This window comes from Photinus pyralis, unplaced genomic scaffold (genome assembly GCF_008802855.1).
Source record: "Photinus pyralis isolate 1611_PpyrPB1 unplaced genomic scaffold, Ppyr1.3 Ppyr1.4_LG6, whole genome shotgun sequence".
In the NCBI taxonomy this organism is placed as follows: Eukaryota; Metazoa; Arthropoda; class Insecta; order Coleoptera; family Lampyridae; genus Photinus; species Photinus pyralis.
The window spans coordinates 27441506-27575498 of NW_022170663.1; the positions used below are offsets into that span (position 1 = coordinate 27441506).

The 133993-nt window shown below is 35.0% G+C and overlaps 9 protein-coding genes and 2 long non-coding RNA genes across 21 annotated transcripts; 3 read left to right on the plus strand and 8 right to left on the minus strand.

The window, feature by feature from the left end:
- Positions 1-583: 583 nt before the first annotated feature.
- LOC116173062 (NEDD4-binding protein 2) lies at positions 584-20314 on the minus strand. 2 transcript variants are annotated; one of them, XM_031490346.1, is made up of 5 exons: positions 20122-20314; positions 15125-15260; positions 12033-14686; positions 3223-3665; positions 584-3172 (listed from the first exon to the last, which is right to left on the minus strand). In XM_031490346.1, the coding sequence occupies exons 2-5, from the start codon at positions 15258-15260 to the stop codon at positions 3094-3096; spliced, it is 3312 nt and encodes a 1103-aa protein (XP_031346206.1). In that variant the 5' UTR covers positions 20122-20314; the 3' UTR covers positions 584-3093. The 2 variants fall into 2 exon arrangements, with proteins under 2 accessions (XP_031346206.1, XP_031346207.1); XM_031490347.1 differs by having other exon boundaries at positions 20109-20314.
- Positions 20315-25033: 4719 nt separating this feature from the next.
- LOC116173690 (DCN1-like protein 5) lies at positions 25034-36724 on the plus strand. Of its 3 annotated transcripts, XM_031491340.1 has the most exons (6): positions 25034-25166; positions 25220-25374; positions 25463-25596; positions 33320-33677; positions 33760-33967; positions 36333-36724. In XM_031491340.1, the coding sequence occupies exons 3-6, from the start codon at positions 25511-25513 to the stop codon at positions 36398-36400; spliced, it is 720 nt and encodes a 239-aa protein (XP_031347200.1). In that variant the 5' UTR covers positions 25034-25166; positions 25220-25374; positions 25463-25510; the 3' UTR covers positions 36401-36724. The 3 variants fall into 3 exon arrangements, with proteins under 3 accessions (XP_031347200.1, XP_031347199.1, XP_031347201.1); XM_031491339.1 differs by having other exon boundaries at positions 25074-25374; XM_031491341.1 differs by lacking the exons at positions 25034-25166; positions 25220-25374; positions 25463-25596 and adding an exon at positions 33081-33268.
- On the minus strand, positions 32316-33076 carry LOC116173691. 2 transcript variants are annotated; one of them, XR_004145973.1, is made up of 3 exons: positions 32859-33076; positions 32492-32816; positions 32316-32420 (listed from the first exon to the last, which is right to left on the minus strand). It is a non-coding gene; the product is annotated as an uncharacterized LOC116173691 (long non-coding RNA). The 2 variants fall into 2 exon arrangements; XR_004145972.1 differs by having other exon boundaries at positions 32492-32809; positions 32859-33075.
- LOC116173689 (protein FRG1 homolog) lies at positions 36594-39227 on the minus strand. Of its 6 annotated transcripts, XM_031491338.1 has the most exons (6): positions 39179-39219; positions 39099-39129; positions 38983-39042; positions 38568-38937; positions 38051-38253; positions 36594-36881 (listed from the first exon to the last, which is right to left on the minus strand). In XM_031491338.1, the coding sequence occupies exons 3-6, from the start codon at positions 39039-39041 to the stop codon at positions 36734-36736; spliced, it is 780 nt and encodes a 259-aa protein (XP_031347198.1). In that variant the 5' UTR covers position 39042; positions 39099-39129; positions 39179-39219; the 3' UTR covers positions 36594-36733. The 6 variants fall into 6 exon arrangements, with proteins under 6 accessions (XP_031347198.1, XP_031347197.1, XP_031347195.1 ...); XM_031491337.1 differs by having other exon boundaries at positions 38983-39129; positions 39179-39227; XM_031491335.1 differs by having other exon boundaries at positions 38568-39042.
- A 5516-nt stretch (positions 39228-44743) lies between these two features.
- On the minus strand, positions 44744-46139 carry LOC116173688 (nucleoporin Nup43). Its single transcript, XM_031491331.1, has 4 exons — positions 45786-46139; positions 45479-45731; positions 45216-45431; positions 44744-45163 (listed from the first exon to the last, which is right to left on the minus strand). Exons 1-4 carry the CDS (start codon positions 46005-46007, stop codon positions 44787-44789), a joined length of 1068 nt encoding a protein of 355 aa, XP_031347191.1. The 5' UTR covers positions 46008-46139; the 3' UTR covers positions 44744-44786.
- Positions 46140-47624: 1485 nt separating this feature from the next.
- Positions 47625-52983, plus strand: LOC116173695. Its single transcript, XM_031491346.1, has 4 exons — positions 47625-48350; positions 48399-48613; positions 48662-48816; positions 52290-52983. Exons 1-4 carry the CDS (start codon positions 47800-47802, stop codon positions 52404-52406), a joined length of 1038 nt encoding a protein of 345 aa, XP_031347206.1. The 5' UTR covers positions 47625-47799; the 3' UTR covers positions 52407-52983.
- Positions 52404-57873, minus strand: LOC116173694 (suppressor of fused homolog). The gene is made up of 7 exons (XM_031491344.1): positions 57709-57873; positions 57481-57652; positions 55287-55379; positions 53589-53767; positions 53306-53534; positions 52843-53256; positions 52404-52794 (listed from the first exon to the last, which is right to left on the minus strand). Exons 2-7 carry the CDS (start codon positions 57627-57629, stop codon positions 52515-52517), a joined length of 1344 nt encoding a protein of 447 aa, XP_031347204.1. The 5' UTR covers positions 57630-57652; positions 57709-57873; the 3' UTR covers positions 52404-52514.
- A 192-nt stretch (positions 57874-58065) lies between these two features.
- Positions 58066-96396, plus strand: LOC116173693 (leucine-rich repeat serine/threonine-protein kinase 1-like). Of its 2 annotated transcripts, none has more exons than XM_031491343.1 (30): positions 58066-58245; positions 58296-58493; positions 58543-58708; positions 67861-68020; positions 68077-68242; positions 68637-68752; positions 71638-71794; positions 71842-71982; positions 72031-72225; positions 73301-73495; positions 73544-74191; positions 74780-74943; positions 74990-75375; positions 75424-75602; positions 75655-75793; positions 75840-76111; positions 76826-76998; positions 77049-77413; positions 81301-81525; positions 81574-82050; positions 82107-82431; positions 82476-82857; positions 83416-83703; positions 83750-84208; positions 84261-84402; positions 84456-84884; positions 85051-85237; positions 95012-95260; positions 95374-95680; positions 95729-96396. In XM_031491343.1, exons 1-30 carry the CDS (start codon positions 58192-58194, stop codon positions 96083-96085), a joined length of 7701 nt encoding a protein of 2566 aa, XP_031347203.1. In that variant the 5' UTR covers positions 58066-58191; the 3' UTR covers positions 96086-96396. The 2 variants fall into 2 exon arrangements, with proteins under 2 accessions (XP_031347203.1, XP_031347202.1); XM_031491342.1 differs by having other exon boundaries at positions 58067-58245; positions 82092-82431.
- On the minus strand, positions 72824-73301 carry LOC116173696. The gene is made up of 3 exons (XR_004145974.1): positions 73157-73301; positions 73096-73105; positions 72824-73040 (listed from the first exon to the last, which is right to left on the minus strand). It is a non-coding gene; the product is annotated as an uncharacterized LOC116173696 (long non-coding RNA).
- Positions 96397-106356: 9960 nt separating the features above from the next.
- LOC116174970 (toll-like receptor 6) lies at positions 106357-109517 on the minus strand. Its single transcript, XM_031493010.1, has one exon. It carries the CDS (start codon positions 109075-109077, stop codon positions 106573-106575), a length of 2505 nt encoding a protein of 834 aa, XP_031348870.1. The 5' UTR covers positions 109078-109517; the 3' UTR covers positions 106357-106572.
- An 11821-nt stretch (positions 109518-121338) lies between these two features.
- Positions 121339-128163, minus strand: LOC116175042 (palmitoyl-protein thioesterase 1-like). Its single transcript, XM_031493094.1, has 5 exons — positions 128009-128163; positions 124026-124263; positions 123818-123976; positions 121680-121956; positions 121339-121630 (listed from the first exon to the last, which is right to left on the minus strand). Exons 1-5 carry the CDS (start codon positions 128103-128105, stop codon positions 121505-121507), a joined length of 897 nt encoding a protein of 298 aa, XP_031348954.1. The 5' UTR covers positions 128106-128163; the 3' UTR covers positions 121339-121504.
- Positions 128164-133993: the final 5830 nt, after the last annotated feature.

Here is a 133993-nt window from a genome sequence, read left to right on the forward strand (position 1 = left end):
GATCAATGCAATCTTCAAATAACTTCCTAGGTTTCCATGGAAATCAACTCTTAGATAGATTTAACGGTAAAGTGGAATATGGAGCTATAATGTGCGTTAAGAATGTGATATGTGATCATAATTCAATACTAAAATTCACAGCAATGCAAAATGATTTAAAAAACGTTTGTTTATTTATAAAAATATATCCATAACATATTTGCACAATTTATACTTTCATGTAATGTTAAACTAATATTTTGACCTCTTATAAAGAAAACTATGACTTACACGTGTAAACAGAGGTACATAAAAAAATAAATCATTTGAATTCTTGTACTATAAACCACATAGGTAACAGTGAATCGAACACGTATCATCTATAAAAAGTTATTTTGCTGATTTTTAGAGTGTAAAATGTGTAGTACGCACAAATACAGTTATTGAAAATCTACACCTGTATGTATGTTTGTGCAACTTCTTTGCAGGGAAACATGGTTACACTAAATCAGAAATTAACAAATATAGAAGTTAACAATCTTAGCAAAACATAATTGAGCAAATATTAATATTTACAGAATTATATCAAAAACAAGAACAATACTGATTACTCAAAACCTTTAATGAAAATAACAATAATATGATATGTAAAATATAACTAGTGCAGACTGGTAGGTCTCACAACAGTAACATAACAAAAAATAATGGAAACAATTTAAGAAACGTGTACAACATCTTTGGTTGATGCAACCCAGTTACTTTGAGCAATATTGTTCAAGTTAATAACTGACCAGTGAATCCCCCAAATCTTCAAGCAGGCTGCACTATTATCGCACAAAAGAAAAATCTTGGATGGTTACAATGAAAGGTAATGGGGAAAACAGCAATTTATTTGAAACCTACACTTGGCGCATGTTCAGCTTATCTTTTAAACAGATGGTAGACAACACGTCACCTTTATTACTTCCTAAAAACACAGTTTGATCATTTATTTTCTGAAGAAGATATTAATTAAAAATTAAAATGGGCCATTTTCTGTTACAAAAGCTACAGAAATTTATCTGTACAACAATTGCACATCTCATAACAAGGGCAGTTTTTTGTTATTTTATTATAAGTTATGGTTTTGTAAAAATATTAGCAGTTTCTGTTATTTTACGCTGCAAAAGCATATTGTCATGTCATGTCTAAAGAAATTACTAAATCGTTATCTTTGTTTTTGCAGCCTTGAAGTTCAATTCATTCATTCATCAAATGTGCCTACATGCAAATATCTAGTAAAGATGAAACTGCTCCCATTGTTCTCTTCAAAAATACATTCTCTTTTAATTTAACTCACCTTCTATCTCAATGGCTTCCACATTAAATGGCAGAAGTCCTGTCTATTAAGTACCTAACTATGTATATACCTATTCATAGACCCCCAAATTTGTATGTAGTTCGAAAATCAAAATACGACTTTTGTGCAACAATCAAAAATGTCTGATAAAAAACAGTGTTTCATTCTATCCATAAAAAAGCACTAGGCTTACAAAATTTGCATTATAAAAATCAAATTTGGCCAATAGATTTACCAAAAAAGATGGCCAGAGGTTCAAGTAGAGTTCCAAGATGTACAAACGATTTTTATAACTGTATAAGTGCACCATAACTTATTAATTAATAAATAATAATTAATCAGCAATTTAAATTTTTGAAGTCGTATTGTGCAAAGGCATGGACAAAAAATGCAAAAAAGTGGATATAAAGGATATAAGAATAAGACCAACAAATTCGTGGAAACCAGATTATAAAATAGTGATTATGAGTTCAGTCAAGTCACTTGACAAGGTTTAACAAATGGAATCTCCACAGCCACACAAGTGGATCAATCGCTCACAATTTTCAGCAATTGTCATAGACAGTTAGAATGCTGTCATTTGCATAATGTATTGTGTAGTATCAAGTTGATCGATATCTCTCCAACAATAAAATTGAAAATGGAAATCAAACCATAGACTCTTTTCTAATTAATTTGATAACACAAAATTCAGTACACACATAAAATATTCAGTTCATGTTAAATTATCACAAACCATCGAGAAGATATATCTCGCCCTGTATTTTTATTGCATCCCAGGAAGCAACTGGTTGAAAACAAGTAAGTATCCAATGAATGATCATTTTTCTTCAGATTTGTTGAGAATTGTAGTACAACTTGTAGTGCTAGGTAAAACAATTTTTTTTTGTCTTGAAAACATTCATTTACACAGACGAACAAGAATTTTCAAGAGTTCCTGTTTAATGTGTCACGTGGGGTATAATGCTATTCAGATTTTAAGATCAGGTATGGTGTACAGTGTCAGCAACGTGAAAACAAATGAAAATCACGATCAACTATGTCCCCCGTGGTGCTCGTATGTTTCATTCTATTCCTCAATTATAAAAGTTGGATTGACTTAGATTCACCACTCTGTATATTCATTATCCAATAAATTGGTAGTAGTATGTTGTGACATCACAAAGTTCCGTTTTTCAAGTAACATATACATAGTCAAAGAGATAGAAATAAGGAAAAAGTTTGACATTGAATTATTGGAAAAATCCCATGACACACTGTTTGGGATCAAACACACTCGTGATATTGGCATATTTATCAGATTCCAAATTTCATTTGTTTACAAGACCAAGTCGAGCACCAAGCTATAAAAAATTACAATAAAAAGAAAGATAAATAAAAGTTGCTGGAAGTACTGATTCTAAGATCAAAGTGTAAAGTGTAGAGCACCACTGACATAAGGTAAAATATTTTCTTGTAACCATCCAAAATAGGTATCAACCAAATTAGCCATTTGATTAATTTAAAAGGTCAGCCACTACCTATACGGATAAATGTTTGAAATGATACTGATAGCAGTATGATTAACTGGAACACTTGAGTACTGCTCAATACCAAAACCATAGTGTCATTACTTTTAATGAAATTAATGTTACATTATGTAACATTTCAAAAACCACCTAATCATAATAAAAATAAGAGTAGATACGTTCGAATTTTTTTCACTATACTTATCTTAAAAACTGAAAATTCAAAAAAATAACCTGGTAACAATTATAGGGACCATATGATTGGCTTTATTGTTGCAAATTGTGTGTCAAAACAGAATGAGGATGTATGTTAACGTTTAGTAGACCTGGGTTTAGAAGTGAGTACCTAAAAATTAAAATTCGCTTAATTAATTGCTGGATATTTTAAGAACTTACTTAATATCACGTTTCCGCAAATGTTGTATTACTGCAGGTCTAAGTCGAGATTTTCCCGGACTTCTTTTGCCTCTACCAGTAATAATGAATAATGTTTCCTTCTTTTTATTGGTACCTCTTAACAAGTTGATGTTTCGGTCTAAGAATATATCCAAAGCGGGAAGAGCCTCCTTCACGTATAAGTAGTGAAGGTCCAAAGTTTGAAAGTTCTGCAATTTTTCGGAGTGTTCCTGAAGAAACGCCGTAGCTGCCAGACCATTTGTTTGCTCGTATAGTCGCGTATATGATTTTGCAAGGTCGGAATAGAATTGTGCGACTGCATACTGCCTGCTCTGAAATGCTCGCTGTGCCTTTTGCATACACTCGTTGTGTTTTCCGTAATAGTCATTTGCTTCATCACGATATTCGATAGCAGTTTTTGATACGTCATCTACAGTTTCGGTCTGTAAAAAAATTTATTGAAAACAAAATCAGAAAATGTTTCCTTTCTCAGTTTTACTATCATTAAAAAAGGAAGAGAACAGTGACAGAAAACAAAAATAGCTATATGTGGTCTGAAAATTTGTCACAGTTTCAGATAACAATGCAGCAATTAAGTGTAAATGGACAGTTTAATCGAATTTAGGTGCGCCGTATTCTTGGATGAAAAAATAACTGGATTGCTAGCAGTAAAATTTATAAAGCCAACATCTACAGCGCCACCACAAGGCGGTGTGCGTTTTGTGAAACGAAATTTGACACACGTCAATGTTACGAGATTTAATTTTAAGTGTTTTATAATGATTTTATGTAAATTTGTGTTAGTTAGTTGTGTTACTTTTACATAATTAATTAAAAATGAGACGCTGAAGTTGTTTTATCAACGTTTTCATTTGGTGTATAACTTATTTTCTCGAAAAACAACCTTTTAGATATACTTGTCCTTGCAAATTTCATATTTAGCGCCTCAGATTTAGTTCTCATTTTAGTCATACCCAGTGATGGCGCTGCAGATGTTGGCTTCAAGTTTTATATTAGATATTATACGACGCTAGCAGTTCAGGTTTTAATGGTTGTAGGTCGTATTTTCCATGATTGTGATATCTTTCATATTGCACCATACATTTATAGTAAAAATAGTTGACATATGGCAGATGTTCTCATTACATTTTTGTAAAATTGTCAAGCGAGATCGTTATATTGGTTTTATTTCAACTGTTTAAAACGTGTCTGTGTACCCCAGTACAAAGATTCACATTCGTGAGTGCTCAATAGGGGCATAATTATAACATTTGGCGACCGTGACAGGACATTTATTCGTGAGTTTTGTTCTGGGAAAACGTTTGTGGAAAATGGAGCAACTGGATGTGGAACAGCTTAAAAAACTTCGTATCTCTTCCCGGTAGGCGTTTACGAAAGCGTACAACGAGTTACAGGTTCTTTTAGCTGGAGATATTACAACTACTAAGGTAGTTGAGGTGAAGATATCTTGGCAATTATTACAGGAGAGACATGAGACGTTAGTGAGGACAACTGAGGGATTACACTGCCTAATGTCCGCTGATGAAGAAATTTCGGAGGACAGTTTAACGGTAGATATGGACGAAGCAGCAAAGTACCCCCGTACATTTCTAACGGGTAAATACGCGGTAGAGGAGGTATTCCAACTTCTTGATCCTCCGCCGCAGTACAATCTACTCCTGGAGGATCGACAACAGGGGTAGTTAATATACCTATTACATCTAAGAAACTGAAACTGATAACGTTTGGTGGTTCCACCCGCGAATGGTTCGCGAGCTGCTGAGTTAATTGCATGCTTTCCACCTACCGGCAGTTTGCAGAATGCCAAACGAGGCATTAACCGCGAAGCTTTGAGTAGCTTATATGCCAACTTGAGTCACATATGCAGGCGTTAGCAACATTGAGAGTTACTACAGACAAACGTGCTGCTATGTTGTACCCATTGGTGGAATCCGCATTACCTAAGAAACTTTTACGCACGTGGCAACGTACAACGGAGTCGAGACAAGCTAAAGACTGCAAAGAGAAACTCAAAGCGTTAATACAGTTTATCGGCACCCAAGTCGAAGCCGAGGAGAAAATACTTTTGGCCACTGACAGTTTTGGCTTGGTGAATAAAAGGCGAGTGAAGCGGACAAAGCCAGGAAAGAGCAAAAGATTGTTCTGACGGCAATGGGTCTTTTGACAACTAAACCGAAAGGAGAGATTTGTATCTTTCCTGATGGCGATCATTCTAGCGCTGACTGCGAGAAAGTGCGGGCCATGTCTTTGGGTGAACGTCAAAAAATAGCACCAGATAAGAATTTCTGTTTCAATTGTTTGAAACGAGGCCATGGTTTTCGACGATGCAAGGTCCAGCTTAAGTGTAAATGGTGTTCTAAGCGTCATGTCATGGTTATGTGTAGAAGCCTAGCGATTAATAAATCGACAGACGAATCTACGGAAGCTGAGAAGGAAAAAGTTACTACAACAGAACAGAATCTGGCTTAATTTTTTTAAATGTTCCTGAAGTTTGTTTAATAACATTGACAGCGACACTTCTTCAAGGCAAACGGGAACAGATAGTGCGCGCGGTAATTGAACCGGATCCCAAAACTCTTATACAGGGTGTTACATGACCGCATCCAAAAAAAAATTGGGTGATAGAGGGGAACAAGACAAACACTTTTTCCAAATAAACCGATGGTCCAACGTGTTTCGTTTGGGAGGGGTGGCTCCCAAACGAAACACGTTGTCTTTGTCCGGCCAAGAATTGCAGTGGAACTTTTTTTTTCGAATTTTCAAAAACTAATTTCAGATTCGTTATTTTCATGTTCAAAAACCCCCAGATACCAAATTTCGTCGAAATCAGAATTTTTTTTCGCACCCCCAAATAGAGGTGCGCCCCTTCGGGATAGAAATTTTGATCAAAATCGAATAGGGCATACCCGAAAACCTATTCAAAGACGTGCCACCCATCTTTGTAACTCTTATGGTTGCTGAGAAAAAAATTAAAGAAGAAATCCAAATTTCACCCCTTCTTTGGGGGTGGATCCCAAACGAAACACGTTGGATCATCGGTTTATTTGGAAAAAGTGTTTGTCTTGATCCCCTCTGACACCCAATTTTTTTTTGCATGCGGTCATGTAACACCCTGTATACGCAAAGCGGATGCGATTGCTATGGGTTATCATTCAGAATGAGAGGATGAAATTGCACAGACCCCTTTTGGTCAGATTAAGACATGGCCTCAAAAGCATCATGTATACCGACTACATTTACGTAGTGTCGATGGTAGTTACGCTTGTACTTTTGAAGCCAAAAGTCAAGTGAACATTTGTGATAAAAATCCTGCTGTTTTGTTTTGTGTCGAGTATGCAGGTGTTGGAAAAAGAAGGTATTTTTCTATTAGATGTTGCCACATCGGGATGGACACTACTGGGAAAATTACCTGTTACTACTTACTTTCAAACGAAATGAAATAACTTAGCGATTTCTCTGTTAATTCAAGATCGCGATATTGCCAGCTTTTGCGATCTTGAAACTAGTGGCATAAAGGACGTAGCAAGTCAGAAATCAAAGGAGAGGCGAGACAAGGAAATTGTAGAGCGGTTTACATTCCATTCAGTGACTGAAGATGGATTGAGTATAGGTACACACGTTTTGTGATGCTAGCGGCAAAGCCTATACACCAGCCGTTTATTTGAGAGCAGGCATCGTCTCAAGGAGGCACAGTCCAATTGATTACAGCAAAGGCAATAGTAACGCCTCCGAAGTCAACCACGATTCCTAGACTAGAATTTAGTGGCCACTATTGGCGCAAGGTTAACTAATTTTGTAATTCAAGAGTTGCAATATCAGAATGTTCGGTGTACATATGGACTGATTCCACAACTGTATTATCGTGGATTCTACGAGACGACATTTGTGAGATACGACAGTTGGAAGAGTGGATTTGCTGAAGATTTATACCAGGTTAATTAAATTCGGCGGACTTACCTTCCCGAGGATGTTCAGTGGGAGGGCCCTTTATGGTTAAAGAAAAATTCAGAAGAATGGCCAAAGTCACCAGACGAAGTTGATGAAACGAAGGTAGTTCGAGAACAGCAAAAAGGATTGGTGAAATCCAAAGAAGAAGAAGTTGTGCCTGTACTACTATCAGGACAATTAACTTCAATTAAAGACAAGTCGTGGTATCCGGACATTTCTAGGTATCATATCGTCGTGCGGTGTATCGCGTGGTCTAAACATAAAATAAAACTAAAATAGGACCGATTTAATCTCTTTTGTTTTCTTATTTTTTTTTCTTTGCTTAATAAAGAATCATTATTATTATTCTTTATTAGTAAGGGAAATACGTGCAGATGAAGTTTTGTTTATAAAGAGTTTCAGACAGAAATGTTCGAGGGTGTTGACGATTCGCGATTGAAAACTCTTAACCCTTTTGTAGACGATGACGGCGTGATTCGTCTAAAGACCAAATATTCTAAGAGCCCGCGACGCAAACCATTACCATTCAAATAGCAACATAAAACGTATACATGAACAAGTATTGGAGGTCCCCATACACGAAACGCTCGGTCTGTCGGACCGCATTTAGCCGGAAGGTAAACAAATTCAATTGTTTATTTGTATATTTCATAAGAAATCATTACTTTTAAGAAAAGCAGATCATATGTGGTACCAAATTAAAGCTCTTGACGTCAGCTACACAAATAACTCGGTCTGTCGGCAGGCAAATAGCCGGAAATCCTTGACAGACCGACATTTAGTCTGCTGCTGGAAGCCGACATTTCAGTTAGTTATAAATTTCCACGGTCACTCTGATCCAAGCATTTTAGTTCTGTACCAAAGAGTAAATAACCATAAACCTCTACAGCGGATCTAAAAAAGCAGCTGAGCTCCTTGGTTTGACCCTACGGGGTCATTGAACATTTAGTCTGCTGCTGGAATCCCACAAAATAATTGTAAAGTGAAGAAAAGTTATCGACAAAATATGAAATTAATACTTTTCTTCACTTTACAATTGTTTCATTACTTCAGCTGACATGCTTTTGTAATCTCATTGATGAGCTTCAGAGCTTGTACCTCAATGGCTTGTACCGTTTTGTATGGAACGCCGTTTTAGGAGAAATAACTGGTATTATCAGTAATACATTTATACAATGTTCAATGTAAAATAATCACATCATTGAAACTTATATTTTATATATTACTTATCGGCCAAATAGAATGACAATTCTACAAAGATTCAAAGTTGGATTTAAAAAATTATCATTCAATAAAGTTACCATTACAAATATAACCCGTTTACAGATTACATAAGGAATTGATTTAAATAGTAATAGGCATCTATATTAATTTAATGTAAAACTATGATTCATACACCTAAACGCAGCAGTTTACCAACATACACCGACTTAAAATGAAAACTGTATAAGTCAACACTAGAAAAGTTAAATTATACACAACAACACTATACAAGCTGAATATTGATAACACTTAAAGAACTTAAGTAGGTGCATTTCATGATCGTTATAATTTAAATAGCAAGATTTTATGAGAGCGCTTCCGTAATACATTTTCTAAAGATCTGTTCTTTAAGGTTAAATTATGCTAGTAAGAGCAACACTTTAAAATATTAAAATACAAGATTTGAAGTGCAACTTTTGTAAACTCTCACATATTTTACTTTAAAAAATTAAAGTCGAAAACTTTTGGAATCTCATAAATATATCACTCCAGAAAGTTGACATTATATAAATTGATATTTGGGATTTTTTAAATTACATATATTTAAGTTGCGACAAATGCAATTTCGTAGAATTGGCAGTAAGTATTATGTTTATATTATATATTATGTTTATAATATGACATTTCGTTACTTTAAATCACAAATTATTCAAAGTTATAACGTATTTAAGTAAAGTAAGGTAACGCCGCAAAAGAGAATAGTAATTATATATCGTTTAAAGAATTGAAGTTGACAATATTGCCAATTCAAGTTGTAAGTGTTCAAAATTTGAGAGTGTTATATTTTAAAGTTTCATTTTTATGAAAGTTGATAATTGCGGATTTTATACCAAAACGGCGGTTTGGGGCGCCATCTCTCATTGTTCCGCCAAAACTTAACAGCGAAGGCGCGCTTGCAATAGTCGGCGCTTCGGCGTCGTATAAAATGTGAATATGTAATACGGGTTGCAGAACGTTTACCGTCTTGCTGCGGAAAATAAGCATCTGTACTTTAATTCGTATTTGGCGCGCTGCAACCCACATTTGAATTCACATTATACGACGCCGACTATTTCGAGCGCGCTTCGCTGTTGAGTTTTGACGGAATAATGAGAGATGGCGCTCCGAACCGCCGTTTTGGTATAAAATCCGCAATTATCAACTCTCATAAAAATGAAAGTTTAAAATATAACACTCTCAAATTTTGAACACTTACAACTTGAATTGGCAATATTGTCAACTTCAATTCTTTAAACGATATATAATTACTATTCTCATTTACGGCGTTACCTTACTTTACTTAAATATGTTATAACTTCGAATAATTTGTGATTTAAAATAACAAAATGTCATATTATGTAAAAAATAATACTTATTGCCAATTTTACGAAAATGCATTTGTCGTAACTTAAATATATGTAATTTAAAAAATCACAAATATCAATTTATATAATGTCAACTTTCTGGAGTGTTATATTTATAAGATTCCAAAAGTTTTCGACTTTAATTTTTTAAAGTAAAATATGTGAGAGTTTACAAAAGTTGCACTTCAAATCTTGTATTTTAATATTTTAAAGTGTTGCTCTTACTAGCATAATTTAAACTTAAAAAACAGATCTTTAAAAATGTATTACGAAAGCGCTCTCATAAAATCTTGCTATTTAAATAACAACAATCATGAAATGCACCTACTTAAGTTCTTTAAATGTTATCTTATCAATATTCAACTTGTATAGTGTTGTCGTGTATAGTTTAACTTTTCTAGAGTTGACTTATACAGTTTTTATTTTACGTCGGTGTATGTTGCTAAACTGCTGCCTTTAGGTGTATGAATCATACTTTTAAATTAAATATAGATGCCTATTACTATTTAAATCAACTTTTTATGTAAACTGTAAACGGGTTATACTGGTTTTGCTAATTTATTGAATGAATATTTACTTTCAAAATAATGATACGATTGTATTGCAATAACTTTTAAAGTTGTCAAATTGTATTTCAAATGGCCAACAGTTATACCTTTCGGTAACATTCTATTGAAGTGATCACAGAACATTTAATATTTGTTGTTTCAAAATTTGTCTTTATTATAGTGAATATATTTAAAGTGACTTACATAAATTGTACAACAATTAATTATACAACTTTTTACGTTACTTGTTTTCGTGTACATAAAAATTATATTCAATAAAAACCTACATTTGATATTTGTAGACACGTGGATATTGACGCGCCCTTTTAACAAAAAGTATGCGTTCTTCAATACTTTCAATTCTATTGCAGTTAGAAAAGTAACATTTGGTCTTTTTTGAACGAGCTTCATATATGTCTTGAAATACTAAGCTCATAGTATATGTGTTTGGTTAAGTAGTACGTTTAATAATATGCATCGTATTTCCTAAAACGGCGTTCCATAGTTTTGTTTTTGAATTGAATGATTCTCTTATAACGGGCGATCAAAAATGAGTTGCTGTCGAGTCGCCTATGGAAGTTCAAGTTAAATACGATTTCCCATGTAAACAAATGTTCCAAAGGTGACTCGACAGCAACTCATTTTTGATCGCACAGTATTTTGAGCTAACTGTGGGATTCCAGCAGCAGACTAAATGTTCAATGATCCCGTAGGGTCAAACCGAGGAGCTCAGCTGCTTTTTTAGATCCGCTGTAGAGGTTTATGGTTATTTACTCTTTGGTACAGAACTAAAATGCTTGGATCACAGTGACCGTGGAAATTTATAACTAACTGAAATGTCGGCTTCCAGCAGCAGACTAAATGTCGGTCTGTCAAGGACTTCCGGCTATTTGCCTGCCGACAGACCAAGTTATTTGTGCAGCTGACGTCAAGAGCTTTAATTTGGTACCACATATGACCTGCTTTTCTTAAAAGTAATGATTTCTTATGAAATACACAAATAAACAATTGAATTTGTTTACCTTCCGGCTAAATGCGGTCCGACAGACCGAGCGTTTCGTGTATGGGGACCTCCAATACTTGTTCATGTATACGTTTTATGTTGCTATTTGAATGGTAATGGTTTGCGTCGCAGGCTCTTAGACTAAAAGTGTTTAATAGTGCTGATAATTATAATTTCAGATACCCAGTACTCAGTAGTGTTAAGCCCTGAACATGAAATGGTAAAACGGTTGATCCGACAACGTCACCAAGATTTATGCCATGCAGGAGTGCAAATCACCGACCATCCTGCATTTATAGCGATCAGGGGACTAACCTGGTTGGAGCAAGAAACCTTTTCAAGAAATTAGACTGGAATAAGACAGAATGGAGATTCAACCTCCTTCAGCTCCATGGTGGAGTGGAGAATAACAAAAAGGTAATAGAGCTAACGGTACCTCTGGAAAACGAACACGTAAATTAGGTTGGTATACTCTAGTCACCTAATTTCTTGTAATTATGGGGTATTAAATTATTTTATTTGTACCAAAAGCAAGGACCAGCCTTAACCAAATCGCAATGTAATCAATAATTTTGGGTATCCACATTATGTATTAGTGTTGCTAAATACATTTTGTAATTATATTATAGTAATTAACGGGAACGAATACCCAAAAATGTAAGTAAGTAATAAATATAAACCTACCGCAAGTTTCTCTTCATTTGCCAGCTTCATTTCATTTAGTACAGCATCGGGTATGGGTGGTACTCTAATGTCCTCATGAGGATCGTAGATGCTATCTCTGTCAGTAGAAGCCAAAAGCACTTCAACAGTTTGCTCGTACGAATTATTATGGGCGTGTAAAATTTCCATGAGTAACGATTTACTTACAGAAGGAAAGGAGTTACAAAGCTTTTGTATTGTCAGTTTAGCAGCTAGAGTGTCGGGCGTCAATTTTTTCCACTCCTCCATTTCTCTTCTGTAAGCCTTATTAGCAACTTCTTCCTTAATAATTTCGTTTAGATCTGGAGTTCTTCTCCCACTATCAGCCTCCTCAATGATGTCGTCTTGCATTTGTAACTTTTTCGCCAACTCCTCATCTTCCTTTACAATCATATCTAAGACTGTATTTTGCGCTTCCATTTGCAAGAGTGCAGATTGAATATAAAAGGCATGTAGCTGTTCTGCCAGCTCATAAGGAATTTGAACGACTGGCTGGAATCCTTTGGGGAAGGTTTCGGGAAAACCAAACAAGGTTTCCAGCTGGGTAACGCAAACATCTCCTAAGTTGATTTCAACGGTTTGATCTTCATCGAAGTCTTCTGTTGGAAAATTAATATCTGGTTCAAAATCGTTAATATCTATGTCTGAATTTATGGCGATCACCTCTCCGGCCCGAGTGGAAGTTACATCGAAACTTGACGCAGTTGACTTCTGCCTTGCATTCTTAATTTTCAACACATGATCCGAATACAAATCTTTATTTATTTCAATACTTTTCTTAATATGTCTTTCAATGTCAGTGTAACAACTACTAGCGATTTCACTTGGCGGGGTGTTCTCAGATTTTAAACTTGATTCAGGCAAATTCTGCCACGATACGCGTCTAGTTGGACTAGTACTTATGTTTTTGGAGTTTAAGGTTGGTAGTAATTCTTTATTGTCATCTAGCAGTAAATCTACCACCCAATTAATACTTTTATTACATTTGTCGTAAATATCGCGAATGTAATCAAAGGGTATTGTTGGGAATAGACTTTTTAGACTCTCAAGTTGTTCGGTTTCATTTTCACAATCTTCTACCATATGGTCTTCATTAGTCATAGAGCTTTTATGTAATAAAGCCTTCTTAGAAGGACTGCTAGGAGGTGTCATTTTAAAACCTGCATTAATATCACGACTCACTGTCTCAAGTATTCTGATTTCTTCATTTGAAAGGTCTTTCTTTGTTAACAGGGCAAAATCGTGGCTTGAAGTGTTTGTGGCAGAATGAGATTTTTCAATAATTTCATCGAATTCCTCAGCATGCCCAATTTCCGGAGAATTCGCCTTCGAATTATTTACTGGTGTAACCACGTCCCAAAACTCCCAAGAGGATATAGCATTATCTGGCAATCCCCATGACGCAAGATTTAAAGATGGATATATTTCTTTCGCGTTTTTGATTTGTTGGACTTTACCATGGATTTCGTCATTCCTTGATTTAGATGGAGACTCGTTGGGAGAAACGCAGATTTTTTTGACTTCTGGTTGTGAATTTAAACTGATATTGCTCAATCCGTAAATGCTCGGTAGTAATATTTCATCAGCGGTTGTATTTGTATCTGTCAAAATACTATCCATTAAACTTGAAGTTGGCTTAAAGCCATCGGCATTATCCAGACTTCGAATACCGTTATGATTTATAGTCTTTTCCTCAAAACCTATTAAATCAGTAACCTTCGATGGTGATTGCTTGCGTGGATTATTCACATTTTTTCGAGTAGCCTGTTCTAATTTAGGCGGATTGTGATAAACTGGAGGAAAATCTCGAAGAACTGGTGGAACTTGATTTAGATATGATAAATTATATGTTTGAAACAGACTTGCAGGCGTAATATGTTTTTCATATCTCATCAACATATCACGAATTTTCGATTTCGGCACGCCATGCGAATTTCGGCTAGCTAACTGTCTCTCATCAAATACCCAAGGTGTAAAAGGCTCCAATATTTCAACAATATACCCAAAGTTAGCGGCAATCATAGCATATGACTTCATTTCCCACATTTGTGTATTTGTATTATCAATAATGACTGGACTTACACCCGTCGACATTTGCTTATATGCCCTCTGCTGATTAGACTCGTGAGCATTCTGCAGCTTGTAAACATCATATTCGTATCTCTTTGTTCGCTTATTGAAAAAGTAATCGTCAGAACTTAAAATAAAAGTAGAATAGTCTTTGTGGCCAACTGTTCGGTCAACAATTTGCCTAGCTAAAAATGATTTTCCGCTTCCAGGCAGCCCTCTCAATAATATAAGAATCTTGGCGCCTTGTCGAACGTGTTGAACAATTCGTTCAAATTCTCTTTCCTTTTTCGATTGTGTTTTAGAGCGAACTGATATATGATTAAATGGAGAATTCTGAGCAAATGCAGTATAATTTATAGTTTCCGATTCAATAACGACATCTGCATCGTCATTGTTTTGATTTGAACCAATCACACCAGAATAAAGCCTTACGCTATCCCGATTTGTTTGTGCGCCAATGTCAGGTGCAGTAATACACTCGGCAGTATTATCAACCATTGGATCCCGCACTTTGGAATTTGTCGACGTTTCTAATCGCTCTAATAATTCATTTGACGTTACTTCAACTAAAAAAAATATGCTCGAGTTAATATAATTTTTATCTACCGGCTCATTTTGCTACTTTATTGATGGAAAGTACAAATATGCTCAAATTCAACACTCCATGCAATAGAGGACGCAATTGGCTTTGTCTAACTGTGCACTAGTGGCGTACGCAAGAAAGCGCGACTGAGGGGGAGGGTCTAGTCGTGTTAGAGACCCTCAGCTCTAGGCATTATCTCACGAATTGCACTTCTGAGAAAAATTAAAGGTCATGAAACATCATTATCCAATGTTAGATCGCATTAAACAACGATATTTATTCCTTTAACTTTTATAACATGAACAGGCCAGCATTGTATAGTTACACCACTGCTACCTACCTACAATTGCATCCTCACATGATCAAGTAAAACAAATGTGCTCATACTGCAATTAATAAATTATAAGTAGCCAATACTTACTATTATAATTACACTTCTGTGCAATAGAGTGGATAACATGATATTCGAACGCACTCCCAAACATTTCGTATAACTTTTGCATTATTTCGTCTGCATTGACGCTATCATCCCTGGAATATGTTTCTGCTGTCGCCATCTTTAAATATATTAATTTACATTAAATTACGCCCAGTTATTAGGTTCAGATAATGGTAGACAAATTTCAGACATAGTTGTGGGGTGGCGTGCTTTTCGTCCTCAACAAGTATGCCTATTGAAAAATTACATTGGTACAGGACATCTCTTAGTGAGGGGGATGTTTGAACGCCTTATAGGTACGATCAAAAGTTTGTTAGTTCGTGTTTTAGGAAAGTAATATCTATACGATAAAGAACTAGTCACAGTACTATGTTATATTGGGGCGGTTATAAATGCAAGACCATTAAGTAACATACGTGTGCAACTCATCACATCACGATGTAATTCCATTTCTACATTAATTAGAACCTCAAATGGAACACCTCCGGATTATAATTTCTTTACCATAAAAGGTACCGAAAATCTTGGAGCAAGATTGTCTACAGTTATCGTCGCTATGTTTCCAAAATATTTCTGTTCACCGATGGCGTGCTGTATTCCAGTGGTGTATCACTTTTCTTTTTAATAGCGCTGTTATAATCTTTCATCCTCAAAATTTGACCGTTTTTCTAATTTTTTTAGAGAAACCAAATTGCGCCGGGCGGCGGGTGTTTTTTTAAATTGAGACAGACTAAGACGCCTATTCTTGAACCGATCGAGAAAAATCGGTGAGTGTGTGACTTTCTCATCTGCGACTCGCTCACCAAATTTCGTCTCATCCCCTAATTTTACGAATAAAGATATACAGAAGTTGAAGGTAGGTACGGCTTCGAATAGCACCGGAGATTGGAAAAATTGGCGTAAGAGCCGTTTTACACGCGTAAGAATTACTACCAAAATTTACTTGAAAATTTCGCTGAAAATTTTCGTTAAACTGATTTGCACGCACAATATTCTTGGCAAAATTTTAACGAAAATTTTCAATACAAAAATATAGAACATGTTCTATATTTTGATACTAAAAGTGTAGAAAGTGCGCGGGAATCTGCGCAAAGTCGCAAACTGGTATTGCTTAAGTTTGCGTGTTCAACAACAACTAACAGCAGCAAGGGATAAGAGAAGTATTTCATTTACACGCAGCATCATCACCATAATTTATTTATCACAATTTAGGTTATAAAGACAAACCTCATACTCATACATTTTATTATACTGTTGGAAGCCATATCATGAAATGCGCATGCGCTCAAGCATAATTTTTAATAAAATTGTTGTGAAAGTTATTGTAAGTATAAAACATAAACAAACTCGCAAATTTCAAATTTACTTCCAAAACTTTTCGTTGAAATTGTTACAAAACTTTTGGTAGTAATTCTTTACGCGTGTAAAACGGCTCTAAAGCGTCAAAAATATACGAAATTATGAAAATAATCGCTCGACATGACGTCATGCTCACCCACTCACGCGGAAGTCACACGTTCAAGAATAGGAGTCTAAAACCTCTTCCATTTCACATAATTCTTGTTAGGTACTTTATTTTCGATTGACCTTCACCAAATGTCATGTTTGAAATGGAACCCGCCTAAACAAATTATAGCTCTGGATACTATACAATTTCCACTGATCCAAAAAACACCACATATTCCATAAGAAAATTGCTGAGAAGAAACAAATCAAAACGCCAATATTAGTAAAGCGCACGGTGGTATAGATACCGTGGTAAAGCGACACTATTCACGCCACTTTTTGTGTCGTCACAAAGTCGTGAGTCGTGACCTTGGTGAAGGAGATCCCCCAGATACGTAACTAAGAAGTGACCTTCATGGAAGGGATTAGTACAGTAAAATTAGACCAATTTTCGTCCAAACACGGACATTTATATTAATTACTAAGCGGAATATGTTCGGACGCCATCTAGGATGACGTTCAAAAAAGTCCCACGACGACCTCCCTAGTGGGAGAACAGAGATATCCTGGAAAAAGTGGAATTTCAAGAAAATTTCTGAGGCCAGCCTAAAATCCTTCCCCCTCGAACCGATTTGCACCTTGTCGGGGCGGGGGGCGATCAGTAACCGTGGATGTGATTCACAGTGAAGCAAAGAATGTTCCTATTTGGGTAGTCCGCTTTGGATGCCTATTTACAAAATTTCATTTACATATCAGATACATACATACAGATAACAAAAATTGGGATTCCGCAAATACATGCGCATTTTTTTTATTAATCTGCATAGTTGACCGAGGTTTAAGGAATATTTATTAACACAGAAAACCTGACATTCATATGTTCTTTGTAACAAGAATTATAAAAGAAACCCTTTCTTGGAGGTTTGGGCAGTTTCTGGCGTATAACTTTTTGGCCCGCTAGTCTACGTACCCGAAAAACAATAGCGACCATTCTTATATCCTGAAGAACATGTGTATCAATTTTCAAAGCGATCGGACGTTTCTACACACAGTTATCATGCACACGGACAGACAGACGATCTCGAGTATCGTTAATAAACGAACACTTCTTATGTCAAATATCATTAAAAGATGCCCTGTACTGTAGTCTTATTCTAAGAGCCCGCGACGCAAACCATTACCATTCAAATAGCAGCATAAAACGTATACATGAACAAGTATTGGAGGTGACCATACATGAAACGCTCTGTCTGTCGGACCGCATTTAGGCGGAAGGTAAACAAATTCAATTGTTTATTTCATAAGAAATCATTACTTTTAAGAAAAGCAGGTCATATGTGGTACCAAATTAAAGCTCTTGACGTCAGCTGCACAAATAACTCGGTCTGTCGGCAGGCAAATAGCCGGAAGTCCTTGACAGACTGACATTTAGTCTGCTGCTGGAAGCCGACATTTCAGTTAGTTATAAATTTCTACGGTCACTCTGATCCAAACATTTTAGTTGTGTACCAGAATAAATAACCATAAACCTCTACAGCGGATCTAAAAAAGCGGCCGAGCTCCTTGGTTTAACCCTACGGGGTCATTGAAGTAATGAAACAATATTGTAAAGTGAAGAAAAGTTATCGACAAAATATGAAATTAATACTTTTCTTCACTTTACAATTGTTTCATTACTTCAGCTTACATGCTTTTGTAATCTCATTGATGAGCTTCAGAGCTTGTACCATTTTGTTTTTGAATTGAATGATTCTCTTATATTTTGAGCTAACTGGGATTCCAGCAGCAGACTAAATGTTCAATGACCCCGTAGGGTCAAACCGAGGAGCTCAGCCGCTTTTTTAGATCCGCTGTAGAGGTTTATGGTTATTTACTCTTTGGTACAGAACTAAAATGCTTGGATCAGAGTGACCGTAGAAATTTATAACTAACTGAAATGTCGGCTTCCAGCAGCAGACTAAATGCCGGTCTGTCAAGGACTTCCAGCTATTTGCCTGCCGACAGACCGAGTTATTTGTGCAGCTGACGTCAAGAGCTTTAATTTGATACCACATATGACCTGCTTTTCTTAAAAGTAATGATTTCTTATGAAATATACAAATAAACAATTGAATTTGTTTACCTTCCGGCTAAATGCGGTCCGACAGACCGAGCGTTTCATGTATGGTCACCTCCAATACTTGTTCATGTATACGTTTTATGCTGCTATCTGAATGGTAATGGTTTGCGTCACGGGCTCTTAGACTATCTGTAGTCATTTGTTGAAATTTTTACTCTCGGTTTTACTATTGGCTACCATTAATCTGAATTGTAATTTCTAGGTGGATGACTTCTAAAATAAATAAATAAAACTCAGCAAATGATTTTTTTAATTACAAAAACTTTAATATACCTATAGTTGCTTCACAACAGTCTGTAACAAACAACACAAATAAACAATAAAAACAATCAACGGTACCCTGTACTTGTTACCATATTACAAAATAAAGTTTTGCCACCGAACGTTGGGATTGAACAACATTAATTCTGCGAATTCCAGATTTTGAGCACCATGTTTCTACGTCATTCATTCAATGCAGTGCTTTACCAGAAACCCGGCATTACTATCAATCCTGTTATAACAGAATGAATCAAAACTTCTAATCGCACCAGTGGATCCCATAGAATGAATAAAATATCGGAAGGCAGCATAAATTTCCTTTATTCCATCCACAAATTAACAAATAAGATTTTTTTCAGAACCATCAAGGATCAAATAATCAATTGAGTAACCTTAAGCTGTCTTGTACATGTAGAATCAAAGATGTAGCTCCGGGTATTTATCTTTATTTACGGAGTGAACTTTGTGAAGTTTTAAAGTGTCTAGGTACAATTTCACCCACAAGTGCTTTTGTCTGCCAATGAATTTAGTTGCAACTAGTTAATTCTATATTTTGCAAGTGTATGCCTCTTAATATTTAATAATTGAGGAATCGTGGTCAGACATGCAAATAAGTAAAAGAAAAAAGTATGTTTTACAAATGGTACCAAAACATCAATCACCAACAGAAACAACATTCCCTTAGCGAATAAAATGGGAATAATATTTAATTAATTAAAGTAATTAATTATTTATAGTTTAGCATGGAGGCAATTATTTACTATATCTAAAATATTTGCTGATAATAGGTAAAATATATCAGATTCCACTTTGAGACTGTGGAGTGACTAATAGTTGATAATGTGGAGATTGGGTATTATTTCCTACATGAATATTTTAATGAGTGAGTTTGTATTATTATTATATTGTTCAAAAGCTTAGATAATTAGATCTACCTCAACCCTTTCAGTTATGTTACCATAAAGGTATTCTCTGATAACATAAAATTCGAACCACCACAAACAATACTGCTATAATTTTCTGAATGGTGATAATTTGATAAATGTTTACAAACAATTACATCCTGGGAAAGAATAATACAATAGCTACATATGTTTACAGTTTACATAACAAACAACATAAACAAAGGATATAACCTACCTAAAAAACATACCTTTAATCGCTGTGTTTTACACAATCACCTATCGACGTTGATTTCAGGATTTACGTATGCTGTAGGTTACAAATTATTCAAAACAACTGAAATGTAGGAATCATGGGCACAAATAATTAACAAACAAACAACATTAGAGGTTTATCGAAAGTACATTTTAATCTAATCACGTGTTGCTTGGAAACTAGCAGTGGCTATTCTGTCGACACTAATCTGTGGCACTGTTGCCACACCAAATTATTTATCTCTAAAAGCATGTCGATTTAAAGCGATGTAGATATTTTCTGATTTTATTACCTTTTATACAGATTCTTGTGTTCTATTTCGTTTGAGTTTACTTTTAATTTATCGTGGTTATATAATACGCAAAGACAGTGGCGGTTAGGTCCGAAAAATATCGAGAAATCACACAATTTCTTCCAGCGTGGGACATGTCCCATTCGATTTACAATGTTGAGTTATATGTTTATCGAAAATGACAGACGATCCAAGTGGCAGCGTTTGTCCAGCAGACACCTTTAAAGATTGTCATTCCATCTCAGTTTAGCGCGTAAAGAACTCGATAGAGCGTGACGTCTACCAGTGTTCAGGCTCACCTATGTTCTAATCGCCGTAATTGTAATTAAAGAATGTGCAGTATTTGATCAATATTTAATATCTTTTACGAAAACAAGTACCTATTATACAAAAAAATTGTGGATCTTGATCTTCATCACTTTCATCCAAAAGTACATTAATATCTTTAGTAAATATCTCTTCTAATTTTTCTGGAAACTGGGGCCCTGCCTACCACCGTAGTGTATACAAATTATTTTCAATAATCCAACCGTGGCTTTCAGGCTGGTAAAATTTAGGAATTTTTGTGTGGCATGTCTCCAAATAGCACAAACCTGGTTTTCTCTTTTAATTTTCATTAAAAGTACATCCAAGCATGGTGGTAGTGAGTTATACCATCGAATTGCCGTTTTCGGTTAAATATATTTTTGCCATTTTGTTTGGGTTTATACCTATGCGTCTAAGAAAATTTCCTATCTGCAACATAATATTTTAATAAGCACTCAAAGTTGGGGCATCTCATCTACTTACCTCGCTTTATTAACGAGCTCCTAGCGAGTTTATAATTTTGCGGTGTCTGTCCGTCCGTCCGTTAGCACGATAACTCATAAACGAATGGACCAATTACGATGAAATTTTGCAGGTGGATTCTTTATCAAATTTATAGATCGGAGTTCGTGAAATGGCAATGTAGACCAAAAAATAAAGCAGGCCTTTTTGACATCTCCGTGAGTTATGAACCGAATTGCATGAAATTCAATATGCGCATAGCTTTAACCACATAAAACACAATTCCAAAAGTTGAGCCTAATCGATCAGCATTCACAGTGCCCTTTGCACATCTCGACCATTTACAGACCGAATTGCAAACTTTTACGAAGGTATTTAAATAAAATTTGATACATAGCCACTTGGAATAAAAGCAAATTTAATGCCAGTTTCAAAATTTGAATTTGGGCATGCGCAGTGCCAACATTCTTATTTATGCAGGCATTTAAATAAAATTTGATACATAACCATGTAATGATCTTAGCCTCCTACTATATTGGCGGGCTAACGCCAACTTCAAGTCACACCGGAATATTTCACCATCTTCTGTAGTAGCGGGAATGCCAAACTAACATGGCTGCCTATTTGAATATTCTAGCTTAAGTTTCCCGCTAGAATCTGTCACTTGGGGGCCACTCCAAGTGCACTAAGATCGTGATCGTCATGTAGGACACCTACGTTGTGTAGTAACTGAGTTCTAAGCAGGCACGGAAGGCGTTTTATGGGTAAGGAACACCAAAAGCAATAGCTGATTACAGAGTGACCCGCATAATTCTTTTTAGCGTTGCCCCTGCAGAGGGTCTTAAGTGGTTCTATACTACTCCGGCATTTACCTTACGAATTAGGAAAAATGAAGGAAAACCTAATTCGGAGTAGCCCTACAATGAACAAAGCCTACAGCTAACATCTAATGTACAGCACTTTTGAGCCCTCTCGAAACCGGGGTAAATACTACATACACGCTATGAGTAACCAAAATGGAATCGAGCCATTCCCCACGTATTACAATACACATACATCAGACAAAACTAAGAGATATTAAATATACCTCGCCGGGCGGTAGGATTACCCAGGCCCAGTGGGGTGCCTGTAGACGTGGGCTAAAGTTGTTGGGTTTCGGAACGACTGAAAATGTTAGTGTTAGGTTCACCAAGGCCCTTATAAACTTGAATAACTCGATCCTCTCTAAACAAGCACACTTCCCTTTTGATTACTCACAGCCCCAAATAAGCAAATATAATGAAATGCAATGAAATAATCGAGAGTGACTAAAAAGCACAATACACAAATATGTACAGAACAGATACAACCCTACCGACAATGAAACATGATTGCCAATACCTACAAACAATTAAGGTTACACATTAGAGGTACAAGTGATTGAATTCAGTAAGTACATAGGTAAAGGGTTACAATCTGCCTCCCAATCTGCATTCAAGTTACACACATTTATAGATTAATTGAATAAAGCAAATCTCTTACCTGATATAAAAAGCAACAGCACACAGCAATGATTAAGGTATAACAAAATATTTCAAGATAAGCCGTACTTTACACTTAAGTCGGTTACCTAGAAAAGGGCCCTGAACACAAATCTTAAATCGTATTTATTGACTAACCAAAGCCACGCTGTATTGTGATCTAACACCCCTAAAAACCACCCGAAAATCGCCCATTCCCTGCATTTCACGCATTTCTAGGAAAAAACTGGACTGCAGGGGTTTGAAATTGAAATGGTAAACACATGTGCTCTCCAATTCCATCCGTCTCATCTTCGCTCTCTTTGCCTTTTCTGTAATCCCACACCAGATTTCGGTTGGCAGCTTGTATAACTAACATGATGTATAGGGTGCTTCGTATCGATAATCATATTCACAGGACGTTGCTAAGGTTGGGGCATCTCAACCACTTGGAATAAAACCAAATTTAACGCCAGTTTCACAATTTCGTTTTGCGCATGCGCAGTGCCAACTTTCTTATTTATGGAGGGATTTTAATGAAATTTGATACATAACCGCTTGGAATAAAAGAAAATATAACGCCAGTTTCAAAATTTGGTTTTGCGCATGCGCAGTGCCAACTTTCTGATTATGGAGGCATTCAAACTTTGGAATAAAGCAAATGTAGGGCCATTTTCCAAATTTGGTTTTGTGTAGGATGTGCAGTGCCAACTTTCTTAATTATGGAAGCAATTAAATGAAATTTCATACATATGTATAGCGCGTTTGCTATATTTGTTTAGTTTATTTATTTCAGTTTTTTTACTTTATCCGTATATTAGGAAAGCCAATTTTTCAACTGCTTTAATTAATTTTGCATCTACGATTTCAAAATCGCCGAAAGTTGAAAAATTTGGTGTGCCTTATCTTGTTCTAAAATTGTGAAGAGCTTCAGATTGATTTTCTTGCAAAAGTCGCGGTGTAATCCCAACCAGTAATTGCATGAAAAGCTGGCATAGAATTGCATAGTTCAGGGCCTAAACCTTTGAATATTTTTATATTCAAAGCCTAAACTAAGAATTATTGCATTGCATTGGATGTATCATGTGTTGTTACGGTGTGTACCTAAAAATGTATTTAAAACAAAATAGATTTCACCGTGACTATTTCCTTTGAATATACTATTTCCTATTAGGTACCTGTTTCAAGTTTCAATCCAAATTGATAAATTTTTGTGCAATACATAAATAAAATAACAATTAACAAGTATAAATTGTGCACAACTCTTGTGCAGATAAAGCGCATTTTTTTTAACCGAAATATCTTTTGTTGTGACATCACCAATGGATATATTTCTTACAGCCGTCTCAATCGCCCTTTGTGAGTACCCTCTTCCGACAATCCGTTCTTGAGATATAAGGGAATATACCCGATCACGATAAGAGGTCGAGGAGGAGGGCTATGGTTGGTAGAAATTAATTCTTTTCGTGAGACCTTTCATTAGAGTACCATGAAGGATAAAACTAAACTAAACTAAAACTAAAAACACCTAGCGTCAGGTTTGACATTTGTTGTTTTGTACCGGGTGATTCATTAGAAGTGATGATCGCGCGTAAGGTTTTAGTATTTTTTGCATTATTAGATTGACGGTTTGAATTTCGTTAGTAATTTTTTTCTGTCATTACTGTCATTTAAGAAACCAGTGTCGCCGTTAATTGTTGTGTGCCATTTGCGGTTTATTACATTTTCCATTATATATTATTATAATTATTATATAGTATTATAATAGTTTTGTTTATATTCAAATTCAGGAGAGTACTGTTGTTACCATTAATTCATTAGAGAAGCGCATCTAGGCACTTTTGTAAGACAACAGAAACCGAAAAAGAAATTACGCAGAAGTGAAGACAATTTTTCGAAAACTTATAATGTAGATCAATGAAAATATTTAGAATTGGATACACATAAGGCTTTTATGTGGAGTGGTGAAACGATTGAAAAAGCGATGCAACTATATTTTTCTTGTGATGTTAAAGGCTATTAAACGATACGCTCACAAAACTTTCCATATCCAAGTATCCGCACAATCCAAGAGCGACTACAAAATACATACTTTATACATACCTACTTTCCAATTGTTGTTCAATTTCAAATTTCGCGCTTCTCAAACGGAGCCAAAATGGCTGCTATTCGCGTTACTTTAGTAACCTCAATTAACTATAACCATTAGAGTTCATTGAGTAATCTACGAACTTTAATATTGATAAAGTTCTGCGCCCTCTATTGACGCGTGTCCTTTTGAATCTCAATTTAAAACTTTGGTAGTAAAAAAAAAACCGTAAGCGGTTTAATAGACACCAATTCACATGCAGAAAGAGAAACTTACAAAAAGAAAATCCCCAAATTCAAGGCCAAGACCTGCTTGCACTTTTTTTTAGAAAAGATCACCAACTGAAGGAAATTCCACTCAATATTCTCAGCTGATCATATTTTCAGATTTTTGTAAGGAAGATTTCTGTTGTCAGTGAAATTCGTTAATTACAACAAATCTCCAGTGAAACGTTCTCCTTACATTATTGATTATCTTGTAAGGATAAATAAAAAAAAAGGTCAAGTTTAGGGACGCAATTTAGGAGAAAATTATTGTATAACCCTATTCTTCATGTTTGGGAGTGGTGGCTACGAAAATTAGGTCCTCAATTATTTTTAGGTAAATATCTAGACACTTTTTTTGCTGAGAAGTAGTAGCCGTAGTGTAGTTCTCATTATCGTACAATCTTATTTGCGACCATTTGCAGGTGTGGTTGAAATATACCAATTATTCATATTGGTGAGGCAATACTGCAATGCCTCGTAGTAAAAGGAGATCAACGGATATGAATTCAACAGACGATGATCGGCACACATCGAAACGACTACGTAATTCGAATGGGTAAGTACGTGAATACTCTACCTAGTTGTTTTTTCATCTATACCTACTTATCATAGAATTGTTTAGTTGTGAAGGGCAGAAATTCTTTTAACAAATAAATGAACACATTTCATTTTTGTAAATTTGTATATTTAATTGTTCATATTCTGTAACTAAACATCGAGGGGCGTTAATCAAAACTTGCAGCTATTTCCACAAACACCAAATCCCTGCAGATTTTTTAAGCCTTCTTTTTTCGCAGAGGAGATTTCTATGGATTTTTTGATACGAATTGCTAGTGGATTTGATTTCAGCAACATCTCTTATGTTTTATAATCAGCAATACTAAAATGCGCTCTGTGAAATGAGCTCATTGTTATAGAAAAGAAACTTTCTAATTCTATGCGATCAAAAAGCTGCTGTCCAGTCACTTTTTGAATTTTTGTGTACATCAAAAATCATATTTAACTTGAACTTCCAAAGGCGACTTCAATGCTTTTTTTGCGCGATCGGTCATTTCTGACTATTTACCATGGGTGTTTCCATGACAGTACGTAGAATTTACCAGTTGCTATGATTACGACGACGCCAAAATTACTTACCGATCTAAAAACAGAACAGCAATAGTATGTTAAGTATGGAGAACGGTAAGGGATTTTTACCGTTCGAAGACAATTGTTTGGAGGAGGAGCGAAGCGACGACTCCAATTATTGTATGAGAACGGTAACCCTTAACGTTCAACGTGCTTATAAAATTTTTTGCGCGATCGAAATTAAAATTATGCAACCAATATAAATAACTAAGAAATTAACGAGCAGAATAAATCGAAATGATCGAAGTGGTATGGTGTACATCACTAGGTAACCAGTTTACTTGTCAAAATTGAAATGAATAATTTCATAAAAATGTGCATGTGTCTGATGTAGTTTACTAGCTTTGCACTTCCTTTATGACTTTATGAGCGTCTTGCTATAGGAAACAACAGCACAAATTGTACGTTTAATGCGTACCTAACAATAATTAAAGATTAAATGTAATGTAAGACTGTTGATTTTTAAAAAGGCGTCGGTAAGTGTTTTTGCTGTTCTGTTTTTAGATCGGTAAGTAATTTTGGCGTCGTCGTAATCATAGCAACTGGTAAATTCTACGTACTGTCATGGAAACACCCATGGTAAATAGTCAGAAATGACCAATCGCGCAAAAAAATACTTACCGACGCCTTTTTAAAAATCAACAGTCTGACATTACATTTAATCTTTAATTATTGTTAGGTACATTAAACGTACAATTTGTGCTGTTGTTTCCTATAGCAAGACGCTCATAAAGTCATAAAGGAAGTGCAAAGGTAGTCAACTACATCAGACACATGCACATTTTTCTGAAATTATTAATTCCAATTTTGACATTTAAACTGGTTGCCTAGTGATGTACACCAGACCACTTCGAACATTTCGATTTATTCTGCTCGTTAATTTCTTAGTGCATAGTTATATTGGTTGGATAATTTTAATTTCGATCGCGCAAAAAATGTTATAAGCACGTCGAACGTTAAGGGTTACCGTTCTCAGACAATAATTGGAGTCGTCGCTTCGCTCCTCCTCCAAACAATTGTCTTCGAACGGTAAAAATCCCTTACCGTTCTCCATACTTAATATACTATTTTTTCCAATACCTACATTGTTTTATTGAATTTAATCCCTAATTTTTGTGCATTAACAGGTAATTTTAATACCTAGGAAATTTTAATCCCTCATTTTAAGTTTTTTTGTGGACAATTAATGGAAAAATGGAATTAAATGGGTCGGTAATGGAAAAAATAGTATAAGCAACACTGGATTAAACTTTTTTTTGTTCCCTTAAGAATATTATTTAAACCATTTCTCTCAGGAACAAAAACTCATTTTAATCCCTTGTTACTTAATATACTATTTTTTAGATCTATTAAGTTTCAGAGTTCTAGATAAATTTTAATAAATGTTCTATCTATTTGCTGGAATAATCACAGTACAGGTTTTATGGGAGTTTCTTGAAAGCTCAATTTTCTCTCCTTTTCTCTATGTGCGCCCACGCCAGTTCTCGTGTTCCAAATAATGTTAGAACCTCTTTGTTAGAACTATTATTTTTCATTTAGATGCATTTTCAAATTACTTAGGTATGTTTCCTTACTAGTGCTGTTTGCCCACATAATTAATGGATCAAACAAACTTAGGACAATAGAATAGTGAGACAACTTTCGGAGAATAAAGGAAACTGATTTGGGTATCGAGATTTCGTAGTTCTGCACAGTCTGAAAGGGGGAGGGCGCAGCTATCTTAGATTTTTCAAAAATGACCCATGTGACAAACATTAGTAATAAATTACTCATATCTATAGTGCCCTTGTTTACTTAACCTACCAGATATTTCAAATGTTAAATATCTCTATATATAAAAATGAAACGTAGAAATTGTATGTACCCGCATAACTTCAAAAGGACTGCACCAAATCAGGTAATTTTTCTTTTGTTTGCTATTATCAGGACAAGGTTTGTATAAAAGTTAATTTTCAAAAAATTGTATGGAAAAAATTGAAAAACCCACTTTCTCTTTCTCGTCATTTTAAATCGCAATATAACTAATAGATGGCGCCAAAGCAAGATCAACTACGGCCCTAGAAGAATCCATACCGTCAACAGCAAGACTTTTGGGCGAGGTGTGCCCGCCGACACCAATGTTATGTCTTATCCGAGAGTGGGACATTGACTGATAGGCGGTACGAAGTTTGCCAGGTCTGCTAGTTTACTATAAGTAGATTAAACTGTGCTAAAACTATGCATGCACTCCATACAGTATATCCTGTGTGAGGTTCACTATACCTATAGTCGACCATTTTAGCGCATTTTTGAAGAATTAAAAAAAATTTGCTATTGTTTGCGTTTTGTCCGTCCGTCTGTCCGAACCCTCGAAGTACCCTTGAACTTTGACGCTTGAGAGCGTGTCAGATGGTCATCAGTTTTAGCTGTGTTAAGTCCCCCCCCCCCTCCCTCATGAGATGCCTGAGATGCTGTTTTTTGAAAGTAAAACGTGCATAACTTTTACATGTGACAATCAATTGGTCTCAGATTTTGCAATGTAATATTATAACTGTTTTCCTGTTTTAAGGATAAGTGCAAAACTATTATTAAAAACTTTAATGCCTTTGAGGGGACATCTTACAGAATTTATATAAAAATTAAGTAATAATAAAATGAGTGCTAACTTTTGCGCGCGAAAGCATTTTATTATGGTCTAGCACCTCTTTATTGTATTCTCACATTCTACTAAGATCAGTCCACAAATAAAAGGTTAATTTCTGCACATCCGCCACTTTTGGCATTTTTAATGCAATCGAACGTTCTGCTTTCATTAAGAGGGCACTTCTGCGCATGCGCGTACGCAGCTTTTAACGTGTTTAATATAGATTTGCTTTTAACAAGCGATACTGTATGTTTTGAATTACTTAATTGTTTTAACAATTCTTTGTGCACTGCACTTGATTCCCATGCAACAAACCGGATTTTTGGTTCTAACTGGGTAACTGGATCCAGATGAATGTGACCCATTTCGACTGCTTATGAGTTACATAACACCGAGCATAACACTGTATATTGTGGATAAAAAATGTTATTTACTTTATCTAATATCGCAATAACCCAGTGCTCAACTGTTCTTCTGATTTATCATTACAATCCTAGGAAAAAATACTAAGTCATCAATAGTGCCAATTCTAGTTGGAACACACTTTATAGTAGCTGTAGGAAAAACTGAAAGTCTATTAATGCGGCCGCTATTTATTTGAAGTTTGTTAAAAAAACGTTTCTAAAGAAATATCCAAGATCTTGTTGCAGGAGTGTCCAAATTCAGAAATCTTACAACATTTTTGTAAGATCTTGCCTGGAAATATTTTCAAAAATCTTCTGAAGATCCAGGAATGTTTCTTAATAGATTTCTAAGATGTTTTTTTAAGTTTCTATGGTTTAAAACTTTAAATTATTGAGAATTTTCAGGAAGGTTACAAAAAAGGATTCTCTACTGTTGAAAGGTCCCCAGTTAAATTTTGAACTTTCCAGACAGATTTCCAAAAACATTTTAGGAGAATTTGTATGGGAATTTGAAGGATTTCAAAGAAGGATTCCTGAAAGGGCTTTCAAGAAAATTTTTATGTGAATGTTTTTGAGAAGTTTTATTAAACTAAATTCCCGGAAAAAACTAAGGTATTTGAAACCTAAAGAACGTATTAATAAAATTCTGAAGAGGTTTTTCAAGAAAATAATATGATACATAAAATAAATGATGGTTGATAATTATATGAAAAAATCGAAAAATTCGTCGACATTCAATTTTTAAAAAACTATCTAGCTGCCCATGTGCTGAAGATTTACTTTCGCGCCATACGATCTCCCCTGTAAAGGTGGGTTCATAGCTCTCCGTTCATACGTTTCCGTTTGTCCGTTAGCCAATCAGAAGACAGGAAAGTTTTTAAGACCCAAAAGTTGGTTGAAGTTGAACATTTTTACGTTTCCGTTGTAATGATGTTATCGAGGATGTTATGTTTGGTAGGTACATTAACAGTGTTCGCCTATTACGGTCCTTCACGCTGAGCACTTCTTACTTTCGTACGTTGTCGACGGATTGCTATGAACCCTAACAAAATGTACTATCCGTTTGACGGATGAACGGAGAGCTATGAACCTACCTTAACACAACAGATACACGCGCATCCTGACAGCACACTGCATCATAGGTCTTCTACTGAATTTTTTCATATATCAACAATTTATGCTGCTACATTTGAAAATGAGATTGCTAGGAAGTCCTCTAAAAAGTTAGTAAGCAGAAATGTTGAAGCTTTAAGGTATCAAAGAACATTCCCGAAAAGAATTTCAAGAAACATTTTCAAGGATGTATCCAAAAAAAAATTTGAAAGAGACTTTCTACGTTTTTGCCATCCAGCGAATAAAGCATTTCTTCTTCAAATACACCAAAGGTTCAAGATGTAGGTATCATTTTTGGAGCTACAACCCGAGACCGAGAAATAAAAGGATGGAACGTGATGCTAAACCTAAATGTGTGACCTTTCTGATTTGCAAAATTACTACCCAAGATGGTGCACTTTCTTCGGCGTCGTACCAAGTATTGCAATTGAAACGAACCTTTTTTCTTTTTGAATTTTTGAAGACTATATTTGGTTTTGTTATTTTCGAAATTATTTTTACATTCAAAGGTACCAACTTTTTCTCGCATTTCTGTTCAGGAGTACACTTTCTTGGAATAGGAGGGTACTCAAATACATATCATTACTGAAAAGAAATCAAAGAAGATGCTAAATTTTGGGACTTCTGAGGGTGTTGCTCCAAAATGCACTTCATACATTTGGAGAAGGTAGGTACCACCACACATTATACTTTCAATTACTTTTATTTGCGACCAATCATAATGTATAAGTATTTGATGTTCTCGTTGGTCGAAGGGAATAGTTATGAGGACACACTCTACACCACCAGAGGATAAGAAAACTTCAAAGTGATCAACTACTTTCTCATCATTGTTTTTGCAGCCATAATAATTTGAGGGGTGATTCTGAATAGATATCTTTACAACCGCATAATGTTGACACATACAGAGGATAGTCCATTGGAGGTAGCATTTCTGCGACTATGAACATCTGATATGGTGTATATGCTTATTCCTAGCTGGTACAACTATTGAGCTGAGTATGTCACGCTGGAAACTTGTGTAGCCCATATTTTGTCCATCACGGCCATGAAAGGGTGATCTAAATCAAAACAAGCATTTTTTCTAAATAGACCGAGGGTCCAATGTGCTTCGAAGTGGTTTAATTTGCATTTCTTTAATTTTTTTCTCAGCAACCATAAGAGTTGGACAGTTTCCCTTAGCACCTTCCATGGGACTTTTTTTTTTGGAGAATTTGAATCTGTTTTCAGAACGTCTATAGCACACTAGATGTAGATGTCTATCTTAATGCTGAAAGAGTACATCACGTGCACATTTGATAACTGCATGTGTGTGATTCAAAGATGTTAAATTATTTTTCTGAGGTCACATGGATTTTGATCAAAATATGTCAAAATCGTTATTTATGCAACAAGACTAGGGGCATTATCTCAATGCTCAAGACATGAATTTGATGCATTTTTGGCGACCATGTGGATTTTGATCAAAACAAGGCAAAATCGTTATTTATACACCAAGATAGTTTGGAAAAAGACCAAGAGCATTAGCTCAATGACCAAAACATGAATTTGATCTATTTTTGGCGACTACATGGATTTTGATCAAAACATGTCAAAATCGTTATTCTTGCACTGAGAATTAAGAGCATTATCAAGACATGAATTTGATGCATATTTGTATGTATGTATTATGTACGATATAAAGAAATAAATTGTCATTAAAAGTGATTGTAATACAGAGATTCCTTCGATACTTCATTGTATCGGTTTATTATTTTTATGTAACTGCTCAAATAGCAAAAAAAATAAAAACCAAATCGACAAATTTTTGGTTTTCTGGCACATCATCGGAAGTTTTTGGGTTTCTCTAAAGCATGATAACTTTAATTCTGCAACTTTTTCTGAATTTGACCATCGTTGTTTCTTCTATGGTTTCGGAGATCCTCATGATAGACTTCCTTATCTTGGACACAGTGTATGTGATACACTGTATATTTTTCACGTTTGCACCTACTAGTTTTTTTCCAGTTTCTGAATCAATGTCCCAGTTTCTTATGTACAAGAGGGTCAAAAACATAGCAGTTATGTACCGTTGATCCGACCGGGCTATTCTAGATGTCTATTTTATTCATCCTAATGAACAAACCTTCATTGTTTTACTTGGTTTCAAACAGAAAAAAAGGAATGATGTGAAAAATACGTACTATGGTATAAACGACATTTTCTCACTTATTAATCGCAAACTGGCAGATGGCATACTCTTGCGTAGACTACCAGATCTAAGGTTCCGCCATGGAGTGTTTCAACTGGTTGTTTTGCTTTCATTGAAATAACTGCACATTGTCATGCCTATCCGAATAAATGCCACCTTGTGTGTAAGTACAAAACAATGATTTTCTACAATGTGCAACCAAGCGACAGGACTGAAATTCTGGTGTGACAAGACAATTGACATTCAATTATCTATCGATTCATAATGTATGTTTCGAGGTATATTTAGAGGAACCTTTCCAAAATAGATACTGAAAACTAACTTATAAATAAGTACACAATTATTTTCACTCGACTTACAGGTGGTTAAACGCTGCATATATTTAACTTTTTTTGCGCGTCTGGTACATATTTTAGGAACTGACATCTTACAACGGCTATTGTTGGGGAAAGACTGTATTTACCTTTCATTGTCAGACACTATTTATAACGTTTAAAACATGTGGGTCTGAAAATTTAGTTAAGGTGTCTGAACTTTTAATTTGCGCGAATTAATAATTTTACAACCGACAAGAAATTTATTTTAAACTAAAATTTGTGAGCATGTGTGTGTGCATAAATTTTAAATTTCTGTTTGAAATGTTTGAGCACCATTTTGGCCTATTTATAGATGCAGTTAAAATTATTTCTGCCTAGTGGTGTGGGTTACATTTAGTACCTACAATATTCAAAGTGCTTAACTTTTGTAACTGTTGTATGGGTGATAAAGAGTGCGTACATTTATCAATTTTCTAAGATCTTATGACCACATTTTGTTTCAGTTCGAGAAGATTTTCTAGAGTAGAAGAAATTCCATCGTTTAGTCAAAAAAGATGTTTAGCTTGGTTCAGAGAATATACAAATCCAGATGACCCCGATATGTTGGGTCCGGATGGCATGGAAAAATTTTGTGAAGATATAGGTGTCGAACCCGAAAATGTAGTCATGTTAGTTTTAGCTTATAAAATGCAAGCTCGACAAATGGGCTTTTTTACACAAGAAGAATGGCTTAAAGGTCTTACAGATTTACAATGTGATGTAATACAAAAATTACAAACTAAACTTGAATATTTAAGAAGTCATTTAAACGATCAGAATCTTTTTAAAGCCATTTATAGATATGCTTTTGATTTTGCTAGGGTGTGTATAAGGTGTTGTTGGATTTAATCATATTATTTCCACTCGCAAATCGATTACACGTTTAATTAATTGTTTCTTGCAGGATAAAGACCAAAGGAGTATGGATATAGAAACGGCAAAAGCTATGTTACAATTATTATTAGGAAAACATTGGGCGCTTTACTCGCAGTTCAGTCAGTTTCTTGATCAATCAAAGTACAAAGTTATTAATAAAGACCAGTGGTGTAATATTCTCGAATTTTCCAGAACTATTTGTAATGATCTTTCAAATTATGATGTGGACGGAGCATGTAAGTATTTGTTGGATAGTAGCTTTTGAATATGAAAAAATGCACTTTTTGCATAAAGTTAGGAAAATTCCAACAAAATAAGAATTCTTATTTTATTTTGGTACTTAAGGTACACATTAGGTGACTCAATCAAGAATTGTAATTTCTGGTATTGCTCGAATCATTTTTTATCTTTGCTATTTAAGAACAAAATGACGTACGTACCTCTACTCTGTCTATAGAGATGAAGTGAGCAGTATTGACTAAGGTGTTTATTTTATTTTGGTACGGAATGCCGTACTGATCATGTGAAGTATAAATAACACGATACAACCGAATCATTGTAATTCTGCTTTGCGCGACTCCCTGTGCATAAAGGACAATTTTGCTTAAAATTTGTCCAAGCAGTACCTACTTAGTAGCATTTTCCTTCTCGTTGTTATCAAAGGGTAGTGTAAGTTGAAATTAATTAGTTTTTAGTTATATTTTGTGCATTTTTTTTTGAAAATTATATTATGAAGTTGTTGCAACCTGTTGTTTTAAATACGGAAATTTGTGGAAAAATTGTGCATTTTAAAAGAACATGATGCATATTTGGTGCATAATTATCACTATTTTTGTGCATATATATATGCGCATATTTGAAGTGCATATTATTCCTTGCCTTGGAATGAACAACTTTGTAACTAACATTTTAGTGGGGGAGATACACAACAAAAACAAAAAAAGACTAAATTGTGATATGAAATTGCCCTTCAGCAGTTCTGCACTTGTTTTTGCAGATTTTACATACACATCTTACAAGTTCTTTGCAAGAATTGAAAATTTCAGGTAAATCCTACCATTTAAACTGCCAAGATTTATCATGCAATCGTTTGGTGATGGTAAACCTATTGTGCGTTTATTTGCTTGTCCAGATTGGAAAGCGCTATTTATGCAATACTTCTTTGAAGAGCTTCCATGTCCAAGTTATTTTTTTGGGCGTTCTTAGTAAAAAACTGTGAAAGCCCGGATTCCTGGTAAAGCAATAGCTTTTTCCATTCTTATAGCTTCACTGGAATAAATCTGTAATTTTTTCTCCAAACGCAATCCAAAGTTTATCAATACCTGCTGCTGACAAGGTGAAGTAAGCAATTGGTAAAACCAACATATCAATATCTCCGTGCGAATAGTAAAACAAAAGATTGTAGGCCAATTTGGATTTCAACATGGAGTTTATCTCAAAAGGATACATCGAGAGTTACCCCATACCAACAACCAAATTTGCTCACCCTGTACGTTCGTGATCACGTCATCAAAATGGCTATAGCTACTATATATATACCACAGCTGACTCGTCTGTAAGCTTAGTGCATAAGCTCGTCCGCCATTTTGGAGCCCACTGACAATTAAACCTTGGAAAACGTTGTATGTCCTGCATGTATTGTCTATGTCTTATCATTTAAAGAAAAACCATTGATTTTTTGAACGTTTATTAATTCATATAGGTTTTTAAGGTAAGATTTTACACATTAAACAGATTTTCAGTGCATAGATTTGTCAGTAGAGTCAAAAAGCTTATTTAAGTAATGTAGAAATGGCAGCCGGTGCGCATGATCTTATTTACTTTGAATGCTTATTATTGCTTTACCCATAGTATTAATTTAATATTTACTTATTTATTATGTATTTAACGGCAAATCTATTTGAATTTAACACTCATGAGCGAAATAATAAACGCAAAAAATAAAGAAAATAATTTGTTCAGGAAATGATAAAGGTATGATGCACAAGATGTTAATTCGATACATTTTTCATGACCATGTGCATTGTGAAGTATATATACAGTACTTGATGAAGGTAGCAGACTAGTCAGCCATTTTGGAGCTCACTGATAGTTCAAATCTGTACACCAACAACGGTTTAATTAATAAGATACAGTCTTACCTTAAATACCTTTATGCATTAATAAACGTTAAAAAATCAATGGTTTTTCTTTAAATTGAAATGATACACGTGAAGGAGATGCAACGTTTTGCAAGCGTCAATTGTCAGCTGTGGTATATAGTAGCTATAACTCCATACCACGTCACTTTGTGCAACAAAATCATCAAGCAACTTATATTTGTAAGATTTTTTTATATAAAGACGGAGTAAATCTGCAAATCATGAGTTTTTAAAGTCAATTTTGGCGTAGTAACATAACATGTGCACATCATACTAATATATTGGGGAGGAAACAGGCTGCTGTCATACTCTTGAAACTCCATCTTTCAATACATGTATAAGTCTGTAATTAGCTTTAAGTAGTTATCTAGCGACAGTGTTTCTTAACACACCTTCACTGTAAAAAGATGTTTGAATCACAGTTTTTTATTGTCATGAAATTAAAGTTGATTTTTTCCAGGGCCAGTTATGTTAGACGAATTTGTAGAATGGTTAAAAGCATCGAGATCTAAGGCTGCAATAAGTTGAGGTTACGTTTCCAGTTTGGTAGTGTGATTTAATTACGGACTCTATTACAATAAGTTGCCAACTAAAATAAAAATAGAAACAACTGTCGATTTATTTACGTGTATATGTCATAACTTCAATTGATTGTATAAAAGTTCATTTTCTAATTGTTTCACGTATTTGGTTACAATGCGCTTGGTTGAATAATCACTGATAAAAATGTATTTAGATTATTTATTTTAGTAGATATAACAAACAGCTGTACTGAACGTCTAAAAATTACAGACTTTTTGTATTACTTTGTTACTCTTACGTTTATTTAGTCAATATACATTTTAAGTTGAACTCGCAATTTTATTTGCAATATCTGTCTGCTTTCATCTTACTTCTTCGATCCAACAATGTTTCGTGTAAACTACCATCTTCTTTCGCCTTTTCTAATCCTTTGGTGTCTTCCGTGTTGATCCGTATACGTTTGTCTTGGAATTTTTGGAATTTCTTTCTACAAGAATAAACACATAAATAATGAGGATTACAAATAACTGGCTTATCAATTAAGTAACCTCCAATGACAATTATATAGCAGTCCCAACACAACACATTCGATCCATGCGAGTTAGAACCTTAGACCATATAGTACATGGACTGCTAATTGTAACTAAAATATGGTCAAGGACATCGCCTGGGTATGTGAGTTTCAGGGTAAACGAGTCTGTCCGAAGTTGTCCGATGAGACACGATTTGAGGCTGTCAACCTATAAATTAACAAACGTCAATTAATTAATCGCCTAGATATCCCAAAAAAAGCAAACTTATTCTTATTTGTGGACGTATAGCAAATAATGAAGAGCATTTAAAGGTTCCCGTACTACGCGGTTACTATAAAGCTGCTCTTTAAGCGATCCTATTGGTGTTTACACGACTTTAGTTTACCCTGAGATTCACATACCCACGACTACAGTGCCCTCTATCCGTGACCATCCATTTTGTATTGAAAGCATAGGGCGAATAGCAGTCCATGTACTATATGGTCTAAGGTTAGAACCAACACTTAAGACAGAATTTTTCTTTGTTGACCCATTAGCTGTATTCGTCACAAGTGATTTAACTTAGTTAAATCACTTGAAATAAATACAGCTATTGTCAAATGAGGGATATGTGCAAATTCGGGATGTTGAGTGGCATATCACATTAAATGTCATCATGAATCTTCCCAATGTCTCAAAACCTTGCCATCACATATTATGGAGCAATTAATTAATGAGGTGTCGGAAAGAAATAAACGGAAGCTCAATGTCATCGTGTTTAATGTTAAACAACGAAATAACCCAACAATGGATACTGATAAAACTACAATAAACAAAATTGTAAATTCAATTTCTAATATCAACGCAAGTATTAGATGTTAAAAGCCATCTTAGCCATGAAGAAAAATAAGGACATCAAATACCCAAAATTAACTAAATTCTGAAAGGCGTGAGTGTAGGTTACAGACCAACACATTTATGTTTCCATGGAAATTACTTTACCTCCCGTAGGGAATTTTTGATTACTTTACCTTCCGCAAAAAGTAAACGCACACTTTGCTCCCGCAAATAAGGGTGCAAACTCTGGTTTTCGGCAGAGCGCAGAGATAACAATTTTTACATGCAAAGATACATTCATACTTACACATAATTCAATTCTATTTGTTTTACATCTCCATGCTCCTCCTGTGGGACGTCTTTGTAGGGATTTACAGTTTTTACTGTTTGAGATCGAATTTGCATCATTTGATCTGTACTTGCCTTTTTACTCAAGGCGACCACAGTGTCTTCTTCTACATCAACAGACATAAAACACTCTGTACATGCTTGTAGTGCCATTTTTCCCTCCTTCAAAACTTAAGAATTATAACAAAAATAATATGCAGAGGGGTCAAAGATATGAGTACAAAGAAGATAAAATTAAATCTTAAAATCCAGGAGTATTTGGTAATATTCCCACACTGGAGAAATAAACTCTAAATGCTGATACCATTGATGCAACATATGGTACCAACATTTTGCCTCTTTTTGATTTGGCATATGAATCTGACATGTGAGTAATCCTACAGATTTGTTTGAAAAAAGCAAAACATTTTGCAAAAATTCGGATCTTTGTAACCCATTTGATTAACACTATTACACTAGTAGTAGGTATAATGTACCTCGAAAACAGGTTCCCATTGTTCCATGGGTCCAATTGCATCAGACCTCCCGGTGACCACACCACTTTTTTCTACCTTTACATATTTGCCATAACCTGATTTTAAAGCTATCTTTCGTTCGTTAACAGGAATTGCTGTCAGTATTTCTTCTGGCGAAGGGCCCTCGCCCTCGTTGTGAGGCGCACCTAAAGTAAATAAGCCATTATCTAACGCCTTGATGTAAGTGTGACTGCCAAATTCTATAGCAACTGGTCCGTTTATGTCCTCAATACTCGTTACCTTCCACCAATTGCCATGGTCGGCAATATCTTTTGTATCCACTTTAGGTGTGTCCAAATTTTTCTGTTGTTTGTGTTTACGTTTTTTTGATCTGTAATACCAATATTGTTCATTTGCAGATTTGAGTGATGCATACCTTTGTTGCTCTCCTTTCAAAACTAATTTTCCGGTACGGACGCGATCATATTCAGACATTCTGTTTATAAAAGAACTGTCTTAGTAAGTACAATCAAATCAAGTAAAGTCTATCACCTTCTTCGGCTTTCTGGTCACACAGACAACCCTAAAAACTTATATTTAGTTTTCCCTGTAGTCACAAATAAAAAATTTACAATAACATAACCTATAAACCTACTCATAGACTACCACAAAGGTTGTCTGGTAACTCTAAACCAATAGAATGCTTGCATTTTGAAGGCGGGAAAACGTCATCTAGAATACATATTTAAAATTGCTCATAGGTTACAATGCTAATAAAAGGGGTAAAACATTTAGTTTTTGCAGTATATTTTTGGATTTATATGGGTATATGTATATAAGGGTGGATCTTATATTGGAAATCTTGGAAGTTTATCGACTTCCACCTTTGAAATCAAACAAAGTATTGCAAAAATGAGTGTGGTACGTAAGTTGTTTTACATTGCACGAGGACTTGTGAAAATGTATTCAAATTAATTTTAGAGGTGGAAATGGATAAAATTCCGCGTTCTACAAAACCACCCCTATGTACCAATACCTAGCCTTTGGGAATTAAAACTCTAAACATTCTTTAGCGGATGACGCCAAATAAAATGCTTTTGCGTTTTATGGAATATGTATATTTATAGTACATATGTACAAAATAGTAACCGAGGTGCACACGACGAGCTCTGTCGTTGGGGTGAGCCCAGATGCAGGTCTTCTGACTGATGGAGTGTGGCGCGAGGTCCAGCTGGCAAGGCGACCTGGTTCTGCAGGTGGAGAGCTTTTTGTTTCTTGAAGTGCAGTCGAAGCAGAAATTGCGTTGCACTTTGCAGAGTTCGTGGCTCTGCCTTTAAACGTTTACGGCCAGGGACGCTACGCTTTCATCGGTTGGCCGTTTTGACCAATGAGGGCGCAGCACATTTTAGTTTGCTGCCGGATGTGAAACATTTTCTTACCCATTCTTTAAGAACGGTAGGGTCCTTGGGAAACGTAAAAACCGAGATTTTATTTACACCAGGATGGGGACTTTTAGTGTTATCGCCACTCATCTAAAAAAATATGTACTTAAATTAAAACAGAGGATTGTAGCGATTTATTGGAACTGGAGTTGGATTGGATGGTTGATGGCGGCCGGCTTCAATCTCTGCGAATCGTAGCGATAAATTGGAACGTGTAAACTATAACAGCGATTTATCGCTACGATTTGTGTAAAATTTTGCCGACGTGAACCATTTTTGTATCCATTAGGGCTACTTGGACTGTTTCTAGCGCACACGCGGCTGGCGATCAAGTTTGGCCACCCAAAAAAAAAATTTAGCCACACATGGCTACTCATAAATCATAATCGAGATTAAGATTCTATTGTAAGCAAGCAATGTAAGCAATAAAATGCGAGTATAATTTATATTAGGGGATAGAACCAAAAGACAAGTTGAAAAGTAAAAAAATAAAAACTGTATTAAACCGTGATCGACAATGAGATTGGAACAAGAAATCGATACATGTAAACAGTACGCACTTTTTCGATTTATTGAACGATAAATTGGACAATAAGATCGTTACGATTTATCGAAGCCAAGATCGTAGCGTCTAAACCGCGCTTAAGGAATATTTCTTACTGTGAGCAAATAGTCTTTGCTCTGAGATAAAAAATCATCAGTGCTTAAAACTGCGTCTCCATTACCGTCGGCAGGGCAATCTGTTCGCTGCATTTCAACTAAGGCCCAGTTGTACAATTTCAGTTTAAACTTCAGTTTATAGTTAAATTTTGGGTTAAAAGATTTGATTGGCTAATATTTCACAAGCTGCCCAATTGTGTTTCTGAAATCTGTCAGTTAAACCTTTGAATATAAAATTAGTTTTATATTCAAAGGTTAAACTAATCTGAAGTTTAAACTGACATTGTACAACCGGGCCTTAAGTGTATTTGTTTAAAAGAGGGGAGAGTAGTAGTTCATATGAATGTAGGTAGAGATAATAATGTTTAGTTTAAAAGTTTTTAGTAGGGTAGTTGATTGTAAGACTCCATTTTGTCAGAATGTACTAATAGTTTTTTCTGTAAAGCTCAATTTACATTATACTTTTTTCGTCTAGAAACTTTGACTAGAACTTGTGCTAGATTCGACACTATACTAGAAATTTAAATTTACCGCTTTTTGATGCATGGGGTACGTTCAACGGGCTTAGCTGCTGACCGCAAAATTTTATTGAACGCATTGCTAACTACCGCTGTTAGCAATTGCTTACTTTAGCTGACCGCAATGCTCAGCATCAATTTTTAATTCTAACTTCTGCTGTCTGCGTAAAAAAGGCGGGATACCATGGCAATTTAAAAGTTTTGTTGACAGTACATTTGCTTTAACCATTGAACTATATACTCTGTAACCTATAATTCCGTACCAACCTTTAAATTGACATGCCTTGAACAACGAAAGTGTTTTATATGTGTGCTTTCTGAATATTGTGGTACAACATGGGGAATTTTCAGTAATATTTGATTTAAATTACTATGTTATTGTGCGTTCTCATAATTAATGTATTTATATAAGGTTATGGTTATTAGCGCTATCAAGAAATTAAGTAAATAATATTTGATCCATCACGTACACATATAAGTAATAAGGTTATGTTGAATTTTGAATTAAAAATGTCAAATTTAGAAGCGTTCAACACACTACATTTGCTGACCGCAAAATTAAATCAGCTGCTAACTTTTGCTATGTTCGTTGAACGTACCCAATTGACTTTTTGTGTTTCAATGGCAGTGCTGCCAATTTCGGAAAACAAATCTCAATATTGTACATTTTGAGGTTAATTTAAATTGCTAGGAAACAAACATGAATAACAAGCAAAAGAAACTCATTTTTGCTATGTACATGTACCTAATTCAAGAGACTTATATTTGAGGTTATGTTCAAGAGTATAAAAATAATAAAGTTGTTGGTAGCACGGAATTTGTTCTAATTTGGTGCTAGTGCGCAAGTCACAAGTATGAAAGTTGGATGGAAAATGGGTCTGGACCTAGTTCAGATCTAGTTTCTAGATTAGAAACTTGGACGGAATTTTCTGATTTACATTGTCAAAATTTTAACAAGTTCATCTAGTACAAGTGCTAGTCAAAGTTTCTAGACGAAAAAAGTATAATGTAAATTGAGCTTAATAAAGTTTATAAAATTACATATACAGTGAATTTTTTTAATGCGAACATAGGAGTTTGCATGCAATGTAATTTCCCTATGTTCGATTTAAAAAAAAAACATCAATCTATTGAGTAGTTCAAATGAGTAGTAGATACAATTGACAGCTGTCACATTTTTAAAATACCGTCGTCAAATTTAATTACGAAATCGGTTAGGTTATTGCTTAGAATGTCAAGGAGGACACTTCGAACATTTATTGTAATTGTTTTCGTTATTTATTTTCTTCATTTATGTATTGAATAGATCAAATTAGTAGAATATACCAGGTGCACATGACCTATACAAATAATTGAAGGTTGGTTCACAATGTGTTGTGGTGTCAGCGCGTGCCCTGTGAGGTCAAGTTATCGTAAGTTTAAGAAAAATGTATCCTAAAGTTGCTATGGCCTCACATGGCTTCTTTAAAAAAAACTTACCGAGTGCTCTTCATCATAAAGACTATAGAGTTGCTGTTCATAGCCACGCAAGTTGCGCGTTTTGCTGGTGGGAATGTGAACCGCGCACACCTCATAGATTGATGTGTTTTTTTAAAAATCGAACATAGGGAAATTACATTGCATGCAAACTCCTATGTTTGCATTTAAAAAAAACTCACTGTATATAACACTTTGAGTAGTATATAATCAAAGATATAACAGTAAGGGCAATCGCAGTGTTTGTGAGATCAATTTGGAACATTCATGTTTTGCACATGACCAACTGTATGTCGCCTGATCCGTGTCGGAAAACTTTCAATTTTATTTACGCGCCAGACAACAAAACTATAAACAATGTTGTGTATCAAAAATAACAAAATAATATCAAAATAACCACTCTATATGTTTTTGAAATCAATTTTTTAATTATTTATTCCAAATCGAATTAAATATTCTGGGTCAACTATAGTTAATAATAATTTATATTTTTTAATAATATATGATTTTAGTTATTTATGTTGGAACTCTTAAAAATCGAAAAACTGGAACCGGAACTGAACATTACCGAACTCACAGAACCGGAATCGGTAACGGAACCTTTAAAAAATAATTCCTACTTTACTCTACCTACTACCCACAGATTCTACGCCAACTCCGCAGTACAGTAACACGGAAATAAAATCATCACGACAACGTTAAAAAATGTTGACCGTTCCCTTCAATAGCTAACTAGATTCCGCTTAAATTTGAAATTGAAAAGTGGCACGTGATCGAACACGGCGCCGGCGCTAGTATTCATTGAGAAAACTTTAGACACTCGTATAGCTTTAGACTATAGAAGAGGGATACCAACTACGAGTTGCCACTGCGCATGCGCAAATCCAAATTTTGAAACTGGTGTTTGGTTTTCCTTTATTGTAAGCACCTATGTATGTATCAAATTTCATTTAAATACTTTTAGAAATAAAAAAGTTTGTAATTCGGTTTATAAATGGTCGAAATACGAAAAGGGTACTGTGAATTTGGAATCGATTCGACTACATTTTTGGCAATGCGTAATATATGGCTAAAGCTATGCAATTCAGTTCATAACTAACGGAGATGTCAAAGCGCTCGGACATTTAGTAAACAAAGTTCACACGGACAGATAGATGGACAGAAGACATAGGAACATCATGACGGACAGACAGACGACAGACAGCAATACAAAATTATAAACGATCTCTATGATCGTTAATAAACGGTAAAAGTGTAAAATTATGGAACATGTAAAAAATGGTTTTTTTACAATAACTTATTTAGCAATAAACGCAATAAATTCCTTCCTTGGTGCAAGCCTCGACACCATAACGAACCAAATAGCGAAAAAAGTAGAACAATAGCTCTTAAGATAAAGAACAAGTAGCGTCCCAACGGCTGGACGGACGGACAAAGTGGCCACAATAGCGCAATTTTTTTATTTTTGTGAAAATGCGCTAAAAACAGGTTATAATCGTTTGCAAAACAATAAAGCAATTGGTTAGGATACACGGTATACAGATGGTGCAATGTGGAAAATTACATGGGTATGTGGAGAAAATTCAAAGTTAACAGGTTAACAACAAATTATGTGAAAATTGGTGAATCGCAAATAAGTCATAGATTCGACTCTAAATTTATATAAACAAATTTGTAATGGATTGCACAGATACCACCCGCACACTTATGCATGCACAATTCTGCCCTTTATGTCTAAGAATATTTGTACCAAACATAATACAGTTGAGTGATTAATTACTCAATGGTAATACCTACCTCTCTTACTAGTATGCGAGTGGTATAAAAGGATAGGTAAGAAAAATGTTAGTGGGTAGGTACATACAGTGATGACATAAGAAAAGTCCCTTGCCCACCGCATACTGCGCTAGACAATTTTTTATTTTGTGAGTTGAAATAGCTGAACTGCTCGTAGTGTACGCATCGGTCAGAAAGAGTGAGCATGAGCTCTCTCCATCTAATAGAAGCAGACAGAAATATTAATTATGTACATCAATTTTAATAATTAATTAAATTATTCAGCATAATTACCACTCATATCTTCAAAATACACAAATTTGAGTTATACCATCGAATTTATTATATAAAAATACAAATACAATTATCTAATTATAAATATTGATATTATCAATTAAATATAATGCTTCATTGTCACATCCGCACAAAACTCTGTTGTAGTTTAAATCTATGCTATTAATTGGTTTATGCAATTTTGGCATAAGCATGAACACTTCAAACTTATTCTTAGCCTGATCTGTGGAACTCCACGGATTTATTTCGACTTCCGACACGTCCAACAGTTTTCCTCCATGGAAGGAAGACTTATTGGTAATCCAGTGCCATAATTCCCCCGAAAATGAGCAGCTAAACATTTGGTCAGGGTGATCTGGGTGAAATTGGATTTCAGCCACACTTTCTGAATGAGCACTTAATAAATTTACTGGGAAAGTATTTTGTCTCAAATCCCATACTGTTAACGAACCTAAATGTGGAAGTTAAAGAAGAAAGTACTCAAAATTGATTGTTGGCTATACCTTCTTCATCTCCTGCAATAACTATATGTCGCTGCGTGGGGTGGTAAGTTAAGCAAGTAGAAGCGACTTGATCAGGGCTTAACATGAAAGTACTACAGGGCTTAACATCCTCAGAACGTAAATCCCAAATCTTCATTTGTCCTCGCGAATTACCAGTTAATATTTCGCTGTGCTTTAAGAATGTTACACAATTCAAACAAGAACTATCAGCTTCATCTAGAAAGATGTAACACATTTAAGAATCATTGGGGATATTATCTTACTCAATGATCTAATAACATTTTTGTGCTCAACATTCAGTAAATTTATACATCCATCTTCACCAACACTCGCAATATCGTTATTGTAACTTGCAAATCCTGTGCAGGAACTATTGTCGTTATTCTTAAATTTGTGAATTTTCTCCCAGCGATTTTCTTGAGTGATCTGTGTATCTCCCTTGTGTACTGTAGTAAATTTTAAATAACTTAAAGAACCAATGGACGATGATGCCACACAGAAATCGGGATTTATAAACTACAAAAATTTCAAAATACAATTTTGATTATTCAAAGGGATTTGAAACTTTACTTTAATTTCTGTTATGTCTCCTTGAAATGGAAAACTTTGAATGGTAAATGGAAAAATATCCATGTCATCTCCTTCTTCAAACCTCCACAGTTTAATACTGTTCTGACTGTCATTGTCCCAACTTCCCGTTACAAAAGCATAAGAATAACTGAAAGCATCAGGTCTCCAACGTATTTTGTTAATTTTTTCAGAAATGTAAGTGCCATGAACGTTTTGAACCATTTTCCAGAATACAGTAGCAAATAGTAGTTATTAATGGAATGAAAATCGACTTTCTACACTTTAAATGATAAATTCCATGTGTTTCAAAAAGAAGGTAATAATTTGTTTTGTGGTTAGGTACAAAACGGTTATAAATTTACTGTTAATTTGAACGAAAAATTTAGTTGAACTATTCGTTTATGGACGTATTCGACAAAATTAAAACTGCCATTGATTATACACACTTGTACCGGGAGATCAATAATAATATGCTGCGCCGCTCTTATAAAATATCACATTATATAGTAATCATTTGCAGCAACCAGATATATGTGTACAAATTCAAAACATAACCTATAATTTTTATTAGTTTCCTCCTTTTCAAAACGGCGTTTTTAAAGACTACCAGTTTCTTTCGAATATTTACAAGGTGGGTAAATTACTTATAAATTTTAAACAAACGTTTTTTTAGTTGTAGCGTGTAAAAGGTAATAGGTTTACTCCGACATGCTTTTTACTTTAGGAGAGAATAAAATGCATTTGCAGTTCTGTTTCCGTAATGGGACTAAAGACGAAAATTGAGTTTGGCAGTACTCGATACGTTTGTGTATACAGGAGTTTCGAGAAACCTCTTGAGCAAAGTCCGAAAAACCGCTACGACTAACGGGTATCTCATATGGAACGTGTCGCACTACTGTCTGGAGAAAATTGTGCTTTTATTCTTTAAAGTAACCGTGTTACAAGAACTCGTCGTCCAGATTTACAAAACCGTCTAAATTATTGCATGCAATTGGTTTAATGCAAATTTACGAGATTGCAACGTATTCGGAACCGTTTAGACACCATTGCCGAATTACGAGCAAGTATAAAAGCTCAAAAGCTGCCGTTTGAAACATTACGCAACGGTCGTTACATTCTGTATTCGAAAACATGAAGAAAAGAGTGGATCCCTGTCTTAATAATGGTGGCGAGCACTTCGAACAGTTGTTATTGTGTGTATGTAATTTATGCTTTACTTCAATATTAACGAGTTGTAAAAGAAATAAAATCGTTTGAATTTTTGTAGTAATTTGCTATTTGTGTAGTTTCACATAATTTGGAAACTAACAAGGTGCTTAAATCGTTGATTTAGATTAAATATCGTTAAACGTCAAAAGTTTACTTTGGTTTGAAGTTTAAGGTTATGTTTTAGTATTGGTGCACCACGCCTGTTGCGGAAAATGATTGCTAACGTCATAATTTATTGAATCGGCGCAGCAACTCATTATTGATCGCACTGTATAATCAATGATGCCGCCAACAAGAGAACCCTGAGCGCCATCGGTATATTCTCATATAATAATGTGTATGATCTAGAATAATGTCTATGAGAAAAATATTCACAATTTTTTTGTGGGAGGAGGAAAGACAACCCCAGTTATATTTTCTGTGTAGGCATTGTCTATTACCATTGTTTAAGTATTTAAACAATGCTATTACCATTGTATAATGTATTAGTGAATTACGTATTTTAAAAATTAAAAGTGTCTCACATCATAGTGAGTATTGTATGCGCATTTATTCAGAGTCACGTCGGCTTCTATTTATGCATGTAAAATTTCTTGCTCTGAACACAGCCTAATTGTCCTTTGACAAATACATTTAAACTACAGAGACTCTTGTACCTACTAACCTTTAAGATGCATATCAGTAAATATTTTCCCTCGTCAATAAATTGTAAAAAATTGTTATGATGAATTAACGAACTTATTTACTTCGAATGTGATTTTTTCTTTTGTAAAAAACGAGCTACAATTTTTTAGAATATTTCAGAATGAATAGTGAACATTCTGAACATCCCAAGTTGCCAGATAATAGTATTTCCAGGAATAACCGCAAAAAACTTCAAAAGGAGAATAAGCAACAAAAATCGAATTTTAAAATTCATCCTATTGGAGGCAACCTTAACTTGATTAGTGAGGATTTTGCCAAGGCATTGAGTTTTAATAGTACCTCTTCGAATTCTAATGAAAATATTGAGATAGATGATGCTAACTTCCCTTCCTTGGGACAGCAAATGAAACATGTTAAAAAACCAGTCAGAGTTCATGATTCCTTGTTCCACTGTAATCTTAGCAATGAGAATTTATTTTCGTTACAAGATTTCATTCAGAATAAATCGCCTATTTCAAGCCAAGTAAGAAAACAGAAGTGTGGGGTAAATAAGAAATATAGTGGTAATCCGTTGGATGCTGCGCTACCCGTTCGAAAATCTGGAAAGTTCAGAGACATTCCCAAATCGAAGAAGCACAGTAAATTGAAACGAGACATACTAATGGAAAAATTAGAAACCGAACCAAATTGTACAATCTACCTAAAGGATCTGTAAGAATAAAGTGGGTACAGTGAAAGGGTGACGAGTAAACATTCTAGATGTAATGCAGATGTTGTAACTGACGACGAAAGTGTGTGCAGTTTTATAGCACGAGTCGTTGAATTGCAAGAAAAACTTTATAAGCGTGATCCGATCAAGGGGAAATCCAAAAGAAGATTCGTTGTAGGGTTGCACGAAGCAAAAAAATACTTAACTTTGAATAGAGTAAAAGTTGTTATAATAGCTGCTGATATTCGCGTTACTAAAGAAAATGGTGTTATATTATTTAGTTTGTTTCTAACATAATATGGGCAACTTTCAGGTGCCGTCCAAGAGGCAGTGGAGGAAATTATCAATTTATGTAAACAAAACTATTTGAGCTGTTTTTTCGCTTTAAAAAAGAGGAAGTTGGGTACTTTAACATTGAAATCTATCCCAATTAGTTGCATTACTGTAATGAATTACGAGGGGGCAGAGGTAATTATAACGTTTTAAGTATTACAGTTACACTAATTAGGTATACATATGTGGTAGGTGCTTAAAAAGGTTCAGTTCATACAAGGAGATGTGGCAATGCAGCTCTTCAGAGTATATAGAGAACTGATACCAACACACTTACTAGACATAAAAAATATAAAATTTTTTTTGTTCTGTACAGTACATAACAGTCTAAGATATTTCAAATGAAATCCCTACACTTCCATGCAATTTTAGTATTGCATGTTGAATGAGTGAATTAACAAAATACGTGAAGTTGGACGGACATGGATGCAGGTATTCGCTACAAGGAATATCTCCCACTTCCATGTCTTCCCTTGCAGGCTCCATTTTTTAGGCTTTTGATCGTTGCGCGCAATACTTTGTAGGGTCGACTAAAAGATTTGATTGGCAATATCGGCAAGATGGCTCTTTTCTGACACAAAAAAACAGTAAATATAAACATACATCTCTGTGTATGTCAGGTGAGGACTTTTTGCCACCTTCATCTGCTATGTCAAATCAAGATTAAATATCGAAATCAGATATAGCACAATACATACTTGAAACAAGTCATCCTGCCAAATATTAATCATAATTACCCGGTTCAAATATACATATAGTGGGTGCATAACACACATGGCAAAATATTAGTATAAAGTCCTTAATTAATTCTCAATGCAAAGTGCAATATGTAATCAACGACCTAACCTACGTCACTCGCCCCCAGATGAAGCACCCTCTGCAAATAAACAGTAACATATTCATGTAAAAGAAAGGAAATTTGCTGCAAGAAATTCAATTATAAAATAACAATGTAGTGTTGACGTTTCCCAATACAGCACTATCCACGAATCGCTATAATATTTATTACATCTTTTAATTGTGCACACTCGTATTGAATATCATCCCTAAGAAGAACATACTGTATCTAAATATAAATAAAAACACGTAAATCGGTCAGGAATTGATTGAGGGTTGTGGGGTAAAATCAGTGCTAACAATAATGGACCACTTGTCTACAGCGATACTGTAAATTAGAAAATCACATATAAATCCCTATGTATTTAATTAAAAGTATGATCAACATAATTTTAAAAGAGCAATGTATATTTGTAATGCGCTATAAATGACAATACCCATGCTGTACTGGAATGTCATTAATTCGCCAAATAATCTAACAGGATCATGTAATTACTAGATGGATGCAATAAACGTAAAAATAAGAGAAGCAAAATACAGCACCTGCATAATAGTTGAGACCATCACAGTAACGAGGTATTCGAAACGTTTACCACTCACTTCGACCAAAGCCCATGTACGTCTCCCCTAAAATTCCTTTTTTTGGTCAAAAACGAAGTCGAAATATTTAATATCAACGCGCTCCGAATTGTCGGTCAATATGGATCATTAACTATATTTAAAAAATAGTATTGTTTTATGAATGATTTTTGTAAAAGTAATGCACTACATTTTTCTAGATTGGGCAACATTAACCCCCAGAGTGAGTCTGTCTGTCTGCCTGACTACAGACCTGCTAAGAAATATAATAAGTATAGAGGGTGGGCCATTAGTGTGTGGGTGGAAGATTATGGGTTCTCATATTTCAAATTCCTTGTCGGGAAATCAAAGTTGCATTATATATTAAATGGAACCCCTATATATTATTACATATTTCGATTCCTTGGTCAATTTGAGTGTGATTATATATTACACCTGATATCTAAAATGGTTCGTTTAGCCGCAATTCGTCGTTTTTTAAAAAAGTAGAAGTCCAGTAAAAATTGAATATCGTAGTTATCATAAAACTTAGAAGGCAGTGACTTTGCACAGACAAGTATATGTTGTCTGTGGTATAAGTAATCATATCTTCAAAACAATATAAAAGAAAGTAATAAAAAAAACTAAGACTAACTAACACAAAATAAATAACACTCGCAAGAAGTTACATCTACTGATGGCACTTAGGAATGTCAATCTTCTACTAACCTTCAGTGACTTTTGACTGGGATCCCGTTTTAACATTTTTTGGGAGGACTTTGATTAATACACACAACAGTGTTCATATTTTGCGTTATACAGGGTTGTTGATCAGTCTAGAAACGGTCAATTATCGGGGAAAATATACAATTCAAGATACCCAAAAAAGTTTTACTAGGCAGTACTAATTTTAATTAAACAGGAGTGATCATGAAGGCGTTGCACACCAAAATTGCATTTTTATCGCATTTTCCAACGAAGTTTGGTGCGCTATTTTATTCTCTGCCCAAGGCCTTAACTACTTCTACAGTTTTCAACATATTTAGTTCGTTCTTTTTGCATTCGGTAGCGTATAGCTCTGGCACCTGAGCCAAGGAAAATCTTGACGATTAATCTGCGCATGGGCAGATTGCGCAATATTAACTTTCTTATTTATAGAGATATTTCTTTGAAATTTTAACCAAAGATGCTTTTAGTAAAAGCAAACGTATTGCATATTGTAAACATCAGAGTAATATGCGCATCCGCAATATTAATTGTCTTAGTTATCAAGATATTTTTTGAAATTTTAATTACAGACACTTCTGTTAAAGGCAAACATATCCGATATTGCAAACATTAGATGTGCGCATGCGCAGTCAGTGCCAACTTCTTTATTTATGAAGACATTTCTTTGAAATTTTAACTATAGGTGCTTCTAGTAAAGAAAAACATCACATGTAGCAGAAATCGAAAACTACAAATGTCGTTAGCAAAGGCAAACACATCATACATAGGGAAAATCAAACTGCAAACTGCCAACTTTTATGAAGATCTCTCTCTAAAGTTTAATCATAGACGCTTCTAGTAAAAACAAACATCGCATACGTATAGCATAAATTAAATCATAAATGTACTCATGCGCGAACTGTGTAACGCCAAGTTTTTTATTTATGGAGATATTTCTTTGAAATTTTAACCATATATATGCCTCCAGTAAAGAAAAACATAACGCACATAGCTATGACCTTTAGGGAAGTACTGTTCAGTTCATGTAAAATGCGCTGAAGTTATTCGCCTTAGGGCGAAAACTTTTTTACTTGTTTTAATGGAACACCCTATAGATGATTAAATATTTCAATTCTCTCAATTTTAAGTAAAATTTGTAAGATAATGTACGTACCTAAATTCAATTGTTTCTGGGATATCTAGTTTTGAAAATGAACACGGCTTTTAAAATTTATTGAATGAAGAATTAAGAAAAGAATTGAAATATCGAATAATATATAAGATGTTTCATTAAAAAATACAATTATGGTGTGTCGTGCGTTTATGACCAACCCTGTATAATTAAAATTATTACTGTTTAGTAGATATTAAAGAACCCCAAAACTTTTGTTGTATTATTTCCCCAATAATCAACCGTTTCCAAACTTATCAGCGACTCTGCATACATGATTAGGTTAAATGTAGAGCATTTTTAAAGTAGGTAATACTTTTATTCTATTTTGCAGGAGCACTTTCGTAAAGTCAAGACCTATTTAAATTCAGCAGATAAGACCGAAGGCCTACATTCAGGAGTCATAGGTAGTGATGAAACGAAAATACTGGAACTACTAAAAAACAACTGATAGATTTACATGGTTTCATGTTAAAACAGTATACAGCGTAATAATGATAATATAATAATTTAAATAAGTTACAGTTACTCATAAATATATTTCTTTCCTAATTTGTAATTAAACTTTGTCTGGAACAATAGTAATTGCCAATTTCCGCTCTGGCCACGCAAATACTTTAGGAAGTGAGAGGTTCTCCGGGGTGCTAAGAACTTGGAATGTTACGGCCATATCCAGTGCAAGATCATCGGGAATTAACACCTGCAACCATGATCCTTGAGCTACATAGGGATACTCATTATCCACTAATGTTCCTGTGACCGAGTTTGCAACTAAAGTAATGGCTATTTCACCGAGTACTGATTTGAAGGTAAAGTGACGACCATGTTTGACGCGACCCCTGTAACAAATTTATAAAATGGTGCCTTAAAATCATTATTTTCAGTACCTTATTGCAAGAGGAAGTAAACTTCCAGCTTCTAGATTGAAAACCAAATGGAGGGATTCTAATTTTTTAATGTGCACTAATTCGGTGGATTCTAAAATGCTCGCTTTGTCTCTAAAATCATTTATTTTGTAGTTTCCGTAATCTTGATCAACGTTTGTGTTTTGCGGAAGCAGATTTAGTGACGGTTTGATCTGGTCCGAATATAACGATCTATCTACATTAATATTGCAGGATATTAGTGTAAGGTCCAGATTGGTGCAATCTTGTTCGGCCCAGGAACACCGCGCACTAACCCCACTCAAATTTGAACCTTCCAATTCGAATCCATTTTCTATTTCTTCATGGGCACTAGGATCTATTTCGAATATGCTTTCTCCTCTTCTCATGTCGGTGATCAACCAAGGACCTCCTGCTCTGTAAGTCCATAAGTTAATACATGATCAAATCGCTTACTTATACTTACAAAGGTAACTGAGTGAGCATCTTCAAAATTCCATCTCCGTTCCATTGCTGGGCAGCTCGTAATTCGTCCGCACAGACACCAACAATTTGTACAAAATCAACTGTACCAAATGGAGTTTGAGTTGTTTTCAGTTGTGCATCTGTTGCCATTAGCATGTGTTGTATTCGTGATTCACTATTATCCAAGGCGCAATGCCAGGACACATGATCGCCCGCACATAGAGTATTACCTGGAGATTAGGTATGTAGATAAGTAAGTTGGTTGTTGATATAGTAAAGACAACCTGATTGAAAAACATATTTAGCTAAAGATTGCATTAATGTTGCTGGCCATGTTGGAGGAGCAGTTTCCTCTGGTTGCCTTTTTAGTCTAAAGGTTAGTTCAAATCCATATCCTGAAATTCCCTCCGGACCAGAAATGTCGTGCACTCTGCCATCACCATGTAAATCAGATAGACCAAAACTGAAACAAAGTGTATATAGTACTATTATTGTGTTGGTAAATACCAAGGTATAGCAATACAAATACTAATATGCAGATTTTTTAAAATTCTACCTTAATTTTTGTTTCTGATTTCATTTATCCATTACGTCCAGGATTGCGCATGTACATATAACTCCTATGTCGTACCTGATACATACCAACTTCTACTGTGTGCAAACCAAACTAGGTTCACCCCTGTAATAATGTCAAATTTTGGCGCATGATATTATGAATAATAACCAAGGATATTAAATAGGACCACAGTAGTTCAACCAGGAATGTTGTAGCACCCTGTATATATCTTCCAAACAATTGCAATCATTTGCTATTCTACACTTAAATAAGAATTCAATATTTTTTAATTTCCTATTATATTATTATTATTCCTATTATACTATTACTACATTATATGTAGCTTATCGTTTAATTGATACTTTTGACCAACTTTGTATAAATTATCGAAAACAATGTACAGGGTGTCTGTCGAATTCAAAAATGTAAAAATATACAGGGTGCTCGGGGTGCACCATTTAAATTTTGAAATATATGGTCACTAACCGGAAGTGAGGGGAAAATACTGTAGTAGAGTATTCAATTCGTTTTTACTTATCATACCATCCACCAAAATTATACAGAGTGAGTCAATGATTGCGCGGAGTAACTTAATGCCTTGAAGATAAGATAGAGTGCTTTTGTATTATGATATGGTTGAATATTCTCCACGTTTTAAAAATATTTTAAATTATACAGGGTGCGCCCACAAAGTAGGGCGCCAAAATGGTACTTTTTTTTATTAGGAACCCCCTGTATTTGAATGCATTTTTGAATTCTACGTGTAATTGTACGTCTTTTTTATTATATGGTTAATATCCGAAAAGCTAGGGCATTTGCAAGCGTCAGTATACATTGTCAAAATTATTACTTAAATTTTGATTCCAGGTTTTGTATCTTTTATCCTGGGTTAAGTAAAAGACAAATAAATACCAAATATCATATTTTTTTTGTTTTCTTCTTTGTTTCTTCTCGTTATATTGATATTTTGTGTCCAATAAAGTCCTATTATTATTATACATCTACTATAAACCATTAAAAAAATAGCTTACAGGGTGTTTGAGTCGCCGTGCGAAAGAAGCCTTCAAAGAACCATCTCAGTCATGGAAGTGGTAAGTACCTGAATTTGAAGCCTAGGTATACATGTGGACCCTGTCCACCCTCTTAGCGAAATCCAGAATCCAATGCGTTGTGTATATTGTGCATGCATTGCATAAACATTGCAACACTACCCACCGACCTATTTCATACAGTGATTAGGATTACCTCCTTGGGGTTAAGTGCTAGAGCAGATGTAAGTACCTTCTCTTAGCCATACAACTGAACTTTGCCCATTCGGTTTCGTGATTGCCCTTATCTAATGCAGTATATAAAGACGTTATAAGCCACAAACTTTGTTTAATTACCTGTATAAATTCAGTAAATGAATACTACTACTAATACCAACCTTATATAATGCCAGTGTGGTGGAATATTTTCATGTGGTATACCAGGATTTGCATACATAGAAATATAGTCCAAAGGATCAGGTCCAGCTAGCCTGCAAAATAAATAATATTTGTGGAGGTGTTAAGTGAAAATCAGTGGCGGAACTAGGTAGGTGCCAAAGGTGCCGTGGCACCGTGCTCTGAATGGGGGAGGGCGCGCCGGAGCCGCTGAAGCACCGGGGGCACTAAGTCGGGATGGGCAGTACGTGGTGTACCGTATAGACCAGTCATAAAAGACAAGAACGGCAGTTAAATTCTAATACTTTGCTAAAGTCGACTACAGGGTGCACTGAAATATAATTAAAACTAAATTTACGCTCCTTTAGGATGAAGCGAACATTGTTAAAAAGTAAAAAAATTATCAAAGTCTTTCTATGAGATGTAAGGGATTTCAGCGCATTTTGTGTGGCAGATCAGTACTTTTATTAACCACAATCAATAAGATTTTGCGGGGGCCCCATATTCCCTTTGTCAGTACCCACCTCCGACATCCCGTTCGCCCGGAATTCGCGTTTGAAGTTTTGACTCCACCGTTAGTAAGATATTGTCGAGAGCTACCACACTCCCTTTGACCCGCTTCCGACACCCCCACAGACGGCGGATGTATACACAGTTTGAATCAAAACACTTGTCCCACGCTATCTTAAGTGCCTCAATATGAATGGCGACTGTGTTGAAAAATAGCCTAAGAGTGTAGCTTCCAAATGTATACATATAATAAAAGTTGTTTATTACACTTTCTTAATTTTTTATTTCAAAACGTCTATTACTTTCTGGATGGCCCTTGTAGTACAAAGTTACAGCGGTAGGAAAAGGCTGCAGATTTAAAATAATAATAATAATAATAATAGTTTATTTGAGATCTATACAATAGTCTGTATTAGTTGAACCAACATTTGCACGCAATCATTTCTACGACTTGAGCCCCATGCCATAGTTAAATTTGACGCGAGAATTGGAAACACTATAAATAAATGTATTTCTATTCTTCATTCAGTGAAAGATTTCGTTATTCAAAGCATCTTTCTAAAATTTAAGTATGCAAAATTTGTGTGTAAATTCGAAAGGGTGCAGTGCTGTTAAAATTTCGTGTAAAGTTTCTATCAAAAATGTACCGTGTTTTATTAATTAGAGCGCAATGGTTTCATATCATTTACTAAAACACCCTTTGTTTTTCAAAAATATTCATGATTTATCATCTAGTAGATATTTAGATATTTCTATTTATAAAAGGTGTTCAAATAGTTCGCCAACTGTAGTCGCTAATTAAAAAAAACAGTTTCTTTCATAACTGCCAGATTATAAAAATTACCTTAAAGTATGTCATATTATTGAGAGTCCAATTATCTAAAATTTTACTTTTTATGTAGAATTTCTTTAGCATTGTTTAGAATCTTTTTGGAATTTTTTAGAATTTTGTTGGAACTTTTCTTGAATTTTTCCAAACGCACATGCATACACAGCTATTATTATAACCAAACGTTTACAGGAATTTATTGTTGCTGCTGAAATATCTTATATTCCAAAATGTAATGTAACACACATGTTGTTTCAATATTTAATTTCCGCGTTTGTTTTTTAAGTGAACTGCGCGAGAGTGAATGTGAGTGAGTGGGTATTTTCACGAAATTTCAGGAAGTAAACTCAAAATTATTAGAAATTACATACAAACATTTTAACGATAACTGCAATGACTTTAGGAGCACTGTACTGAGATTTAGTTTTTGAATTATCCATCGATGAAAATTACATATTTAAAAAAAATGTAGCTATTTTTAGACATGCAAATGAAATAAGTGACATATACAAGTGCTGTATAATTTAAAAAAAATGTTTAAATCCAAATTACTATACAAGAAGGAACACCCTGTATGTGATTTTAAAAGAAAAGAAGTGAACTACTACAATTAAGGCACCAAAGGCAATTACTACTTTCATGGAATCGATAGTTTTCTCTATAGCCCCTAATTTAGACTTCAAAGTAATTATTGGTTGGGATAAAAAAAGAACATTTCCACTAGACAGGAAGTTAGAACAGTAAATAGGGAGTGCAATCTATTTTTAACTTAACATAAAGTACTTAAATTAAGAATTTTCATACCTAATTAAAACGGGAAAAGTAATAAGAATAATTGTAATTACGATTAGGTATACCAGTATTTAAGGAGAGCAGTCACTTGTAACGGATTTGGCTGATCCGGATAGATTTTGCGGCATAGTGAGTACAGACTTTCGAGACCGGCTGGTGTCGGTGGAAGTAAATTCATCGGGGGCCCATGGGGCAAAGCGGCAGCCTCATCCATTATACTAGAGATTTGAATCAAAGCTATAAAAATGTGTATTTAATAATACTTTGGTTACAGTAACTGTTTAAGTTGTTACCTTCATTTCTTCATGATCACCGTAAAAATAGGCACTGCATTTGGTTGAATAATTAAACCAAAAGGCACTAGGAATTAAATAAAACTCGAAAAATGTGTTTCATTTGTTAAACCCAAAACAAGAATTTAAAGAATTTGTAACTTTTATGCAACCCGCCACGCAAAGGAATTCACACGGCTGCCACAATACTATCAATTAAGCATAATGTGCCTTTTTAAACGGGGCAAAGTTGTATCCAAAAACGCATTGGAATTAGTAAAATAATCATCCCTGTACTTTAAAAAAAAATAAGCGGCAGATATTCATCTTTTTAAACGGAAATTTTGTATTACCTTTTAAAATTTGTAGGTTGGCTACTCGCAAAACAAAAATCAACAAAGCAATTGGGTGTCCTCAGACTGTCAGTTGTCAGTGCAATTGTCAACAATAATTATAAACAATTGAAGAAACATAAGATGATATAAGAAACCTATATTGCTAAAAATGTTAGACTCTTCTCCCGAAGATGAAGATTTTCCAGGAAGACTGCTTCATCAGGTACTTGATTAATTTTTTTTTGTAAATTCTCATGTGTTATCATAATATAGGCTGCACTTTGGGACAATACAGAATTGTTAGAAGATTTGTTAGACGGAGGGCAACAGTCATTCATTAACTCTCAGGATAGCTGGGGCAGAACTCCTTTGCACGCCGCGGCCATCACAGAGTGTTCGCAATGTTTACAAATATTGTTAAATGTTGGTGCCGACTCTAATATTCAGTGCGGTCCCCGAGGAGAGAATAAGGTGAGTATTATTTATATTATTAATTAAATGCTCGAAGTTTGTCCTTTAGACGCCATTACATCTAAGTGCGGAGCACGGACATGTTAGTAATGTCAGCGTGCTTTTGCAACACAACACGAACATGCTGTTGCGCGATGCAAATGGAATGACTGCCTCCGATTTAGCCGACAAAGCTGGACATATTAATTGTATGAATCTTTTAAAGGAGGCGGCAGGTAAGTCAATTTCAACGCAGCTTTAATAATAATGTAAGAAGAAAAAAATCTTAGATGCTATAATTCCGAAAAAAACTTGAGAAAAATCTTAGAATTTAAATAATTAGTTGAAGGGGATATTCCTTCCACTTATGAAAAATGTTTTGTTAAATTCTGAGATTTTTCAGACAATTAAAATAAAAGAAGAAAAGTTTTTCAATTTGGAGAGAAAACGAGTTTTGAATAAAGCAAATTTTAACACTTTTGCATATGTAAGTTTATGTAATAGTATTTTAAGGTAAATCGTAAGTTATAAAACAAAGCTAAATAAATTGAGGAGTGGCACTTTATTATTGGCAGAGGCAGTTATACACATGGGTATACATTACCTCATTAGGGGAAGTATTTTTTTCACTATTATCTGTGGTTTTCCCTTTTGAGGTTTAAATAGCCGGTATATTTAATAAAATTGAAATAAAGTTTGTTCGCTAATTGTTAGGGAAAAAACTATTGTTTTTATCAAGGTGAGGTAATATGATGACTGACAAACGCAAAATTATCTATTTTTTAAGCATAATATTTGAAAAAATGTAGACTTTTTAAAACATTCTTCAAAATTGATTATCCTAGGAATTTTACTAGAAATATGTTTGAACACCTTGTTAGGAATGGTACATATATTCTTGAAAACCCCTTTTTATAATTGTGAGGAAAATTGTATAGTTACACAGTGTCCAAGGTAGGTTGGGGATCTCCGAAACCATAGAAGATACAAAAGTGGTATAAAAAATTCAGATCTTCTTTCGAAGGTATGCCAGAAAAATCGAAATTTGCTGATTTTGTTTTTATTTATTTCTGATGTTATTTGAACATATACAAAAAAACACTTCTTATTGCTATTATTAATTACGAATACAACAATGTCCGGGACCCAAAAAAACAAAAAGTTGGAAACTGTTGGTTTCAACATGATGATGCACCATAATTTTTGAATATGTCTTTTTCTACTGTATATTATTTGATGATATGGATGTCCGCCAGACAACTTCATCCATCCTCAGAAATCTACGAGATATCTTTGGACATTCATTAATTCACTGGATATCCTTGGATTTCCTTCAATATCCTCGGATCTCCATGGATATCCTCGGACAGGACTTCTGATATTTTGTTGGAAATCTTCCGATTCCCCCTAGAAATCTATCCAAAGGTAATACGGAGCAGTTCGCAAATACTCTCTGGAAATTCTTATCCAATTTATTTTGTTTGAGCAACTATCTTACCATGCTAAATCTGTTGAAATCCTGGTTGAAATAATACTGAAATACACTGCAGAGTGGAGCTCGAGCTAAAGGTTCTCTGCATTCATTGATGTACCTATACAATGTATACTTATGTTATAGTAAAAGTGATTAATGCGGCGATTATTCATTATAATCGGTCAATGTCAATAATTGAGGGAATTTTTTTTAAGAACCCCCAGAATGATTTTTTAAAAACTTCATTATCTTAGTTTCGTAAATGGCAGTAGTTTCGCTTCGCCCTTCCCCTAAAGTTTTAAAAGGAAATGCACCAGAAATTTATCACATTTACAGGTGATGAATGAATAATTGCCGCATTAATTACATTTACCGTAACATATACATGTTTTATATCTCAATAACGAGTTCTGCCATGATTAATGATTCAAGTGTTAGGTATGGAAGGAAACCAATGTAAGTAGGTTGCTTTCTTTCTTCTTATGCTGCTAGTGCAAAAGCTTCGTTATCAACTTCGTTGGGAAAACGGCGAAACATACTGTCCTGAGCAGAGGGAATATCTTAAATACACTCCAATCTTTTTTATGATTGCGGTCTGCGGACGAGATATACTGTATAGAATATCCCAATTTCAATATCCCCTTAGGAAATGTAGAGAAACTGTTTTTATATTTTCGCTTCTGTTTCCAAGAAAATTCGATTGCGCTCTTGGTCATTTCTTTAAATAGTAACTCAGCAACTGCGCAATTTCAAACAAGTATAAATTGTGTACAACTCTTGTGCAGATAAAGTACATTTTTTTAACCGAAATAGCTTTTGTTTTGACATCACCAATGGTTATATTTCTTGCAGACGTCTCAATCGCCCTTTGTGAGTACCCTCTTCCGACATTCCATTCTTGAGGTATAAGGGAATATACCCGATCACGATAAGAGGTCGAGGAGGAGGGCTGTGTTTGGACAGAAAGAAGGGCAGTAGTTGGTAGAAAACGGTTCCTTTTGTTGAGACCTTTAATTAGAATACAATGAGGGATACAATTAATTTTTAACCCCCCCCCCCCTCCCGCTCAGGCCCCGTCGCTCACTGATCTCGAAAAAGAGTCGAACGGGAAAGTTATAGTTTGTACAAACCAATTTATTTCAATGAGACCTTTCATTAGAATACCATGAAGGGTAGAACATGCGTTTACCCCCCCCCCCCCTCTGAACGTTAATCCCCCCCTCCCCCAAATTTCCTAAAGTTTAACTAAAGGCATGCGTATGCAAAATCTGAGACCAATTGGTTGTCGTATGTAAAAGTTATGCACGTTTTACTTTCAAAAACAGCATCTCAGGAAATAATTCGTGGGGAGGCCCCCCTTTTAGACAGCGAAATTGGATGGCCGTCTAGCACACCTGCAAGGTATAGGCTACCTACTGCAAAAAATTCCAGGACTCTAGGACCATTCCCTTAGAAGTCGTTCAAAACGGTAGAAGTGGGTCCGGACAGACAAAACGCAAACAATAGCACACTTTTTTTGATTCCTAAAAAATGCGTTAAAAATAGCACAATTCGTTTTTAATATCTCATTTATTTTTTTAAATACAGAAAAAACAAGGAATAGAAGCTATTCATACTCAATTTTTAGGTCATTTTTAAGAATTAAAAGGCTTCTTAGAATCTCGTAGACAGCGTGTTTATAATTTTCTATATTCGTGGGAACCGTGAAATTTTTTTTAGCAATCTTAGGAGTAGTTTGAGAAATTTTAGACACTATTTTCAAAATGTTCCTCCAACGCTTGAGGAATGTTAGAAATAAGAGATTAGAAATCTTTTCGAAACATTTTTGGAAAAATGATTTTGTTATTTCGAGTTTGTACTCTACTGCTCTACCAAGTAGACCACTTTACCCTAGACCCTACCCGATAAATTTTTTTATTAACCTGTAATTTTAGGAAATCGTTAAATGTCTTAGAAATCCTAATAGGAATTTTATTAACGATCGAGATCGTTTATAATTTTGTATTGCTGTCTGTCTGTCCGTCTATCTGTCTGTCCGTGTGCACGATAACTTTGTGAATCAAAAAATTTGGTTTGCGCATGCGCAATCCGATTTTTTACATCTCCGTTAGTTACGAACCGAATTGCATGAAATTTTGTATGTAGGCACCTCAAATAAAAGTAAAACTACAGCCGAATCAAAAAATTTGTTTTGCGCATGCAAACTAACGCCGATTCAAAAGTTCGTTTTACAAGCCATGCTGATCTGGTGGGACAGAATCAACCCCTTATGTATGTGTGAAGATCTCGAGGAACGTTCGGTATTCAGTTGTATCGGATTTTTAAAAACTATTTGCAAACCTTTTTAACAAACTTCCTATGAAATTTCAACTATCCAATTTTTTTTTAAATCATTCAAATCTTTATTTAGTAGTTTTTCTATAAATCTTCTTGAAAATTCTCGTTCGTTTCTCGTTTCTTATTGCTTCCTTTCTTTTCAAAGTTTTTTCTAAATTCATACTAAAGACTCATACAAGTCATACACCGGTGAGGGTTCAAAATGTTTCATTTGGGAATCCCAAAATTTGTATTTTTTAATTTTTTTCCCAGCAACTATCATACATGGGAGGATGGAATTAACAGATTTGCGTAGGTTTTTGAGTATGTCGTTGATTTTCCTAACATTTTTAAAAAATTCTTATTCCGACCCGGAAAAAAATTCTGTTCTCGATGAAACTTACATTGAATATTAAAAAAAAATGCAAATGAAACACTAAACCGCTCAGACGTGTTATTTACTCGTATTTATTTATTTGCCTTTATTTTTGAGTGGACGGGATTTCAACCAAGGCCGCTCTACCAACACAACCCACTATACATTTACAAATATCCATGCCCGAACCCGAATTCGAACCAGGAACCCTTAGCACTACAGTCCAGCTTCAACTGAACGGCGCCACACACTCAAAGGCTGGCCTTTGGTAGGTAGGTAGACATTTCATTTGTGAATGTGCGACAACTTTTTTAGGTGATTTCGATGATCGTAGGAAGAAACGGTTGCACATTTTGTTCTTACATAGATCGTGTATCCACCAAATTTTAATGAATTTGTTGATCCGACTAAGAATTACAATTAATTTTTCGAAAAAGTGTCTTTGGGTTCGTTATTTTCACGCTGAGAAATCTTCATAACCGACTTTTGCCGAAATCGAAATTTTTCGCGCAACCCCGTACCATCTTATAGGAATTTTAGAAATATTTTTCCAAGGTCAGAAAGGACATATCGCAAAATGCAGGTTAAGCTGCAGGTGACTGTTTCTGAGAAAAAAATTAAAAAAGAAACGCAAATTTTGGGACTTTTGCTCATAAACTATAAATTTTAGGTCATCGGCTTATTCGAAAAAAATGATTATTTTAGTATTCGCTTCTTTGGCATAAGTACTTAATACTTATTTGTGACAACTTATATATTTCCTCTTAACGCATGACAATGGGGATGGGCGTAAAGGGTTGAGCGATCCGCAATAGCTACAAGGTAGAAAATTATGTCGTTCCCATTGTCATTTTAGCTACCAGAACGCCTCTGGTCGCACTATTGTAATTTTACCATATAGATACCAGATACCACTGCGTTGCTAATTAGGAAATTAATCGAAGATCGTTTACAATACCTATTATATTATCCTAGTTACGTCAATTGATGTAATGAGGATGTAATGTAAGATAAGGAGTGTTAAATGAACCGCGTGTGACTATGTTTACAAAGTAATTGTTCTTTACAACCTATTATAATGTCATTTTCATTTCTGTTAAACAAAATGTTCGACTTCATTCCAATAGGGCAAACATGTAACTTTTTAAGTAAATGTCAAGACTCCTTTACAAAATCAAGCTCAGTTCATTTCAAATACCTACCCATTAATCCTCAACAATGCAGTGGCTCACCTATCCCGTATTGAGCAGTTAAACTGTAAATTGAATAATCACATTTTACCAATGAACAAACTTGCAATGGCAAGATGTGTTTTTACCGCAATATTAGTGCTCATTCTTGCTTATTTGATCGTAATATTGCTACACAGGAAGTTTAATAATTTGGAACTCACGACGCCAGGATATTAAACTGATTAAATTAATAAAGTAAGTTACTGATACTTTATATTGTAAGGAACTAGTTTTCATAACCACAAGTAACGTATTTATGGAAAGTATTTAATTTCGTTGTAAATTGCCGTATTTATAACCTTTCGTCTACGCAGTATTGATTTTAGTGTTGCACCCTCCTTTGCTATTCACGTCCTTTTAAAGGGAGAGGTCTTAAATGCCGGCCGTTTTTGTTTTTGTTTAAATATTGTTTGCAGAATTTTATTGTGTGCTGGTGGGGTGTAATTAATTAAGGGTCCAAAGAATCGAAATATATTTTTTAATAAGTAATTAAATCTTAAAATTTGAAATTTTTGTATCTACATATTTACAATCAAGAATTGCGGCAATATGTTTAAAAGAAAAAAGACGAGGTGTTCTCCTGAAGTTGCAATTGAAGCGTGTGATTACTTTGTCCGTGATCTTAGTGCAAATTTTGTAAAAGGCAAGTACTTCTGTTATTTTCCATTTAGGGATGTAACAAAATTTGTTTAGTTTCATTTAGATACTGTAAGTGTAAGTAATGACCAATTTATTTGTAAAACAGCAAAATGATATTCTTTTATTTCATTTACAACGGACCAATTAATATTTATAGTAGGGTCGGGGAATGCCATCGCACTCCAACAAGAGAACGACATTTTACCCTATATAAGAACCGGTTACTTAGTACCTATGTCATGTCATGTGAAGAATGAAATCGATAGACAAGACAAATTTTACGTTGATAACGCATTTTCCAACTGTCCACCTTGGCTTATTTTACCATCACCAGACTGCACCAGACACTATAACACCCCCTCAAATGAAACCGCATTGAACTGGGAACTAGGATGTTTTCCGATTTTCCACTTCCTGCGTTCCACCAAAAAAAGCTAGGAAACGACAATTATCGATAACTATTGATAATAATAATCCTTAATTGTCGATAATAATAGATTATTATTGACATCCGTCGAAAATTGTCGATCTCTGATTGTTATTGATTAATCGAATAGCGATAATTATCGAGAGAAAACTATGGATACTTTTTCCTAAATCCTATATCGATATAAATATATTCTCAATGCGTACACTCTTTAACAATTTTGGTGATTTGGTATTGATATTGATAATTTAAATAAAAACAGGATGTTTTGAAAAATATTAAAACAACTACATATAGGTATTCCGTAGTTTTTTGAAATCAAAGGTGATCAACTAGAACTAGACAATAATCCTCAAAAATTTGGTACGTCCTTCAATAACCTCAAAATTATTAGTTTTTAATTTTTATTACACCATGGTTTTTAACAGAAACGGTATTAAGCATAATAGTATCTAATTCACGTCAACCAGCGTATAGTAGGTTGTGAATTGTGATAATATTTTATAAGTGTCCAATTCTTATGTAAGATTAATCAGTAGATTATCGATTTATCGACCAATCCTTTAAAATCACAATTAATCGATACATTTTTCAATAATTTTCGATAAATTATCGATTAGTCCAATTTTAAAAAATTAATCCATTATCTATTAATCGATAATTGACGATAAGTTATCGATTAATCGTTTTTTGGAAAGCACTACTTTTAATTGACTAATTTATCGATTAAACCATAATTTTTTTTAAATTTATCGGTCGGCAATTAATCGCGATTAATAGTTTTTCTTGCACAGCACTACTTCCAATACATTTTCTGTACCTACTCTTTATCCAATTTAAGCAACATGCTGCTAATAAACTCAGGATGTTTATTCAAAAATAGTTAAAGCAAATGTCAACGTATAATATATTTTTGAAATCAGAAAGAAATTTATTCAATGTTAAAAAATATATAGGGCGCTCCATTAAATATTTACTAAATTTGCATTTCTTACTAACTTTGCGATAATCATTTGTTTGCTTATATTCACTGGCGATATTATACGATACGGAATAACCCTGTACACCAAATCGGTGCGGGAGAGGAAATGTAATTTTTAGCAATTTTTGGCCGCGTACTGCTAACTTCAGATCTTTTTGGCGGCTCCATATGGAAGGCTATGCACATTGTTTTGTATCGTATTCGCACCGAAATCATTTCGTCAACAAAAGCTTTTGTTCTTAAATTGATGTGCTATTGCAGTTACTATCTCTGTGCGTCCGTCCGAGACCTTAACTGTTCCTACAATGTTTAGTACATTTTTACCACCCGCACTTTCGTAAGGGAGGCATTGCATAGAGGTAAAAAAATGACCACCCACTTTTTTGACCCCAAGTACACGTTTTGAAGCACCAGGAATCCGAATCAAACAAAAACTCGATGATATTGGTTTGTCGGTCCGTTTGTCTGTTCGCCTGTACTCTTATTTAACCGGCTGAACCGATTGGAATCAAATTTGGTACAGCTTTTAGACAGAACGCGCATGCGCAGGTGGTATCTGCTACTTTTGCTAGTCGCAGCAAATTTTTTGTTGTACTCTAGCACCTGATCCAAGAAAAATCTTTGTGATAAATCTGCGCATGCGTACATTGTCAACTTTTCTATTATAAAGATATTCCTTTGAGATCCGCGCTTTAACCATAAAAATGCTTGTATTTATTATATTATTATTATTTTTTATTATACTATATTTATTATTCGTGCGCAGCACCGTTACCACAGCTAACGGCCGCACTTATTTTCTTTTGTCTACATAAATAGCCTGTTTGTGTTCCTATACTACTTCAGGAGATACCGAACTCTTTGTAACAGGTAGTTGCACAACTAGGACTGAAATATCTGCTCGTACTAATAATTCTAGTTTTATTTTTAAATGATATAACAAATATCTATTTATTTATCACATGCTTGGATAAAGAACTAAATATACACGAGTCAAATACAAGATTTTATCCACAACCGCTAAATGACTAAGTTATTAAAACCCGATTAAAACCCTGATCGGTTTCCCAACATGGGTCGTGACTGTTAAGGACACATACACATACGCGGTTACGCGCGACGGAGGGCGGTGCGATGAAGCGCTTTTTTTCCTCACAATGATTTAATTAGGCAAATGCTCACTGGTGCGAAGCGCGACGCGGCGTATGAAATCAAAGTGAGCGAAAAAGGTGCTTCGTCGCGCCGCACTCCGACGCGCAGATTGTTTTCATAAAAGGGGTATCGGTCGTGTGGTATTCAATTTCACAAAAAAGTGGTACCCGGTCGCGAAAACCGCAAGACTGTATCTTCAAAAACAGCTGAGATATACTGCAGGCTCCATCAAAATAGGACACACTGTGCAAGCCGAAAAGAGTTAAGCAGGTAGGATTACAAGCAATCGCACATATTTGAACCATGATTTCGTAAAGTTTTTTTATAAATTTTTTTTGGCGTTTTGTATTATTTGTTTCGCGGTAAACAGGTGTAGACACTATTTATCATTTTAATAATTACATATATAATGCTAATAATATTTAAATTATGGTTCAGTGGTAGAGCGTTTGACTATAAATACGGAGGTCGGGTGAATTTTTCATCTGTGGCAGAGATGGGAATTACCTTAGACCGGCAGTTTTCCTAATTAGTAAGGTAAATACCGGAGTAGTATAGAACAACTTAAGACCTTCTGCAGAGGCACCTCTAAAAAGCATGATGCGGGTCATTCTGTAATTGGGCGCAAGCCTGTTGAGGGCCAGAACAAGAGAGGGATAATAAATAAATAAATAAAGCCATTTGGTTAGATATATAAAATGTCATGCACTGTAATACATTGTCACATTAAAATGTTGAACTCGTTTCTTAACGAAAAATATATTAAAAATTAATTGTGATATTTTTCCAGATGCTCGAGAAAAAGCAAGATTGGATATTCATGCAGCGCTCCGAGATGCTGTTATTCAAGGTGATTCAAGTTCCGTACAACAGTTGGTTACATCTCTGGCAAAAGATGCGGAGTTAATAATAAATATGGCACCTAGTGGAGCAAACACTCTACTATTCATGTATTGTTTCCATTTGAATAATTGCCTTACATTGATTTACTGTTAAATTTGTTTAGTGCTGCACAGACCGGAAATAAGGATATTGTAAAAATACTTTTGAATAATGGTGGTGATGGAAGGTATCATCCTGTAACGAAATACTCTCCGTTGTACATAGCATGTTACCATGGTCACAAGCATATAGTCGAAATGTTGCTCTTGCAATTTCCGGAATTAGTACAGGTAAATGAGGTTTGCCACATTGGCGTGGCGGATGGCTTGGCAAGTTATTTGTTATAGTCTTCACCTTGGTTTCACTATCATTTGCCATAAAACCATGCCGTCATTTCAAGGGTTTTTGCAAAACAACTTTTGTTTATCATCATACATGCTTAAAGCTTTTCACGGTTATCCAAGAATGAGAATATTTATGGATACAAACTATTGTTTATGATATGCCTTGTATAATGTATAGTGATAGATGATTAATAAAAACAAAAATGTTCAAATTAAAGTTGGTTTTATAAGGTAAAAAAATGTTTCATTGTTTATTAACACGCAAAAAAGGACTAACTTGCCAAGGCATTGCCTATTTAGTATACTAATTTGTGCCCAGTTTTTATTTTTTAATTTTTAGCAACATACAGTTGAGCGCTGGTTACCAATCCATGCTTGTTCAATTAATGGTCATTTAGGAGTTTTAGATATGTTATTTCATTTTTTATATCCTTCACATGTCCTCAGGAAGTTCAGGTAAGTGGCGTTATTTTGATAGTAAAAGAAATTTTGAAAGGGATTAAATCGAGTACCACTATATCACAGTTAAAATTTTATTATCAACACTACCAGATCAAGGATCAAAATTATAATTAAATGCACGAGTAAAGAATACTAAATGTTTCTGTAAATTAGGAAACAAAAAGTAGAGTTTTCATTAATGTCGAATACTAAAGAAGTACGGATGTCTAGAGTGCACTTTACACATGGGGTCATATGAATAAAAGGGAGCACTGATAAAATTTCAGTAAGTAGTCACATGCTTAATATAATAAATTGATTTGGCATTATTAAAAGGTGCTACTGTTAAAATTTTAGCAGGATCTGTCCAGAAAATTACTTCTGCGCATGCGCAGATGCGCAGAAGGATATGGCTTACTGGTCCGAAAATTAATAGGTATCGTCTCCAAGTGGCAAGCAATATGCTTCCAAATATTGACGCAATTTATCCCATTAAATTTTGCTAACAAGCCGGCCAACAACAACTACAACAATGAACTTTTTCCTGTGATGAAAACAAAATTTAACCTACCCCCATATATGGGTGCGGAAATGGTAAAAGTGAGCCAATAAATTATCTTCTATAAAATTAGTCAGTGAGGGTGGTAGTTTAATTACTACAAAATTATTGTTGTTAGTTCATAATCAATGCGGAAGCTGTGATGAGTTCGTTATAAACCTAGGTTGGCGCAGATTCGATCCAAGTTCTTGACATGTGGGTTTCACTATGGTTAAAATTGCATAACAAGTATAAATTGTGGCATACCATGTGCAGAGAGAGCACATTAATGATTTTAAATGCAGTACAATGTGGCTTGTCGAATGTTGTTGAATGTTTTATCTTACCAACGGATCCCTCCTTTACACTTTTCATTTTCTCTTTGTCGGTGCTCTCTTACTTCTCGAAATATGTGATGAATTATAAGAAACCTTAGATGGATGAACAGGAGTTAATGAATCACAATTCCTTTTGTCGAAACTTAAGTACCTACCTAGAAATACACTGGGTTAGTAGAAATTAATCTGGAAACCAGGAAGAGGGCGTCGCTTTGCTGGAAACAATTGTTACAATATTATTGTAACCATAGCAAAAGCTACCGACCCAGTTAAATTAATCAGCTCAATAATAAATTGGACAAAACATGACGGACATAGAGCATATGATCACACTCACTTTTACCCACTCCAAAGCATGTGCCTCAGAGATCTATAGTCCATACGCTGAGCAATGTAACATAAGTCATTAAGTCTTAAATCAAATGTCATTTATACCGCGACCGATAGTTGTATTGAATATGTACCTGAAATGCAATGTAAAAACCCGTTCCATGCGGGCGAAAGCTACTAAAAACAAACCTTATGGAAACTTAAAAATAATAGGACAATAGCTTTCAACTACCTAAGAGTCAGCGGCTCTCAATACAATTTGTACAATTTGTTGTATGCACACAAACTTACACGAACAATATAACTAATGAAACCATTGGACTGTTTTGGCATAGTGGAGCTTAGAAAATTCACCTCTATTCTCTAATTCCTGAGCCTCACTATCCCTCAGTCCACGGCAACCCTCTGAAATCCTGTTTGCAATCTTGTCACAGTTTCTCACCTGTCCATCTGCTGTGTAAATCTGTAGTTTCGCTGTTAATAGTGTCTCTTAAAACTGGTTTCATAATATATACATATCACATGTTTATATACCGTTGAATTTACTTTATCCCTGTTTATGGTTCCTGGTGTTTTTAGCGCATTTTTGCAAATTTATTTGTAAAAAGTAGCTTTTAATCTCACTTTGGCTGGCTGGCTGGCTGGCTGGCAGCAAATGTGGGCGCGTAGAAGAACTCTTGTAGAAAGGCAACGGGTGTACGTGTATCTACGGGGCCGTGAAATTTGTCAACCTTAGGGACATGGCTACATGATGTGGGGTTGGCGACATCTGGGCGTCATCCTCGAGCGTAGTATACTAACGTGAAGGTTTTTCAGTTTTTTTCTATCTTCTACTACAGTTTTGGTCCGATTCTTTTGAAATTGGTGTCGTCGGAAAGATGTTGTAAACGCGCACAACTCCTGCGTGGCGGAATTTTGTTTTTTGTCCTAGGGGCGAAATTAGCGACCTTTTGCGAGTCGCGCGCTCGCGTCTTCGAGAAGTAGTTAACTTAGGGCGCCTTTTACCTTCCGTTGCGAACTCACGCGGTTTAACGTTTCGTAAATCTCGAATCGCTGTCTCTCTTTCTCGTGTCGCCAATAGAAGTGAATTGCGAGTGAACGGGACGTCGGAAGTGGGTACCGTAAAAGAGAATGTGGTAGCCCGCGACACGATTTCACTGATGGTGGAGTCAAACCTTCAAACGCGAATTGCGGGTGAACGGGACGTCGGAAGTGGGTACCGTCAAAGAGAAAGTGGTAGTCCGCGACACGATCTTACTGATGGTGGAGTCAAATCTTCAAACGCAAATTGCGGGTGAACGGGACGTGGGAAGTGGGTACCGTAAAAGAGAATGTGGTAGCCCGCGACACGATTTCACTGATGGTGGAGTCAAATCTTCAAACGCGAATTGCGGGTGAACGGGACGTCGGAAGGGGGTACCGTCAAAGGGAATGTGGTAGCCCCCGACACGATCTTACTGATGGTGGAGTCAAATCTTTAAAAGCGAATTGCGGGTGCACGCGGAAAGTGGGAAGCGGTTAATGAATGTAGTAGCCTTTGACAAGATCTGTTATTGATGGTTGAGTCGAAAGTGGCTAATAGAATACTGATCTGCCACACAAAAATGCGCTGAAGTCCCTTCGATCTCAAACGAGGACTTTGATAATTTTTTGTATTTGTGTCATATTGTCAACTAACAAAAACTTATTTTTAGGGACACAACTGGTAAATGGGAGTATTATATGCCGTTTGATATTAACGAAAGAGATGCGACTGGACAAAATATACTTTATGTCGCTTGCTTATTAGGAAATAAAAAATTGTTAGATATGATTTTAAAATTTAAAGTAAAGGCTGCTAGAATTAAAGAAGTAAGGGAGGTTTCCTAAGTAAAACTAATTTTATGAGTGATTTAAAGGAGGAAGACGACGAAACAACGCCGAGTTCAGAAGTACAAAATTTAGTTAGTCCCACTGGTCGGCGTATTTCTGATGGAATTCAATCAATTATGTCTAAACTGAGTTTGTCAACGGGAAGTTCTTTTGATCGAGCATCTGATGTACTACATTTAAAGTAATTGCTAACAATTATTTAAAATTTTTTTTAGAGCGATAACAATTCATCGATGGTTTGTCCATTGAAGATTGACATGTACTGTAATAATAATACAGAAACGGCGTTACATGCGGCAGTTAAAGGAAAACATTATGACATTGTTCTTGCACTTTTAAATTTTGGCGCAAATCCGAATATAATTATTAGAAGTTACCACGATATTAATGACGATATTGATATTTTTTATGTTAGTATTGCTTATAAAGACAGGGTTCACAAACTGTGGGGGATGGAAGTGTAATTTTGGAAAGTGGACGATGCTGTATTGCGATATTAGGTTGTATCACATAAAATAGTGGGTTGTGGCTCTTGAAAAAATTCATTCTAATTTTTTAATTGTAGCAGCTAAGCCCATTAGTTATTATAACTGATTCACCTGCACTATATTCACAGGAAAAACATATTGCATACATGCACTAAACCACTCGCATAAACATCTGTCCAGGTAACTCGGGTATAAAATTTCTCAAGGCACATTCAGCATGTGATATCATGAAAAATCTCGATAAAACTTCAATTTTGGTAAATTGGGAAATACAGCAGCCTTGGTCACTTCCACAATTACAAAGAATGATTTAACAAATTTTGAATTAGCATCTGACATAATCATGGGCACGAATAAAAAATTTATCATGAGAACTTTTATAGCCTGGGTCGTAATGTGGGCTCGATTAAACACAAACCTAATCATTTACAGACAAAACAAATTTATTTGACAAATTCAATCAATAAATCTGAAATTTAAATAGGCACTCAGGGCCAGATCACAAATACCACGTACCTACATGCTTCGATTGAAACAAGTTAAAATTAAAAGAAAATTCTAATTACCTTAAAGTTTAATCACCTTTAGCAACTGGCAATACTACGATTCCCTTCAAATCAATTGAAAATGTTTTTGAAACTTCGCTTCTTTCTCGTTTACATAAACTGGCTTTGATGTAATTACAATCATTTTTTGGTGGTGGTTTCTTCGTAAACGTGAACAATGCTTTTGCTTAACTTGAATTAAAACACTCACTTTTATAACGATGTATTATAACTCTTAAATACTCACTAACTTTCTTCTGCAACAAGAACTTTACCATTATATAGACTGACTGTCTTTTCAAACTTACCTTTGAAAAATCCCACATTCAAAAGTGTTTTATGATTCAGAGGTTTCTACAACATGTTTATACAATTTCCAAATAAATACATTTCCATGCCTTAACAGTTACCAAGTTGGAGTTTGCATTTTTTTTTCTTTATGGTTATTTCAGAATATGAACTGTTGTTCTGCAGAAGAACTAAATTATAGTCAATCAACGGCTTTAGTAGAAGCGTGCCGCAATCGTGACGTTCCATTAGTTGATTTGTTATTAAAATTTGGTGCGAGAGACGACGAATGTAAGGCAATATCTCTTACAGTTCAAAATAAGGATGAAACATTGATTGCAAAATTACTGTCTGTGAAAGTAAGAGACTCGTTTATCCGTATATAAATTTTACTTTTACTTTTATAGGCGCATCCCGATCCAGAATATAAAATTAATAAGAAAGCGATGACTGAAAGCATAAATTCGCCACAATTTTCAATATTTTCAAATGTTACCCAGCTCACTTATAGTTCTTTGTTTCCCAATACCCCTACTATGATTAATTGGCATAATCAACGTTGCCATTTATCACAGATACGATCTCAGTGGCTCACCGATGCCGCATTGCATTTAAATCAGAAGTTGAAACAAAATCCTCGCAGTTACGATATAGCTCTATATGCCATAACTCGATTGGACATATCGAACAACAGCTTAACGTCGCTACCTTTATCAGTATTCCAATTATACAGTTTGAAGTACTTAAACGTAGCTCAGAATAAGATTGAAAAATTACCTGTACCGATGGAGTCACCGAAGAAAAACAATCGTAGGAAAAAGGGAGGCAAAGACGATTTGTGTTACGGATGTCCTGTACTAGAAGAATTATACATACAAGACAATAGATTGGATCACATTCCGGAGGCTATATTTAAGCTACCTGCTCTAGTTACAATTGTTGCATCGAATAACAAACTGCAACATTTGCCGTATAATATGTGGCAAGCTCCCAAATTAAAAGAACTGAACTGTGCATTTAATCTGCTAAAGGAATTACCTAGTAGTCCTGCTGATGTAAGTTTTCACTCTTAATGTTTCATTTGATTGGCATTACATTTTTGTTGCTTTATCATAAGTGTATCTACCTTAGAGGCGGAAGACAGTCTGCTTTTCTGTTCATTTCCATTCCTTCCCATCATTTATTGTTTGAGTTCTATTTTACTTATTATCTTTGTAGTACAACAAACTCTACCACAATGGAATTCCTGTTATTTCTTTCTTGCATGAAACCAAAGCGAAAATTCACAAAACAAATATTTAAATCCCAGCGCTATCAATTACACGAAGAAGTAGGCTAAGAAGTTCGCGTCTTTTCTAAGAAAGTAAAAACTTCTTTTGGGGACTTCGTTTTAATTTCTTTTTTGGGTTTACCACCTAATCAATGTGTGAATCACACACATTTAAGAAAATCAAGAATTACTTTTGAGTCAGGATCCTTTCCTCATCATGAGTACTGTGTTCCTTTTAACTTTATCCTTTTCCAGTCTTACATATCTACCTTTATTTTACTTCTTGTTCCTGTTTCATTTGCATTGCACATTCTCTTTTCTTATTTTATTTGTAATCTGTATTCAGCAGTTATTTTTTGAACATATGTTTCAGAATCCCAAGGAAGAAGCTGATAGACTGAGTGTTAGTTCAAGTGATAGTCAACTGTCGATCTATGCAGAAGCTGATGTAGAATCTGATATACATTCGGATTTTGAGAGTGATTCTGACGACTTCATACAATCAGTGAGATATAGGAAAAAGGACAAATGTCTTCGGTAAAAGTTGTTAAACGTTAACTATATTTTTAATTCAAGTTTCTAGGCAAATGGATTTGGTTAAACATCACATTTGGAGTAAAAGTGTTGAAGTTACTGAACAAATTTTGCATAACGATGAATCAACTATGGAGAAAGCGTCACAATTATCAGCATTGAATTTAGCTCATAACCTCTTTACGAGTATACCTGTTGTTCTTCCATGTCTGGCGGTTAACCTGACCAGGTTAAACATGGCATTTAATACGCTGCGATCGATGTCTCATATTACTAGCTATCCAAGTTCTTTAAAACAACTTGACCTCAGTCACAATCAGATCACCTGCTGGCCCAGTTTGCCTCAAGTGGAAGCACATGATACAATGGAGTTGGCCAATTTGGCATGTTACTGTGGAAGCGGCAATAAGGATAAATTGTCATCACTTGGAAATGGTATTCTGTAATATGGAATATATTCAAATAAATTTAGGTAATTTAAAGTTCACAGACAGTCTGGTCAATCTATTCGGAATATGGTACTTCAATCGGTTTGTTCACATCGACGACACCTACGTTTGGATAATTTGAGAACGCTAATATTGGCAGACAATCATTTGACACGAATTCAATTGGCTACCGATGACGATGGTGATTTTGTTGAGGATGAAGATAGTGAACGGGTACAGTTTTTTTAACGCTTACCTACATTGAGCATTTACATTTAATTTTTAGAGTGTACTTACGGCCAAAGCTCGTCTAATGTTTCCCAACATATCTATGCTTGATGTTACCAACAATAAATTAAAAGAAATCCCAGTTAACATTTACGAATTAAACAACTTATCTGTACTAAACATCAGCGGAAACACAGGCAAGACATCTTCTATTCGAATATTGGGTATAGTACCATTCTTTAGGTATTACCGAGTTACCACCTCAAATGGGCCTATTGTCACGCCTTTGGAACTTAAACACGCGTGGTTGCTCTTTACAAGAACCACTAAAATCTATGATCGAAAGTAAAAAGTATAAAACAATGGATATTATCGGTTATTTAAAGTCGGTGCTTGAGGATGCCAGACCTTATGCGCGAATGAAGTTGATGATCGTTGGCGTTCAGGGAATAGGCAAAACCAGTTTATTAGATCAGTTGCGCCAAGAAGGGATATCACGTAAAAAACCGACAGAAGTAAGTTTTCATACCATCACGACGAATAATCAGAATCTTTGTACCATGCTGTATATCTTTCTCATGGAGAGCATGAAGTTTTGCATGAAAGCCAAACTTAGTCATTGAAAATGTGAAAAAAATATTCCAATTGTAGCTCTTAGTCGGAGAACAAAAGTGGTCAGAAATTAATTTTTATTCATTAGAAACTCATAATCTAACTATACTTTTTCTCAAGTCCGTATAGGTCCTGATGAGCCGTCAACGTTCGACCATTCTTGTAGCTTGAAATTTTTAGTTCGGCAAGCATCTGCTGTATGAATGACCATTGTCTTAGCAGTCATGACATTAAACGTGGAGAACTTGTGTTCTCTTTGACTATTAAATTGACCCTCTGCATTTTCCTCCAGTGTTGAATTTTGAACGTATTTTAAGGCGGATGCAGTATGTACAGATCCTTCATTACAAAAAAACAGAAAAGCTCACTCACGCCCATGTATCCATTTATTGAACTCTGCCTAATTCAAGGAGGGGAGGGGATTTTTTCAGTACTTTTTAGTTACTTTTTTACAGATAGGGCTACGTAATGGGCCTGCTCATAGTTGGTATTGAGAAACCCTCTCTCTTCTTACTGCTTTTATTGTAAAAATTTGATACGTCAAAATTTGAATTGATACCACATTTTTCAAAGCTGTAATCGAAATAAAATGTTGTTGATACATGCTAACCTTTTAGCACTGGGCTAAGCGTATGGGAAATAAAAATATAAACGTCAAAACATCAAGAGGTATGAACATGTCTACTGTGGGCGTAGACATTGGTGATTGGATATATGAAAAGAAAATTCGAAACCAATCTATCCATGGTCCAGTTATATTTAGAACTTGGGATTTTGGGGGCCAAAAGGAGTAAGCTTTATGATCCCACTTTAAAAGGGGCTCATTGTTTTCTTTCATAGATATTACGCTACGCATCAGTACTTTTTGTCAAAACGAAGTTTATATCTTGTCGTATGGCGTATAATAGACGGCCATAAGGGCATCAATGAAATACTACAATGGCTGGTAAACATTCAAGCGAGAGCACCTAACTCTCCTGTGATAATTGTTGGTACGCATTATGATGTGGTTCAAGAGACAAACCCTAATGTGTCTGAGGAATATCAGCAAGTTATTAGGGAAAGGTTTATTAACATAGTAGACGCTGAAAAATGTGGATTGCCTAGGGTGTTAGATACAATTGAAATCAGTTGTAAAACTAGGCACAATTTGAAACTGTTGTGTAATTTAATTTACGACACTGTCTTCAGTCTACGCCCGCCAGGTAAGTTATTTATTGATTTATATCGTTAATACTTTTAGCACTGCATGATTGTGATACGATAGCTTTTCCAAAGGTGTGATGAAAAACATGTAGGTTTGTCCTCAAATTTTCAGAATTGAAAGATGTAGCATTCTTGGAAAATTGTTTCGTGGTCTAAATAAAGCACACCTAGTTTTGTTACATCTAACATCTTCAGGCCATATGCTTAAGACAGTCATAGGGTTGAGATTAGAGTTGTGGTATAGTGAGAAGGCGACCTCTGCGGTCAGGGAAATTTTGCTAATTTGATGATGAATATGGTTGATAATTGATCTAGTGGTGGGTTGGTTTGGAAATTTTTTTTTCTAAATGACTGTGTTTTCTGTAACATTAAATTTATTGCCGAAGTTGGGATGGAAGGTGCATTAATCACTCACGTTCATAATTTTTTGTTGTAGACATTTTGCTCACTCTTCTATGATAGCAGTCCCTCCTCCACAATGTTCTAAATATAAACCTCTCGCCAGGAAAGATTGCCGGTCATAGAACACTTGATCCTGGTTTACAATCTATGTTTTTCTAAACTTGTGAGCGACTTCCGGGATAGTATTGTGTCAATATTGAACGAAAAGACTTTTCGTTCAACATTAGCATGATGGTATGCCAGAAGTCGCTCGCATCTTAATAAAAACAAAGATTGTAAATCGACACAAGGTGTGCTGTGACCGGAAATCTTTCCTGGCTAGAGTTATAGATGTTTTTGTAATCTTTTTGGTTTACTGGTTTACTGGACTATACAGATGGTGGTTAGAAGCTGACCACTAAATTTACTACTTTGTGAGAAGATTTTCGATACTAGGCGCACTAAAACTGCCACAGAAACACTCGCTGACAAGTTCAGGAAACCCCCAAATGAAAATGTTTTTAATTTGGCTGCTACAGTATCCTCAAACTTTCTGCAAGTACCATGAAATATGTGCTACGCTTATATACGGAAACGCTAGAATGACGCGTCGCAAAATGATTTTTGAGACTTATTAGAATTACTTGCTTTGAACAAAGTGAACAAGTAACACGCTCTTCGAAGGTTGCCATGTTTGTCAATGTCAGTGCGCAGAAAAAGCCTTACGAACTGCAGTCACTGATTGGTCGGGCGGGGAAGCATATTTGCAAACGGCAGACGCGTCCGCTTAATGCAAAAATTGACCCTTCCCCACAACTATTTCGGAATGTGAACCCAGTCACGAGTGAATGTGTGCCATAATAGTCTAGTGGCAAAAATTTTCGGCTTGCAACCGCGGCGGGGGGTCTGATTCTTTGCATGAAAAGTTTTTTTTTTCCAAAAATGCGTATCGTAATTTAACTGAATTGAACGTTGGGTTATTTGTAAGTTTAAGATTGCCTTCTTCGTCTTTAAATAAACAAATAGGGTTGACTGTTCCGGCTGTCTGTAATTTAGCGTAAACAAATTTACACACTCTATAACCGTCTCCCGTTTGTAAAGAAACACCACTTCCACAATAAAATCATCTTCTTGGTGCTTCGTGTATCACACTTCAACTAATGGAAGTTTTCTTACGAAAATCACGATCGCGCGCATTTATTCCAACACGCAACCGAAATAGATAGAAAAAAATGTGACACCATCGACTCCCCTAAAAAGCTTGCATCGCTCTGATTTGCTGCTTAATAAATGTTTTTTCGTGTTTTATCCAATTATGTGGCGCGACAAATCACAAGATCAAGCCGGATCTGTGCAAACTTATGATTTGTCAAGGCTTTGAAGTGTGTTTACGAGACATTGTGAGCTTTTTCAGTAGAGGATTTTTTCGTATACAGCATTAGGAGCAAGAAGCCAATACACCCGCCCAGGTTCTTTTTGGAAAGGATATTCTGAAGCTTTTCATCTTCTCAAAACGTTTCACTGTTTTAACAGAGAGTTCCTCCTTGTTGCCACAAATGAGTGTCATATACCTGCATTGAGAAACTGTGTCTTGTTCTTTTTTACACAGGTTGTTTTTTAACCACATCGTTTTATTGAAAACCATGCGTGTGTCTCACTTGTCTCTCTTGAAGTTCTGGCAATGAGTTTTATCAAAACGTAATCTGGTTCTTCTACCTACCTTGTCTTGCTACATAGCTTAGAGTGTCTCCTCTTAAGGAACCCTTGAGCTTGTCGATATATTTGACCCAATATGTGAACCGCGGATTTTGCGACAAACTGAGGGTGGGCTATCTAGGGAGCTGCTCCCATCTGGGGTTATATACAGGCTGATTCAAATTCTATGGGGATCTCGGGAACTGTAAGAGATAGATAGGTAGTTTAAGTTTTGAATCTTAAAAAATTCTAACTACTTTCGGAGATATCCGGAAAACATCGAAATTTTGCAAAATCGTTTTTATTTTTTACTGAGTGAATAACACATTATTATGGCCACTTCTTTCTCTCTACAAGATGGTAGTTTCAAATTTTAAATCCGACATTTTGTCTACGGTTGACCATCATCAACTTTGTTTTTTCTTATGGAAGTAATTTTTACTTTTTCTGCCAGTTGAGAGAATTCAAAAGAGAGTTCAAAAATATAAACATCACAATTTTTTTAAATTATTAAAATATTTTCTTTTTTACCTAGAAAACGTTGACTTAGGTAGTGTACGTACGTAGTTTCTTGCGTTTTTACGAATTAATAGTGCTATTTAGTGATGTTTACATTTTTGAAATCAGAAAAAAATTCTCCATCAAATGACACAAAAAGTAAAAAACAAAGTTGATGATGGTTGACTGGAGACGAAACGTCAAACTTAAAATTTAAAAATGGCATCTTGTAGAGAGACAAAAGTGGTCATAGTAATGTATCATTTATTTCAAAATATTTTTTTAAATAACTTCAGTAAAAAATAAAAACGATTTTGCAAAGGTTCGACTTTTTCCGGATATTCCGAAAGTAGGCGGAATTTTTTAAGTGTCAAAACTGCATTTTGTTAAGATCAAAATACGCAACTTTGCCAAATTTAAACTACCTACCTATCTCTTACAGTTTCCGAAATCCCCATGGTGGCCCTTGAATTTGAATCACCCTGTATAAGATTCCCTGGGAGGACGGCTCCGTCCACGTGGGGTGGTTCCGTCTGTTAGGAGGTACTTAATTACCATAAAATAATGGAATTAAATCGATCGGAGAATTACACTTTAAGAAATGTTGCAAAACACCTTCTGTGCCTATTACGGACCTTTGTGGTAAGGAACCACTCAACTACAGGCAAATATATACTGGGTGTTCAAAATTGTCAGATAGTTCGGTACTGAATAGGGTGCTTTGTTTCACCTTATACTAGACTCAAAAATTAGTTGCAAAGGGATGTATCTATGCATTTTAGTCCAGTAAAATTAGACCTGAAAGGGGGAGTACCTCAAAGTGATCTGGAGAATGCTGGAAATCGTTCTGAAACCATAACATAGTCTTAAAAGCGAATAATCTGAGTTTGTATCCCTTCAAGTGTTGAGGATAACCGTGCTCCAAAAACTATGAAATTTTCAGACTTTCTTCAGTTTTTCGGTAATCATCCCTAAACAAGGCATCTTAGCGAAAACTATACCAAGTGACAAGTTAAAGAGCATTAATTTCTGCGTCGACTGAGCCCCTCATCTTTAAAACAATTTATAAGGTAATCGATGGCTGAAAAATAATGTTTCCATATTTGCTATAATGTACCATTTGACGAATTTCTGTCGTCTATAGCATCCAATTGAATTTTCCTTCCATTATTTAAATAGTATTTGATCTATGCATTCAATAACATACCAGATTACTAATACTTTCGAACTCATACTCTACTAGGGGTGGCTTCCCACTTATTCCTAATACAGTATGACTTAATTATTATACTGATACTGAATCATTTTGTAGGAAGTAAAGAACTACTACTGGAGCAAAAAGTGCCCGCTACTTACCTTGCCTTAGAAGATGTTGTTAATCACGTTGCTATGGAGCGCCGATTAAATAATCTAGATCCTGTTCTAACTGCAGAACAGTATCGCACTACTGTGACTAACGAAATGCAGTTGCGATGTAATCGATCGTTTAGGGATTGGGCGGAACTGCATCAAGCAACCCTCTTCCTCCATGATAATGGTATCGATTCTGGTGTTCTTAATCACGAATTTCAGTTTCTGTTTTAAGGTGTGCTGCTTCATTACGATGACGCCACTTTAAAGGACTTGTATTTTCTCGATCCACAATGGCTTTGTGATATGCTAGCGCATGTTGTTACGATAAGAGAAATAAATCCTTTTGCAAGGACTGGTATAATGAAATTAGATGACTTGAAGCATATATTTAAGTCAAATAATATCGGTTCACTCGACACCAAGGATTATATAGTTAATTTGCTGAATAAATTTGAGGTCGCGCTAACGTGGGATTCCAGGACTTTGTTGATACCATCACTGTTGCCATGTGAGGAAGATACATATTTAGAACAGTTACATCCGGGTTTGTGTCACACTACTGTTAAAGTTAAGGTACCATTGAGGTCACGTGGGTGGGCTGTTAGAAATAAAAAAATGATGGTGTCTCCCAAATCTGTGTTGTACAACGAATGTAGTAAGAAAGGAAAATTTGTAATGAATATGCCGTCTACGTCGCACGCTTCCAAAGGTAAAAATTATCCTGTTCATTCGTCTCATTTTTCTTTACAGTTTTAGATGAAACAGAACCAGAAGTTGCTCGATATCAAATCATGTCTCAGCCATCTGGGAAATCGATTACAAGATTATTATTGATGTCATATTTTCCATCCGGATTTTGGTCTCGATTGATGTCACGTATTTTGGCAGATGATTCAATCATAGATATAATTAGATCATTCTTTATTTTACCCAAAGACATAGCGCAAGATCCGGAGATTGCAAAAATATTAGAGTTAAAAGCAGAATGGGTTTTGTGGCAAACAGGTTTACAGTTGAAATACGGAGACAGCACTTTATTTAGAATACGTGAAATTTTGAGCACATCAGGATCGTATTACAGACAGCTGAAGTAAGTTGGAATTTGCATTGTTTTATTTATTTGTTGTTTTCTAGGTTTAGATTAAAGCAAGATGGTGTCTGGTGCGATGTCGATTTACATAATACCTCCATTTTGGAAATATATTTTCCTGTTGACTCTTTAGTGATTAAGCCAATGCAAAATGAAAATGGTAGCCTTTCTAAAGGCAAACTTCAAAGTGAATTGGTAGTCGAATGCACCACCGAATCCACTGCCCAGCTTCTGGCTCTTGCTGTTGATCATATTGATATACTCTTAGAAGATTGGTATCCCACCTTAGGCACACGATTTGTACATACATCGGAGGGAAAATTTTTAATTACTAGACTAGTGCCTTGTCCAAAATGTTTGTCTTTTGTTTCGGAGAATGACTTGCACGGTGATCTTTTTGATTATTCTCAAAAACAAATGTTGGAGGTAAGTGTATCAATTAATATTGCTGCGTGTAATTGCGCCACCCACGCCATTGGGTGTGGTCACTACGCCACCCATAAAGCACCTGTCCAGTTAGCTCAAGACGAATCAAAATTGAAACTTAGAATTTAAATTTTTCAACTTGAGAGCTTAGATCAACTTCCAATTCCAAAGAATTTATTACACAAATATTGATCAACACCTGAAATAAATCTTGAGCAACAATAAAAAATCTGACATGAAAACTATTTGCGTCGCACAAAGGATTCGAATAACCACAATTAATTAATTGACAACAAAAATTTATTTCGAAACACATGAAACAGTTAGAACCAAATCCCTCAAAAAAAGAAAAGCTTACAAAGTTTGTTTGGACATAGTACCCCACACGCAGGTTGTCGATAATTAAAAATAAAATTTTTTTTAAGTTACTTAGTTTTTTTTTCACTAATTCAAATAATCTGGTCGTACAAGATTTTCCATAAAAAGGCACACACAAAACCCTCCTTGACAGCTTTCGGAAACTTCACTTTTTAAATAATTAAAATTGGTTTGTTACAGGATTTTCATGATCCACCTTATCATCATCAACACAGAGTGCGTAAATCCCAAGAGTCGTATACATCCGAATGTGATAGCGGCGTTGGCCCTGATTCAACAGACAGCAGCAGAATGCCTTCAGTTGAGGGACATCCAAACATGTACTCCGAAGATACGTCTAATAATTTAGCAAACCATATCAATTATAGTTGGATGGTGGAAGAGTGTATTTTAGCGGCCTATGGAAACAGATGCGTTACGTGTCCAACGCATTCGGATATTCGCTTGTCATTGATCGCCCCGGATGTTGTAAGTATTTTCTGTCAGTCTCTCTGTCATAATTAACTATTTGAAGATATTTCTGGATTTGGGCGAACGATATTTAATCAAATCGGAAAATATTAAAAAGGGACACCTACTTGGTCGTGGCGCTTTTGGTTTCGTTTTTAAAGGGACTTGCAAAAATCGTGGCACAAATTTAGTTATTGATGTTGCAATGAAGATGTTACAACCTGTACATCCAGGGCCAAATGCAAGACAATCTGCCGTTATTGCTTATAAAGCAGCGCAAGGAAAATGGGATAGAGATCCATTGCAATATGCTTGTAAAGCGTATTGTACAGCACGGCAAGAGTTGAATATATTATTATCTTTACGCCATCCTAATATCGTCCCATTTGTTGGAGTTTGCAATAGTCCTTTAGCTTTAGTTCTTGATTTGGCTCCAAAAGGGGCCTTAGATTTAGTACTGCGTCATTATCGAAGATCTGGGGCTAAAGTAGGACCTTATGCTTTGCAGTCGATTATTTTGCAAGTAAGCATTTGTATACAAGTGATTTAGTGTGTTAAGGCTTGTCTGTGTGTAGGTCGCAAAAGCCATTGAATATCTTCATCGCCAGCACATTATTTACAGAGATTTGAAATCGGAAAATGTACTCGTTTGGGAGATGCCCCCACCCTTTGTTGATCATCCTGAACATGCGATTCATATTAAAGTAGCTGATTATGGTACATAGATATTAGTAACTTGTAAGTGATATGCTACTACTTTAAAACTTCAGGTATAAGTCGTCTGACTTTGCCCTCTGGAACAAAAGGATTCGGTGGCACTGAAGGTTTTATGGCACCTGAAATAATGCGTTACAATGGTGAAGAGGAATATACAGAAAAAGTCGATTGTTTCTCGTTTGGAATGTTTATATATGAATTACTAACACTGCATCAACCATTTGAAGGGCACGAGTCTGTAAAGGAGTGTATTCTAGAAGGTGGTAGACCACCACTTTCTTACCGAGAAACGTTGTACCCCAGTTACTGTTTGGATTTGATGGTGCTTTGTTGGTCACAGCAACCAAAAGATCGTCCGTCCGCAAGTCAAATTGTATCAATTGCGACTGCACCTGAATTTATACATTTAAGTGATGTAGCGTCTTTGAAACATGCGGCGGTGGTTACTGCATCTGCTAGTGCTCCAGTTTCACATATTACAGGTGAGTATCTGTTCTCTTTTTTTGCAAATGGTTTTAAAAACTCATATAAAACAAAATTTAGTAAACATATATATTATAATTACATTATTTAAAGGGGCTTGTTAAAATAAATGTAGCCTATTGTTTTTCAAAATTTTTGTGCTTGTGTTTATTACTTAATTTGTAGAGGATGGGTTATTTGGTTCTGAAATGTGGCTGATGTGTGCCAATTCGCGAGTGGATTTATTACTGGCTTCGAATCGAGGATGGCTACAACACCATAGTATGGTGTTACCTATACGACCAACATCAGTTTGTACAGTAGGGAATTATATGTGGATAGGTGATTGTGTCGGCCAAATACACGCGTACTCGTAAGTATGGCTTATAATTAAAAATAATTTGATCTGTAATTTGTATATATCATTTATTTTATTTTACTTCTAAGCAGCAATCTCGAAATAAACAAGCTTTGCATGCGGCTTTGTAACACAGCTATTTTTTATACACAGTTATAATAATAATAATAATGATAATGCATTTTAAGCATCAAGTAAATAAGCGAAATTTAGTTTGAAAGAATATTCAATGCTGTTTTGCCACTTAACTCAGAAAGAGATAACAGGTTTGCGTTCTTAAATGTACTATATAATATAAAATGGTACATATCTTCATAACGAATTAAATAAAATTTGACAATAAATTAATAATTTGGCAGGCTTAGTAGCTTCATTCGGTTTTTTATACATAGGTAAATATAGTTGAGATCGCCTTGTTCATGCCCTTTTGCAACGGTTTCTAGAGCCAACAACACTGTAACGTGTTGACTCATATGCTTGAACACTCGCCCTTATCTTAACGCGCTTTATTTTTAGAATATTAGTTCTGTTCTCTTTCATAATAACACATACCTATAATATTGTATACCGGTAAACTCGATTTAACAAAAAATCTTTGACTGGTTTGCCATTGACATAAAGTTTGTTGAATTTGTCACCTCGCTTGACGACCCGCTGTGAGCCCTCGTATGGTGACGAGATAATGTTGGTTTAACTCGGTCAAAATTGTTCTTGTGCTTGAGATACACAAGTGTCATGGAGAAATTCTCCAGGAAGTCTGGGTGGACAACCATAGGTGCTGTAGCAACTAAGTCTTACTGAAAGTTATTTATAGCTGAACATCAATGAAAAATTGACTTAATTGGCGACTTCAGCGAGGATTTTCCTTTTTGTCTATAGACCAGGGATGGCCAACTTTGAAAAGTAGTAGATATTTTTTAACAAAAACATAAAAATACAATCTTTTCTAAGAGTCCAAGTTCAAATTGTATAAAAGCTATAGACGATGCCTTTTTCTGTTGACACGCTCAAATCAGAGGTTTTTGATTGGTATGAATCGTAAATTGCCGTGTTTCTACAAGTGTGTGAAGTGTTGAATCGCGAGTGGTTGTAACTCGTTATCGACGAGTTGATGGAGGACGCTCCAACGCAAAAGTCGGAAGCGTCGGCATATGGTGATAACTTAGCGCTTTTGTTGCTGCTTCTGAAATTGACGCCTGTAACACAGTATTGACGAGAGTTGCATGGTCTGGGCCACGTTACAATGTGACGAACTTCGGTAGTAACTCCACGCACAAATGGCATGAGAAATTAAATAAGCGGAATAATGATTAATTGATAACAATCTAATTTAAAAGAAAAGTAAATAAATTTACAAATTATAGTCACTTATGGCCGTTTGTACCGACTAATTTAAGTGGAGCTTAGCTTAAGCGTAGCTTAAAATCTATGGCAACGATTATTGAGACAATGGTTGCCATGGATTTTAAGCTACGCTTAAGCTAAGCCCCGCTTAAATTTTTCGGTGCAAACGGGCATTTAATCATGTGAGCGGACGAAAGTAGTGGCAGTCGGCGGCAACCTGGATGTGATGTCGGCGAAAACAGCGTAAACGGTAACTCCAGAAATCGGACGAATTCAGCAAAAAAACTAAAACAAAATTATGACGAACATCCTAGCGGGAATGACAGCAACAAAACACAAATTATTAGCATTATTTACGGGAAAGCAAATGCAGGAAACCGAAACAATATCTCCTTTCGTATAATTAATGGAACAGGAAGTAGTAAAAAGCTTACCTTGCAATAAAACAGCGGTAGAAATTACTGTGCAAGACCAAGCAAAAGCTGTAGATACAGTGCTGTATACTTAATGTAAAAGCAAACATTAAATGGTGTGAATGTATAAAAAATTTATGGCAAAGCTCCCAATTACAGAAGTTATGAAACGTCACTTGCGAAAACACAAAACATAACTCAAAACAAAAATATATAAATTCCAAAATAAGGAGAGAGAACGTAGGAAATTCCGAGCCGGTTGGCATATTTGTTTTTGTAGTCCGTGGACTAAATCAACATGTTTTGTCATTCATTTAACGGACTAAAGTGCAGGACAAAAAGTGACAGTACACACTGAATTGTCAAACACAATTTAATGATAATGGTTACCTTTATATGTTCATTTTTATTCTTACACCATATTATACACTTATTATACCGTTTTCTATATATCTTTTTGAATTTGGAAGGCAGGTGGTTTCCTTATAGCTTGTTCTTCAGAGCTTTAAACTATCATTTGTACGCCGTAGTTTTAAACTAGAATCTTTAAATCAAACTGACATTTATCGTTATACGGCACGAACTTAAAAGTTTGTGTTATACGGTCACAATTTGACATTACCAGGTATATTGATCCTACAATCAATCAAATTTTTTCTTTCAAATTTGCACTTTAACATTGAAATTGCCATAGCTAATTACCAGAGTACAAAAAATAGCGTATATTCCACAGGACTAAATTGCGTCCTGATCCCTCGGGTGCTTCTTCTGTACCCTCGGTATTAAAACACACCTTAAGGTCCCTATACTCTGTTTTTTAACTAGGAAGACGGATTTAAAACTTCCCGCAAAAAATCTTGGTTTCTATTGGCTCGCGCTGCGCCCGTTTTACACCCAGGTAAATTGCTATTGACACGATTCTCGTCCTTAAGCTGGATTCACATGAATACGAAATCCGACGATACGGTCATCCGAAATGCTTATGATTGGTCAATAGTTTGAAATGACAAGCACATTTCAAATTATTGACCAATCATAAGCATTTCGGATGACCGTATCGTCGGATTTCGTCTTAGACTCTCTTTCCTTGTCTAGGATTTCGTATTCATGTGAATCCAGCTTTAACTGTTGCACTTATTTTTGAGTTTTTGTGTGTTCTTAGTCCATTTGCATAAATTTTAACAAAAAAAAACAGTCCTTTTAAGAACTAAAGTTGATATTTCGCGTCCTAAGTGTACTGGAATTAGTGATGGATTCAACTCCAAGTACCAGTAAAGCAACTGGGATTGTTGCCCCTTCGAAACGGTCTGGTTGTCATAACGCTGTTGCAAATGTGAGGTCTGACGACTGGCGGAATTGTCTGCAACACGTTATTAAGGCTCCTCTGTAGTCAATTTGTATTTCAATGTTATTGCAATGGGTTAGACCACCAACAATACACATCTCTAGATGGGTGAGACCAACGATGTATCTCTATCCTTTCCAGTTTTGCATATTCTCTTCATTTATTGTTAAACACAATAGACCATGTATAATGGTCAAGGACTAATATTATGTAAACAAGTTTCGCGAAAAGTTGTACAATATTTGAATGGAGATGCACAAATGCCTATTTCTTTTACTATTGAGTAAATTACTTATTCAATGCATTTACTGAATTTTTCTATAATGACACCTTCTGTAAATTACCTGGTTCTTAGGTCATTAGTGGACTAGATTAGCATTGTTTGTTAACATTTTTAATTACCCCTTTATTTCCTGTGACTTTTTCTAATCAATTTTACTGATTTATAGATTTTTATAGTCATTAGATAGACATGTGCATGAATGAATTCACTTAGAACTTAGGTATGGTAGAACCTAATAAACCGGCACTTTGAACACCTAAAATAAATCTCTTTATTTTCTTATATATATTAAGGGTGAACAACAACAAAAAATGTATTTTTTTTATAAAAATGGTAGCTAACATTTAAAATTCTGTTACAATGATAAAAAGTATAACATATACCGATTTTTAATAAATTCTTATCTTTTCAAAAAATAATAATTGTACATTTAGCGTTATACTTATTTATATTTATGCACAACCCATGTAGAATTTTTCCGAACATTTTATGTGCAGCAAGATGACTTCGCTTTTTTGTCCTAAATTGAGAATTCAGTTGTAAAATTTGTTGATTCCGCGGTTGATCCTCTATTTTCTGAGAGGAAAAATCCGAGATGATATCAGTTCATATTCGCAAAGTTGATGTGAAGTTTGCGGGATTCCATCATATTCTCAAACGGAAAAAATAAATAGTTGAATTTTTTAAAAGTGGGAGAATTTTTTTACCCACCACTAATTACCGGGAAAACCCAAAATGTCACCCATGTTTTGATACAAATATTCATTTTCGTGATGTCTCACTATCTTGACTTGACATGAGCAAAACAATGACACTTTTTTTTAAATAAATTTTTCTACAATCGATATCCAAAGTAGGCATTTGCGCTCGTATTTGACAACGCAAACGTCATCTTTTTCGAGGAATGTCACTTTGTCGCTTATAAGCGACAAAATAGAAAAAACGCTCGCTCTCCCAATTATTAACTATAAATCAAATATGCATTGCTCAGAGTATCCAATGACAACGAGTAAATGACATCTTTAATTTGGGTATAAGATTATGATGATTTGAGTGAAAAATTTAAATTTCTGGAAATATGTGAACTGCTCGATTGTAGAAAAAATCTTGTGTGTAATTCGAGCGCAAATTGATTGTCGATTTCAAGAGATTGCCGCGCTCCTTCGTCGCGCGTCAACTGTCTCTTTCAATCGACAATATATCATTTTGCGCTCTTAATACACAAATAGCTATTGTCAGTGTCGCCTATTATCAGGTTGTTCGGAAAGTCATTTCGTTTTTCTTCAACAGAGAACCTAATTGTATTGTTTCACAGCCAACTTTACACTTAAGCCGCATAAACATTAAAATTTTGACAGCTGACATAGTAATGCTTGTATGTTAAAAGTTTTGTTTGATTCTTTGCAATAGTTTTTGTTTGGTGCCCTATCAAAGATGGAAAATCAAAATCAGCATTTTCGACATATTTTACTCTTTTACTATCGAAAAGGTAAAAATGCAGTTCAGGCAAGGCGGAAATTGTGCGATGTGTATGGAGAAGATGTACTGACTGAACGACAATGCCAAAATTGGTTTGCAAAATTTCGTTCCGGCAATTTCGATCTTGAAGATGCACCACGTTCTGGAAGACCCGTTGAAGCCGATGGAGACGAAATAAAGGCATTGGTAGATGCAAACCGTCAAATAACCACTCGTGAGATTGCTGAGAGGTTACATTTATCGAATTCGACCGTTCATCATCACGTGAAACGTCTTGGTTTTATTTCAAAACTTAACATATGGGTTCCACATGTTCTTACAGAGCGACTGTGATTTGCTTCTCAAACGTCAAGAAAATGATCCAGTTTTGAAGCGTATCATTACTGGCGACGAGAAATAGGTTGTTTACAAAAATGTTAAGCGGAAGAGATCATGGAGTAAAAAAGGTGAACCAGCTCAAACCACTGCGAAGGCCGATATTCACCAAAAAAAGGTTATGCTATATGTTTGGTGGGATTTCAAAGGGATAGTTTTTTTTGAGCTTCTACCGGACAATACCACGATTAATTCTGAAGTGTATTGTGGTCATTGAACGATTCACTTAAACAGAAAAGGCCAGAATTGGTCAATAGAAAACGTGTAGTGTTCCGCCACGATAATGCGAGACCTCACACAAGTTTGGTAACCCGCCAAAAGCTTTTACAGCTTGAATGGGATGTACTACCACACCCACCATATTCTCCAGATTTGGCACCTTCAGACTACTACTTGTTCCGGTCTCTGCAAAATTTTTTGGACGGGAAGACCTTCACCTCAAATGAAGACGTCAAATTTCACTTGGACCAGTATTTTGCCAGCAAAGACCAGAAGTTTTATGAGCGTGGAATCAATCTCCTGCCCGAAAGATGGCAAAAGGTATTGGACCAAAATAGAGAATATATAATTTAATAAAATGTTTATACACTTTAAAAAATTCGTCTTTCATTTTCACCACACAAAACGAAATGACTTTCCGAACAACCCCAATAGTTATCGTATCCCGCTTAAAATTTAGCTAAAAAGGGGAATTGGAACATTTTTTGTAACAGTTAAAATGAACAAGTGCAATCGAATTTCTTTGAAATGGTAGGCTCAGAATGTGAAAACTATTGGGCGCAACTTTGTCACCAATTTATTTGTAAAAATCGAAATTTGTCGTTCCTTCATTTTTTTGATATTCCTGATATCTGATTATATTGAAAAAATAAGTAGCACTTGCCTCTCTAAGTCTCGACTCAGTAGTAGTGTTTGCGAATTGTGATACTGTGCTACCCGCTTGTGTGGTGGTCATGCGTTAGTCCAAAAAATCAAAACGGTGCCACATTTCTACACAAGAACAAATTTGCGGCAAAAATGCTTCTAATTACTGGTACAGTCGTATTCCGCCTAGGGGTTTAGCTAAAAATTGGGCTACTATTTGATACCTTCCTAAACAAATTTCTTGAAGCATCCTGATAGAATAGAAAAGGTTTTAGAAATCAAAAATTATTTCCAATGTACCTACAATAAATATGCATTTAGTGCACTTTTCGTCTTATGAATATGCGACATTATGATTCACAAATCAACAGCATTCATGAACATTAGCTAATTATATAGTAATTTATCTAATCCATATCATTAGGAACGGCGTAACAATGTGCAGGATAATGCCAGGTAGTTTCTTTTGTTTTCCCTTTCAAGTAATGAGTTATCGCCTCAGGAATTATAGTGCAATATGAGTTGCCTATTCTTACGTTAGCGTTTTGATTTTTTCTAAAGATCGCGATACATATTTTTTAAAAGTTATGCATTATCATAATAGGTTGAAATAATATCTTTAAGTACCGCCGTAGGAAATACTGTCGGATTTCCAAATTGGTGCTGTAGGTTTTTCTACTCCCGTTACAACGGCTGTTATTTACGAAAAACGATTTTTCTATTCATCGATCTTCCTAAAAAACTAAGATCGATATTTCAACTTTTTTTAAGTACCGCCGTTCTTTTCATCATTGCAAAGAATATCCACTATCGAGAATTTGTTAGACTGCAACTACAAAAGCAGCATTTCATAAGAAAGTTTAGCTATTTTTCCAATATGGCGGATTGACTGCAGAGGAGCCTTAAGGAAGAAAATAAGATGTGTAGATTGGATGGCCTAATGGATACACTTATAGAACCATGAATTATTTCACTCGGATCGGAGGACAGTGACAGTTTTAATGAACTTTTGGAAGACAGTGACTAAATCGCTTATACATAAATCAGTGAACGGTGCTGTTTAATAATATTGTTCTGAATTTGTTCAATAACTTAACATTTGTTGTAAATTGTAATGCGGATTGTGTAGTAGTACAACGATAAAACATTTAAAACTACAATTCAAAATAATGTTTCAAAGGCTAATAAATGTATGCAGGATTATTACCTATTATCAATTACCTGTTTATTATAATTCGCTTTTAAAAGTATGATGTATGCATAATATAAAGGAGTTCCTACCAAATAATAACAAAACCATAAATAATGAAATCTATCCAAATGTGACAGAAAAGCACATCACACAACCCACAATACATGTCTGTATAAAATGAGTATTATTTTTGTTACTAGATTCTAGTGACATTTTCAGTGTAAATCAGGTTTTTAAATCCGTCTTCCTAGTTAAAGTAGTTAGAGCACAGCATACCCAGACCAGCATGAAAACTTACTCCTGTAAAATTTTGTTCTCTAAATTTGACCTTGCGCCATTTGCATTGGTATAAAAGGCAGAGCCGTATTCAGAAAATTTAATATAAATGGTGACAGCTTGGTATAGGTATCAACAGGACCGTATCAAGTAGTAGATTTGTATATCGATGCACTGTTTTTTTAAGGTAGAAAAATAACAATGTGAGATAGAATAAACTTTATTGGTGGCGCCAGATAATAAGTTTTTGAGTGTTATTTGTTTTAAAATTCCTATTTATAATTTTTAGTGTATAAAACAATCTGGTCCGAATGTAAAGTTTTAAAACATATTGCAATGGAAAGTGTTTGCAAGGGTGTGAATATTTCACTTGTGGAGAGGTGGAAAGTATGTAAATAAAATTACTACGCCACTGCTAGGAACGAAATCATATATATAAGAGAAGAACGAAATAATGAATCGCGCAAACAACAAATTGACTACGCCCATGATAAATCTATACCAAGATGGCAGGATGCGCGATTAGTTGCGCAAAATTTTCCCGCGCTAGTGAGTTTTCATGCTGTTCTGGGTATGCTGTGGTTAGAGCGCGTTCGGCTGAAGTCAAGTCATGTACTCGGCCTACCTATTACTTACGGTAAACGTCCCCAAAAAAATGTTGTTATGAAGGAAACATAATTAGAAATACGGTATGAGTGGTATTTTGTACCTCAGCACAATGCAAACGTCTTACATGATTTTTAAAAAGGTATATACAGTAGTCAACTTGACTAGTCTCCTCCTTACTTTTCGACCCTGTTTCAAACCTTTGCACACTAAATGTTGACGACACACCGCGACTAACATTCACAGTGTAAGCGGTAAATCCTAAACGAATATATTTTTAATCAAAACGTATGCGAGACGTATGTCAAAGCCGGGAAACTAAACAATTTGGCGTTTTACGTGAAGTCGGTGTAGTGGATTTGGTTTTTCGATGTTGGCGCCAGAAATCCCCAGCCGCTATCTTGATCTCGATCCGATCAGTGTGTCAACAAGACGTGTGCAGGCCTTTATAAATATCGCTGGTTTTGGTGTTCTTTCTGAAAGACACCATGCCTTTTGTGAAGAAAAGTGCTCAGCAGAAGAAGGAAAAGATTGTCCTAGCTCAGCTATATACTAGACCTAGTGGAAAAGTCATCATATTTAAACGCGTGCTGCATAGCGTGCTGCCGCGTCAGAGCAGACGCCGCTCTGGCGGTAAATATCTTCCTTATTTCATCATGAACATGTACTTTTCCGTGCATATTTAGATTCGTCACAAAATTTCGCTTCTAATGAGACCCATCTCATTTAAGTCTTGATACAAAAACATTCGCTAGCTCAGAAAAACTGAGTCTGTCCATAAGAGCCCATGTTAAAATACCCTGTTTTTACTGTCAAATATCTCAGAAACGGCACATAGGAACACTTTTTTCTTGACCATTAGAAAGTGCGTCTCTCAGAGAATAAGTGACCAAATTTTCACCAACTTCTTGTTACTTTTACCTAGGCGCTCTAACTACTTTAATAATAACAGAGTATAGATATATAATATACTATTAAAACTCTCCAAAAATTAAAACTTCTTTAATTAATTGTGCGGCCTGCGGACGTCTTAAAAAACTGTAATTGGTCTTAAAATTTAAATTATGTAGAGCGCTTCTTTTGAGACCCCTTGTGACTTAATCGGATGTTGTATAGGCACCACTTTTATTTAGCTACTGTTAATTGCAATTTTTAAAGTCGATAGTTCAGTAAGACTCATTGCTAATTGGAATTCCTCAAGTCGGCATAAAGGTCGCTCATCAAAACTGATATTGGCGTAACCCTGTATGGCCTTGCAGATTTAATGCTTGTTTTAATTTACCATAGAGGAAACAAAAACCTGCTAATAATGACTTAATGGAATTGAAATTCTAAAATATTAATTTTCCATGGCCACTTTTTCTGTCCGTCCAAAAACTCTTGACAGCTGCTTCTGGTAAAGACAAGCATATCGCAGACTGTAAAAATCAGATGTGCGCATGCTCAAACTGTGCAATGTCAACTTTCTTATTTATAGTTATTTTTTGAAATTGAAAAAAAGCGTACCCAATGCTACTTTGAAATACCTTAACAAAGACAAAACGTAAATAAAATGCACCTGTGCAAGCACAAATTTAATAAGCAACAAGTAACAATTCTGTGTTCTTTTCAGAGTAACTGAAGGGTATAAAGTGTTTTCCTATGCTTTGGAAAGTTCCAACAACAGTAGCATTAGCAGCTTACTGTATTTACCAACATTGAAAAGAGTCGCTTGCGGCTTATCAAATGGAAGATTGTTTTTGTTAAATACCGAAGCCATTCCAAGTACCCCAACGTCAGAAGAAGGCAGCTTTGTTATGACCGAATTAGGATCAACATTTACTCTGTACTCTTTATGTGCAACGTTTAAAGAGGAAGGAACGTATGTATATTTATTCGTTTTTTAATTAGAAGATTGTACTTTAATTTAAGATCAAGTTGAGTTACCTGACCATCATATCGATTTTTACTGTAATTAAGTGACTTTTGTTTCAGTGTTTGCGAGCTGTGGTGTGGTCAATCTCATGGGCAAATTTCAATATATAGCATTAAAGATCACATTGTGACGAATCACGAAATTATAAACCATTTTCAATCAGTAATTGAATCCGCAAACGTCTTAAATCTTATTGCAAATGAGAATTCCATTTATTCGTACGTGTCACCTGGATGCATTGTATATCAATGGAGAATAAAAAGTCGCGATGTTGTGAACAAGTTGGACTGTTCCAAACTGGTTCCATGTTCCGAAAGTTTAAAATCCATCGCCATTGAGGAACATTTAAGTCCCACCAACTGTCAGGTTAGAAAGTTACACATTTCCTAAAGAAAACTAATTAATATATTTAAGGTTACGAGTTTGGCAATATTAAATTCAGAGTTGTATATTGGAACAAGTTGGGGCTGTATTATAATTGCAGAACGTTCGTCTTTGCGTCCCATAACGGTATTTAGACCATTTGAAGAAGAAGTGCGTGCGATAGTTCCATTAATAATGAATAAGAGTAGCAAGGAAAATAGTGATAATACCCCCTTATTAGCTACAATTGGTCGCGGTTATCGTAGTTTGTTAACCAGATATACTGATGTATCTATTAATATTGGAAATACAATTCAAAGTCCTACTGCAACAACATCTTTTTCTATTATTAACAAACAAAATATGTTCCTTTTACTGTGGCGCGCAGAGCATTGGGGTTCCTCCTAATTGTTATCAAATATTTTTTGGAGTTTTAAGTTTGATTTTTCCACCATGATAAGTTCAGGTAATTTTCAAAAGTTAGTGCCTGTTGATATAATCTGTAAATAGTTTTGAAATTTTATTTTTTTCACTTTCATTAATTTTATTAAAATGTGAGTTAAACACATGACTGTATTTTAAATGTTTACTGTATATTTGTGACTTGTTGATCAAATTGATGTAGTCTGTGATCTGTTATAGTAGTTTTAAATTTGTGATTTTATTACTTTATTGTATTATTTAGTGTGAATTTACACAATACATATACATTGTTAATGTTTGGATATTTTCCTAATAGAACTGAAACGAAAACCAGTACATGTTTCATCCTAGGCCCTTTTGACTATTTTACACCTACATTACCCAGAGCAATGATTTGAAATACAACCATTAGAAATAAAGGACATTTTGCTGTTTAGTTGCTGAACAGTGGTAGCACCATAGTTGCATTACCTGATTCATTATGAAGAAATGTTTGCTGTGGCCATTATTACTCTATTCTTATTGTACTTACAACTGCAAGCAAGAATTGATTCAAATTACTCAATGTTGAAAGGGGAATAGTTGCACAATGTGGTTGTTGATTCAGAGTTATGTAACTGTGTGAAATAAGAAATAAGCTGCAACATAGCTCCGTAAGAGGTAAGGAAAGGAGCATTCACAGTTCCGTAAGGCCGTAAAGGAGTATGAGTATTAGATTATTAGTATGAGTATAGACGTGCTTCATATTGCTCCAGTTGTCTTGGTAAACAATAAATTCAAGTGTAGGTACTAGTGATAACCTTTGGTGTTTATCGGCTTTTATGTTACACACAATCATTTGGAACTTACCAGTATCTACCTTTATCTACAAAACTTCGAAGTCATGGCACCAGTAGCGAATTTGTGCTTTCATTGTAATAAAACTGATACCAATCCTGTGGTGTACAGTGTGATGGTTGCAAAAAGCATATTCATTACAGCTGCTCCCAAATTGATACTGATGATGCTAAACGCATAACGCGGCAACGTACTAGGGGAGTAAAGTATTTTTGCAATCCTTGTGACAAAGCTGTTGATCAATTTTCGCTGCTCAAGGAGTTATTGGAAAATATGTTCGACAGAATGGAGAAACTTGAAAAACACGCTACTCAACTAATGACTTATCAATCACCATAAAATTTTGAATAGAAGTCCGTGAAAGAACTAAACGCGAATGTAATTTATTGTGTATTAATGTACCTGAAGCTCCCGGAATGGATATCAGTGCAGTCAAGGATATTCTAAATGCCGTTTTGCCAGATGACAATCAACTTATTACTGCTGATAACATACTGCGCGGTCCCTGATCTATCTAAATCTCTTCCTATATGTATTACTTTTGCGAATGCTGCTAATGCAATGAAAGTTCTACGTAACAAGAGTAAATAAAAGAATAACCCTAGCTTTGAGAGGGTCGCCATTAATAACGATCAGACCCCATACCAACGGCAATTACTTTGTCACTGCTAGCACTGAACTTAATGATTGTCTTGCAAACGGTGAGAGTCATCTCACTATTAAATATGTGAATAGAGTACCTACAGTCATTAGAAAAAACTAATATGTTCCAGCAGCAACAACTTGCTATGTTATTACCCGAATGTGAGAAGTTTAAGAAATAAAATGCGTGACTTTTAAGTATCGATTAGTGTTTGTGAGTTTGATGGTATATGTCTTGTTGAAACGTGGTTCGGTAACGACATAGATAGTTCCGAGTTCTTCCCTTCGGAGTACAGAGTTCATCATTGTGATCGCAATTTTGAGAGTACTAACACATCTCGTGGAGGAGGAGTAGTGATTGCTACCATAGAGTAAATACAATTGTATTTCCTCTATGTTGCTACCAAATACGAAATCCTGGTAGAAACAGTAGATCTAACTGATCTACTAATCGCATTAAATTCATTTCATATTATTGGTTGCAAATGCAAGATCACCGACAAAAATAATGATAAAATGAAGCTTACTGCCACTTTGGCCAACCAACCATATACTATCTAAAATGGCAACGTTGAAGTGTAAGTTGCTGGTGTAGAATGGGCCCATGATACTACAACTTAAGGCTGGAATTGAAGTACTGTGACGAAGAATATTTAGAAGGAATGGAAGAATCTAGCATTACGACTCCAGCTGCTCTCAGTGGTATGGGTGGTTCGACAAAACTGAAAAAACTGCTTGGAGAATTTAGGCGCCACTAATTTTCGTTAAATTTGGCCGTACAGGAAAAACTAGAACCTTGCTCCCTGTGATTCTGGAAATGCAAGACGAATAATGAGGAGAAAATAGAGAAAAGTAGTGAAATAGGAATATTTTTATTGTAGGGCGAATGATGGTGAATGAGAAATGGCAGTGGAACGATAACAGGGAATTAAAGCAAAAAAAATCACGGAACGAGATCTCGTCTCACAGTAAGACACAAAAGTGACTAAAATAATTAATTAAACGGATGGTAAGATGACTGAATTAATGAATTAATGGTTTTTTTTTAAAAATTAAACTTAACGGGCAATCATATGTGAATAACGGTGAATTGGAAGGTGCTTAGCTGTTTTCCTGGCTCCTGAAGTTGTCCAGCGGTTGTTCGGCAAACTCGGTGAATAGACCAGTGGCTAAGTGTGGGGAAAATAAGGATAGGGAAGAGGATAGAAGGGATCAAATGGAAAGAAATTTGAGGGTATCGATAGAAGACTGAAGACGGACGACGAAGACTGAAGGTGGACGACTGAAGACTGAAGACGGACGACGAAGACTGAAGACGGACGACGAAGACTGAAGATGGACGACGGAAGACGAAGAGTTTGAAGCAGTACGGTACAGGTATAATAAATAAGAAGGGGAAAAAATACAAGGCCTAGATGGTGTGGGCCTTAAATGTAGAAACAATATAATATTTTGGGTGCTATAATTGGTGGTAGTAAATTAACGCTCGGATCAAAAGGGGTTGAAATCCGGCGAGCAAGGAGTTAAAATATTTATATTGATTGTACTCGGAAACACAAGTGCGCCTCTCCACTACTCTTGATCCCCAAAATAGGGTTTCAAAGGACGGATACTAAATCCTTTTTGTTGAGTAGGGTGACTTTTAAGAGGGTAATATCCTAAAAATTATCCAAAACGGAAAACGAAACGTAGAAGATTTTGAAAAAAAAACGAACAGTAATACCAATAATTAAGGAACATAAAAAGTTATCCCGAAAAAAAGATTAGATTTTTGAAAAGAGCGGGAAAGATTAGCGTAGTTTAGACGAAATACCAACAGATGGCCCTGAAACGAATCAGAGGCGTAACATTGAATAAAAGAGTACACATAAGCTTCGAAAATTAGAATAGTGAAAACAGTAAGGAAAGAAGAAGCGTTTAAAGCGTGAAAAGGTAAATACAATTGTAAGAAGAGGGCAAGAATCGAAAGAAGCGAAGAAATCAAAAGAAGAAATTTAAGAAAATGGGTACGCCTATGAGATGAAATTCAAAACAAAATAAACAAATTCCTAACCTAAAAATCAAAATAAATTACGCAAAACCTCAGAGTAAGAAATAAAGATAGAGTACGCGTACGCTATAACAACGTGAACGTTTGTTTTGAACCAACATCTCAGTTAATTTGACCGTTGAGAGGACGAAAGTAAACATTAGTCAGTGGCGTAGGGTTCATTTATCTTTATGGGCAACAAAGTTTATGTTTTGTTTACATGTGCAAACGTAATAACGTATCACTAAATATTTATGATCAAAAGCTGTATGTGTTTGAAAGGTCTCTATTGATCTATGATAAGGTATGGTGATACTTCAAAGTGGGAACTTAGAAGGAAATCTAAACAAATTAAAATGCGAAAATTCCCGTATGCACGTCTATGACTTCAAAACACATACCGATGAAAGGTTATGTTGGTAAATTCAATAATTCCACAAATAATACAGCTTTTCCCCATTTCAAAGGGCTCCCATAAATTAATACACCATAAATCGAATAAGTCCTGCACTATAAAAACGCCTAAAAATTAAGGAATCACGTTTTAACGAAATAAACAAAATACCTCTCAACGGAAAACAAAGTTACAGTGTTGCCGCTGTGGTGCACTAATCACCATAAGCATAATTTTTCTTGTTACGCCGTTTAATTGTAAGTTAAAATTGTTTGGGTTACTGAACTCTTATAAGCATCTTAAAATCCATTTAGATTACTCCAGATGCATATGTTATTAATATTCCCTTAAAAACTATCTCGTGAAATGTGACAACTTAGCCTCCTGCAATGTTAGTAAACAAACGAGATGATGGCTCGCATAGATTACAGTGACTTTATAAGGACAGTGGCGACAACTTATCATAATCCGCCATATTGGAGCTAAAAAATTGATTGTAAGATCAATATACCTTGTCATGTCAAATTGTGAGCGTAGAATAATAAATGTCAGTTTCATTTAAGTAAAGATTCTTGTTCAAAACGAACGGCGCAGAAATGATCGTTTAAAGCTTTGCAGAACAACCTATGGGAAAACAAATGCCTCCCAAATTCAAAAAGGTATGGGTATATGGAAAACAGTATAATAAGTATGAAATATGGTGCAATATCCAAAATGTACATATAAATAATCATTAAATTGTGTTTGACATTTCAGTGTCTTCTGTCACTTCTTGTCCCCTGTCGCTTCCGGACTTAAAAGTATTTCTTTAGTCTCTTAAATGGAAGACAAAACACGTTGACCTAGTCCACGGAGTACAAGAGATCAATATTCCATGTGCTCCAGCAAACATGAAACCAATTCAAACGTATTTACGATCACAAATGAATTTGCTGCTAAATTTCGGATAAGCTGCTTCTCTAACCAGTTTTCTATCTAAACTCATTAGGTATTTAGGGCTCCTGAAAAAAATTTTACATCAATTACCAGTCGTAAGGTTAGGCACAGTTTTACATCTAGAAACACTAAGCGAATTACATACCTTATAATATCGTAATAAATCCAAACTATATGCGTCTTTAAAAATCGAGTTTATATAAAACTGGAGACGGAAAACGTAAAATAAAGCAAATGCAAGAAGCAAAGTGTAAACTAGTAACATGAAGCCGTGACAATTACAGGTGACACTGTCAAAACAGTATAATTAATAATTATAGCACGGAGTGCACCGCGTCGTTTTGAAAGCTTTCTATTGGCCAGTTTGGAATTTAGCTCCAATATGGCGACCGGAACCAACGACCAATCAAAAACGAGATACCCTGTTGTCGCCACTGTCTCTATAAAGTCACTGTAGCATAGATAAGCATCAAGGCATCTCTATCTTTATTTCTTACTCTGAGCGCAAAACTAAACTAAAAATGGACCTGTAACAGTACGATAAGTTGCATAACAAAACTTCGGTTTTATTTCGTGGTTATTTTTAAAATTAACCATTTTATATCGAAATTCAAACATGTTCATACTAATATACGATGTATTGAATCATCTGAATGTTTTTTAAGATCTTCAATGAAAATAGATGAATTTGGTATCATTAGAAAGATAAGATTACGCAGAATTAAATTTGCATAAGTAAATTATTAACAAATGTATACGTGCTCTTCTAACCACGAAACAAAAATGTTAAATAAAACGTGGCCATTATTATTTTCTGCTGTTCAATTTAGTGTGTGTGTGGCTATTTACACTTAGATGGCGGTAATGCCTATCGGTTCCTAATCCAGTGGTTCAAAACTTTTTTTGTATTATGGGTACATTTATGGTCATACCTCAAATAACGTCAATGAAGGCGATGCGTGTGAAATCGATAATATTGTCATTCATTTGTTTATTTCACGTTAGATTTACCTACAATTCTTTGAAACGCTGATAAGGACTACATCACCCTATACCTAGACCTATAGGTAATACAGATGCTAGCTCTCAATTTTGCCAATGCTTAAAAAATTGATTGCTGTAGGTACATCAATAATCCCGTTGCATCAATCTATAGTCGCTGCAACCTACCAAAAAATAAAGGAATAGCAGGAACACAGAGAAGATCGTGCGCGTGAGCTTATCTTGTTAAGTTTGTAGTATCATGGTAGAAATATAGCCATTAGTGATGTAAAAAGTTGCAGTGCGAATATCTCGAGATTAGAATGACGGAGAGTACTCACAAAGTGCTATTGAAACAACTAGACTAGGCAAGGCATATCTACTGGTGGGGTCAAAACTTCAAATGCGAACATCTCGAGGACGGAGTAGTGTCCAAGAATCCCTCTCCCTAAAATCGAATGCTATTCTTCATATTATCTTGTTTTATGTTGCCAGGTTTTTACAATTAAGTAAGTTAGAACCTCGGTTAGAACAGAACATCGTTCGTTGTAAATTTTAACATTGTCTTCTCAGGTGTGCAGGAGTTCAGCTAGCCCGTAGATGTTACACCTAATCGTGGTGATATAATTGTTGTTCGCGAGACGCGAGAACCGTTTAATGAAACGCTAAAGACTTTATTAAATGGACAATTTCAGAAACTGTTTGAAACAAATTTAAATTGAAGTTATAAACCTCTTTTGGTTTGGAGTTGACCATAATAAAATTTAAGCGTTATTAGTTATTTTATGGATGTTCACCGATTTCAATCGCTACATATTTCAATAACTTGCTTGGGCTAGTTTTGCCCGAACATTTAAGGTGTAGGTACCTAAGTGTAAAATTTCTGTAAAAAATGCATGTCGATATCTTATTGTTTGCATCTCCGATTGTTTCTCGGACCGTGATGTACAATTTTGGGAAGTATAAAAAACCGAAAGTGATTTATGGCGAAAATCATATACAGTGAATTTTTTTTAAATGCGAACATAGGAGTTTGCATGTAATGTAATTTCCCTATGTTCGATTTAAAAAAAAACACATCAATCTATTGAATAGTTCAAATGAGTAGTAGATACAATTGACAGCTGTCACATTTTTAAAAATACCGCCGTCCAATTTAATTACGAAATCGGTTAGGTTATTGCTTAGAATGTCAAGGAGGACACTTCGAACATTTATTGTAATTGTTTTCGGTATTTATTTTCTTCATTTATGTATTGAATAGATCAAATTAGTAGAATACCAGGTGCACATGACCTACAAATAATTGAAGGTTGGTTCACAATGAGTTGTGGTGTCAGTGCGTGTCCTGCGAGGTCAAGTTATCGTAAGTTTAAGAAAAATGTATCCTAAAGTTGCTATGGCGTCACATGGCTTCTTTAAAAAATCTTACCGAGCGCTCTTCATCATAAAGACTATAGAGTTGCTGTTCATAGTCACACAAGTTGCCCGATTTGGGAATGTGAACCGCGCACACCTCATAGATTGATGTATTTTTTTTTAAATCGAACATAGGGAAATTACATTGCATGCAAACCCCTATGTTCGCATTTAAAAAAGACTCACTGTATGTGCGTGTATGCATATTTAAAATAATATTTATGACCTCAAATGAAGCGTTTTATAACGAAATGGAGGAAATAATTTAATTAGGGTGACTTGGCAATTATTGTGTAGTAGGTATACACAATGCGCATTCTGTCTGTACTCTAATTCAAATTCAAAAGGGGTTGAAAGCTATTGTGACGAAGTGTTGCTGTTTTTATTACGGTATGTAATAAATCACAACGATTTTCAAATGCAAAATTACATTGTGGTTGTTCATTTTAGTGGACCAATGAATTTAATAATTAAATGTTGGCTAAGTACCTACTATACCTATGTGCGTATAACGAATTATAGTTAGCTTTGTCGTGTTCTAAAGATATTGGATTGGACACATTGTGGGATGGGATGTAGTCACAATCTACCATACGCTACAATATTAATGAGTAGGTACCTGCTAAAGTTTACGATGCAAATGTTCTTTCGATTTTGTAGCTACACTTTTGATTAACTCATCAGAAATAGGTTTCTAAAGTGATATTTTTGGCCATTTTGTTATTTTCTGTGATTTAAAAACAAAAAAAAAATAATTTAGAAAAATTTTAAAAAGCTAATATTATAATATACAGTGCGTAAATTTTAACTCTGAACATACAAATCTATACTATCATAATATAACACATACTATTGCTAATGTTCAATACGCTTATACTTGCAAAATTCATAGTAAATACTCTAAGTGTCCCTTCATACTGGGCTGCTCTTACGAGTAATTACTTTGAATTTTGCAAGTATAAGCATATGCTCCCGTTTATTCATGTGGGCCAATGCATTGATATGACTGATATGACTTGAACGTTATGCAACCCCCCTTACACACAAATGTGACAGAAGTGTAAACGAAAGAAACTTGGTAGTTATTATTCTTCCCAAAGTCGACTACGTCTCGAAGACGTGCGCCCTGCAAATAGTGATTCTCGCAAGACAAGACAAGACAAAATGTTGCAAAATATTATGCTAACCGAACTTACTCGCTCTAAATGCTTACACTATTTTCCAGGACGCCGCTCTTTCAACTATACTGAAACATAATTCACAGTAGTTCGAGCATCTTAATATCAATATTTTTTTCCTGAAATCGTCATGAAACCTTTCATGTTCATGCCTACTGTATGTCTAGAAATTTTAGCTTCCATGAGAGTGGCAGTAACACTTTACCTAAGTACTGTTCCTGTAGCCTGTCACTTTACCAGATTCCTTTTCCTGTCGCCTCGTATATTACATTGGCACAGTCATTTTTGCACAGGGCGGGGTTTCAGCCAAGGCTGCTCTACCAACCCAGCTCACTTTTACAAAAATCCATGCTCGAACCCGGATTCGAACAACACTTCTTCTTGCGCAAGACAAGACAAGACAAGATGCAAGAATTCTTGCTTCGTGTGAGAATCACTACTTGCAAAAGCTGGTTAATTTCGCACCTAGGAGAAAAAATGAAACTCTGTCACGAAGGAGTTGTGCGTTCTACAAGATCTTTCCAACGGCACCATCATGTAAATTTGCTGACTGGATTTTTATTTTTGTTTACGTTATTTGAGCAGATACAAAAAAACAACAATTTCTCATTGCCACTTTTTGAGCTCTACAAGATACCGTTCATAGGTTTTCAATACAACGTTTCATTTCAGAGAAATTATCAACTTTATGTTTAGCGGATTTTTGAAAAAAATACGCTATTATATTCGTTATGGCTGACAGGCCGGCTGTCCCCGTGAGATCTCAACCACACAATAGCTCGAGAATTCAAATTTTCACTAAAAGCTTTCTGCTATAGTGTAGATGTGCAGGCACTAGTCTATTTTGAGTTAGATTACTTGTGAGATCGATAATTGAAGAAAATAATTTCGATATGGGTTTCGGAGGTGCTATAATTTTACCGTTAGATAGCGCTACCAGTATAAAACTTATTATTTTACTTTGTGATTTGTTTTACAAAATAAAGACGTACCCTCAATTGAAATTAAATCAAATTAATTATTTAACGCAGCCAAAATGACTCGTGAGATCGATAATTTTAAACTTCGCTACTAAAATACTGACCTGCATTACCAAAAATGCGCTTTAATCATGCATATGCTGATTTACAACTTGTTTGATATGGCCCGTAAAAAAGTGCACACTGTATCGAGCGAGTAGCATTTTTGATTGCGGATACCACGATATACGGCATACACAAAGAAACAAATAGTTGAAAATTGTTTGTATCTGTATCAACAGGATGGTGTACTCGTGCATAGTGCTATAATCGGGTGACAATAACTGTCGAATTATCGAATAAATTTTCCATTTTCCGAGAACCGAGACATTTGTCCGATAGGTATTCATAGTACGATTAGGGTGTTGTTTGTCTTTTTGTGTGGTTACCGTACATAGTTGTATTCGTAATAAACAAATGCTATTCAATACAGTGTGTACTTTTTTACGGGCCATATAAAAAAGTAAACTTGATGATTATTTCTCCGAAACCAAACGTTGTATCGAAAATCTCTGTAAAGTTCAAAAAGTGGCAATTTTCTGTATCTGCCCTTGCGCAACTTTTCCATAATTTGATCATCGTTGTATCTTCTATGGTTTCGGAGATCCCCATGATATAGGCATCCTTATCTTGGACACAGTGTATATTAAATCTTAAATAGTGAACACCCTAGTTGGGTTCAATCTTTTAAGATTCCGAATTGCGTTTTGAAAATCGCAAATCGGTAAGTTTAGAAGGAGTATAAAAGATAGTAGTGCTTGGTTTTTCGAATTTTATTTAATAGGGATACCTACATATGGAATTATTTTGACATTTTTGATTCTTATTAAAAACTTCTATGAAGTGGTTGAGCAGAAGCGCGATGTATTTTCACAAAAAGATAAAGAGAAAAATTCCACTTCTTAAAAAAAATGGGCAATATCAGTACGGAAAGTAATCTTATTATACAGATAAGTTCACTTCAGAAACACCAAATTTTGCTTTGTTTAATATTTACTACTGAACTTATTCTAGATACTGATAATATTCTATAAAATTCAAATAGCATAGATGGGTCCTCCTCCCATAGAATTTGATCGAAGTTTGGACACTATTCCATAGCTAGCATTATTTCCCAATAGTGTAACAATACGTAAACGAGGTAAGTGTTGAAAAGCATCCGAAGTAATAGCATTAATCTTATTATTCTCCAAATTTAGAGTGTGCAACGATATCAAGCCGTAAAAAGTCCGACTGTCGATAGATTTGAGTGAATTATTCCTCAAATTGAGCATTGTCAAAAATTTCATTCCATCAAATGAAAAAGGTTCAATCGAGGAAATGTTGTTGTTAGTTATAGCTAACCCTCCTAGCGAGTGTAAATGAGTGAATGAAAGTTTATTTATGGAATTCAGCAAATTTTGTGATATGTTTAATGTAGAGATAGAAGTTGTATGCTGGAAGATATTCGAGGGTAGGTATTTTATTTTGTTGTTGGACAGGCCTAAATGCAATAGTTTTCGTAAATTTACAAACGATGACGAGTTTAATTGCGAAATTTCGTTGTAGCTCAAATCGAGCATAAGTAAATTTGGAAGATGTTCAAATGCTTTAGCTGGAATTGTGTCTATTTTGTTAAATCTCAGGTTTAAATGAACCATTGCAGGTGCCCCTTTAAACGTTGCACTGGTCAATGATTTGATTTGGTTTCCTGTCATGGATACTTGTATCAATTCCCTCATTCCTTCGAATGCGTTGTCTTCTATTCCACTGATTAAATTGCGATCTAATTGTAACGATCGTAGACGAGGGACCTCTCGCAAAACTCCTGCGGGTATTTGCTTGATTTTATTGTTCGACAAATATATTCCAACCAGAGAAGGTAAACCGCGTAGAGCAGACTTGGGCAGGGCTTCTATGTTATTATTCGCCAACATCAGCATCATTAGCTGTGACAAGCCGTCGAAAGATCCTGCAGTTAACGTCTTGATATTATTGTGTGTTATATCTAAGTGGTATATTCGAGATAATCCTTTGAAAGCACCTGGATGTATTCCCTCTACCTTGTTATTATATAAAGCTACATGTAGCAGGGAATTTGTATTATGAAAAATGCCTCCTTGAAGGATTTTCAAATGATTTCCTTGAAGGTATAAATATTGCAAGTTCCTTAATCCCGACAATGAATTGTTCTCCAATTTAGTCAGATTGTTGAAACTGAGATTTAAAAATAGCAGCTGACGTAAATGCATAAAGGTGAAGTTGTTTATCGTAGATAGACGATTTGATTGTAGATTTAAGGTTACCAATTGGGTTAATCCGGTAAAACTATTCGCATTTAAGTTAGAGATTGTGTTGTTCCGCAAACAGAGAGTGTTCAAATTGATTAGGTCTGCAAACACATTGGCTTCCAAATGCTGTATATCGTTTTCACTTAGATACAGTGCTTTCAAATTCGTTAAGTTTTTAAAGGTGCCGCCATAGAGTGCTTTAATTCGGTTATTGCGCAGATTCAATTCCATCAAATTGATATTGCTTGCAAATAATTTGGGTGGTAAATTGGAAATACGATTCCTTTCCAAAGATAGAGTTCCCAAATTTTTCAACCCTTTAAATATAAACTCATTTAGGGTGTCTATTTTATTGCTTTCTAAACGCAAAATTGTGATATGCGCGTTATTCTGAAATAGATTATTGGGAAGTTGCACAATATCATTTGAAGCCAAAATAAGCTTTTTCAAAAAATGCAATCGATTGAATACTGTTTCGTTAAATGTTCTAATTTTGTTGTTATTTAAGTACAAGGCTTCTAGGTTTGTGCTGTGCGCAAATGCCAAAGCGTGTATGGATACCAAAGGATTCTGACTTAAATGCAGTTCCTTTAATCCATTGGCATTGAAGACGTTTTCATTTAAAGCCGAAATATTATTGTTAACTAATATAATTTTTTCCAAAGTGTTTAAATTGTCAAAAGCACCACGACCGATATAGCTCAAATTATTTGAAGACAATCGAAGGTGTTTTAAGTTCTTTAGTCCTACGAAATCAGAGGGTAGCAAACTCATTATGTTATTGTTGTCCATGTTCAAGTATACTAAGGCAGTTAAATTGCTGATTAGGCCTTTGGGAACCTCCTTTAGATTGTTAAATGAAAATGTTAAGTCTTTCAAGTCTTTCAATCCATACAGCGCTTGTGGTTGTATTTGATGGATTTCGTTACTGAATATACTAAGGTGTTGTAGATGTAGATCTTCAAACGCTTTCGACGGTATAATGCCAATTTTATTTCCAGTTAAGTAGAGACTTTCAAGTCGATTGAATATTTCAAACTTCTTTGGAGTTAATATATCAATGTTACTTCTGACAATAGTCAGTTGGCGAATATGATGAGGATTAATTCTTCTTGTTAGTTCGTGAATTTTTTTCTGTAAGTCGAGTTGCGAGTTGCATCTGTCACAGTATACCTCATTTTTTTTGTAATTAGTCGCACAGGATTGTTGTGTTGACATTTTCGCACAGTAGAAGAAGATCATCATCTGAATGCCAATTACGTTTGTCCACATCCTTCCTGAAATGAAAGATATATTAGGAGATAGTAGATAGTAGTCTTATGCAAGTTCGTTTATTTAAAGTGACACAAAGAGTAGGCAAATTACCATTGGTGATAATAACATTTTGGTTTTTTTAAATTTAGAATTCACTCTCAACGTTTAACAACAAATTTGGCATGAAAAAAATTTTCTGCATATCGTAGGCAGACTCCAAAATGATGGTTTTCTATCACATAATCTAGTCTCAGCCGTTTGTTTTTGAATAATTATTTACCAATATTAATTATTACTTAATTACATTGTTGTGATACCATGCACAATTTTAATTTCCGTATTTATTTTCTCTTAAATGAGAAAGATGGATGGTGTCTTGGCGATTTAAATTGAATTTAGGTCATGCATGATTATATAAAAAAGCGAAGTAATTACTTTAATTTGATAAGACATTTTAAGTTGGCAAAATTTGCAGGTGTTTCTTTGTGTAGAATTTCCTTACTTTTAGAAACGATTTGTATTATTTTCTGTGTAAAAATGGGCTTTGACAATAATAATAATAGACAATAATTGATAACATTTTGTTTACGTGATAAGACGAGGTTTTAAATAGTAAGGCAAAAAAACGGTTTACGAAAAACGCGAGTTTTTTAAAAAGAAAGTTGAAGTGAAGAAGAACCAAAAATTAAGAAGCTAGCATCTAATTTCAATGGTAAGAAGTCTGTATGCCGCGAAGACTATAAAATTGTGTACAAAATTAGTGACATTTTCATTCCAATTTCCTCTGTGGGGTTTGATGAACATTGCATTTGTGTTGTCTGGTGTAGATTTAATTTAGGTAGTGTTGGGGAACGTTAGGGCTTAATTTTAGATTGAAGGTGTTTTGTCATTGCTTTTAAAAATGTGTGTTTAAGACCCAACGAATTTTGAATCTATTGTAATTTAGGCAAGCCGAGGGTTTATTCGTCAAACAACAAATTTAAAGTTTGTGGAAATAAATGAAATTAAATTTTGTTTGTAAATCTAGGTTTTGTGGCCTAATGTCAATTTCATGTGACCAATAGTGGGGCGACAGTGTCATTTACAATGTATAATATAATACATTTCAATGTGGAGAAGCAAATTCGGTCATTCAACCTGCATTGTACCAAACCCGGATGGTTTCACTCCATTGGACGTGAGGAAATTTTGTGAAGGAAATTAAATTGAGGTACCAATTTTTCTTGAATTTATTGCCTACTAAGGTAGATATCTGAAAATCAAGATTTTTGTGTGGTTAGATCGAGGGTTAGATGAAGCACATAAATTCGAGAGTAAATTATGCATCTTCTGCGTCTACGTATCCAAATTAGGTATTGTTTATCTAACATTCTAATGAAACTGGTTTAAGAAACTTTGAAAATAAGTAGATAAATAAGCGTTTTTCAGTATTAATCTTACAATAGTATACAGTGTGTCCCAGATCGCGTGGGATTGCATGGGTAACTTTCTTATTATTAAAGATAGAGAATTGGTTAAATGGGCAATGTTTTGCAGTTTTAGATGCTTATTTAAAATTTGCTTGTGAAAGTTCAAAATGTCGAATAGCTTAGACGTAATTTCAAAAAATTCATCAAACCGCTTGTGACAGAGAGGCGTAGAATGCACATTTGTTTTTTCGATTTTAACAGTCCTTATGGACATTTCATGCCTTAACGAGAATAAAAAAAATGAAATAATTTTTAATTTATGATCGAATGACACCAATACCAAGTGTGTAAGTGGTGTAGTTCCGGAGCCTTTGTGACTCAGACAGACATCAAGAGCGCAAAAGTGCATTTTTTATTTTTTAAAAGTGAAAGTGCACTAAAAACTAAAATCGATCATTTCCCTGAATGTCTTATATCATCGAAAGTATAAGAGATATAAAAAAAAGTTTTATATAACACTTATTACTGTCTTTGATCCGCTTAATTTACCTAAAATTGATATAAATTCAAGATGGCTACTTTACCAACTTCCTAAATTTAAATAGGGGCGCTATATTGGACTTTTTCTCATTTCAACGAGCTATATATCATAGCATAAGATTGAAAATAAGATACCAGTTATATCAACGGTTTTTATATTTTAATCAAGTAGTCTGTGATGAATAAAAAAAACAAAACAAAATCTATTCGAAGCAACAAAACAATGAAATAATTTGTTTCCACAATAATTGCCTTCTGGGTACAAATTTTTGGTTGAAATAACATTCATTCAAATATATAATGTTCCGACATTTGCATGAAACAAAAATTATTTAGCTAATTCCTGCACTTTCGCCGTTATTTAGGAAATAAGTTGTTAAAAAACTCCCATATAAAATATATATCTTTCATTTTTATCACACACTGATAATAATTTGTTATCAAATTTAACTTCATTCACAAGCTTAAACCTTTAGCAACCATCGGTCGTTAACAGAAGTTCATTTTTTTTTACCTCGAAACAAAGTTATTGAGGAAATCGCAAGGCAACTTTTGCACTTTTTGTAAACGCCACCTTTAAAGCCTTGCTCTCTAATTTAACTCATTAATAACCTGTAATCATCAGATTTTTTAACTAAAACCGAAGAATATTTACTCCTTAATAAATGAAAGAGAAAGTTTCGTAACTCTCTGTAGTCGAATTAAAGGGATTTTGAAATTGTAGATATAAAATTTTGCACATTTTAGGAAATTTAACCATCCTTATCATGCAGAAATGCAAGCGGATATGTTTTGCAGAACTGAAGTTGGAAAGTTGAGGGTTGCTTCACTTGAAAACCCACCGTAAAATTTCGTACGTTCGGAATCTTATTATGCAAGTTAGGGTTTCAGTTTTTTTAGAAGGGGTAGGTACGAGGATAGGTACCTTAAGATTTTTTTATTGTCGGAGTATCAAAAGCACGGATATTGCTTTCAAATTAATAATAATAATAATAATAATAATTTTTATTGCATTTAGTAGTTTTTTTAACAAAAAAACTTATTGCAGGGTTTAGCGTTAAACTAACGGATATTACGCTTGCTTGAGATTTTAAAACTTTGGATTTTAAAATTCATATCTTAAAATCAAGCCCGTTATTAAAATTCCACTGTGTACCAATTTCAAGACCTTAAACGGTAATTTTTTGGAGTATCAGTTTCCAAAATTTAGAATGTTTCTATGCCAAAATTGCCATTTCGAAGTTTCAAGCCCACTCAACCTCAAAATCACTGGATCTTCAAGATCAAGTTGATTAAAGCATCTAAATCATCATTTTAGGTGTTAGATACAGATATTTGAAGTCTTGAATCATGGGTAAAAACCGGAAAAGGGTAGATATATTTCTTCTTAAAACAGTGTATCATCCATGGGTACTTAGTAAAGTCCCAGGTTTTTCCATAAAATTCTGTAACCGCATCGTAAAACAAACCGATACAACGGAAGATATCGAAGGATCCTCAGTACTACCATCATTTTTTTAACGATCATTTATTTTTTCTGAAACCACTTTAGAAACAACTACTTTCGTCTCTAAAAAGAGTGAAGAAAATATGATTTAGTGAGGAAAGTAAAAAACAATATTTGTTTCGAAATCGATAACCTACAGAAAAGTTTAATGTAAATTTTTTTGAGAAAAAATTCGTATTTTTCTATCTACATAACCATTGTTTAAATAAATAACAATGACAATGACATAATCTAAAAAACAATAACTGGAAATTGTTAAGACGTAACTACTTAGAAACGATGGTTTTCACTTGTCCAAAATCCAAAATCGCCAATTTAATTGATGTGCGAAAATATTCTATACAGGCTGTTTCCCTATATCCAGCATCAAAGTTATTTAAGATTTTAAAAATTTTTGAGAGTGGATCTTCGCGCGATGATTTTGGTGGTTTATTGTGCAAGTAAATCCAAATTTTGACAGTCTTAACTTCGTATTAACGGCTTATGTAATTGTTGACTAAACTGTTGTTTTCCTTCACAGAAAAAGGAGAAATTGATTTTATAAACAACATATTTATCTCCTCTAACTTTGAGTATGGTTTTTTTGCAAATTTATCACTAATATCGTTTAACCATTAAATATTTTTACATAGAAGTGAACACCCTTATATATTCAGAATTCATCATCCTTAATGACTTCATCCCAAAAAACAAAAATGGCGAATGCCTATTGGTTAGTGGTTTCTTTCCAACCAATCCCAAACGTTTTCAAAACCCACACAATTTTAAAAAACCGATTACTCAGCATATTTCACGCTACGAAATTTTCTCAGGATGTAACTCTATCTAGAGAGATACTCTTGAGATACTGCGGCGCCGTAATATCACGCACTCATTACAAGGGCAAAAGAAATTTGAATGATGTGCAAAAGACTTCATTTTCACCACTGTTCAAAATTTTATTAGTGGAGTTCCACCACAAAATACCTATTTTTCTCGTACAAATTCACTATCCAAATTTCGACATCCTACAATTTTCGTGTCTCTCTCGACAAAAAATGCCGTTGACACGTTTATAAAAAGTATAAATACAATATAGCTTGCCATATGCACTTGTAGAAATTCGTTGCTTTCAAAAAGTTTATCGTAGAGCTGGTTATTTAAGACGTTCTGGAGGGGTTTACTGAGGCGATGGTCAAGTCTAGCGGTGTTCTAATTTTGACAATCCAAAAGAACATGCTTTATACTCTGGTATTGTTGCAATATTCACAGACTGTAGAATTTTCTGAGGTCATTAGGTATCCATGTGAAGGACGAGCGTAACCTATACTAAGTCTTTTTACGATGATTTTATCTCTTTTTGACATTGGTGTTGTTTTGGCAGGAGTCATGTTGGTTTGGACTTGATGTCTTCTTAGTTCTTCCGCTCTCCAATGATGGTGTCCTAGGGACTTTATTAAATTTATTCTTCATAGATATTGACCTATCTGATGGTTCAAATTTAATTCCTAAGAATTTATGGTGGAGTCCACTTGGTTTCCAATTAGATTTAAGTTGGGTTGTTAAGCGTTGTGTCTTCTTTGGATTTAGATGGTGAAAAGTTTAATATCACGCTTTTTGACCATTGATTATGCTTCATCCAGAAACTTATATTTTCTGAGATACCGAAGTACTCGATTATTTATCATTTTTCTAGTATTTTCCAGTAATACATAGCAATCAAAAATGAGTGACCGCCGAGTCACCTTTGGAATTTTTGCTTACATGGGAAAACGTACTTGACTCAAACCATTCAAGTCACTCATTTTCGATCGCCCGATACTATGCGATCAAAAAAGAGTTGCTGTCAAGTCACCTTAGCCCTTAAACTCAGTCTATCACATTTACAACGAAAATTCGAGAAACAAATTGTATATGGGGTCATTCATCATAAAGTAAGGGGTACTTTAATTAAAGTCTTATATAACTTTAAGAAGTTAATCTAGTAGCAAAAAGTAAATGGAATCTATTTGTATTAATAATTGGATTTTACCATATCTATGGAAAACAAAAAGTTGTTGTAAGTTTTCAGACGTAATCATCGCAACTTATAGAATTATTATGCTAAATAACGCTCTGTACAATTTGGAGGAACGGTTGGGAATCGTACAAATTGGACATTTACGTTAACAACTGGTGGACATAAGAATTCCCATTATTTAAGAAATCGGTTTCATTTCACATTCTGTTGTAAACTTAGTTTGTTAAAAATACGTAATAATCTGAAATATATCCCTAACGTTATGATAACCTGATAACCTTGTATATTATCAATAATCCATTTTTTTACCGTACACGGTGTAGGGATATAAAAGCAACATAATCTAATTTTAGTCCATCACAAAAATAATAAACAAAAAGACACATTCGTTTTTTTAGATGTTGATTCCTACACAAATTTGGTCCACTCCGTCTTGTTCTGTGCCAAGGTTTTCCCTTCTTCCCATGTTAGGCCCTTCTCTTGTAGAATCTCGTCCACTACCCCGTTCCATGTTTTTTTGGTCTGCCTCTATTTCTTTATTTCTGCACTCTTGTTTCTCATATCTTCTTTACCGGGATATTTTCACCGAGTCTCCATCAACTTATTTGCCTGATTTTTAGACATTGTAGTACCGTCTCCACATTCAACTGTATTTGTATTGTTTCGTTTGGGATTCGATAAGTAGTCTAATTACCCCCATAATTCTCGTCAGAATTTTCATTTCCGTTGTTTGCACCAGGCTTCGCTTATATGGGTCTGTATATGCTCTTATAAAACATTACAAACTTTAAATCCAAATTTGCCTCTATCGTTACAAAACGCAAAATTTGTATTAAATTATTTGTAAGACTCTTTTTTTCTGTGTATAACCTACAAAAATTATGCTGGGCTTTAGTAAAAACAAAAACGGAGAAAAAGAATGTCACAGAAAAGAGTAATTAGTATTTGATCTAACTAAACATTTTTATTTTCGACAAAACGGTTATTTTGATATCGTTAAATTTTTGGCAGTATACATTTGGTATAAAGGATGTAAGACTACGTACATACAGACGGAAAACATTTTGTGCATTGCCGAAAGATTGTACGTATAATTTTATCGTACATCGCATACAATTGAAACTATTAAAGTTTATTCGAAATTTAACGTAGTTTAAAAAAATACTTACCGTTACCCTATCCTAGAGTACCTATCTCATACCTAAATGTCAGCTTCCATTAAAAATGGAAGTCGTATCTCCCTGAAAAGGTCTTAGCTCAAACGGGCTCATTGAATCCAGCATGTATAACTTTTCAGAAATATGTTGAATTGTGAAATATGTAATAGTCGACTAAGCTCGTAGTTAGACACCTTGCGTCCTACAAAAGGACGAGGTGGTAAATAAGTAATTTAGGCAAGTTGCACTTTCAATTTCAGTGTGACTTTAAAAAATTACTGAAATCGATACATTATTCTTGTGTCCGTCCCCCTTATAAAGTCCTCATATGTAAGATTAAAATGTGATTATTGTAAGGCAAACAATGGGCTGGTGATCAAACGATTTGGAACTAATCTTGTTCACGTCCCCATTATAACCATCCGTACAGAGTTTGTAGTAAATTAGGGTTAGGGTCGTTCCAAAGTCAATTGAATTCTATTTAGGTAGGTATGCAATATCATTTACTTTCAGCCCCCTAAGTCCTTTTGTAAATATCGTGCACTAATAGGTGTAGAAGTATAAAAAACAAGACCAAAAACAAGCTGAAGTTATGAATTTTGAGTAATAGTAAAGACAACCAAATTTGTTCATGCATACACACCCTTTATTCCTCATTATAAAAAGAGACAACCTGTAACAATAGCTAGAAAGTTCATCACATTTGCAAATGCACGCTCGTTGCTAACACATAATAGTCGAGTAAGGATATCGTCACCTCCGCCTTATTTCCTCAACCGGAATATTCTACGGGATTTAATCCAGGATTCATTATAAGTGTTACACTCATTTATGGAGCTGCGACTGAGAAAATAAAAAATTAACTGATCTATAAAGAGTATCGTAACAAAAGAGATCGATTTCTAACGTTTAAAAATAGTGGAAAATGAATATTTTAGTATCTCTCTTCTAAATCTAGTATGAAATTTGCGCCTTTAGTAATAAGGAATAGTTTTGCACGCTCAGAAAAACAATGTAGAGAAATTTTAATCGGATACTGCTGCGCTGAACTGATGGCTTGCTCTATTGTACTTTTTAATTTGTGTAGAATTTTGAGGGATGTGGGAGGATCATATCCGGAGAATGGGAACAACGCAATGAATAAAATCATATATTCATCTGTATGCACTGCACGCTCCGATCGAACAAAAGACCATGTTGGAAATTAAAAATTATTTCATACTGAAAAATCAATTATTAGAATCCGAATTCGTTTTATTTCGAACATTAGGCAATTAAACGTGAATGAATTGAACTTTTATAAATTAATCGGCTCGATACTTGCTGGAAATTGACTAACTAAATATGGTTCAAAAATTAACGTTTACAGGTTTGACCGGACATGGGCCCTACAAAAACACCAGTTTCAGTTACAGGGTGAGTTTTTTCCAATGGTTAGTATAAGGAGCTCGGGAACCAGAGAATAGATAGGTGGTTAAATGGGGAAGCATTGCAGTTGTACGCGCTCATGTAAATTGCTTTCATTATTTTTGAAAAAAAATGTAATTTTTTCGCATCCACTGGCTAAAGTGGCATAAAAAACTCTACCAAAAGTTCAGTCCAGTCCAGTTTTTTTGTGTTTCTTACTTTTTGAGAAGTTTTAAGTTGAAATGTTAAACTAAAGTACTTCTATTTATTTTATTATTTGTTTTAATTTGCACTTTTCTCGAAAAGTAAGCACCATAGGGAAAAATCATACAAAAAAACAGTCTTGATGAGCTGTGCAATAAAGGATCATACACTTTTTGCGTCAGGTTCTAAATAAAAGTACCAGAGGTAGTCGGAAAGTCGGTAGTTTAATTAAAATTTGACATATTTGGCCGCCCCTACCAGCCTTAAGCCTGGCAGACATGACGGTTTTTACTTGACTATATATCAAGATACAAAAAAATCAGCCATGTAACGATAACTAACATTTTTAGTTTTGTAGCCATCTCTTAGCTTAGACCTTAGACTATCACGACACAATTGGGTCACAACAATAAAATCCTAACATTGACTTAAATGTTTTATAAACTTGCAATAGCCTCAATCAAATTCTGTAAAATTCCAAGTCAACTTTTTAGCTTCCTAGCATGTGCTAGGTAGCTATTGCGATAGCCGTTTTTTGAACATTTCAAAATTTCATCAAATGTCGACGTTTTAGACCATTTTAAGCAACTTTTAAAGAATAAAATTTTTTTTCCGTCTGTATGTACGTACGTACGTTTGTTGGCAATTTTCTGAGAAAACGGCTCGACGGATTTTGTTGAAATTTTGTATATATGTTTTAGGCATACCGAACAGAAAAATAACGGGCCGGATTTTTGAAAAAAAATTTTGGAGCGCCGTAACGGCATCGAACTTTTTTTTTCAAATAGCAACCTAAAATTTTTATTCTATTATTTGGAAGACCTTATTTTCCTGTGTACAACCTACAAAAAATTGGGCCGGGTTATATTATCAAAAAACGGAGAAAAAAATTGTCAAAGTCAAAAAATTGTGTTGCATATGTGCAAAACGCAACGATCTTGTTTCTGAAGCAATTTAAACGAAATTTCTATGGTAAGTCCCTTTAATAAAAGCAAACAAAATTCATGCGCAAAAATCGTGTTGCGCATGCGCAGAAATGCAATTTTCTTATTTATGGAACAATTAAAACGAAATTTGGATGGTAGGTCCTCCTAATAAAAGAAAACAAAATGCATGCGCAAAAAATCGAGTTGCGCATGTGCAACATCCAACTTTCTTATTTATGGAGCAATTTTAACGAAAATTGGATGGTAGGTCCCTCTAATAAAAGCAAACAAAATGCATGCGCAAAAATCGTGTTGCGCATGCGCAGAAATGCAACTTTCTTATTTATGGAACAATTTTAACGAAATTTAGATGGTAGGTCCTTTTAATAAAAGCTAACAAAATGCATGCGCAAAAAATAGTGTTGCGCATGTGCAACATCCAACTTTCTTATTTATGGAGCAATTTTAACGAAATTTGGATGGTAGGTCCCTCTAATAAAAGCAAACAAAATGCTGACGGTTTTCTCTTCATAGCATGAGCTAGGTACAATGCGAAATTTCATCAAATGTTGACGTTTTAGATCATTTTAAGCAACTTTTAAAGAATAAATTTTTCCCGTCTGTAAGTGCGTACATATGTTGGCAATTTTTGGTTTCAGCTAAGAAGCTATTCTGTCAAGAATTTGACACCTGGTTTTTAATAAAATCAGAAGTATTAGAAACATCTGACAGAAAAATAAAACTCTTATCTGGATTGGGATTCAAATTGAAAAAGACAATCCTGTAAGATAAAATTGCCTATTCAATAGAACACACCCCGTTTGCAAACGGCCGATCTAGACACAAATTGAGAGATTTTAAAAGTTACTCACAGTTCCGTTAATAGCAATCCAATAAACTGATGAGGACGAAATATACGACGTTAGGTGAAACACACACTTTAACACGAATCTGAAAGATTCACCTCAGAAACCTTATTAAACTTGTTTCCGAATTATTTAACTAACATGAGGACGATTCCGTTTTTTATCTTTAAAACTGCATATTTAAATTTCCTACTTAAGCAAAAACCACCTCCTAATTAAATCAACATCGTTATTCTCGACTACACTCGAAATTCGATTTACGCCTTCATAAAACACCAGCAGCGCTTATCTCGCACGTGACGTTGTTTGTCGAAAAACCAATTGACTTTTTCAACTAATGTATATATGGGCTTGTTCCTTACGTACTAAAATACCTTGGTTGGTACATTGTGAATTTTACTTAATTTATTTCTATCTTCACTTTTTATTAATATTATCTAGGTGGTTCTTATTGTAGTTCACTTATGGTCATCCTTATGTTTTATTCGTACACTACCGCTCAAAAGTATTCAGCCACTAACATTTTTTTAACTTTGTATTGTTATACTAAATTAATGGTCGTTGGGTATCCATTTTCTCTTTATATAACTCGAAATGGGGTGCAATGATAATCCACGTTTAAGAACTCAAAACCTTCCCCATAAAATTCAATTTATTCAAAACATTTGATGTTGAAAAATAAGGCTAAGGCGACATGTTTCGGCTAACAAACCATCATCAGGCCCTAAAAGTTCGGCTTTAACACGACGCCTTAGTCTTATTTTTCAACATCAAATGTTTTGAATAAATTGAATTTTATGGGGAAGGTTTTGAGTTCTTAAACGTGGATTAAATTAATGGTGTTTTATATTCGCTCCAAAAGACTTTTTTCACGTCTTCAACAGTCCAATTGTGGAGACGAGCTCAAATTAATCGTTTCTTTTTATAATTCCTTTCCCCATTTTAGCAATGTAATTGACTGAAACTTACCAGAAATGGTTTTTTTTTGCATTTGAACTTCTCTACAGGTAGAATAAAGGCAGATGAATCAAGTAAGATTGGCAAATAAACATTGCAGTCGGTTGTTCTATTCCAGACAACTTCAAAATTTAAATTATTATTCATAAACTGGTCAGCTGGGTATCAAGAGTAAAACTGAAGAAAGCAGTTTACATTAAATGGTCATGATTTTCTTCATAAAAAGGGTTACAAACAACGATAGAACGGCAAAGCGATAATTAGGTCTATAATATACAGTGAATAAACTTTTCAATTTTATCCAATTTCCTTTTTATCGGCCAATAACTGGATGGCTGAATACTTTTGAGTGGTAGTGTATAAGTGCATAAAAAAAATTTTCTGTAGTTTCACAACGAGCTTCAGTTCTAATAGACCGTAGCGTACATTTTAACTAAACCATAAGCGAGACATATTCGACAGTACAGACTGTGAGCACGTTGAAAACTAGTAACAAAAACGCCCCTCTGCTGACAGTCGTAAGAGGCAGCCATTAACTTGGAGGCGGCGCTGAAGGAGTGACTATTTTGGGTATCAACTAAATCATAAGGGTTTATATCAAGAAATGCCATTTTTCCATGCATTTTTCCCATAGTTTTCAAAATGTTAGGGCAGACGATTTCAAGTGTAGCATTGGAGGCGACAGGCACCCTTCAATGCAGGTAAAAACACCCCTGAACTAAACCATGAGGATCGTGTAAAGGTCATACATAAAAAAATTCCTTTTTGCCACTATTTCAAATATATACCTAATAGCAGACGATATTAAGTGTAGTTTTAATAGCGGCGGACGTCTTGAGGGACTATGGTTAAACCCTGAAAGTGCCCTATTTTCTTTTTGAACTTAATTTTTTAGAAAATTCACACTTACATATACACTGCCCATAGAAGATACGAGATGGTCAAATAATGGAAAAGATGCGCATTTAACGTGATATTATCATGTTTTAAAGAAAACCAGAAAATTTGATATGCCAGAAAAACCGAAAATTTCCGAGTTTGTTTTTATTTTTTTCTGATTTGAACAGATACAAAAAATAAAAAAACACTTTTTCGATGCTTCTTTTGAGCTTTACAAGACACTCTTGAGAGATTTTCAATACACAACGTTTCGTTTCGGAGAAATCATCGTTTATTTTCTTATATGGACCGTAAGAATGTACGACACTCAAAAACACAAAAGTCGGAAACTGTTCGTTTCAACAAGATGGTGTACCTGTGCACTTTTTGATCGTATAAAGAGCTTTAACGCCGAATTAAGCTTTGGCTAGTTTTGTATATTTTAATTTCATATTAGTTATAGTAGGTGAAATAAAGCAAACTTTTTTTAATTGTTGTTAGCTAATCTATTTCAAAACTGCACCACGTTACCATCTGATCTATCCTTTAAAATGCTAAGCACTTAGGTGGTGGGGTGTCCCAGGGCCCCTAAAACTACTTAAAATACACATCGATGACATTTTTCTCAAACCACGACCATTCAAATTGCAAATGGTTTCCAGGCAACGACATAAAGTGCAATTTACCATCTCGCTCCATTTTCATTAAGCCTAGGCGATCCTGCGAAACGACCAATAAGCGCAAACGTCTTCGTCCGAATTACCTATACCTGCTTGTACAGTTCAGATTCCTGCAACGTTTGTATTTCCTTAGCTTGTCCCGGTTTGTAGAACCCGAACCATTCCGTTTCCATGGGTTGCACTATCGTGTCCCCTTCGAATTTGATCATAACAAAATTCTTTAGTGCCCTCAAGTTGTCGATGTAGGACTGGTTAATCGCCCTTTCGTTATTTATGTCTGCCAAAAAAGTGCTGCCTTGCTTGTATAGATCTTCATTTAGAGGATCGTGCCAGTAAGTGGCTTGAACTAATGAGTGTTGCAGCCACCTAAGAGAAACGAAAATATTAGCTCAGTTTTAATGGTAGAACCGAGGGGTAAACCGCGATGGGAAATCAGTGTACACGTTTGAGGAAATCTATGGGAAATCATAGGAATTCCGGAGGAACTCCTAGGAAAGCTAAGAATTCCAAGGAATTCCATGTGTATTCAGGAGGAATTCCAAGGAAATCACAGGAACTCCGAGGAAATCAAGGGAACCCTAAAGAAATCAAAGGAACTCGTGCTGCATTTTATTATTTAATTTGGTCTTAACTAATTTTTTTATTTGTTTATGGTATTTTTCTCATTTAATAATGAGTTTTTCTCATTGCAAATAGGTCTATTAAAATATAAAATAGTGTTTCGTCTAAGGTCGTGTCTTTATCCGTCCGTCCGTCCGTCCGTCTAACTTTGCGACGCTACTAGTTCTTTATCTTAAGAGCTATTGTTCTACTTTTTTCGCTATTTGGTTCGTTATGGTGTCGAGTCTTGTACCAAGGAAGGAATTTTTTCTGTACCGCTTACAAAAAAAAGTTATTGTAAAAAAAAAACAAAAAACCGTTTTTTACATGTTCCATAATTTTACCCTTTTGCCGTTTATTAACGATCCTAGAGATCGTTTATAATTTTGCATTGCTATCTGTCGCCTGCCGGTTGGTCTCTCCGTCTGTTCCTTTGTCTGTCTGTCCATCTATCTGTCCGTGTGAACGATAACTTTGTTTAGAAATGTTCGATCGCTTTTACATCTCCGTTAGTTATGAACTGAATTGCATGAAATTCAATATGGGCATAGATTTAGCCATATGATACGCAATGCCAAAAGTTGAATCGAATCGATTCAAAATTCACAGTGCCCTTTTCGCATCTCGACCATAAACCGAATTGCAAACTTTTTTACTTATAAAAGTATTTGAATGAAATTTGATACATAGGCACTTGGAATAAAGGAAAATCAAACCCCAATTTCAAAATTTGGTTTTGCGCATGCGCAGTGCCAACTTTTTTATTTATGGAAGAATTTAAACGAAATTTGATACATAGGCACTTGGGATAAAGGAAAATCAAACGCCAGTTTCAAAATTTGGCTTTGCGCATGCGCAGTGCCAACTTTTTTATTTATGGAAGAATTTAAATGAAATGTGATACATAAGCACTTGGAATAAAGGAAAATCTAGCGCCAGTTTCAAAATTTTATTTTGCGCATGCGCAGTGCCAACTTTTTTATCTATGGAACCATTTAAGTGAAATTTGATACTTAGGCGCTTGGAACAAAGGAAAATCTAACATTAGTTTTAAAATTTAGGTTTGCGCATGCGCAGTTCCAACTTTCTTATTTAGAAAACATTGAAATGAAATTCTTCTCATAAACTGAAATTGAAGTAGCACGTCAACAATGGATTGCCCATGTGCAACGCTATCTTTCATATTTGTGGCCGGATTTTTACGATTTTAACAGAAGTTGCATCTTACAAATGGGAAATGAATGCAAGTGGAAATGCGCTTTATGTAAATCGTTTACGATTACCTTTTTAATTTGACACTTGACACTTTTATATTTTTTTTATGATTTACCTCGGGTTTTACTTACCAGGAAATTGTTAGATCAACGGAATAACAATGAAATAATTAAAAAACTTTAAAAAATCAAAGGAACTCACAGGAACTCCAAAAGAAAATCGAGGGAACTCCAAGGAAATCAGAGGTATTTCGTGGAAGTTGGAGGAACTCGGAGGAAATCAGGGAAACTCCGAAGAAATCAAATGAACTCTGAAGAACTCGAAGGAACTCAGAGGAAATCTAATATTTATAGGAAATCAGTGTACAAAATTTGGGTTGCGGTTTACCCCTCGGGTAGAACTATTTGCAAACCTGTAATAAGCGGCATGATTGAGTATTCGCCTGAGATAGTCACAAGTTTGGTGATCTACTGACAGGCAGTTTGGTAGACCGTACACACCTTGGTGTTGCCCTCCCACGGAAACCATGGTTCTCATTTTAGGTACGGGACAACGTTGAGCCAGTGCCCTCCTTTATAAAGTTGAGAGAGTATTTACTTAGTTATGTTTTAGCGACATACATAAATTGAGATCCTTGCGAAAATCCCACGGCGTTATATCCCTTGCGCAGCAAAGGATCGGCTTGAATCATTTCGCACGCCATTGTCACTTGCTTATTTGGATGCATGAAGTAACTGTTTTCGAAGTCGTCAATTACGCTGTTGCCAATTTTTAACGAAAGCATGTGGACGCCGGGTAAACTGTCGTTGAGGTGTTTTTGTATTGCTCCCAAACTGTATGGAAAACAGCAAGCGTCCCCTGAAATTTAAATCCGATAGATTAGTTATGTCTTGATGGTCGTCTTTGGCATTTATAAATGTATTTAAAATAGATTTTATAGAAATAACGGGTGTCCCAAAATTAACGCAAGATTTGAATTTGCCGCCATTTGTGCGGTGAAGTGTTGGCAACCCTGAAAAAAAAGCAATTTGACAGCTAACAGTGTAGGGTTATTAAAAATGGAGCGTTACACGATAGAACAACGTGTCTTCATTATTAAAGAATATTTCAAAAATAGTGAAAGCTTGGCGGCTGCAGTTCGAAAATTTCATACAAAATATGGTCGGAACAGTGTTTTAACTTCGTCAACTGTGAAGAGATTAATTGAAAAATTCATGGAGACTGGATCCGTTGGAGACGCCAAACACACTGGTCGTCCAAAAACAAGCCGTTCGAATATGAACACTATTCCGACCATATTTTGTATGAAATTTTCGAACTGCAGCCGCCAAGCTTTCACTATTTTTGAAATATTCTTTAATAATGAAGACACGTTGTTCTATCGTGTAACGCTCAATTTTTAATAACCCTATACTGTTAGCTGTCAAATTGCTTTTTTTTCAGGGTTGCCAACACTTCACCGCACAAATGGCGGCAAATTCAAATCTTGCGTTAATTTTGGGACACCCGTTATAAAGAGCTTTCTAATGATATCCTCTTTGTTAGGGTACTGTGGTGAATCGTAGGGTAAATACACTGATTTATGTACCACTCCCCTTCTCCCAGACTCAGGCTTCTCAGATGACAGTGTTAGCAACCCAGATTTGACGTTGTGTCTTGTAGTATTAGCGATCCTCGTCCACTAGTTCTTTTACTTGAAATAGTACAGAGACAAGGTAAATTAAAAACACGATAAGAGGTAGGTTTATTCCTTCATTAACATTTTGGAAATGAACTCTTTTTCATTTACAATCCACACACGCATTTAACAATAAATGCGCTATGGAAGAGACTATCTCCCTCGGCAGTTAGGGAGCGTACGGTGTTCCAGGGTAGTGGCCATACCAACAAAAAATAGCTTTTCAATAAATTGAAAAATTAAAAGCTTCAGTCATTTGGAAAGCTTTATACTCAAAGATATTGCTCAAAATCGTGATTCAGGACATTAGTAAGAACCAATGAGCCCTTACCTTTCGGTTCAATACGGATAAGCGACAGTGCTCGGGACCGATTGGCACGAAAACGTGAACTGGTATCAAGGGTTGAAATGGTCTGCGGTTTATAGAACCACAATTTAAGGAGCTGTTCTATCCTCACAGTCAGCTGCAATAAAATGGCCTGCGGTTTCAGAACCTTAAAAAGGCTAGCTGGCCCTTTAACAACTACCCTAAACCACCCCATATTTCTCTGAAAACTCCAATGAAATAATAAAATTAAGATATAAGGAAAATACAAAAGAAGCAAGTAATTAATTCTTTCAGATAAATTTCATTGTAATTTACATTAGCTGCTCGCATATTTCGGCACACTTAATTCCAATGACAAACAATTGAGCGGAGGCATAATTTTGCAAGAGCTAAATTTTAATTAATAATACTAAATTGATTGTGATCGCATCAAATTCCACTTTAATTAAGTCGTGTCCCCAAACCACGCCCCCAGTGACTGTATTTGTGCATTTATGTTGATACAATTAGACCACACGCACGTATAAAACCTACGTGCAAATTATTATGTATTCCATCAAATTAGTGAATGTTAAATGAAAAGTAATTACCTTAAAAATCGTTTCCTTGACAACACTGTTTGACATATTTTGATAGCGTAGGCCGGACTCGTTTCCGTCCAGGAAATTTCGTTGCTTAGCAACAGGCTACAGTACTGGATTGGCATATTTTGAGGTCTAAATTTGCTTCGAGAGCGTAGGCATTCCCGAACCATTTAAGAAAAAAACCAATTTGAACCATTTTTGGTCTAAGTCGGGGCGATACAGCGAGTGGGACACGAATTCTTCTTCTTTTTTTCGCAGAAATTATAACATATTGACAGACAACGCTAGCGGCTCTACTGAGATGTTTCTTTCTTAATTTATAAAGATCACCACAGTGGGTGCAGCATAATTATTTTTCATGTTCTCTTTTAAGAGCAATTCATATATTTGGTGGTTTTCCAACATGAAAATAACGAATAAAAAATTACTTTTTGAAAATGTTTGATTCTTGATTTATTAACAAAGCAAGGATTTGTACGATTTCTCAGTTTCTTTAGATTCTTCAAACGTAAAATTCTTCATTTTTTTTAAATCTTGGTTGTTACATTAATGGTAACTTTTTGCATAAGTGAATGGTTTGTCATCAGTATACAGTGCTATTTTTTTACAAGTAGACATAGGGATTTACGTGTATTGTTTTTCCCTACATATGTCTACTTTTAAATGATGAAATCCCTTCAGAAGGCGCCTAAATTTATACATCCACAGTAACTTCTTAAAACAAATAAAGATCTGGTTGTCATATTAATCAATTTGAATATTGTTTGAACATACTTCACCGAAAATAAATCCCTTAAGCTGTTACCGACACTGTACCAAATGACAATATCAACTTTTTTTTCGCACACGTACAAAAATAAAAATACGGAAGCCAACGCATTAATATTCCAATTAATTGTCACAGCCAGATTTTTATTTGTTTTAGAAGTTATTTTGGTTGCATAAAATTAGGGGTCCTTCAGCAGGATTTTGTCATTTAAAAGTAGACATAGGGAAAATCAATATACGTAAATCTTAAGATCCTCTGCAGAGGCACCTCTAAAAAGCATTATGCGAGCCACTCTGTAGTTGGGCGCAAGCCTGTTGAGGGCCCTGAACAAGAGAGGGATAATCAATAAATAATAAATAAATCACGAAATATATTTTGTCATTCTGAACAAACCTGATTGTGATGTTTATTTACGATTGTTCTTCATTCAATCATTCAATAAACTTTAAAATAATAGTGTTTATTTCTGAAACTCGATATCCCGGAAACGATTGAATTTGGGCACATTAAGCTTCTTACAAATTTTGCGTAAAATTAAGAGAACAATTGAGATATCAAATAATATACAGAGTGTTCCATTAAAAAAATGCAATTTTGATGTTCGGCGTCTTTATGATCAACCCCGTATAATTAATACTGCCTAGTAGACATTGAAGAACTCGAAAGCTTTTGTATAAACCTTTTTTCGATATCTTGTATATTTTCCCCGGAAATCGACTTATTAGTGACCCTGTAAATAATATTAAAAATTTCGTATTTCAAACGATTATTATAATTCTTCAAAATAACAAATATTTGATTTTAATCACTGTTGCATATTTCGAATCAGGAGATTTTCCGGTGAACGTATGCTATAAGACCAAACGCATTGGCGCCAAACCGAAAGTTATTTGCCCCAAAACCGAAACCGCCAAAATGGCACCACAATTGACGTTTACCTTATTTTCATCGAAAACCCTGAGATTTGTTTGGGACACCAAGTATATTATGTAAGTATGTGTTATTCATTTCCGCTAATTCAATTTATTAGAAGACTATTGTCATTGACTAATGTATTAGTCAATGCTATTGTTTACCCAAAAAATAGCCAGGTCGTAGGTGGATTCTGTAACGCGATGAACTTTGACATTGCTCCCATACGAACTTGATTAGAAAATTGCGAAACTTTTTGATAATACCGCTCACAAACTCCTATCATTCTTTGTTTGCGCTTAAATTTCTAGAATCGAACGAAATTGACTTACCCATTCCATGCCAGAGGACAATTGGTGTAAAGTTCTTAGGGGTAACTAACAAAACAGAACAAGTGAGAAGTAGAAAAACGCTACTGGCTGCCTGCATCGTGTAAATAATAATAAATCGTCTTGATAATTATGCGGTTAACCATACAAATGTGACGATTGAACAGATCATGCGCATCCAGACGTTAACTGTCAATTTGAAAGTAGAGAATAGCTTTCCTTGCTATACTTTCTTTTCTGTAAATTGGTGGATTGTGACCAAAGACCAACAAAAGTAATAATGAAGTTTATTTTCAGTTAAACGTAGTGGTGAGACCTTACAAAATTTACTATGAAGATCAAGTCACCTAGAAAGGATTGGTTTTCAACTCTGCCATATTATCGGTACCTTTTATTAGAAATCCCAGAGTGTGCACTCATTGAGTATCGGAAGTTCATTAAATTTTGCATTTTCGCTTGAACTAATTGCAGATTGTGCGCTTCTGAATTGGGGTTGGGAAGTAGCGGGGCTAAATCAACCCTTATATTTTTAAAGATACAAATTTTTTTGCAAAAAATATTCTTAAGGCACTTCGATATTTTAAATTTAATATTTAAAGAGTGAAAAAATAAATGCGGGTCTTAAATTTTGTCAGGTGCTTTGCAAAATTATTTTGCAAAAAAATTTAAAACATTTATTTGAGGAACGCTGAGATTTTGGCAGGATTTATTTCTCTTTTTAAAATTGTTTATTTATTATCCCTCTCTTGTTCTGATCCCAATTACAGAGTGACCTCAATAATGCCTTCTGCGGAAGGTCTTAAGTTGTTTTATACTACTCCGCTATTTACCTTACGAATTAGGAAAACTACAGAAAAACCTAATTCGGAGTAGCCGGTAGAATACTAATAACTGATCTAAGGAAATTCCGATCTCTGTCTCAGATGAAAAATTCTTACCTCAGTCCAGGTTCGAACATCCGATCTCTGGTTATGGAGCCCAACCCTCTACTGCTGAGTCACATACTCGTAGTAGGATATTTGCTACGGAAATACTGTTTATAATGTCTAGTGAGAAGTTAGTGTACGTTATTCGTGCAAAAGACGATAGAAAAGTGATTGTTTTGATTGACAAAGATCCCTGATTTATATTGGACATCAAGGGCATATACAGGGTGATACTTAGAACCAATTCGATAAATTAAGGAAGATTTTTTCGGAAATATGTTCGGGCACATGGCTTAGTATATTAAACTACAGAGTGTCCTACATTTGAGATATGACGTCATCCATTTTTTCTAAATAACAACCCTAATTTTGTGTGTCTAATCTTAAAGAGTATATCAAGTTACACATGTGTGCCAAATTTCAAATTTTTATTTCTTGTCATGTAGAAGATATTTAACATTTTTTTAAGACTTAAGACTATGGTAAGTAAAATTTCACACATCTGAGCGGGGTTAGTATTAATCGTTCCATTGTTGTGTTGATCGTTTGTTCCCCGTTTGTTGAAAATTTAAACAAGAAATAAAAATTTGGGATTTACCACACATGCATAACTAGATACTTGATACTCTTTAAGAACAGTCAACAAAAATTAGGGTTGCTATGTAAAAAAATAGTCCATGACGTCATATCTCAAATTTGGAACACTCTGTACAAAATTTAATTACATTAAAAAGAGCGCAGTAAAAAATACCAATCGACGTGTCCGAAAAAAAATTTACTTCGAATTACTGAATTTATTCCAAGTTAGAGACTCACCCTGTATCAAAACTATACAATAAAAAATAATCACGATCAAAAATCTAATAACTACTCTAAAATTCCAACTCTCAACGGGGTGGGTTTTGTAAGTCACCTGATCTTGCTCGAACCAATAACACTACGGCGTCCTCGGACGCAGACAGCTGCCGATATACGCACTCTCTCACACTGCAACTTACCTATAGCACTTTTCACTTACACGCACACATAACTTTCTCGATCACCTGGCAGGTAGAAATATTTAATTCTAATTATAAATAATATCCTGTCAAAATTTTAGCGTGCTCCAAATAGATTTTTCAAATTTTTTGCAAAATAATTTTACAAGCACCTGGCAAAGTTTAAGACCGGACTAAATAATCTGGTTTATTTATTTTTCGCTATTTAAATATTAAATTTAAAGGTATAACAACTTTGAAATGCCTCAAGAAGTTTTTTTGCAAACCTTTAAAAATATAAGGGTTGATTTAGTCAATTTAGCTGGATTTGCAATTCTGTTTTTGGGTATTATTGAAAAAGTTTGGGCAGCGTGCCTCAAATACCTACCGAAGAATTTCTACCAGCTCTCCTACTATTAGCGCATATCGGGTTCGGATCTTCGTTAAATGACGTGTAACTAAAGCTTTACGATTTGGGTTTTTTTCCAACATTCTCCTTCTCACATAACAACAAATTGCATTTTCTGGCACTTCCCCCAAAATTGTTTTTTAGGAAAAAGAAGAAACGCTAACGCTATTGTTGATGAATTGCTCCATTTTGTAATTGGTGTGTTGTTAAGCAGTTAACGAAGTTGTATTACACTAATTTTTATTAAAATTTATTGATTGGTCGCTACCGATTTCGGACGAGCTTCGTCCATCATCAGGCGATACGTCAGTATAGTAAAAAACGAATCATGAAATAATTCCAACATCTTCATTACTTATCCATTGGCACCTATACAATTTTAGCGTAAGAAACCTTTCCAGCGGTAGAGTAGCTATTTGGAAAATTATTGTTGTACAACTGTTCGGACTTATTTTTATAAACCGAAACAAATCTGGCAATTCACTTTAGAGCTTATATACACCGAAAGCGCAAAAACTAAAATTGGCAAAGATTAATCGTAAAATGTGCACGATTTGCATATCACATGTTTAATAGATGCGCAAATTCGATCTAGGAGGGAAGTGACATATTAGCGTCGATAAAAAAGTCAGTTTCCCGAAATTATTTCATTCCGTAGACCAAAGCGGAGCGTCCACGATTTTAAGTGGTTTCGGATATTGTCCATTGAACATCCTTTGAAAGTGCATTTTAATTCGCTAATTAACGTAAATTAAATGGTCGAATTCATTTCTTTTTCAGCAGACGGAACTTTAATCAATTACTCGCCTTTAAAAAAATTCAATTAGCGTTGTCATCCATTAGTTATATTATATGCATCCCGTTCGAGTAATGCCCTGTTTGAGCGAGAGAACAAACGGATTTTTCATAATGCTGTTTGAGTTCCACTAATATAAGGGTGCGTTTTGCTTGCCTTAATCAGACTAGTTTATAAAGCTGAAAAAAGCTTTTGTTGTATTTTGACGACTCTAAACAATGGGAAATACAGAGTAATTTATAATTATACTTCGTATATCTGCATTTTATTTAGGTACCTTCGTTCCATATACCTATACGCGCCTCGCTTTGTTTGCCGTTGTTTTCAAAGAGGTTTTCGTAATAATTTTTCCAAGGGAAAAAGTTCTTGTGTTGGTATGTATTTGAAAACGAGTTTAAAGAAAACCGCTAAGAAATTTAACATAAAAGAGAGATTTTAAAAGTCCATTCAAATGTTTTAAAAGTATTTTCTCATTTTTTAAAGACTGGCGTTGCGAAAGTGCTTTAATTACTCTTGGATTAGTCCGAAGCAGCTCTCGTACAGCGGTTTATTCTGAACACTAAAACATTTAATGAAAATCTCATTTAGGATCCAATCTAACTTCGTTTAACGTCCAAAATGACTTTCCCCTCGCCTCTACATTACACGCTAATCCGTCATAATCGTCTATACTTAATATTCGAGTACACCAAACATGTGGCATGAGGTGTTAATGTGCGGAGTCCAAACAAAAATATCGTGGGGTAGTTGTGCAAAGCCCGTTGTAATAGAATTTGCCGTTAGGGGATAAAGTTACCCCGAATCAACTTTCCAGGACTGCAGGAGAGAAAGCCTCACCACACACCGATGTTTAATTAATCAACTCGGAGCTGCTGCTTGGTTTATTAACAGCATTGATCATTGGTGTATTCACACAACCAACCGCAGACAAGATCAAAACCTGTACTCTTTTGTTAGTTTATTAACGACCTATTTATAAATTTAATGAATGCATTAGAGCCCAGATTAAAACTTGCAACTTTTCTAAGATGATGCTTTTCTACAAAAGTTGTTTTTTTCGTGAGCACTATGTACCCCAAACGCAATTATATTCAAAGGACATCATTTAGAATAATTGAGTAATTAGCATTTCTCAAGAGGGTCGTCAATAATCTGGAGTAGTCGGCTATTAGGTGTGCTACACCTCTTTCATTCTTTTCCCTATCCTTCGATCGCCCATGATACCGCCTAGGTTTGCAGCTATACAAGGGAGAACGTCATTGTTATTTTATTCAAAATTGAAACAACCAGAGGAATTAAACGGATAACGAACCCAACCATCTCTACTACAGTTTTGTGGCATTACGTGCATGAACTCTGAAGGAATTCAAAATGCTCCGCGCAGCATTTGTTATTGGTCGGCCAATTTATTTCTGTATCCATGTAAACATGGTATAATAAAAACATGTAAACTTTCCTACGTAATACTCATATTTGATTATCCCAACATGACCCTGTATTATTTGTATTATTTATAAAAATGTTAGCTTGAAAAGGTCGATAAAACCATTGAGTATAAAATTCTCAAATGGTCCTCTTGCATTCAGTAATATATAAAAATCATAGGGAAAGGATGTAGTAACAAAAAAACAGCGTTTTAGTAATAGCGGATCTGAAATATCGACAAGGGTAGTTATTTTCAGAAAAAGTGACGGCATTACTTAGTTCTTCTACCGCCTGGGGCAGTAAGTAGAGGTGATCACTTATGTAGGAACCCTCTGCACATTTGTTCCTGGTAGTCCATACAAAATGTAAACCACGGACAAGTGAGATTCGCTAAAACGTCGAAATTTCCGTACTCGGCTGCTAATGGCGCCTCGTAGCAGAGCTTCCAACTTATTAGCGAAAACTATCTTACTCGTTATTGGTAAACAGTACAGGCTGATTCAAATTCGAGGGCCTTTAGGGAATTTTGGGAAATATAAATATCACTATTTTTTAATTAGAAATTGCGCTAATAATTCGTAAAAACGCAAGAAACTACGAACATACACTACGGAAGACAAAGTTTGCCAGACAAAAAAAGAAAATATTTTAACAATATTTAAAAAATAGTGATGTTTACATTTTTGAAATCAGAAAAAATGCTCTCTCAAATGACACAAAAAGTAAAAATGATTTCCATAAGAAAAAACGAAGTTGATGATGGTTAACCGGAGACGAAACGTCAGACTTAAAATTTAAAACTAACATCTTGTAGAGGGAAAAAAGTAGCCAAAATACCTTTTTAAAAAACTTCAGTAAAAAATAAAAACGATTTTGCACAAATTCGTTTTTTTAGGATACCTCCGAAAGTAGCCTGAATTTTTTCAGTTTCAAAACTGCATTTTGTTAAGCATCAAAATACGAAACTTCGCCAAATTTAAACTACGTACCTATCTCGTACAGTTTCCGACATCCCCATTGTGGCCCTCGAATTTGAATCGGTATGTATACTATTTTTAGTTTCTTCATAACCTTCGAACCATTCGAATACTTCAATTATTTGGAATTCATACATTTTCCTGTTAGTAGTCCTCAGGCTGTATAATATTTTTTTACAAAAAAAATTATTTACCGGTTCAAATCGGGTTTTTCATGCGGGTGAAATGATTAGAAATTGGGGAAAAATAATGAAAACTGCTGAATTTTTCCGCGGGTGAAATCACGGGGGTTGAAAAGGGTGGAAACTGGTATTTTGCAATTTGTGGCAAAACTATTAATTCTAGGCGAAAATGTTTGATATAAAAGTTATAAAGAATTAGAAAATGAACAACTTTTGTATCTTCACTATTTACACATATCTCCAATTTTCCTAGAAAAACCGGAAAAACCTTTTTTTTCGATTTTTATTTTTATTTT

Coding starts and splice junctions, on each gene's coding strand:
- LOC116173062 (XM_031490346.1), bottom strand. CDS start 15,260: ATGGCGACAGCAGAAACATATTCCAGGGATGATAGCGTCAATGCAGAC. Junction 14,687..15,124: donor ACAGAAGTGTAATTATAATA/GTAAGTATTGGC, acceptor TATTTTTTTTAG/TTGAAGTAACGTCAAATGAA. Junction 3,666..12,032: donor CAAATGAAGAGAAACTTGCG/GTAGGTTTATAT, acceptor ATTTTTTTACAG/ACCGAAACTGTAGATGACGT.
- LOC116173690 (XM_031491340.1), top strand. CDS start 25,511: ATGCCTCGTAGTAAAAGGAGATCAACGGATATGAATTCAACAGACGAT. Junction 25,597..33,319: donor CGACTACGTAATTCGAATGG/GTAAGTACGTGA, acceptor ATTTTGTTTCAG/TTCGAGAAGATTTTCTAGAG. Junction 33,678..33,759: donor ATGCTTTTGATTTTGCTAGG/GTGTGTATAAGG, acceptor TGTTTCTTGCAG/GATAAAGACCAAAGGAGTAT.
- LOC116173689 (XM_031491333.1), bottom strand. CDS start 39,041: ATGTCTGAATATGATCGCGTCCGTACCGGAAAATTAGTTTTGAAAGGA. Junction 38,254..38,567: donor AATGGGAACCTGTTTTCGAG/GTACATTATACC, acceptor TAAGTTTTGAAG/GAGGGAAAAATGGCACTACA. Junction 36,882..38,050: donor CAAATAGAATTGAATTATGT/GTAAGTATGAAT, acceptor TTATTCTTGTAG/AAAGAAATTCCAAAAATTCC.
- LOC116173688 (XM_031491331.1), bottom strand. CDS start 46,007: ATGGTTCAAAACGTTCATGGCACTTACATTTCTGAAAAAATTAACAAA. Junction 45,432..45,478: donor AAATGTTATTAGATCATTGA/GTAAGATAATAT, acceptor ACATCTTTCTAG/ATGAAGCTGATAGTTCTTGT. Junction 45,164..45,215: donor TATTGCAGGAGATGAAGAAG/GTATAGCCAACA, acceptor TTCCACATTTAG/GTTCGTTAACAGTATGGGAT.
- LOC116173695 (XM_031491346.1), top strand. CDS start 47,800: ATGAATAGTGAACATTCTGAACATCCCAAGTTGCCAGATAATAGTATT. Junction 48,614..48,661: donor TCGCGTTACTAAAGAAAATG/GTGTTATATTAT, acceptor GGCAACTTTCAG/GTGCCGTCCAAGAGGCAGTG. Junction 48,817..52,289: donor TGAATTACGAGGGGGCAGAG/GTAATTATAACG, acceptor TCTATTTTGCAG/GAGCACTTTCGTAAAGTCAA.
- LOC116173694 (XM_031491344.1), bottom strand. CDS start 57,629: ATGGATGAGGCTGCCGCTTTGCCCCATGGGCCCCCGATGAATTTACTT. Junction 53,768..55,286: donor CCACACTGGCATTATATAAG/GTTGGTATTAGT, acceptor ACTTTGTTTCAG/TTTTGGTCTATCTGATTTAC. Junction 53,257..53,305: donor ATGCTCACTCAGTTACCTTT/GTAAGTATAAGT, acceptor ATGGACTTACAG/AGCAGGAGGTCCTTGGTTGA.
- LOC116173693 (XM_031491342.1), top strand. CDS start 58,192: ATGTTAGACTCTTCTCCCGAAGATGAAGATTTTCCAGGAAGACTGCTT. Junction 74,944..74,989: donor AAAAAGGACAAATGTCTTCG/GTAAAAGTTGTT, acceptor TCAAGTTTCTAG/GCAAATGGATTTGGTTAAAC. Junction 84,209..84,260: donor TGCAGTCGATTATTTTGCAA/GTAAGCATTTGT, acceptor GTCTGTGTGTAG/GTCGCAAAAGCCATTGAATA.
- LOC116174970 (XM_031493010.1), bottom strand. CDS start 109,077: ATGTGGACAAACGTAATTGGCATTCAGATGATGATCTTCTTCTACTGT.
- LOC116175042 (XM_031493094.1), bottom strand. CDS start 128,105: ATGCAGGCAGCCAGTAGCGTTTTTCTACTTCTCACTTGTTCTGTTTTG. Junction 124,264..128,008: donor TGTCCTCTGGCATGGAATGG/GTAAGTCAATTT, acceptor TTTAAATTTCAG/GGGACGCTTGCTGTTTTCCA. Junction 123,977..124,025: donor TCGCAAGGATCTCAATTTAT/GTATGTCGCTAA, acceptor AACTTTATAAAG/GAGGGCACTGGCTCAACGTT.